Here is a 123,830-nt window from a genome sequence, read left to right as displayed (position 1 = left end):
TTTGCGATCAACCTAATTACTACAAAATTCGTATTATTGTCCGTTAAGTATAAATAAATAAATAAATAAATAAATATTATAGGACATTCTTACACAGATTGACTAAGACCCACGGTAAGCCCAAGGAGGCTTGTGTTATGGGTACTCAGACAACGATATATATAATATATAAATACTTAAATATATAGAAAACACCCATGACTCAGGAACAAATATCTGTGCTCATCACACAAATAAATGCCCTTACCGGGATTCGAACCCAGGACCATCGGCTTCACAGGCAGGGTCACTACCCACTAGGCCAGACCGGTCGTCAAAGTATAAGTTTAGGCAATTGGTGAACACTTGAACAGTCCTGTTACTTCGTGCGCCGTTATAATCATACATATAATACTAATATCCATGCATTTCCAAATTTTCCAATCAAATCGTCACCCTTATTGCCTTGAAAACGGCAATATTTTAGTATTACTGCTCATATGCAACTATTTTATGGCGGTTTTGTATACTTACAATACTTACATATATGCCATGTCACATCTTAGTCTTCAAAAAAAAAAACGCAACCCATCTGATAGGGATCTAAAAAACATCAGCATACTTGCTCTTGGAAGACAAAAATAAAACTCTTCAATGCAATTTATTTTATTAAGTTTTACAATAAAGACTTTTAAAATTATGGTTAATAACCCGTAAAAGATTTGTCCTTATTATCTTTCCGAACCGCCAGTTGAAAATTTTGCGGATACGGTCCATAGTACATTGTCGAAGGATAGTATGGATCTCTGAACGCGTAGTATGGAAACGTGTATAACCCACCCGAAGGCGAAGGAGCGAACGGCCTCCCGACGTAGTCTTGTTGAAGTAAAGAGTAGAACTTGCCGTCATCGTATTTTGGCTGCTTATGACTGACAGGTCTTGAACGATCTCCGTACGGGCCAATCACAGGACGCCATGGATATTCCGGGGAACCATCTGTTTCACCATCTGTTTTATATCCTTCAATAACAGCCAATAGTAAACAAAAGACTAAGAACTGCATTTTTCAACTGCGTTTGCAAGACTGAGCTGAAGTTTTCTATATTCAGAAATAAGTTTTGCGTAAATATAACTTCTAATTAGTGTTATCGGTAGGACAGGTTAGTTGAAGTGCTCTTTTATCGCTTACCTTAATTTTTGTAAAAACCCAGCCTTGGTGAAACGTAAAGCATTTTGTTGTTAAGTTTTTCCAAGTATGAATATCCGTGACAAATATTGACTCAGATAATTATAAATACCATGGTAAGCATGCCGCTTAGAATTCTGAAATAGACAATTATTATGTCACTCTGTACACTTATGAATATTAATATGCGTTATTGGTACCTACTTATAAATAAGTCGCTTTCTTATCAAAACGTACGTTTCATTAACAGAAGAGAGCACGAGTTGGAGCCTTTATTTCATCCATCTCTTTAGGTAGTACCATATCATTTATGCTTAGGTAGGTACCTACTCTGCCATGCAAGACACATTCAATCAATCTATTGATTAAGTATATTGTGTATCCTATCCAAAAAAGGATCTAACAAATATATCATATATATATTCTAACCCTAAGAACAAATTAAATTATTTTCTATGAAAATATTTTAATTTGTGGGTTTTCAAGTAGACACACTACTATTTAAACTATAAACTGAAATAAATGTTATATACGAAGGAAAATTCGGGAATTGTCATATACTTGGAAATTTCGACCCATGCCATCGTGACCGGATAGCCGAGCGGTTCAGGCACCTGTCCGGTAAACGGGGTACGCTGGTTCGTTTCCAGCTCTGGACACTTCCTTTGTATATGACATTTATTTCAGTTCATATATATATTATAAAAGTGGAATGCTATAACTGGTCTTGGAGTTTACAAATAATTGCAGCAATCAGTTACTATCTATTTTAATTATTGCATGCAAAAAAATATCTGCAATAAATGGGTGTCTAATTTTTGTAGAGTATGGTACATTTTTATGATTACGTCCTATATTTGCTCAAAACAGATGACAAATGTAAATACCTAATTGTAATGCCTGCTATGATCAACGAGCAATATATCTGTTTGTCAGATTGGCAGCATAATAATTGAGTATAAAACATCCCATTTGGGTATAAAAAGCGAAAAGTAAGGCTTTAACTAGTTTAACTATCGAACTATCTAACAGACATAAACAGACCATAGGGTGACATGTAGGAAACCGTGATGTCGTCAGGTCGTCACTTACTCGTAGGTACAACTGAAGTATCCATACTAAAAATGTGATATACACGTCGCACTCTGTCATATTCTCGATTTAAATACGACACACGTCAGTTCTGTGGCGTACTTAACGATTGGGAGATATTGGGATACGTATAAATACGAAACTAAAAATTTCAACATAGGTATGGCTCGCTTGCGTTTATTTTAAAGTATAAGTAAGTAATAAATTATTGCCTGGAAAATAATCTTGTTAATACTTAGTGTCCTTTATTTTATTCGGAATATTACTGAGTGGTTTAGGTTTCTGACTGGAGACTTTTGAGGCTGTTGTAGATTGTAGATCCTGGTTTAGCATTTGTCGTATGTTTTGTAGTCACTTGATCAGGTAGCAGTAATAATATCAGTTACAGTAGTAGTATCTAGTGCAAATTCAGTCTTGACGTCTGAATTGCCTGTAGTGGTACCTTGGGATCGTCCAGAATAGTCAGGGCACATATGATGCTTGTGGTGTGATTTGGCGAAAACGTGAACACAGTTACATAACAAGTTACATATAGTTTTGAATGATTCACGGTTAGTTTCACTAGACTTATATTGACCGGGATATCACCCGTGAACATGATGCATGTAACTGCGTCGAAATATCGGGAGCTCACAAATAATACAAAAGGTTATCACGGTCTATATCCCGGTCAATATAAGTCTAAGTTACATATAAAACTATTAGTGGTATCACCTGTAAAAAATTACTGCGTCTTGCAGAAATTTTGAATTGAAACCATATTATTATCATTTCCAGCACTTGTTTTAATAATGATAACTTAGGGTATGATAAGGTACCTATCTCAACAATAATTAAAGAAGTAAAGCATACAATAATTTATTTTAATAACACTTTTCACATCATAAACTCTGAATCCTATATACGGGATTCATGTCTAATTGAAAGATCGTGTTCTCATTTTTATTTATTCCTTCTTTTCCGGTTCTTTGTCTTTATCTTGCTGCCCAGGAATCCAATTGGAGATGACATTCATGAAGCCCTGGAAGTCAGCGATGCTAAAGGGGACGCTGGGAATGGCAGGTTTGTCGTCCGCGCGACGGGTGCGGTTGTGGTCGGGGGCTTGGACGGTCAGGGATACACAGCAAAGCACCAGGAGGCATATTATCACCTGGAATATAAAGTACATGATAGTTATACATGTTAGATGAGTTTATATACCATACTTGTACTTAAGTTTTGACCTTAAATAAAACTTGGAGACCATTTTATGGTTTTTGATTTGAGTTATTCTAATAATAATACTTAGTTATAAACTAAGTCTGATTTTGTAAGTTAACTAGCTGCCCCGTCTTCATTCATCAAATTACCTTGTTAATACAAACGAAAACTCGTAATCATAGTTTTGGTGTGTATCCTTTTTTAATGCATTGAATACTTAATTACACGTACACTTTTTTAACTTACGTTTATTATTCAAAAACAAAAAAAAGACTTATACATTAATCGCCTATCAATAATAATCAACCTTTTATTTCAGTTTTTTTTTTGATGATTGGACTATGTCATGATAATATTATTATGATTCATACGGAATCCAATTATGATGATAACCGACAACTAAAGATCAAATGTCTTTAAACAGTCATCATGCTGATGTAATATTAGTTTCCTGTACCTACGTCGCATTTCTTTTTGAAAAATATGAATATTGTGTGTGTTATTTCTGTACCCTGTAGTAAAAATCTAAATCTGATCTTATAGTTTCGCTATGCTGAAAGTCATCCGTCCGTAGTATAGCTTTGTGACCCTCAGCTAGAAAATTATTTATCTCGAGTAAAATGTAATGACGTTTTTGAATTGCAGTCGATTGAACTATAGATTTAACTAACTATACTTTAACTTTAATATTTGTCTCCGCTACCCAAAGGTTGTCTGGAAGCGATCGCTCTTAAGCGATAAGACCGCCTGTTGTTACCTCTATCCAATTGTCTTTATTTGTATCTGTACTTGCTTTGTGCGGTGTGCAATAAAGAGTATTGTAGGTCTTGTATAGATTTATTCTTCAACATTGATGAGAGTATTGCGTTTTCTCCACAAGAGTGGCAAAGTAATTTCATCAAATTTTAAGTTGTTTCCTCATGTTGAGTGGTTGAATTGACTTTTAAGAACCTAATGTTGTTGAATTATAAATATTTGTATTATCATTTTAAAATTGATTTGTATGGTTTTAGGGCAGTTAGTATTTTCCTCGCGTTGGTGTGGTGAAAAGTCTCGTGTTTCACTCGGCAACATAGTTTCTATAATCTTCGTGCCTTGCAACGCTGCAGTTTCCACTTTTCGAACCAATCGCTACGCTCGTGGTTCAATTTTTTAATCTTTCGCGTTCGGGTATAAATACGCACTTGATATTAAACAACTTTGCTCCCGTGTAAAACAAATAACAATTACATATTTTTGAACGTACCTTGGAAACCATTTTCTTGATGAGGCGTTGACTGTTCTGCCGCAGTGGAAAGTAATTCCCTTTTTATATGGACGCCATTCTTTTACGCGGCGTCAATTAGTCAAAATGATTACGAATAATGTATCCGTTCGCGAAACTGATAAACTGACGAAAATAGTATCAGTTTCCTTTGCCTTTTATTAGCCTTTTAAGTGTTATTTAGATTATGGACAAATTGGCCGGGGTACTAATTATTGGTGCTTCCGTTTTTAAGTACTTACTGATTATATTTGGACTAAATAATCAGTAGGTATTTAAAAATGTAATATAGCTAAACTGATGATAAATTGCCTAGTTATTTAACCACTTGAGAAAATAAAACCTTTGTAGGTAAATATTGTTTATTTATAACTTTATTCCAACTATGTAATGTTTACGTTGCTCTGCTTTGCTGTTGCGTTGTTTACTAAATATTCAGCCCACTGCAGTGAAGTCATTACCACTGATTACCGTGCTCAGATACGTTTATACGTTAAAGTAAAAACTATTAAAAAATATTAATAAGAAATGAATAAATAAATATCCTTAGGGCAAACATTAAATCCAATGAGTATTTCATTTAAATTTTCAGAAAGATTTCAATTCATTTTAAAGATTAAACTAAGCGACTTAAAAATGGTGCGTGGAGTGTCAATTTTGTTAATTATGGTAAGACTAAGCCAATTATTTCGTATTTTCGTATTTAATTCGTCCACATGATAATTTGATTTTTGATGAATAGCGTGTCCGCCCTGTGCCCTAGCCATGTCTCGTGGAGTTAGTTGAAAAAGACGCCAATACTTAATAAAACAGCTTTCTATGCTGAAGTCTTGGTATTGTATAAATGTACTTTACCAATCTACATTTTTCAGACTGTTATCAGTCAAACATTGACACGATCAGTCTTCGATCAGTTCACTACACCAGACAAGAAGGATAAAAACAAAATGTTGTTGTACTTGAGGGGGATGATGAAGCCAGAAGGTACCACCACCGTCAAAGTGACCACCCAGCAATATGATTTTACTCCACCTCTGGATTCCCTTACAGTTAAGGTTAGTGCTGTAATATAGCCAGTAAAATAAAATGCTGGCTCCACATATTTAAGACGAGCGGACTGAGCACGGTAGCATTTTTATCGCCTGTCACCATGCCTGTCACGTTCTAACAAGTATGTAAGTGCGAAAGTGACAGGCGTAGTGGCAGGTGATAAAAATGCAACCATGCTGACACCGCAGGACCGTTCACAGCGCTAGCGCGCGGTTGTTTTATGCGATAAGCGCAGCGTTAAACGCGATGCGTTTGCCGCACACCATTTTACATCAGATAATCTATAGACCATACATTGTTTTACGCGGTAAGCATTCCGTTGATCGCATGTGTTCAACGCTGCGTTTATCGCATAAAACAACCGGTTGCATTGCAACCGCGCTTTAAGTCGCGCCAACTGCATCGCTGAGTGGAAACCATTTCAGCCTCACACCTTTATTCTGTTTGTTTTGAATTCTTCTTCTTTCACATTTTTTGTTAAAATGTTTTGTAGTATAATGTGTTGCCGTGTGTATAATAAATATTATTCCATTTTTACTTTTCTGGTAGAAAAAGGACAAGAGATTTTAAAACAAATGAATAAGCCTTATATTTTGTTTATGTCTTTCTAAAGGATCCACTGTTTATCAGTATTCTGTTCTCATTTATTTCTTGCTTCCAAGGTACATTTTTAAGTAGTAGTTACACAATATTGTCTTCGGTTACCGCGATAGTTACTCTTGAAATAAAACTATGAAAACGGATTATATCGCGTATATAATCGTTGACGTCGGGATGTATTATAATTCAATATACGCGATATAATCCGTTTTCATAGTTTTATTTCATTAGTCGTTACATATTTCTTTTGGTACCACATGGGCCCTGAATAGTGTGTAGCAAATACAAACAATTTAATTATAGTTTGTCAAAGAACTGTCTCATTTAAAACATATTATACAGATATAATCATACTATCTTTGACTTACACTAGTACTAGTACCCAAATAAAAGGATGGGTATAGTTTTTTGGTTTTTATTTACTGCCAATTTGGTTTGACCAACTATAACTTAAATATTTAAAGTTACTTAATATACTTAGTGGCTTTTCTAAACTTCTAACTAAAAGAATAATAAGTACATACAATACACATGTATATGTATTTATGACAATTAATTTATGATAATGGTTATAATTTCTTTCCTTAAATAAAACACTAAATGTGTAAATAAAACAACAAATTACTCTTACTCTAAACTATACTATCCTAGAAACTAACACTAATAAAAAAAGACCACTTCAGCCGTCCCGAATAAGTAAGAATAGTAAATTTGTGTTCAAAAGCCAGTGTGTTACTTCATAAAATAAAAATTAACCGTTTCACAAATTTTATTTTTTTATATATTTATACTTATTAAGCTAAAAAATCAAGCTTTCTCTCTACGAGCAAAGATTCTGCTAAAGAAGCGTGGTTTATTTTCCTACTCGTTGTTATTTTCCAGCAAGTATGGGAAGGCAAGGGTTTACCAGACCGGAGTGACAAGTCCAAAATGTTGGCGTACCTTAGAGGGATGAATGGTCCAAACAGCTTGAGTATTTACGAGGACCCTCAGCATCGAGGCGTGATTCAGTCTCTTGAGACCCAGAATACCGAGAATAAACAAAATACTGCCGATATTAAACCAAGCTTTAAGACCTCGGACCGGCAAGTTTTGTGGGGAAATGCGGCTGCGGTTACCCAGCCCACAATTCTGCAACCTGAGGTAAGTGACAGCTAGAGTCTCAAACTTAAGCCAGACTGCGAGGCGAATGAGTACTTTAAGTATGCAGAATAAGGGTGGAATCACATCTATCAGCATCGAGACGCATTTTATATAAGTATGATAAATCGCTCATTGGTATGAAGATGCGTAGACATCGGAAAGCTGAAAGCATGCACCCTTACGACGAAAGTGGAGGACCCGCGCGAAATCGCCTTTTCATACAAACGTAGTTATCAGTACTGAAAATATTTTGACACAATTTATTGTATAACAACCACAGCTATGTCCCTTCGTAAATTTTTTTTTCGAATTTTTAATTATTATAAGTTAGGAGCAACTAAAAATTTGTGTGAAATCAGCTTTTTGCTCCTAATTTTTACAATAATAAAAAAATCGAAAAAAGTCAAACGTAGGGGCATAGCTATGGTTAATATACATCAAATTATGTAAAAAAATAATAATATCAATATCCAGAGAGGAAAATGAGGACTACGTTTGTATGGAGAAGTGGCCGCCCCCTTTCCTCTTAATATGTAATATCGTCGCCTAGTACCCATAGTACAAGCTTTGCTTAGTTTGGGGTTAGGGCGATCTGCGTATGGTTATCCCCAAGTATTTAGTTATCTTAAGGCCAAACGTAGAAACCACCAAAACAAAAATGGCGGTTCCATACATTTTGACCCAATTATCCCATGGTGAAACTTGTCCAAGTATGGCCTTGTCATCTTCACTTCGCAGAGTGAAGATCATAGCAAAGGCTGTTAAAATAACCTGCCGCTTATCCTACAAAACTTACAATCACAATTTACAAGTTACAAATGTGTTGTATAATACAAGTGGTAAAGTATCACAAAATTTACAAGTGACAAAATTGTAATGGAAAATTTATAAGTACAAATATGTCCTGATAAATCTACAATTACGCGTATTACAAAATATTATATTATAAAAGTGTTTTCCGGGTAATTTTATTTACTACTTTGTGGTTAAAGATACGTTAAAGATTAATGTTCCATTACAACAAACTCCAGTATATATACTAATATACTTAATTTGTGGAACTGCAGTTACAACTCGGAGTGTGTTAAGAGGAAAATACGATTATATTTTTGGTTATCTTTTTTTTTCCTGAATTTAAAAGAATGTAAATAGTTAAGTGAATATTCAAGTGATTGAATGAAATTTTAGAAACCTTTGATTGAAATAATAAGTTAAGTTATAAACTACATATTAGGAATTTAAATTATTATTGTAATGCTTAAAAATGTTAAAAGTAAGCGAAAAAATTGGAAAACACGCACAACGGTACATATACTTACATATACATTTAAATATAACAATTACAATATTCGTTAATTTTTAAAGCAAGAATCAAAGGTTTCTAAAATTTCTTTCAATCATATCCACTTAACCTTTCACATTATTACTTTCAGGAAAAAAAAGATAACCAATTCAAAATGAGTTTTGGTGGAGGAAACAATATGAAATATGATAATATTGACGATTTCATTTTGAACATTATTGACAAGGAGTCTTCTGAATCATTTGACACAAGCGCTCCAGTTAAGTCAAAAATCCATACAGAAGATAAATATGAGATTGTAGTACCCGATACTATTCGGAATCCATTTATTTTTGCACCGCCAACAAAAAACTCGAAGAAAAAAGCACCAAGTAAATTATTAGACAAGTGTAGAAGTGAGATACTTAAATTGAAAAAGAAGAAACTTCAATTAGAAATTGACAAATTAAAGAGACAAAATTATAAACTAGATCTAGAACTCCTAAAACTTGAGAAGGAAATGGGCATTACAAGGCCATCTACGTTTACGTTACCTTTATACTTACATAATGAATCAACAACAACATCGGATATCACTACGGAAATAAGTGACACAGATTAGGAACCTCCGGGTCGCTTACATCATAATCATACCCACGGTCGCTTTTTTATAGCATCAGAGAAATAATAATCTGTTTGGGAAGATGAATATTCTACTTAAATAAATAGTTAATGAGTCCCTGTTGTTTTCTATTATGCGTTTAGTTAGATGAAAGAGGACGACGGCGACGTCTCGTGACCGCTTTTCCATAAAACCATAGTCCCTATTGTCATCTCTGGGTATTAATATTATACAAAATATTTTTACGCAATTTGATATATAGCTTTGAATGGTTTTTTAATAATATCTTAATTATTATAAGAGTAAGAAGCATTTTGAAATTTGTGTTTCGCTCCTAACTTTTATACCTATCAAAAAAAAAAAAAAAACGAAGGGGCATAGCTATAGTCAATATCCAGGAAGAAAAATGGGGACTCTGTTTGTAAGGAATAGGAGTCGTCCACTGCTACAAAGTGTGGCGAAATTTTTGTTATTGTTAATGTTGTTACATACATTAACAATAACTAAAAAAAACTATCGTAAGGTCTGAGGGCCTACCGCGAACCACGTTCGACGTGTTGCCTCCCTGTCACACTTACGTACGAATTTACAAGTGCGACAGAAAGGCAACACGTCGAACATGGTTCGCGGTAGGCCCTCATATGTGAATTAAGTTTCTAGGTTCGTTACTTCAGACCACCTATAGGTAAGTAGTAAATAATTTTATCTGAAAGTTTGAGAGGTCTTGGCTCAATATTTGTATAAACAGACTGAATTCATTAGTTAATTATATGAGTATCACAGACTTCGGAAAAATCTGATGTTTTTAATATGTTGAACAAAGTAATATGTAATGTTATTGCTACCAGTTATGTTATTATAATAATTTTAATAGGTATTGCATACGTTTGTTAATTTGATAATAAACAACGTTGAAATCAAAACTATAATTTTATTTAGTAATTGTGCTCCCATACCATGTAAATAAGTATTATGAACCTATATAATATATTTAACATCCATTACTTGTTATTTTCAATGTATATTACCGAAAATAAATGAGATATTTTAATAAAATCCTGTCAAATGAAGTTTGCCACTTCCATTTCAATCGTATTTATTCCATTATAAATTTGTCATACATAGTTGTAACTTGTCAAATGTAAGTGTAAGTTTTGTAAAACGGGCTATTGTATAAATATTTTGTATTGTCCGACAAATGCCATTCGGTATCTATAAATATTGATTCTAGAATTATAATTATGTTTTTACCACACCAGCGGTCGTAGACTCGTAGCACGGTCGCATTTTCATCACCTGTCACCATGCCTGTCACGTTCTAACAAGTATTTAAATGCGAAAGTGACAGGCATAGTGACAGGCGATAAAAATGGAACCATGCTGCCACCGCAGCTCGTAAAGGCCTTCTTTATCCTTCAAAAACTTAAGAGAGAAAGTTGCATTTTATCCACAAGAGTGGCAAAGTAAGCTGATGCAAATTTTCAGTTGATTCCTCATATTGGCTGGTATAATTCTGTTTGATCGTCTAGTTTTGAGATCAGCAATAACATGATGGGCTGTATTTCATGATGGATATGTCCCAACATTTAAACACCTATTTTTCAGAAAGAGAGTGACAGTGACACTTGTTTTTGGCGAGGTCAGCAGGCACCGGAGAATTCATACCGTACACAATTAGTTCAAGAAGATCGGACACAATTACAACCAGCTCAAGCTAAAGATAAATCTCAGGGATTAGTAAGTACCTAAACCAAATTTCGAAGGTTTTACAGATTTCCGACAGTTTTATAAATTGACTTCGAATTAAACTCTTTTTTTTGTCTATGTTGTCCATTTTTAGTGTTCCGTACCAGAGTCGGCAAAAACTGAATCCTCACAGGATCACTTATTTTGTTGTCCGTAAAACGAAATTCTTTTTTTTTTACAGGAGTTCGAGGGTGTAGGAGAGAATGTCATAAAATTTTGGGAGTGCGTGAAACACAAATTTTTTATATCTTATGATAAGATAAAAGTAAAAATCTGTGGGATGTTTGATGGTTAAAGATACCATTTGAAGTGAAGTTAGATCGTATCACATGTAACGTCTGAAGACATGTAGTATACAAATTGTAGTACCTGCCCAATTGTACCTACAGTGACAGTGACTATATAATGTGCCGGTGTGGGCAAGTTGCTTTGGCGATATTTTAATGACGTACGTCTTAACAAAAGAGACGTTTTGGATATTAGTGTTTAAAAATAAATATCTTTAAATTTTATATAAGTATTAATTTAATTTAATGTAATTTTGTAATGTTAAATGTAAAATTTTATTTAACTTGGGCACAGCGGAGAAGATTAAGTAGGAAAGCGGACCCTAGCACTAGGCCGAGAAAACGCTAGGTTGCAGAAGAATGTGGAAAAAATTATTTAAACTATGTAAACTTTTTTTTCTCAAACATGCAATGGAATATATATTTCATTCTGTAAGTAATTCTGTTTTATTGGATTTATTGTGCGTTGTTGATTGTGTTATTTAATATGAGTTCCGACGAAAATTAGAAATGAATATGAATTTACTCCTACAAAATTGAGAGCGGTAGGAGAATTGACTTCAAATAACTTGTTGCCGCCAAAAGAGTCCCAGGCAAATTTCACCTTCCCATACAAACGGAGTGTGGATTGTAATGAAACTTTGCACATACAATGATATGAGGTATATCTAGGCCTGTAATTAGTTTATATAGCTCCAGTATAAACAAACGAAATAAAACAAACGAAATAGAGCAAAAAACTAGTTTTGTATGAAAAACTTAAATTTGCTGTATTTTTTTAACTATAGTATTTGAAGCTACATAAACTAATTATAGGCATAGATATACCTTATCCTATTGTAAGTACAAAGTTTTAGAGCAAACTAGCTAGTCGTTTTAAAATGAGAGCGTAAAGTTACGTTTGTATGGAGAACCGAGCTTGCCGGCAATTTTATAAATTAAAAAACCGGCCAAGTGCGAGTCGGACTCGCGTTCCAAGGGTTCCGTACATTGCAAAATTTAAACAATGTATTTTTTATGTGAAACGTGAGTGACTTGTCAAAACAAATCAAAAACTAAGTAATTAAGTCCGACTCACGCTTGACTGCAATTTCTAATAGGTTTTCCTGTAATCTTTAGGTAAAGATCTATTTATTTTTTTCAAAATTTTAGACCCAGTAGTTTCGGAGATAAAGGGGGGGGGGGATGGTCATTTTTTGCCTATTTTCTTAAATAACTTCTAAATTGTTCATCCTTAAATTATAAAAAAAATATATTTGAGATTCTCATAATGAGCTCTTTCATTTGATATATAACACGATATAGTTTGAAATACTTTATTTTTAATTTTCTCATTTACACCCCAAAAGTGGCCCCCATGTTTAAAATTCATTAGGGCGAAAAAATTAGAAATACATAAATATATCTTTAAAAAAATATTTGTGTAATAAATTGACAAACTGCATGTGTAAAATACACGACACGTGTGATAAAGATATACTTAGGTGGTGGTTATATTTTGTGTCTAGTTTACTTTTAGTTTCTCTAGAAAGTAAACTGATTTTGTGGAGATTTCTTTATTTATTTCATTGCATGTTTGAGAAAAGCACTATACATAGGTACATCGGCGTGAAAAGGGGTTGTCGGCCTCATAACTATCCGACCTCACTAGGTACGTTTGGCCGTGTATAATTGTATATGCATTCGGCCGGCAACCCCTTACTTCCCAGCCTCTGCATGTAGTAATGTACTATTAAGATAACTTATGTCAGCATTTCTCTAATTCTACTTTAGAAGGTTTCACAGGGGTATAAAGTTAGTAACCGACCCGTTGATCCGTTACGAAGATTGTCCACAGGAGCAATACCTACAGCAACAGCCAGGCGTACACGCATGTACTATACTCGCCCGACTAAATATAATATACAAAATAAACTGGAAACTTTTCTCTTTTTACCACCTATAATATAGGCATGAGACTCAAACGTTCCTTTGTAGACTACTGAAAATGGTATGGTCATATAATGCGAAGGCCGGAAAATCATATCGTCAGAAAATGCCTATCCATGAATACTATAAGAAGAGGACGAGGAAGACCACTTATCTCATGGACGAAAATTATTGAGAAGGATATGGAAAGCCTAAACTTACGTAAGAAGACGCTCAGAATAGAACTGCCTGCAGACTCGGAATAAGGAAAGCCGACCCCGTATAACGGGAAAAGGCGAGGAGCAAGAAAAAGAAGAAGTATGTAGAATTCATTTGTGTTGAACGGAGATTGACTTAATTAATTGAAACAAACTCAGTAACTTCTAAAGTAATAGTCTTAAGACGTGAAAATTATTTACTTACTTAACCAGTAGTAACAATAATTAATAACTATTTATGACTTATAAATATAAATGTAAGTAAGCTTAACGTGTCTTATATATTTATAATGTTTTAGTATCCAATTCAAAAAATGTATAACAGACCAGGAGCATATATCGTCAGATGATAGTTTAGATGCTATCATGAATTTAAAAAAATAATCAGCCGATTGTATCGCGCTGGAAAGACCGTCAGTTGATGACATGAACATGTAAAAAATTTTTTTCAGTCATTGCCTCCCGATGGATATTGTGTCAGATGATAGTTTAGAATGTTTAGATGCTATTTTAAATAAAATAAAAACCGTCAGCCGGTTGTATCGCGGTGGATAAACCGTCAGCTGTCCACATGAACATGTAAAAAATACGCACCCTACCATTTTATATCCGCAAAGTATGCGTAATGTGTAATCCGTTTATTGAAACCCTGATGAAAGCTACAAGCAAAGTTTCATAAGTGTAGTATTATTGTTATAAAAACGTAAAGCGCTTATTTTTTACATGTTCAGGTCACCAGCTGACTTTGTTTCCACCGCGATACAACCGGCTGACGATTTTTTTAATCCATAATAGCATCTAAACTATCATCTGACAAAGTATCACACGGGAGGCGATGACAATTTTTTTTACGCGTTTCGGTGGCTGCCTTTCCTCAACTCACCAACGGAGCGGCAGCTGACGTCCACGAGGGTTCATCATACATAGCCGTTAACCATACGAGTTATCCTCCGGGAGGCTTTTGGTCATGGAAATCTGTTCCTGGCTCGCGGTCTACATATAAAGATCGAATGCCGATTTTGACAACCTGTCTGGCTTAGTGGGTAGTGACCCCGCCGATGAAGCCAATGGTCCCAGGTTCAAATTCGATGGTTCAGATTTTAAATCCTGGTAAAGGCATGTATTCGTGTGATGATTATTTGTTCCTGAACCATGTGTGTTTTTTATGTATTTAAGTATTTATAAATATTTATATATATTATATATTGTGTCAGTACCCACACAAGCCTTATTATTTAAGCTTACTGTGGGGCTTAGTCAATTTGTGTAAAAAAATGTCCTATTATATTTATTTATTTAGACCACTCCTATCCTGTTTTATTTTACTGCGTTGTAAAATAGGAAGTATATGTGTAAAACATATTCACTTATCCATTCAAGCATTCTTGGCTAGGTCATAACAACGTTGTCATAACTGTTATGTCATTGAGTCTCGTCGGCTGGGGGATGACCCGGTGCAAGTCAATTACCTTTGATTGAATTAGGTATTCGGTCGACTAGAACTATTCTCTTTTCTTATCGAGTTCATCGTCTTTAAAAACCAATGTACGCGTGTTCTCAGGATCCGTAACGTCCGTGGATAATTTTAGATCACGCGGAAAGCGGTTCTTGTTTTACAGAATAACTAGTGAATGTCTGTTCAACTCCAGACAACATTATCCAGGGGCCCCTCTACCTTTTTTTATACACCTACCTAAAAATTAATTTTATGCTCTATTTCAATGACAACGGTAGAGTTTTGCTCGTCGAAATACATACATGGTATTTGTTTTTTGCACGATTAAAAACAGCACTAAGGTATCCGTTTGTATAATTAACTTTTAACCAATTCTTATTGGATGCTTCCTCTATCTGCCTAAATACACTTATTCCTCCTGTCTTATTAGGGCAAGGCCACTTGCACCATCCCACTAACCCGGGGTTAACCAGTTAAACCTGGAGTTACCATGGTTACCAGTACAATTTGATACTGGGTTAACAGTTTAACTGGTTAACCCCGGGTTAGTGGAATGGTGCAAGTGGCGCTTAGTGTTGTGCAAAAAATAGTGACTAAATAAAATATAGTTCTTTTTATACCTACGCGATGTGCCATCCGTCTTTATCCTCAGCAAGTTTCCCAAACAAACATATTAGGTAAACGATAAATAATATGTATTGTGAAGTCACCGTGACGATCGACTTCCTCTGATTTCCCCCATGGTAGCCACAAGTCAATCTGCCTCGCCCACACCCCGATAATCAGGTGTGTCGTGTGACCAACAGCTTCGTGCGTAGCCAATGTGGCGAAGTGATGGATGAACATGACCGGTTTATGCCACAATGATCATTTATTTATTTATTATAGTTTTAAACAATAACTCAAACTACACTGGAATCGATAAATCTATTCGGTTACATATACACTTAACATAAGTATCGCCTCATTTTTAATAATCAGCCACTCATCATTTACATGAGAAAATTTACCGAGACGTGGCTCGAAATACGCCATGGTCGCCATGTGGGATGTTGATTCGACGATTATTGTCCCGATAAGTAGTCGTTTCAGCGAATCGTCTCCTAGCGAAGTCTCGACCAACACCTTGAGAGACTCTCACTAGGTAGCTGGTTCAAGGGTCAGATGCAGAAGATGGTAGTTTTGGATACGTCGTAGATTCGTTTCCTCTCTCTGCGGCCCTGACTAAAGTGGTCCTGCTCCGCTGCTGGATTGTTTTTGTCTGTTTTTATATTTTACTTAACCTTAAAAATAAAAAGAATAAAGAAAAATACACTACGATGGCTTCGGCCCTGTGTACCTACGCCTTCCAAATGTCCGGAACATCATCGTTTCGTGTGTGGGAAAGATAGCACTAACATTTTATGTTAAACACTAATGTTTGTAAAATAAACGGAGTCTGTAGTAATGTCCACTGCTGCATTAGCGTACCACTATTGAAATCAAAGATTTATAACCGTTCAAATTGATTTCGTAATACCTTTTCCACTTAAAATTCAAATAAACGTCTTTTTATGTTTATGGAATAGGTATGGTTGCGTCATGAGAGTATGTACGTGCATGAGAGAAGGTATATACCCAGCACATATCCGCAGCCGTTAACCGCTTAACCCCGTGTTAGGGGGATGGTGCAAGTGGGCCTTAGTGGCTAGAAGATGTTATGAACCGGAAACATTCGTAAAAGTGACGTTCGGATGTCAACTGCAGCAGCGTTACTGTTGCGGCGTCGTTGTTGCCGCCGCTGTATCTGTCAATTTCCTTGATACAGTTAGTGACGGAATGAACGTCATAATCGCGGCAGTAATGCGGTGGCAAACGTCACTCATTTAATCAAGGAAATTGATAGATACAGCGGCAGCAAGACGCTACAACAGGCATACAGCTGCAGTTGAAATCAGAGGGTTTACCGCGAACCACGTTCGACGTGTTGCCTCCCTGTCACACTTACTTACGAATTTACAAGTGCGACAGAGAGGAAACAGGTTCTCTGTACAGGTTCGCTGTAGGCCCTCAGGACATCATCTTTATATTGTATCGAAACTGTGATATCGATATATCACAGTTTCGATACAAGACGCGCGTGCGCATCACTGGTTGTTGTGCTCCAGCCCCGTCCATTGTCCTGCAATTTCGTCGGCTGATTACTATGACACACGTGCGTGATACGAGCAAAATCGGAGCATCCTGTTGATCCATTATATCCAGAACCAGTAGCGACTAAAACTTCGGGCCTGCCGTACATAAAGAAGAACATTGTCGAGCATTCTTTTGTTTTGACTGAATTGCCTGTGTTTAAGGATATATTTTTGACCATGGATTACAGATTGACCGCCTTGATGTGCATTGTAAGTATTCCTTTAAATGTTGTAGATTTGTCCAACTATAGTCCAAAAGCTCAAAACTATGATCCAAACATAACTTAGTACAGGCGTGAATATTATTGGAATGTCGCAGTTCTGAGGTTAAATATTTTCATAAAAGGAAGAAAAATGTTATGAAAAAAGAAAAAGAGGATTTGATATTGATAGGTACTTAATTACGTGTTGAACTTTTGGACCATAGTGGTAGTACCTACTCGACTATAGTCTGTGTATCTAATACCTATGTCTGTGTTAAAATGAAATACCTAGATATTATTTAATTATTGGCAAACAAGTTGAACTATAAAACGTTTTTATGTATGTACCTAATTATATATCTGATGTCTCATATCCTTGATGTGTTATTTGTATGGGTAATCTATCAGACTAGGGAAGAATGTTCGTCCGATTCATATGTCAAATTTTCATTTGTCCGAAAAAGTTTTTTTTAAACTGCGTAGTTCTCCAAAAGAACAAAATAGACCTGTACCGCTGGCTATATTTTGACCCCTAGGTTATAAAAATATTAAAGTCTATTCTGTTTTCGCTTATGAATACTTTGTTAAGATGTAAATCTTACATTTTGTTTTGTGTCATATATATAATTTGCTTTTCTAGTAATTTGTTATTTTGTGGTAATTATTTTTTATTTTGAATTATCTTGGAGAAAAAAATATTCGAGAGAAAACATGTAACTGTGTTGCATTTAGGATAGTGTTTTTAGTGTGAAAACATAGTTTGTGTCAATTACGTCCACTGCAATCTGATACTATGTCATAATATTCTAAATGACACAAAAAAAAATTAGAGTTAAAAAAAATTACTTAGGTCGAATTTAATCGTTTAAATAGGTCCATTAAATGGTTTTGTGTCTTATTAAGGCATAGCTTCATAAGATATTTGATGATTTTGTTGTAACAGGCTGTCACCGTTACAAAAGAATATTAAAGATATTAGAGTTTACATCTTATTAATTTGAAATGCGGGATAAATAAGATGTATGAATTTGTGTCACTTGCATCCACTGCATAAACAAATATTACAAAAATATTATTTGCGTTCAAACGAAGCTAGCGGGCGGTCTGAATGGGCAACGGAGGCCGTGCAGGGTGGGGCCGCGGCGTGACCTTGCCGTACGCAACGCATGTTTACTTCGCCTGTGCGCCAAATAAACGCAACTTATTCAAAGAAGTTACGCAAACAACACAACAACAAGCAACAAGCAAGCAAAGAATGCGTCGAATTATCTTTTACCTATTTAAAACTCATAGATATTGTACAATGTCACCATTATGCAAAAGAACTGTAAGTACATGTTTGATTTGCGAGCGAGCTGGCAACATTGCGCAGGGAAATCTTAAAAATATCGCGTTTAGTGAACGCCACATACATTTGTGACAGTGATAGGGAAAAGGTACCACTAAAGTAAAATTTGGTTATTAATACCGTGACTTTCTTTCATTCTTTGATAAAAAAAATTGCTATTTATGCAACAAGTGCGGAAATCATCTTTACGCACGTGTATCATACAATGTTTTACTATGCATTGTGCGAGTAAATAAAAAAACATGTCATGGCAAATAAGTTTAATTATTAAAAGGAGTGTTTTAAATCGACACGAGTTGCAAATTACCTATTCGCACGTGTATCGTACGTTTTACAGTACATATGGCCCTTTAAACTTTCGACATATGCACGGTAAGTGCTCTTTTCCGCACTAGTGCGAGAAAGTAGCACCATATGTACTGTAAAAAAAAATTGAAAACAAAAAGCACTAGTGCGGAAAAGCAGTACTTTCCGCACGATATGGCTCCGTAGGAAACGCACTTTTCGAGCACATGCATTGTAAAAAAATATATAGGACTGTATCTCCTAAACCATGCGTCGTAGCGCAAAAATAATAAAATTTTCGTTCCCCTTTATGTAACCCAAAAGTAATACATGAAAAATACAATGAAAAAAAAAGAAACAAAATCTTTATAGGGCTGTATTAGCTGTATCTCCTATATCGTGCATCGTAGCGCAAAAATAATCAGATTTTCGCTCCCCTTTAAGAAGCCCCTAATTAAGATTTAAAAACGCAAAAAAGAAAAAAAAGAAAAAAATCTTTATAGGGCTGCATCTCCTAAACCGTGCATCGTAGCACAAAAATAATCAAATTTTCGTTCCCCTTAAGAAACCCTTAATTAAAACTTTTAAAAAAACCAGGAAAAAAACTTTATAGAGCTATTATAGCTATATATATAGATATAATATCTCCTAAACCGTGCGTGGTGGCGCAAAAATAATAAAAATTTCGTTCCCCTTTATGAAGCCCCAAAGTAATATACTAAAAACACAATGAAAAAAAAAGAAAAAAAATAACAAAAAAACTTTATAGGGCTGTATCTCCCACACCGTGCATCGTAGCGCAAAAATAATTTAAAAAATCCCTTTAAGAAACCCCTAATTAAGATTGAAAAACGCAAAAAAGAAAAAGTGGAAAAAAAATCATTTTAGGGCTGTATCTCCTAAACCGTGCGTCGTAGCGCAAAAATAATAAAATTTTTCGTTCCCCTTTACGGAACCCCAAAGTAATATACAAAAAACACAATGAAAAAAAAAACAAAAAAAACTTTATAGGGCTGTATCTCCTAAACCGTCGTAGCGCAAAAATAATCAAAATTTCGTTCCCCTTTGTGGAACCCCAAACTAATATACAAAAAACACAATGAAAAAAAAAACAAAAAAATCTTTATAGGGCTGCATATCCTAAATCGTGCATCGTAGCGCAAAAATAATCAATTTTTCGTTCCCCTTTAAGGATCCCTTAATTAATACTTAAAAAAAAAACAAAAAAAAAACAGGAAAAAATCTTTATAGAGCTATATCTCCTAAACCGTGCGTGGTAGCGCAAAAAGAACAAAATTTTCGTTCCCCTTTACGGAACCCCAAAATAATATACAAAAACACAAGAAAAAGAAAGAAAAAAATAATAACAAAAAAACTTTATAGGGCTGTATCTCCTAAACCGTGCATCGTAGCGCAAAAATAATCAATATCCGTTCCCCTTTAAAAAGCCCCTAATTAAGATTTAAAAACACAAAAAAGAAAAAGAGAAAAAAATCATTTTAGGGCTGTATCTCCTAAACCGTGCGTCGTAGCGCAAAAATAATAAAATTTTCGTTCCCTTTTATGAAACCCCAAAGTAATAACAAAAAACGCAATGACAAAAAAAAGAAAAAAAAAAACAACAAAAAAAACTTTAGGGATGTATCTCCTAAACCGTGCATGGTAGCGAAAAATAATCAAATTTTCGTTCCCCTTAAGAAGCCCTTAATTAAGATTTAGAATCGTAAAAAAGAAAAAGAAAAAATCTATATAGGGCTGTATCTCCTAAACCGTGCGTCGTAGCGCAAAAATAATCAACTTTTCGGTCCCCTTTATGTAACCATTAATTTATACAAAAAAAAACGCAAAAAAAAAGTTTTTTTTTTATAGGGCTTGATCTCCTAAACCATGCGTCGTAGCGCAAAAATAATTAAATTTTCGTTCCCCTTTATGAAACCCCAAAGTAATATACAAAAAACACAACGTAAAAAAGAAAAAAACAATAAAAAAAACTTTATAGGGCTGTATCTCCTAAACCGTGCGTCGTAGCGCAAAAATAATCAAATTTTCTTTCCTCTTTATTCAACCCTTAATTTATATTTAAAAAAAACGCTTTCACTAAACTGCTGTAACTCGGAAACTTAGAATCCACAAAGAGGACTTTACTAAATTATGACACATATTAAAGCCTGACCAGTAATATATGATCATTGTCAAGAGGGCGCTGTTCATTCTCATGTATAGGGTGACAGTTCAGTATAATATGAAAAAATATTGTATTTAATGAACATCATCATCAATGTAATTAATGTTGCTTGCCACGCTTAAACATAACAAAAATCACAATAAATTGCGTCTTAAAATAAACTTAAAAAGTCTACTAAAAATCGAAATAAAAGTAATTTTTAAGTCGCTGTTGTGACATTCTCAATCAAAAGGTAGGTACCACTTTGTCGTTTACCATAAATACGAAATTTGATTATATCTATACAAATAACCTGTCAGAGAAAGTGGTACCTTTTGATTAGGAACGTCACAAATGTTGGTCAGTATGAGGAGTGCAGCCTACAGTTTATTTTTAATTATATTTATATACCTACTACGGTAAGATTGATAAGACAATGTAATTATGCCTCCGAATGAAATAAATACACTGTATCGCAAAACTAAGTGGCGAGACAGCTCATAATGCCATCTCTTGGTTGGTCTTAACAAGGGTAAAGGAGATAGTATTAAGATCTCAGTCGCCAGCTGATATTGCGGCAAGTATAATAAGCACCCCACCCGCGTAGGTACCCTTCCCCGCGCACGCCCTTCTTGCTCAATTGAGTTTTATTTTGCCAGATAGTAAAAAAACCGTGGATCAAAATGACCCAAATTATGAATGATGTCTCAATGTGGTATTATAATATTGTAGACGTAAACTTAATAATATGAATTTTTTTTTGTGGCAGATACAGGGTGTTAATTAGAAAAAAATTTTTTTTAAATAAAAGCGGTGGATGAATTTGACACAGATTTGTTTGAATAACATATAACAATGTTCTGTAAAGTACAACACTTCACTTACCGACTCTAATATTTTTTTAGGCGTTTTAGGATCAATATTAGGTATTTATTAAATGCCATTATACCCGTGGATGAAAATGACACAAAATGCGTGTGTACGTCGGAAGCCACTTTGCCTTTACAGGGAAACAAAGAATTTCGTCTCGAATATTTTTTTTACAGAATGCTGATTGAAAAAAGAAATACCTAAATTTCTACCTAAGCAAATACCTAGGATGACACAAAATATTATTTTTAGGTTTAGTATATGGTCTGGAAACTATATATAAAAAATAAGCAACATTAATATTCTTATAACCTCAGAAGTTATTGGTACAGGTCTAAAAATATAACCTAACATATTTCGGCTTCTGCACGATCATTTTAAAAAGCATAAAAAATGCATTCGGACAAAATTTCGGCAAATGCAACATCGAACAGTAATTCTTCGGAACACCTATCGAGCATGAATTAAAACGTGCTAATTATTCAAATTAATACAGCCGGGTGCTAGGCCATTTACTGAGCACTCGCCCATAGAGATCTTTAATATTACTAACTTAAATAAAATTACCGAAACATGTCTACCGGTTAACTGGGACGGTTGGTAAGAAGTTATGATGGTCAGCTACTGACTAGTTGAAGGCTTGGCTGCATGAAGCAGGTTAAGTAGGTAAAAGTCAACGAATCGTACTAGAAAATCACCGCACAACTTCGTTACCAACTGCCTAATGAAGTGGTAGACCTGCAGGTACCTAGTCCAATTGCAAGCACTCATTAATTTACTTGGAATTTATACGTAACATTTGTAAGGGTACAAATTAATAAGGACTGTTAAACTACCATCAGGCTAATTTATAGGTAGTATTTCCTGTTACCCATCAGTCAACAATCAAGCATTTTGACAAACTTGTGAGAAATGGAGATCGGAGAGGCAATATTTTATTTTACTTGTGTCCAACATGCTAGGGCTAGGTATAGTTAGCTCATTTTAATGAGGTTAGCTGGAAGAGAGATCATAGAAATAAGTTCGCTTTAGTGCTTTCTTATGCTCATTATATTACTTACTTATTTACTCCTCTGGCGCAGCGACCCAAAGTGTGTCATGGCCTCCAACACGACTGTTTGCCACTGATCCCGGTCCTGTGCAGTTTTTCGCCAGTCTTGAATCTGGAGCTCAAGCAGATTATATTACTGACATAAACAATTAAATATTAAAATTGATTTTCACATGTCTATCTTGACTGAATGTATAATGGGAAGCAATGTATATAAATTAAGATCTTATGTTACCATATGTTCATTGTGAATAAATGATTTCATTCATTCATTCATTAACAGGTCCTCTTCGCCCTCGTGTCGGCCTCGCCCGTGCGCGAGAAGCGCGACATCATGGAGTCCATGAAAGGCGCTTGGAACGACATGGTGAAGACGCTCAGCGACGCCAGCGACGCTGTCGTGCACGTCTTCAAGCCCACCGAGCGCAGCGTCATCAACAAAATGGCCGACGGGATTAAAGATCTTACCAACTGACAACTATTATATGTTTAAGTTAAAAGTGTGATTTTTTAAACGTTAATTTAAAACGCAAAAAAAAATCTTTACCGCAATTTTGTCGCCACATTTTTAAAATCTCCATTGTTTTTTAAAATGAGATTTTCACTTGCTCGAAATTTTATCGTGAGCTTATTTTAAAGTGCTCAATATTTTTTTTCGCTATAATTCAAGTTTTATAATATTATATTTTTGTATTTATAAATGATAAATAGTTGTTTACGCTTGCAATTGTATTTTTCACGGGAAACTTCCCTCGGAGTGAGACCGCAGCCTTACACTGTTACATCAAAATTCCGTTATTACGCATTATCCTGTTCTACCGGCCTCAGACATCTGTTACATATTACCTATCATTATTATCAGTACCTAATACATTTATACAGAGCTTTAAATGTATAGGTATATTTTTATAAAACGAGTTAATTAAATATTGGTTATGTTTATTTGAGATTTATTCGCAAGTCTTTGCAATCGTGTAAAAATAATATAAGTATGTTATTTTGCTTAAATACAGGGGTTATAAATGTAAGATGAAAAATAAAATGATAACATTTTGTATTTGGTTTTAATTTTATAAAAAAATATATAAAATTAAAATTATTCGTCTTGGTATCAACTTAACTTTGTTACTTTGTTACCTACGTGAAAATTAATATAATTTATTTAGTGGCATTTTTTATATTGTGTAAATTGTGTTATGAAGTAAAATACCTTATACTTAATATTTAATACTTGATATTTAATATAATTTGCCTGTGCAGCATACAGAGAGTCCAAATTAAGTGCAAGTTAGGTACTTATATTACTCAACATGCAACCGTAAAATATGGCTTCAATATCAACTTACATCATTTTGTCACTGGTTGTATAATACACAATGGCAATTATCAATTAACCATCAGCAGCATGGCTTCATTTATGGGCTCAATTAATAAAACGTCCAAGTACTTTCGTACACGTATTAAGATTCGCACAATAATCTCTTGACTGACATTTTAATGGTGTATTTAAATGCACCACCATTCTAATAAGGTTATTAATGCGAGAATATGTTTTTGAATTTACCGGAGAAACCAAAATATTAAGAACCAAGGATATAACCACAAAACACTTCGTGTGTCCATCTACTGACCTCTCGATCGCTCTTGCGTATTTGAGCGATAGAGAGGCTAATAACGAAATTTAAATTTTCAATGATGGCCCTGTTGGGAATTGTTAAAATTTTACTGGTTTTTAGGAAGAGAAATGCTACATAACAATAACTAAACATCACTAATAAAAGTCGCATTAGAGCCTATCTCAAGCGTGCCGTTCTTATAAATGTCGTCATCTTTCTCACTGTCGTTCAATAATTCCACTAGCTTCTCCGTGCTCAGTTGTAAAGGCATTGGACTCTCCGGGTAATCTGGCCTCTTGTCGTAATCATCTTTATCTTCCTTCTCCTTTTCCTTATGCTTGTGCCGCGACGGAAGGATAAATACACCAGCTACCAGCCCACTCTTCTTCTCTTCTGTCGTCTCGCAAGCTTCAAGCTCTGATAGTATCGTATTTCTCTTCATTATATCAGAAATATGGTAATGATGCTCGTCCTTATGACGTTCTCTTACGAACATGCAGTAAGCAATCCAGAGAACTGTTAAAGCGGCCTGCAATAGAAACAGAAGTCACCAAACTGGTTTGATATTGAGTTAAACCGAATCCAAATCCAAAAGGAATATTTTCACAAAATTTATACTCGCAGTTACGCCTTTTCAACAAGTGGTATCACGCCATAACATTACGTTTATCGACGAAAGTATTGGTTAAACGCGACATTCGCCGTATACATAAGTACTGAGTGGTAAATACACGTCAAATATTAGTTAAGATTATGTAAACTCACCAGGACTAGCGCGCAGATCAAGCCAGCGATGTATTGAGTCATGTTTTGTCAATATTGATGTTTTAAATATATTTTACTGCGATTAAGGCGAGTGTCGCAAGCGGAGTCGGATGGAAACAGTCGCCTCGAGCAGACCTCGTCGCATTCAATTAAAGTCAGTTGGTTTCTTTTAGTGCGTGATGTCACCGAGAATATTGAAGATGCTTCATTGATCACAAAACTGATTGTTAATAGTATTACTGAATAAAATATATCTCGCGGACGCGGAAGACTGACTGTTTGTCAACATTACTACGCGGTTACCTCCTCCGCTCATGTCGCAACTAAGGCCTCTAAAAAACGGCACCTCACTGCATCGATGTCTCTGTTATTGTTAAAGTATTGGAGAGAGACAAACTGATCGCCTTTCAAACCGTTTAGAGGCACGCCGATTAATAAGAATGACTGTGGATTAGTATAACGAGGCTCGTTTAGAAGTTAAAACGTATTATTAGCGGTGTTTTGCGTGAGGCCGGCTACCGAATTGGCCGTAAATATTTCTGCAAATAGGGTTCTGTATCTTTTTTGTTTTATAGATACTCGACTACCTATATCGATAACACGTTAATTTTAGCAGTAAGTATAATATGTATCTATAATATTATGTATGTATAATATATATGTAAGTATAATATTATCGTAAGTTCTACGAAATTGCTGATAAGGTTTTGATGATTAAGGTGTCTTTTATTCAAAATTATCAGTAGTCTGGTTAAAGCTTTTCAAACGTTTTATCTCTTTTTATACCCAGGAAAGGGTACAAAGAACATTAAAGCAAATACAGCCGAGTTATTTACGACAGGGTTATTTTCCAATTTGTCCGCGGATGCTGATCGGACTTGACCTCATTGCCCAACTCGCCAGGTCAATAGGTTGTACATACAATGTTCAATACATCATACAATATCATGCTCGGTATGTGATACAGGGTCACGTGTTTATTTTTGGAAGCTGTGGGAAGATTGAACTATAGTTATAAATCAATATTATGATATCCTGAACCTGAAACAATGTTTACATCTTCTTACCTTGTTGCCTTATTTACGCATTTATAAAGGGGTCCCTAGACCGATATATCTTTGATAAATTGCTGAATTTGGTTTATCAAAAATAAATTAAAATAAATAAATCACTGATCGATTGAATTCACTGCCCTTCAAGTAAATAGTCGTCAATAGATGTATTCAAAATCGCATGCAATTACTTGTGACGTCTGTAGAGCCCATAATTGTTATAACTTACAACTGGTTACAAGTTGTATTTTGTAACTCATTTCTATATTCAAGGGCAATTGATATGTGTCATATGTGCAGTGCATATTTTGTTTGACAGTCTTTAGCATATAAATATCAATACATTCTTAACGTCTGACAATTCAATTACAACAAAATGTACAGCATCGTAGTGGCATCTACTTCAGCGGTCATAGATAGATAGATTATATTAGTGTTTTTTTACATAAACTACCTTTAAATAAATAAAAAATACGTTGTTATATTTATGATAATGTACTCACTTGAAAATTAAAAAGGATAGTACTGAACTATTTGATACAACTCCATGCAATTCACGTAGCCACAACAATAATGCCATTATACAGTTTTAAAACATTTAATCACGTAAATTAAGTAGTGTTTGTATTAATTAAGCATATTTTATTAAAAGTATTCTATTAGAATAGAAGTCACCTATTTCTTCTGTTCGAAGTCAGTTGCCTTCACTTCTTGCTCCGTTCGGAGGTCCTGAAATTAATATACCTATTGAACATTTTGACATGGACGTCAATTTTCTTGAAATCACGTTAAAATTTTGACTGGTCTTCCTGATTTGGACTTCCTGGACCTGATCCTTTAACCTCGTAAGGCCCAATGTGCAATACAATGCACACTACGTTTCAGCACAGACTACAATGATTACTTTAAATTTTATTATCATATTATTTTCACAATAAATTTTTAATCATTATCTTAATCTTAAATGTAATTATTGGAGATATTGGTTTCAGTCTAATAAGAACCTTTCATAAACCGAATAAAAGATGATTTATTTTATTTTATTGCTTTATTAACCAAACTAAATTTATCTATAGTCTGTCAAACAACTTTGTCAGTAGAAAAAGGCGCGAAATGCAAACTTTCTATGGAACGATCACTCTTTGCGCCTACATTTTTAAATTTGCCGCTTTTTCTACTGGCGGATATGGCTTGACAGACCATAATTTTACTATCATCATCATCATTGGCCTATAACATCAATAAAATGATGGTTTAAACAGCGTGAAAAACGCTCGACATGTTCCACTCCGTACCGAGCAGCGTCATCAGGAGCTTGCGTTGACGGTGACGGACCGGCGCAGACGGAGTGAAACATGTCGAGCGTTTTTCGACTTAAAATACGTGAGTGACCCGTTATTAATATGTTTAATATGTCTGTGTCTCACGGAAGTTTTGTTATTAAAACTAGTAAGTTTGTCCAATGCCAGTTAAAAATGGAAAAAATGGGAAAATGTTGTATGGCGTGTCTTACGAGATTATAGGCAGGAAAAAATGTGAAGTGGTAATAACAGGAATTAAGAAGTTTTGAATGATTCACGGTTAGTTTCACTAGACTTATATTGACCGGGATATAGACCGTGATTACCTTTTGTATTATTTGTGAGCTCCCGATATTTCGACGCAGTTACATGCATCATGTTCACGGGTGACTGAAGATAGCGGGTGGGTGTCAAAGTTGTGTAGACAGCGCTCTGTCTACCCTCATTCTTGCGCGTCGGCTGCGTTCACTTTCAACGTTACCAACGGTCGCATTCACACTTGTTGGTCCGGTCGCGTTCACACTCGTTGGTCTGTCCAAACACACTACACTCACGGTGTCACTACGCGTGTTTGATTCGGATATCACTGGTTTTTACACAAACAAATCACAGGATTCCACACATTTGACAGTTTAAACCCATCTTCACGATTAAAATTTTTGTATTTGTGAATTTCAACGGCTTCTCTTACCAATCTTGGTATATAGTGGCGTTCTGTCGAAATGACCTTGGGACTATGCAACTCGATCCAGTGATTTGTACCCGACTCAAGGAGATGCTGAGCAATAGCTGACTTGCGAACGTCATTGTTCTTGACCGCAGCAATGTGTTCTTTAATTCTGCAGGCAATAGTGCGTTTGGTCTGCCCAATGTACGAACTACCGCAGCTGCACTCAACTTTGTATACACCAGGTTTTTGTTTTTCCCCTTGAAAGTGAACGCAGCCGACGCGCAAGAATGAGGGTAGACAGAGCGCTGTCTACACAACTTTGACACCCACCCGCTATCTTCAGTCACCCGTGAACATGATGCATGTAACTGCGTCGAAATATCGGGAGCTCACAAATAATACAAAAGGTAATCACGGTCTATATCCCGGTCAATATAAGTCTAGAAATTAAGAAGCCTAACGATATAATTAATGCTGTAACTTACCTGGGTTGTCCACGACAGAAACTGTAAAAAAGAAACAAATATTAGGTACTACGTTTAATGGCGACAATAGGTACTAATTCTACCATTCTAACAGATTTGAATTATTCACGGTTACTTTCACTACTTATATTGACCGGGATATGGACCGTGATTACCATTTGTATTGTTTTCGAGCTCCCGATATTTCGACGCAGTTACATGCATCTCAATCATGCATTCATGAGGGTAAGCCGAGCGCGGTCTACACAACTTTGACACCCATCCGCTATCTTCAGTTATCCGTGAACAAGATGCATGTAACTGCGTCGAAATATCGGGAGCTCGAAAACAATACAATAGATAATCACGGTCCATATCCCGGTCAATATAAGTCTAATTCTAACAGAGTTGAAAAAAAATACTCAGTACTTAGTTGATTGTGTTGGTATCTCTATTTATACGAAATGGCAACTAGATAACAGAACGAATTTAAATGATGGAGCGATAATGTTTCATACGTATTTAGGTGTTCTGACCCTTCACCCTGTAATTTTGATGATGACTTATATAATGTAATGTAAGTATATCTACAGGATGGAAAAATTAATGGGTCCTGGAGGGAAAGTGCCTTAAAACCTTAAGTTAGCTCATTTTACTTAAAGGAATCTTTTATTTTTAAAAAGAAGCAAAACTGCAATCAAAGATTATTTTTTTTTCAATTTCGCTTGTCTAAAAATATTCTTGAGTACTAAGTATTCGATTATGGATTTTTTGTATGACATATTTTATGGATTTTTTGTACGACAGACGAGTGTAAGGTAAGACCTAATGTTTCTTGGAGAAATATTAAAATTAACATTAACTGTATCGACTGTAACATTAACTAACATTAAGACAATGATTAGTAGAATAAAATAGTCAGTGTTTATTTTTTGGAATTTTTAGTCGGTTCGATTCCCGGGCGAAACAAGCGATTATTTTTCACTGTATATTATATAATGGGAAGTTAACGGCAAGAGATACGATTATGTAAAATGCTATTAAGCTGCCGTAGGCACTAATCAATTTTTACCGGAGGAAAACGAGCAGACGTATCGCCTGATGGTAAATAATAACCGTCGCCCATGGACGCTGCAACACCAGAGGGGGCGCAAGTGCGTTGCCTGCCTTTAAGATGGGAGTACGCTCTTTTCTTGAATGCCCTTTGCCTTACCACACCCTTACACTTTAAAAATATCATACATTACCTACATTATTATTACATTACATAGGTAATTAGATAAATTTGGCATATAAAACAAAGAGGGGGCCTATCACATATACTTTATAAAACTATATTTACTCCGATATGAGGCTTTCGCGAATGCAGCTATACAATCGGTATTCGAAATGGATACATCACTATAGCGCGGCAAGGACTTGACAGATAGCCATCGCCGTAATGGCGTCGCCTGGTAGAGTTTCCCAAGTTATGTCTGTTTTATTGTATTAAATCCTTTATTTGATGATGATTGGTGTATTACTTTAACATTACATAGACAATGATTAGCCGGAAAACATTTACTTTATTTTTAAATTTACTTTTTTTTTACTTTGTATGAAATGAAAATGTATTAAAATGTTCGTAAATAGCCCACGCCGACGTTTTAATTTTTTAAATTTATTTTTTAATAAGTAAATTTAAAAAGAAAGAAAATGTTTTCTGGCCAATCATTGTCTATGTAAATATCGTTTTAAAAAGTATATGTGATAGGCCACCTCTTTGTTTCAAATTCGTCTATTGAAAAACATATCTAGTGCCCTATGTATAAGTACCCTTGAAAAATCAAGATTTAGGTACAGTAAGCTGCAGAGTTGAGTGACCCCTGCATATAACTTAAATTTGTTTGCAGGGGGGGTCACTGCAGCTTACTACTATGTATGTGCCATTTTCAATTAAAAGGTACCACATTGTCGCTGGCCATAAGGAAGCTCTGACAGGTTATTCGTATAAAGATACAATCCAATTTCGATCGATCCATTATGGTAAGCGACAATGTGGTACCTTTTGATTGAAAACGTCATATATGTACTACAGGGTGGGCCAGTGATAAATTAATTTCTCATCTCGATCTCTTTCGTTATTTATGAAATATAGGCAATTGAGAAACATGTCATTTAATAGAAAAAAAAAGAATTTTTTATTCAAAATGGTGCCTTACACGGGGGAGCAGCGAGCGTTTTGTATTGAAGCCTTTTTTTAAAACAATCGTTCTTATGTGACTGTTCGTCGGCGTTTTCGACTTAAAGTTTGGATTACGCAATATCCGTGAGTGTCCAAACACAAATTTAATCAAACAATGGATAGTTAGATTTGAGGCTACTGGATCGACACTAATATCTCGACGCCAAGGACGTGCACGGTCTGCGCGTACCTAGTAGGTACTACCTACTAATGAAAACATCGAACGGGTGAGAGCCTCTGTGAGAGCGGATGCAAGGAACTCAACGCGTAAACGAGCTACGGATTTGGGGTTGTCCAGAACAACTTTACGACGACATCTTGATGATTTAATTTTTAAAACGTAAAATTTATTTCTTTATCCCAAATTCTAATTATATTTTTTATTTAAAAACATAAAAATTGATTATTTATTGAATTTTTTTAATGCATTTTTCATTGGCCCACCCTGTATAAATAGTACGTATGTAAATTAGTTTGTTACCTTGATGGTCTCCGTCTACTACATGTACGTAGCCTGTGACAAATAGAAAAACAAAATTTTAATATTATTTATATAACATTAGTATACAGGGTGATCACTCCAAATGGGTCAGAAGGGAGAAGTCAGAAACTATAGCGACATCTGTTCTTAGGAACTTAGGAACCATGGCGTCGATTTTATATTTAAGAATAATGACATTCAAACATATTTAAACTCTCATACATAACCGGAAATCGAACCTGGTCAATATTATTTATGTATAGAAGAAGAATAGAAATAATTTATTCGTTAGCACACACAAATAGAAAATTATACAAAACAGAGAAACATAAATAAAAAGAAAAAGTGCCACGAAATGGTCTCACCTCAGCATGTTGCTGGCGACTTCCAGCCCTGATCTTCCGGTGAGACCATCCGGTGAAAACAATCACGACAGGTAACAAGAAAAACAACAAAATTAATATATAATATAACATACAAAAGACAGAGACAGATATGTGTTAAAAATACATATTACAATAAACGCTATCACCACGTACAGCTGTTATATCCGGCCGAACTCAGCTTGTCCGTACATTATGCCTAAGATTATAACTAGCGCCATGCGGCAGATACGCAAACTAAACTAAAATGACAGCTAAGACAGGTCGATTTTATCAGAACTTCTCTTTGATTAGAACAAAAGCAAGCAAGCAAGCATGTAGGTAATCGCGTGTAGTATTTGTTTGTATAATTGATCCTGAAAGTATAATGACCACATTTTGCTTTGAAATGTATGTATGTAATTTATTATTAAATCTAAAATGGAAGCCATGGTTCCTGAGAACAGATGTCGCTATCTCTCATAGTTTTTAACTTCTCCCTACTGACCCATTTGGATTGATCACCCTGTATATTACTCATGATATTCAATCTAGATAAGCTTTAGAAAGATATATGTATGTGTATGTATCATTTACCTGGGTTGTTATCAACGACGTTCACTGAAACAAAGAGGTTTGTTATTACATTTTCAACGTGTTTAATTAAAACATACGAGTCAAAATCGTCTACTATTCTCTAATGGCTTTAACATAAATAGTAAATAAAGTATGGTATTACTTTTAGCGCATTGTCATATCCGCTACTAGTGTTATTGAATGTACCTGCCGATGTTAAATAAATCTCTGTTGGTACTTATAGTGACTAAAATGGTTTTAGGTTCTTATATTGCTGTAATTTACATGCCACCGTGGTCCAGGAATGATGTCAAGTTCTAGGATAATAAAAAAAAAATGAAAAAAAAAAAAAAAAAAAAAGTTTATTGTGCAAATTTGAGTATACAATAAATCACAACCCTATGTCCTGAGCTAGGAAACCCTGTGTTGTTAATAAACTGAAATAAGTATTTGGCAAAAATTTCATTTTTCGCTGACTGTACTTTCCACAGGCAACTAATACTCATCGTGACAATTCTAAAAACTCCAATCACAATTACAGTAGTTTTGGAGTTTATCGCGAACATACAGACAGACGTGGAGGGGGACTTTGTTTAATAAGATGTATAGATTTAATTTAATGTGATCTTTTGAATTATATTTGTAATTGTAATGATTTTAGTTTATAATAAATAAAAATAATAAAATCATTTAATCCAGATAACATTGATCCATAATTAAAACATACATAAAATTTGCAATAAAAAAAAATAAGATTAAGTATAAAAGATAGATCCATTAAAATTAAATTGACTAAGCATTTGTTTAATTTTAATTAATTTATTTAAACTGTAATGTATATAATGTTTTAATTAAAAAAAAGGTGGGCGAAATCGTATCTGCGAGGCCCTTTTCTTTCATTGTGCCGGAAGGGGCCTCGCGAGAGGCCCCCCTTGGGGCGCGAGGCCGTGGGCGGCGGCCCACTTCGCCCACGCCTAGCTACGCCACTGCTTACAACCCGCCTCAGTTAAACGGTAGTCCTATAATAGTATAATTAGGTATTTACCTCCACCGCCTCCCGCATGATCAACCACGTTCACTCCTGCAACAATAATAATAAGTCATTAAATAATCGAATTTAAACTATCGTGAGACATATTAACTTAGCTAATAGTTACGTTGCGCGAGTGACTAATACGTGAGTGAAAAAAAGTCGTTAAATACTAAAATACCTATTTATTTACTCGTTTATCCTTTTTACCGCGCAATTATTTCTGACTTATATTTTTGATTAAAACCTACCTACATAGGTATTGAGACGAATTTGGAGGTAAAAACAATGAAAATAAGTGAATATATTAAAGCTTATTACTTCGCTTGCTAAGCTAAATATTTCGTATTTTAATTGGATTATTAATAAAATATTTTACCTTGAGGATGCGCCTTCGTGATCGCGAACAAAGCGACCAGCAGCAAAACAAACTGGAAACAATTAATTATAGGTGGTATTAAATGTATACAAAATATTTTTTTTTTGCTAAAACCCTAAAACCCACACAAAAAACAACAACTTAAATGATAAATTAAAGTATAAATTTTAACGAAAATTTCACAAACCGCCGATCGAGTTTCTAGGTCAAAAACTGGATTTTAAATGGTAGAATTATTTATGTATACGTACCGTATACCTATGTCATAAAAACAATTTGTTGACAATAAAACTACGAATAACCGTACCTAAAAATCAGTATTTTTTAATACGTATACACATAATTTTGATCAATTTGCTATGTTCATCATCTAGATCGCATATATAAAATTCTACCAATCATCAACCCTTGACAGCTTAATGGTTACATTTTCAAATTTATTTTACAAAAGTACTTACAGTAATTTTGTTCATGGCTATAATTGTGTATTGCTCGAACACAAATATTAGTCTGTGACTACACAGGTTCAACAAATCTTTTATAACGAGATAATAGTCAATATTTACTTATTTAAACATACGGATAACCTCTGACCACATGCCGCTGTTAGATTACGTCTTGAAGCTCTCTACGGGATTATAGGCCAAGCAATAAGAAGGTATAGAGGGAAATGTTAGCAACACAATTTATAACTTCGTAGCTTTGTTTGGACTAGTTAAGAGATGAACATATCAAAAGCCCCGGCCGTAACCCTGGTGCTGAGGAGGAGAGGGGGGGTTGGAAGGTTAAATTTTTCGGTTTTTCGATTATATCTCGGAAACTTGGGTCTGAGCGACATAGCCACTTATATAAAATGAAAAGTGATTTAATTTGTTATAAGTTTTATTAGGTCAATTTTTTTGATATCTTGTATAGTTTTAGAGATATCCGCTCTTGAAAGTTTATTAGGGCTCTCATTTTTATCTTGATTATCTACATCAGTAAAGCTGCTAGGCCGGGTTTGGTAACGTTTTCGTATAAATCGGGGGTGCTGAAAGTATTTATGGTATCAACATTGACACCTTTGTGATCAGTGATCAAGTCGCTCAGACGCATAGTTTCCGAGATATAATATATATTGGTAACGAAGAAAAAAACAGCGAATACATGAGTTATATTTAAATGACTGCATGTGTATTTGTGTAAGCTATAATAATGATAATGCTTTGCCTTACATGTTAAACATTGTATATATTATGACTAGTTTACAATTGATATACCTGATATACACACTATGCTTTTAATCACATTTGATGGCTTGCTTTAAGAACGAAATGCCCGAATTAACTGCCAAGATAGAATCAAGCTAATCAATAAATATTGAACGAATTGCCTTTAAACTAGGTACGTAAGTTAATTCTTACATAATTTATTTCTAATGTAGAAACATACAAAATATGACAATGTACAAGCGCCTGCAGCAATACTTAGAGCATACCGAGCCATTTAAACACTAATAATCACCAATCAGTTGTAGGAGACATAGAAATATTATAACAGTACAAATTATGTCTTCCAAAAAGTAGGTTTTCTACAGATTTTGTTTTACGTGACCTATTGCGTTCGTCCTTCCGACCTTAAAAGGCTGTAGGTATATTGTTCATCAATATGTATATTATACCTTTAAACGAGCAATCTATCTATGTATATTTATATATTTCGTGGATCTTGGAAACGGCTCTAACGATTTCAATAAAATTTGCTCTATGGGGGTTTCCGGGGGCGAAAAATCGATCTAGCTAGGCCTTATATCTGAGAAAACGCGCATTTTTGAGTTTTTATATGTTTTCTGAACAAAGCTCGATCTCCCGATATTTATAGCTAATAGGCAGTTAAAATGTTTACATAACTAAGCACCTAAAAATAAAAACAAATACTAAATTACTTTTGTATTTGCTGTTTCTTAAAAATAAAAAATCTTAAATATACGGCATAATTAACATTTAAAAAAAGTAATAGAAACTGGTCAAGCGTGAGTCAGTACTGATCTGTGGAAACTTGTGAAAATCAATACCTACTTTAAAAAAAAAGTAATAGTAACTGGTCAAGCGTGAGTCAGTACTGATCTGTAGAAACTGGTGGAAATCAATACCTACTTAAAAAGTACTAGTTTACATTTCTTTGTAATGATACAATTCTGGCTAGAACTATAAATATCAATTATATTCATAAGTATTTTTTTGGTTCTCAAGAATTCAATATTCCGGTGTTATAATAAATCTTTTTTTTAATCAACATGTTTACTACTGTATCTCGCATAAGCTATTCTTGATCACTTAAATATCGCAGTCAAAATAAAGTCAACACGAATTCGGAGAATCGTTTAATACTTGATAAATGACGGCCGTCCGTGAGATTTTGTTGGAAACTGGCAATGAACCTTCATGATCAATATTATCATACTTTTCCTCCTTATCTCCAATGCTTATTGCTATTGATATGTTATTTATATTTTGATTAGTAGGTTTAAAAGTTATCAAATCATTATTTCGATCATGGTAGAAATAGGAACCAAAATTTTATTGTATGTACTTATACCTAACTATTAAATAAAAAACCGGCCAAGTGCGAGTCGGACTCGCGCACGAAGGGTTCCGTACCACTACGCAAAAAACGGCAAAAAAATCACGTTTGTTATATGGGAGCCCCACTTAAATATTTATTTTATTCTGTTTTTGGTAATTGTTATAGCGGCAACAGATACATCATCTGTGAAAATTTCAACTGTCTAGCTATCACGGTTCATGAGATACAGCCTGGTGACAGACGGACAGACAGAAAGCGGAGTCTTAGTAATAGGGTCCCGTTTTTACCCAAGCCACCCTTTGGGTACGGAACCCTACTAAACTGCCACAGAGCTCTAACAATCTTTAAGAAGTGTCACAAATATAATTATATCAATTATCACGTGGGTACAAATGCAAACTTTGCAGATCTGCGTCCGTATCGGTACTTGACACGTACCATAACATAACTTAGCCGCGATATCTCGCGTCAGCATTTGATAATGGACATTGCTTTATTTACCCACGTTCAGTTTGCCGATCAATTTAGTTTGCCAGGTATTGACTTGAGTGCTTAATATATAAGGTTCTAAGTAGGTTGTTGGGACAGTAGTGCTATAGGATAGGGAGGTGATAGGTCAAAAAGGATTCAATCAATTACTGGTATGTAAATATTCATAATTTTTAAGTTTGTATGATGTAGCTTTTTAAATTTACTTCTAGCTTTAGTGAAGGTAGGAGTACCTTACTAAATAGGTACTTACTTAAATTGTTTGACAAATCAACGTTACAAATAAATAAATTATTTAATCACTAGGCACTGATATAATTGTTTTTGAAATGTAATAAAAAATCGAAGGAGGTAAACCAGACGTGCCCCAATTTGAGATACTTTAAGTATGTGCTTTCAACGTAACTCAAAACTGCTTAATAATCTTGACTTTATAATCATAAGAATCTGGAAATCGAAAACACAATTAGTATTGTTTAGCCATAATTCTAGAATGTCAACTTATCAAATTGATCCCTACCTAAATGCAAAAAAAAATTAACTCATAAGTTTAATTGTGTGATTTTCCTAGCTCAGATAGAAATCATTAAAAATACGTACTTTATAAAATATAATTAACCTAATGTTAAGTGTATGACTACGTTTTTCTAAATAAAGAATTATTATTATTTTTATAGTAACTATATTTTATTTTTTCAGAATAATCATGAAGTTAGTAGTAGTGTTGTGCATACTGGCGTTGGCAGCGGCGCGCCCTGATGAGGGTTACAGCAGTCGATATGACAACTTCGATGCGCAGGAGTTGGTAGACAACGTGCGCTTGCTCAAGAGCTACGGTAACTGCTTCTTAGACAAGGGGCCTTGCACTGCCGAGGGGAGCGACTTCAAAAGTAAGTTACTTATCTACATATAAAACTATAACTACTATATCTACGTAATATTTAAGTAACCTCTGGTAATCTTTTTTTATTGGATAAAGGTACAGAGTCTCGCCTGATGGGAAGTGCCGATACGATCTAGGTTGGAGCATGCTCTCGATTTGAAAAGATCCAAGTTATATAGGTAGTCGGCATAACGATAAACAAGCTAATTTTAAGCTAAGCTAATTTTCTACGGTGTTCAAGGTTCTGCAGTTTAGCCTCTTCCAATCCTGTAGCTCCAATGAGCTTTCTACCGCGTTTGTCAGTAGAATCTAAGGCGGCTGGTTGATATTTGGCGGATCCATCCCATCTGTGCCTTCTTTAAAGCTGTGGCAAGTGCTTCCAGGGTAAGGAGCATTGTACTGCCCTCACAGCAGCGCCGTGGTCGATAACGTATAAAAAAATTATAACCTACAAATGTGTTAAAAACCTTTGATATTTTTAGGGTTCCGTACCTCAGAAGGAAAAAAACGGAACCCTTATAGGATCACTCGTCCGTCTGTCTGTCTGTCTGTCCGTCTGTCACAGCCTATTTTCTCCGAAACTACTGGACCAATTAAGTTGAAATTTGGTATACATATGTAAGTTTGTGACCCAAAGTCGGACATGTAACGCAAGCAAATGAATTTTAAACATGGGGGCCACTTTTGGGGGTTAAATGAGAAAATTAAAAAATAAAGTTTTTCAAACTATATCGTTTTACATATCAAATGAAAGAGCTCATTGTGAGAATCTCAAATATATTCTTTTTATAATTTTAGGATAAACAGTTTAGAAGTTATTCAAGAAAATATACAAAAAATGACGATTCCCCCCTTTATCTACTAGGTCAAAAATTTTGAAAAAAATATACAAAATAGATCTTTACCTATAGATTACCGGAAAACCTATTAGAAATGCACATTCAGTCAAGCGTGAGTCGGACTTAATTACTTAGTTCTTGATCCGACCCCTACGGGTCTTTTAAATACATTTCACATAAAAAATACATTGTTTAAATTGTGTAATGTACGGAACCCTTGGAACGCGAGTCCGACTCGCACTTGGCCGGTTTTTTTTATAAATTCTCATTTAACAATGTGTTTTGTCTGTAGATCTTCGAGGAACAATGACAACAACTGATTTTGAGTTTGATGAGATTATTCAGATTTGACAGAACTGACAGAAAATACCTCCTATATACGTTCCTCATTTCTACAGAACTCATCCCCGATGCCCTAAAGACGAGCTGCGCGAAATGCTCGCCGAAGCAACGCCACCTTATCCGAATTGTGACCAAGGGCTTCCAGACCAAGCTGCCTGAGCTGTGGAAGGAACTGGTCGCCAAAGAAGATCCCAACAACGAGTACCATGACGCCTTCAATAAATTCCTCAGCGAATCTGACTAGAGCGAAAGCAGACATATTACCTACCTAAATTAATTCTTGATAGCATTAAAGAATCAGTGCGACAACGCAGATATACCTACTGCGTGCTTGCTGTACCGATTTTATTTGCCAAGTCAATGGGGGCTTAGACTTTGGTCTCCTATTGATGTAGTATGCTGCGTACATAGGTGCAGCGACTACACACCAAATAGGTATTAGAGAAATACGTACAGGGGCCCATTTCTCAAACGGTATTAGACTAATATTATTTGTCAACTAACTGTCAAGTCGTATGGGTTACCATGGCAACACACTAATAATACTAGACTAATACCGTTCGAGAAATGGGCCCCAGAAACGCAATGTATATTGTGCCAAACGTACCGATCAAAGGGGAAACCAAGGCGTTGAAAACATGTCGTCCCCGTTTTAAGTTTATTTTATGATTCATAACTACTTATGGAAACTATAAATCGTATATACAGATGTCAATCACAATGAAAAAATCAACGATGATCAACTCTGGTCAACGTGGGACTCGAACCCACATCCTTGGATTGCCGGTCCAATGCGTTACCAATTGCGCAAGTTGGGTTCGAGTCCCACGTTGACCAGAGTTGATCATCGTTGATTTTTTCATTGTGATTGACATCTGTATATACAATTTATATTTTGTAATAATGTGGTACGTCCCACAATAAAAAAGGAAAAATATATTAACATTTACTTATGGAAACTTTGTTATTAGAGAAAAGTAATTCTACTATGAACATCACAGGTATTTTTTAAGTTATTAAATTATTTTTGATTTTGATTTTTTATTTTGGAGGTGTGTTTTCTTTTGTTTTTAATTTGAAATAAATTAATATTTTATAAGTAATACATTTTATTCTTATTAAAAGACACACAACCAGTGCAGCCTGAAGTTATACTGCTATTTGCTTAAGCTATAGCTTTTACCTACTTTGGTCAGTAAGACTTATTGATAATATTACCTATGTCCATTACATTTCACCTCAGTTGTTTTCAGAATTTTTAATGTAGGTTTTACCTATATAAGCAATGCTGTGTAAATCCTTACTTGTCACTTTTACGTAATGGCAATAATACTGTGTATGAATTCGGGTTATGTAGATACCTAGAATGCAAATTTCATGTTCCGATTATGTAATGTAACCTCACTCAAGTCTTACCGTCATCTTTACCGACTATATGTATTTTTCCTAGTTGACTAGGTAAACCCTTATATACCTAGCGCCACTTGCACCATCCCACTAACCCGGGGTTAACCGGTTAAACCGTTAACCCCGTGTTAAATTGTACTGGTAACCATGTTAACCCCAGGTTTAACCGGTTAACCCAGGGTTAGTGAATGGTGCAAGTGGCCCCTAGTCAATTAGTAAAGGTATAATATTTATAACGTCGGAATGCATGTATCTTAATTCTTTGGTGTATTGTGCAATAAACTAAAATAAATGTCTTAACACATCCTTAAAATGTACTTTGTACATACAAGTCATTTCTAACAAAAATAATGCTAACAAAAAGCAATAAATCACACATATTATATGTGAGGATCTTTAAACCGCAAACACAATAGCCTATATAAGTTCTATAAGCGCTTCACTGAATCACTTTATGCCGTCAAAAATCATAAAATATATTATAAATTACGTCAGTAATTCTTTGTCCCTGTAAACGACATTGTACAATCGTACATCGTACCTACGTGTAATAGAGGATACAAAAAGAGGCCCAAAAATACACTGTTTTCCGACTGCAGGTTTTAAAAATTACCAAGAAATACTTTGAGAATACTTATTTCACTAATAACGGCGAATTAAAACTCGACTTTGTTTACTTAAGTTTAGAGATTAAAATTGAAGCATGCAAATGATAATGATATGAGTTTTTGATAGTTATCTCTGGATTAATCATTTAGTTTTTCTAGTGTATGTTCATTATGTTGTGACGTGCTCGGCTGCTCATATGAACACGTCTCAAAGATCAAGACTTAAGCAGGAAATATATAAAGCTCATACAAACAATTGGATAAACAGTTTAACTTGTACATTTGCGGCGACAGTTCTAAGCAGGTAAGTGTTAAAACTTTATTAATATTTATCATATATTTAAAACATTCCCTGTCTAATACTCCTCTCTACCAATCATATTATTTAAACTGGGTGGCCAGTGGACCACGGGCTCCCATAAAATGCAAGTGAGAAACTTATAAAAGTTTAGAAGGACAACGTGATTAGACTACCGGCATACCGGTAATCTTACAGGTGCTTTGATAGATTTATATGTTGATATGTATGTAGGTACTCTTAGGCACACTTTCACCATCCGAGGTTAAGCGGTAAAACCATTAACCCAGTATTAAATTGTACTGGTAACCATGGTAACTCCAGGTTTAACCGGTTATCCCCGGGTTAATGGAATGGTGCAAGTGGCCCTTGTATTTTACTTTTCCTGTGAGTCAAAATAGTGGTACACTAAGTATGAATATTAAAATGTAGACACCTAGTTCCATAAAACAAACCTGTTAAATTACTGAAGCCATAAAATATCTCCATTTCTATCGCTATTATAATCTAGTGAAAAAATGATACTGTCATAAGAAAAACACACTTCACTACTTGATTGTTTCTAAGACTCACTTTCTAGAATGTATTGCTCTAAAAGGTGGTATACGTACAAACCATTACATACATACCGTTTAAAGGAAACTGCTAGGTTGTAATATGTATACAGCAATAGTGTACCTACCGTACCCTACCTACCATATATTATTTTTTGGCTAATCATTAGAACAGCCATTCTCAAAGTGTGCTCCGCGGACCCCTAGGGCTCCGCAAAGACTCTGTAGGGGCTCCGCGAGAAAAAGCGAAAACAAATCGATAGCCAGCTCTTCTATGTATATCTCTGGTCCACAGTGAAAAACTATTTTTTTTATTTGGGGCTCCGACAAATATTTCGATTTCCAAAAGGGTTCCGTCGCCACAAAAGTTTGAGAACCGTTGCATTAGAATTTTTTTAATGGCTGCCAAAATGAAAAACCCATTACAATTCAGAATTTCTTGCGTAATGCAGCTCATTTTTATCACTATCATTTTTATCACAGGCTTGTCACCTATCGGATGATAGGTCAAACAATTAACAAGAGTCATGCTAAATTGCTCTTCTTTGTATTCTTAAATTATTGCAAACTTTTAAACGGTCTTAGCATAGACGGTGGTCCTGGGTTTGATTTCCGGTCGGGTCATTATTTTATTTGTGTCACAATTACAAAATATAGTAGTTCCTTAGTTATGCATGTGTGTATATCATCACACGGGCACTAAGGGCTTTTAGTACTTATCCATACGAAAAAATTATGTTCACAAATCTCGGCATGATAGTTCATAAATTAGTACTACGTAAACGAAATTAATAACTAGCTTAAATCTAAAATAGGCCCTTGAGGCATTGTACTAAGGATGCTGGCGGCATTTCCCCGCTGTATCGCAATGCTGATACGTTGTGCGAGAAAGCCGCCAGCTCTTCGGTCACCAGTTACGTCAACCAGACGCTTCGCGATTTCTGCAAACAACTTATGCGCGCTGGGACCCCATGGACCTAGAGTTTCAACTCCAAATGGAACGAAATGATACTCTCTACCGAGGCTCTTATATTTATTACGTTTTAAAATTTCGGCGCTTTCCGCCGCTCCGCCCGCTTTTACATTAGTCCGTTGGAGGTGGGACGGTGCCAGTGTGTCTACGCAGGTAGCATCCCACACCAACATCCGTCCCAAGCTCCAAGGAACCAAGGACATCCCATCGGGCCTCTTGCCATCATCTCTGATAATGCCAGTCGGCTCAAGAAGAGCGGGTACATTGATGGTGGCAAGAGACCGACGGATTATGTCATTAAGCGACGCATGTCTTGAAAAACGGCCGGCACTTTTTTGACAAGATAATCCATGGTGTCCCAGTCGGTCCACGTCCGTGCCACAAGAGCATATGTGTGGCGTACACACCGAAACCCCGAGTCGCAAACCAGTCGCCAGTCTAAGGGAGGCCGGATCCAAGAAAGTACCAGTATTAGGCGAAGGATGGGCATGTAGCCAGTAACCCGCTTCCCGGGCTCCGACCGCCAAAAGCCTCGCGCGGTCTGGACCTGTACAGTTGTTTAGGAGAATATTGTAAGTAAGTTCGATACAATACAAACACATCGTTTATTTGAAAAAAAAAATTGTTTTCTGTTGGAAAACTTAAAATGATATACTCGTTAATAATAAAATCAAAACACTAAAGCGAGATTTGTCTCCTGAATTATATAATCATCTATTTTCGAACTTGCCTGCTGGCACCTGTCAATTTCAATAATTGAATACTTTAAAAGCTTAACCCAAAATCAGCTTCATTTCACAATTATTTATTTAGGAGCAAATGCTGAGATCACCCTTTTGTCACACTGCTTGTCATTTTCTTGTTTAGGTTCATTTGTTCATAAATATATTATACAGTCCAAGCTCCAAACAAAATAGGTGTTCCAGTTCATAACAATAAATGGAGACTCGAGGTTAACGACTCAACTAAAAACCACCTAACCTCTTCTTCTAGTAATAGCCAATAAACCACAATGAATATTGAATTGTGAATTTGAATCATACAGTGCTTATTAACTAAGTTAGGAATAAACTTAAAAGTGGAAAAAATTACTGTAGGTAGCCGTTTAAGAATTGTAACACTCTTACAGTTAGATACCTATCGCTAGGGTGCCTCCAAAAAGGCCCATATGGTGGAAATATTTGCTGTCCTTCGGTGAAGTATTGGCAGCTCAGATGGCAGAGCATTGAGTTAGTGATCCAATGGTCGTGTTGAATTTTTTCCACTTTTAGATTTATTCTAAGCTTAATAGCGTCGATCGCAGACGTTTCTGCTTAATACAAAATTAATTAAGTGCATAATTTCCAGTACCTACCCAAACATGAAGCTGTTCGTAGTCTTCTCCGTACTGGCGACGGTGGCGTTCGCGCGTCCGGATGGCGACCACTACGATTCCAAATACGATAACTTTGACGTGCAGACGTTGATTGAGAATCCTCGGCTAATGAAGGCGTATACGATGTGCCTGCTCAGCAAGGGCAGCTGCACCGCCGAAGGAGCCAGTTTTAAGAGTAAATTATACTACTTTAGTTTTCAACGGCTAACTCATTGTCTTCCCTTTTTTTGAAAGTAGTAGCACGTGCGGTTTGACTTAGCAATAGACAGGATTAGCCGTTCGGGGCCAGCTACAAAACGAACGACTATAACCTTATGACAAGCAGATGTTACCTAAACTATCGTACTCGGCCGCTAAATACCTAATTACGCTCTGCTTGTTCAGCAATCGACGGAACCAATGATGATCTGGGGGCACGGCCGTGCCCCCGCCAAGACGAGACAAAGGGCAAAAGGCAGTGCATATCTTTTCTCGGCACGTTTCGCCGTATTTTCGAACCCTCGTAGTTTCGGCTTGGACAATGCTAGAGAGCTGAAATTTTTTGTATACCATGTACTCAGTAGACTTATCAAAAACACCAAGTTTTATTAAGGTACCTATTATACTTAAAATTTTATAGTACCTTAATTTTCACTGTCCGAAACACATGAAATTCGCGTCATAGAAAATACAGACTACTTCCTGAAGTCTTAGAAGGCTGAAATTTGACATGTAGGGATGGGTCTGTATGCAGACACATATGGTGACTAGAAATCTGTAACTTTCGCCCTGCAACCCCTTAAAATGGGGGTACCTAAAAATACCTCTAATCCTGAAAACATTGGTTCCTGAATTCCTAGAATCGTGAAATTTTGTGTGGTAGCAGTGATCGGAATGCTAATACAAAAACAACGGTAAAAAAAAACAAAAAGTTTTCGAAGTATCGATTTGAACCAGGTTCTCGTAAACCAGCCAAAATAGCGCCCTCTATATTGGCACTGTTTCTTGCACGAATTAATAAACTACTGAATATGAAATGACAGCTATTTAGTGGCGTACATTAATAGCAACTTTCCATTCCAATAGGGTTTTACCGGTTGTCATTTTTAGAATGAATATCAACTGTAGGAACCACGGTCTAAAATATAATGTCAAAGTTATGAAACATAATCTGTTCTTTAATTATTTCAAAATAGCTCGCCTAACACTAATCTAATACAGCTACTCAACACTGGATGGCGCCGTAATGAACTTTAAAAATATATTAAAATCGCTTACTTATCACACGCGAGTGAAGGGCTAAACAAACCGGTATAAGTAAGCTCTCCGATTACGCTTATTTTGTTACGGAGCTTACGGTCAGGTTACACTGGTGGGTCCGAGATATCTACACGCCTACGAGTAGCCAGCTGTTGAGAACTCTGTCTGACACACCGGTGACGGCAGTGACGTCCGAAAATAAAAGGTCATATGTGAATGTAAGCTTCCTATTATGATATGACTATTTACCGTTCGCAGTAGCATTTGAGAAGCATAAGTTATTTGACATTTAGAATATCGAATATTTTAGACAAATATAAAGAATAACGACCTGGTGGCCTAGCGGTAAGAGCGTGCGACTTTCAATCCGGAGGTCGCGGGTTCAAACCCCGGCTCGTACCAATCAGTTTTTCGAAACTTATGTACGAAATTATATTTATCAGTCGCGTTTCCGTGAAAGAAAACATCGTGAGGAAACGGGACTAATCCTAATAATGGAAATCGCTTTCGTAAAAATTTGTGCCTACGCTTATTACCTATTCTTGGAATTAGTTGCCAAGCGGACCCCAGGCTCCCATTAGCCGTGTCGTGGCTAAAAATGCCGGGATAACGCGGTGACGCGAGATGGTGAACTTTAAACACAAGGGAGGTTCTGTGAGCTGTAGAACCTCGCGAACATAGCCTAAATAAGTGTAGCCTATTAGAAAAAAACATAAAACTGTACTTTTTGTTTTCGGATGTCACAGTACCATCAAACAGTTCCCAACGATTGGCAACTCGCGCCGTGTAGAGATCTCGAAACACCAGAGTAACGCGGCCGTAACAATGTATGCATATTCGGAGAGCTCATTTATATACCTCAGTAGTAAGGGTATTACAGCTTCTGCGGCACTTGGCGGCATCCTGCGGAGCAGATTTTTTTAGGGTTTTATGATCGTTTTTTTGCTCTATCCTTAATAGATATATGCTTACAGCTTCTGCGGCGGCTATTGTTTGTGTCGTGTGGATTTTTTCTCATGGAGAAAATAAAGGCGCATGTCTTGTGACCGCCCATTTTTTTGCTTTGACAGGTGTGTGATTCCGTCGTTAACGATTTATTTTATTAAGGTCAAAGTTTTTGCTATGTGGCTTCCCACGTCGTAATAATTACATTTTGTGGAATGCAATATATATTATAAAGTTATGTGACATGGGTTGTGAGAACTAAAAAACATTTTTCGAAAACCAATAAAATATCATTTATTATTACAAAATGCCATGGTCCTGTATTTTATTGTATATTTAATTATAGAGCATTTTAAAAACTGATCGGATACAAACACGTTACAACGTGTCGTATGATGCAACGCACAGGTGCTTGTTTTATTTAATAGGTTTTTTTGTTATAGAAAACCAATAAAATATTATTAATTATTACAAAATGTCATAGTCTCATATTTTATTGCGTATTCAATTAAGTATAGAACATTTTAAATAACTGATCGGATACAAACACGTTGCAACCTGTCGAATCATGCAACGCACAGGTGTCTGTTTTATTTAATAGGTTTTTGTCTTATCCGCGACGTATATATGTGTGTGTGTGTGTGTGTGTGTTGTTCAATAAAAGGAGAGATCAAATCGATGGAACCGTCATTCGTTCAAACGTGTTTGTCTGAAAACAGTGTTAAGTGTTAAAAGTAGTTTAAAGTACCGCAGTACGAGTAGGTACTCTTCATAATTAGTGTTCATTTTGAAAATCTTTCTACAACTTGCAGTGAATTAAAATGGAGGTAAGCTGAACATTAACTGACTGTTTATAAACAAACATTATCTACCTGTTTCCATTTGTGGTAAGTTCTCACAATTGTTTTTATTTTGTTTTAGATTTCAAACGAGAATTCTCTAGAGTGCACTTTCAAAAATTATTATTATGGCAATTTGAGTGATAATGATGAAACTGAAGTTTCAAAGCCACTTAAAATCCGAACCCAGAAACGAGCCAACAATATTGATGCATTTTTCGAAAAGCCTAAAAAGAAACAAGCTGCAGAATATTCGTCTACTGTTGCCCAGTTGACAAATGGAGGTACAAATTATATATCTTCACGTATAGATGACGTTTCAAAGGCCACCCATCTAATTAAAATTGACGTCTATGACATGAAAAAATTGCGAGGCATCCCAAACGATCAGCACTGGAAATTTGCGAATACTAGGATCAAATACTACACGCAGACTGAAGATGATGAGCATTATTCCAACACACAAGAATTAGTTTACAATATTACTAAACATATTGCAACTAAAAACGACTGTAAGAAATATTTCATCGAAGCAAAGCCATTTAAATAAATCATCCCTTACTCCGCCCCCACATAGAGTCCCCCACCAACGAACAAACGATTTTTGGGCATATATATAGCTACTCAACGCAAAGGAAACCATACCGTATCAGCACCCGTGGAAGTGAAACTACGAGTAAAAAATGGATCTACAAAACTCGCTATACGACGATGACCTGGCTAAACTTTGCGAGGACATTGAAATGCAAAATCTAAACTTTAATGGATATTCACCAGCTTCACCGCCTTTATACATCAGTTATACCGAAAACCCTCTTTTGATAACGTGGGAATCTTCATCTGAAGAGGAAGACATTGAAATGGACAACACGACTATATCTATCAGTGAAGATGCATATGAACCCATGTGCTATGACACTTTCGCCACCTGTGCTACAACATGTTCGTCGCCTATGCTACAACATGATGATTGGGCATCGGAGTGGGACAAAAAATTATGTGACATGCAATAAGATGCTACACTAAATGTTTTAAAATTAGGACCGACTATATGTGTGTTTTTATGTGAAATTTTGTGTTAATGTAGGAAAGACTTGCATGTAATTAGTTATCAATTCATTGTAACCCTAAACCTTTTTTTTTTAATAAATTTGTTGAATACTTCTCCTGTATTTTACTGGTATAATTCCTGTCTGTGTACTTGCAATAATTATAAAGAAAAGAAATGAAAGACATTGTCTGGGAAAATATTTATTTATTACATATTTAAAAAAATTGATCTATACATATTCTTTACAACATAATCATTATACATGGTATTATTTAAAAATAAGCTTAAAAAATCAAACATCGTTTTACCATTAAATTTAAAATATATATAAACTAAACAGTATTCGCCACAAACTGATGTAAAATGATTTTGGATAGACACATGGTTATAAAACCATTTCTTTGAATTTCTTTTTAAAAACAGCTTATGATAACCAGAAGGCTTTCTACCAAAAGAATCAAAATATTCACCATTGCCATGAATATCAATATGAATTGCTACCCAGTGTGAACCAGGTTTAAAATCCGGGTCTAAATTGCTTATGATATAAACAGGTAGAGCCATGAAAACAGGTATTCTGTTAGCCGGATAAACATGTGGTTCAATCGCGGGGCAAATTTTTTTCATACATAATTGTAATTTCTTGGTATCCATTATACAATACTTATTGAATTCACAGATGAATTCATTACCAAGGTTTAGGAACTAATGGTACAATGTTTCATAAATGTATTATTATATATGCATGTTCTAATTAACTATTATAATCTACACTCACATCTCGATGTTTGTTTATTTCAATGATATTATCAAACTCTGCATAAACAATGCAATTAAGAGTTGTGGTAAGAGCACTTTCAAATCGAACTTCTAATCGTACACTACCATGTCTAACAAGATTCCAATGGGAAGTAGAACTTGCTGATAAATCAGGTGTTAAATCGAAACACATCAAACAATAACCATTTCCATAGTCTTCTCTACTTATTGAGTTCCCTTCATTAAGGAAATGAATACCCGTTCCAGAAAACAAGGTGTGATATGTTGACACCATTAAACCGGTACTGAAAGATGGTTGTAATGTTTTTGAAGGAACTTGGTGACCATCTACATACAAACTAAATAAGTTCATATCGTGGTGGTGGAAATTAAAAGGATTACTTTTTAAACTACCATTAAATGCTGTATTATCAACAAAACCCACAATACACCTTTTTGGAACTTGACCGAGGAAAATATTATCAAGCGATTTCCCTTGCACGCCTGTTGGTATTGTAAGTACTTTAACTTCCGCTCTTGTTATGGGATACTTTGCAGTCGTTGAAGCTAAAACCTTTTGATGTGCAAGTAAAACGCTCGGGTTAATTTTTGTTCTTCTAATTATTAAACTTGCGTCCATTATAAGTACTTTAAGTTTTTTATCTTGACTACACATGAGATTAAACGACTCCTTGGATCGTACTAATTTGACACGAATTTCAACACCGTTTATTAAAAACTTTTCTTGATTGAAAATATCACCGTGTAGGTGTCCTATCATTTCAACTTCCTTACTGTCTTTAATAAATTCTTGTCTTTTGGTCCAACCCTTATTAGTCGCATCAGTTCCATTCATATGACCCGAAGTGTCTTCGTACCATAACCCACATGTAAGATGAGACTGTTTTGCTGCCGGACCATAATTTAGTAGAGTTTCCATATATGCACGGTATGCATAAGTATTATTAGGCGGTGATACTAGTTTTTGATTTAAATATATATCCAACTGGTTGAAAAGTGAATGTAACCAATTATTAACTGGAGCAACATGAGTTTCTGTTGATTTGATTTTAGAACCATCTTGATTCAATATCTTTGCTTTAATATGCAGTAAAGTGTGAGACAGGTCAATATAGTCATCACCTGATCCTGGCACTTGAAATTCAATAGGACCATCATCACTAAGAGAAGAAATAGGTTTATAGTGTATCCACTGTCCATTTTCTATACTTGTTTGTGTTGATGGAAGGGCAAACAAATCTAACTCGGACTTAGCGCATTCGCATGAATGATTATGCAAAAATGACATGGTTTAGTTAGAAAAAATATCGTTGATATATTTTTTATTTTTCTTTGTACCTCTCTCTCGAAATGCTTTGGATGTAATGGTGCGCTCCTGTCTCTTTCGTTGCATTTTATACCCAGACCCTGACATCAACGAATCAATTTTTTCATCGGCTTTTCTTTTTAAATTACTGCTTGCATTCTTAAAACGAGACTTAAATGATTCATCAATAGGGTGTGAATTCATCATGTCAGACAAGAGACCAACTCCGGCATTTAATGCTTCTTTTCCAACCGTTCTAAAACCGCTGGATAACAGAGGAAATACTGATCTAAACAGACCCCCCAAAAAACTTCCTATGCCGTGTCCTCGTTGGTGGGGAACACCTTTATATACAATGCCTACTCCTGAACCAGCTTGATGAGAATAATAATGTTCATATGGACAGCGAATATTTTCACGGCTAATATGATTCATTTTATTCGTTGAAAATGTAGTTTCACACATGAAGTTCCAAACTGGAATGGAACCTTTCCACCCGTATGCATTCTTATATCAATTTCAATTGTATCAAACTCTCTACGCATAACGGGTATGTAATGTGCAGGAGAAAAGCTATGCATTTTATATGCTCCATAAATGTATTTTGTCGGATCAAGCGGTATTATTCTTACTAACGATGTCATAACATCCCCCACCACTTGAGGTTGAACGATATCCGTATATATAAATAATTGCGATGGTAGGCCTAAATATAAATTAGCAGGAAATTTTCCAAGTTGACATTGTATAAGGTTCGTATTTGGTTTGAAACCTAGCTGAAGGTTTAGTATTGGTGTTGCATGTACCGAAACTATTTCTTTATGCAAAGAAGTCACCTTGATAACTTTCGATATTCTGTCATAGCTAAATTTCACCTTGTTCTTCAATAATGAGTTTTCATTAAAGGCAGATAGAAAGTGATCCATGTCGTCATATGTCGTAGCCGGTATATGGGACTTATATTCAACGGAAACAGGTAATTTTTCATTTTGTAATAATACGTTCTTTTTTACATACACCACGTTTTCATGTTCCTGCACGTTGTACAAGGAACACGGGTAATGAAACTCCACTAATCCGACAACCCATTCTCCTTCTAATTTTATTGTCTTTGGGAGTTTGGTGAGAAAGTTTGCTGTTGTATTTTCGGGGTAATACTGTATTGAGCTGTTGCTCAACAAAGTTAAATAGAAACTATCATCACTCATATTTCTTCTAAACTCGACGCAGATATCCAACTATTGAATTTATTTGGATAACCTTTCCACTTCACAAGCACCTCCTTTCTGTTACCAACTCGTCTCGAACGTATTATTTTATCTATTTTACATGTCATGGTGGGGCTATAAGTAACTTTTTGTAACTCTTTAGAATAGAAAGTGCCTGTGATTGGTTCATCTTGTAAGTCCTTTAAGGTATAAACAAAATGAGGGGATCTTTTTATTATTGATTCGATAACAAAGATTTCATCGCTCCAATTGGTTTCGTAACCTTTTTGAAATATGTGTTTATATTTAGTTATTCTGACATGATCACCAACATTGAAACTGGAAGTATAATTACTTTTTAATCTATTTCTTGGCGTATCGTATAAATTAGTCCATACAGTCATAATGTTGTTAAAATTGACATCTATCGGACACATTTTAATACTAGAATGATAACTATGATTATATGAATAAAGGAGATCTTGTAAAATGTCAATGTATTTATAAGTATTTTTGTGTGTAAAATAGCGCCACATTTTCATTTTTAATGTTCTTTGAAATCGTTCTACAATACTTGCCTTAATGTCAGGATTATTCGTTGTATAGTAGTTTATGTTTTTACTTTTAAAATAGTTCCTTACTTCTTTGGAAACGAATTCAGTCCCTTTATCAGATTGAATGTGACGCGGAGTTGCTCTAGCTTCGATAAATATGTCATCAAAACATTGCTTAACTGTTTCTGAATCCTTCTTTTTCATGGATCTAGCAAAAGCATACTTACTAAAGACATCAATAACACAAATAATGTATTTAAATCCATCATTATATTTACTATATGTACGCATATCACTTAAATCTACTTGCCAAAGTTCATTATAATTGGAAAGAATGTATTTGTTTCGTGTAAAACGCCTTTGAACTGGTCTATGTAACGTATAGGTTTCCTGAGACCGTAACCAGTTTTTTACCTCATCTTTGTCCATTTGACCATGCATTGCTTTAGCTAATTTGTCAATACTGCTGTAGCCAGCTGGATTAGAAACATCATAGTAAATCCTGTTGATATCTAATAAGGGGTCCATCTCTCCCAATCTATTTTCTTTTTTGACACTTCAGGAGTTTTGCGTGAAATTGGTGTAGAGGCTCCTTTTACTTGAGTCGATGTTGATCTTGTGTTTTTATATATTGGTGAATCTTGAGCCTTGTTAGGATGAAGATTATTTATATATTCTAGATTAGATTGATTGCCTATGCAAGATGCGGGAACTCCAATGTCATTTAACACTGAAGCAAATTCTTTCCAGCCAGTGGGTTTTATTTTTCGTTTGAGAGGTCTCACGGTGTCACTTATCAAATCAGTTATATTACTTTCTGGAATTACTTGATTATTCACTACGATTTCCCCTCCTTCTTTCCACCAAATCTTCGGTTTATTTTTTAAAATAGAATCAAGCAGGGAGCGACCTTTTTTTTGGTAACTTTTTGGAATTAAATTTACGATGTGAGATGGAGTAAACTGTTCAGGGTAAGTGCGAGTTAAAGGAGTACTAGTAGCGTCATATTCGTATGGATTAGCATTTGGTAATGTCACATTATAATCAGTTTCATCTTTTTTAACCATAGATTTATCCATATACTTATCATAGTCTTCATGAACTTTTTTTATATCATCAAGAATAATAGGTAGCTTGAACGGTTTCCGATCTGTTTCTGTAAAATGCAAAAAACGTTGCAGTGTTTGGGAATATAATGCCCATTTTTCACGATCTCCCATTTTACTTTTCAATATCTTTTGCATGTCTGCGTCTAAGCGAGATAATGAATTCAAAGGTGCATTGTCATTGTGTTTAAGCTTCTCAATGAAATCTGGTTCTACTAGAATCATTTTCTTCGTGTTCTCCATTTTAATTATGTTAATGAGCTCAGTAAGCTACTTAAAACAGCACCTAGTATAATTGGTAAAAACGCACCACCCTTTTGAATTATAATAGTCTTCCTTAATTTTTGTTTACCCTTAGAAACTAATTTCCGTAATATATTTTTATGTTTATGTAACTTGATCTTTTCTGTATTGTCTAATGGAACTTTTCCCCTTAAAACGTTGTAAATGCACTCACAAATAATATTTATTTCATCTTCGTCACATGCTTTAAGTAAAGCTTTACGATATTTTGGTTTTAGCGTATGTAGAGCTTTAAGCAAATGTTGATGTGTGGTTACTCTATCAGGCATCATTTAGAACTGACAAGAACAGAATGATTACTTACATATTTAAACCCTTTTTTCGGAATATATACTGTACAACATTTGTCAAATGGAAATAACTTAGTTTTAAAACGACATATATCATCAGTGCTTTGTTTCAAATCGATCATCAGGTATCCATGGGCTGGCGTTGTTGCATCTTTGTAGGCTTCTTCAACAAATTTAGTATTTTCAGGATAAACTTGTCGAGACAAATACCGTATTTGAGTTTTGTCTCTAGGATTTTTAAAGTAAACAATGTATGTTGTGTTCAAAGATATGTCACGTTGTCCTCTCCCTTGATGAAATAGATTTTGAGTTATATAGAAAACGCTTAAATTTCTGTGATGGCTACCTTTAGTAAAAATATCAACAATACGTCCATCTGATTCTCTCATTAAATCATCTATTATAAGTAGTTTAGGTTGCTTCCCATCAAACAAACTTAAATCGGGAATACCTTGAATATAATCGATACCATTTAAATTATATAGTGGTTGCATTTCATCATAGCACCACAGCACTTGAGTGAATTCTGTATTACACATTTTTCCTACATTTTTCAGAAAGTTAGTGACAAAGTTTGATTTCCCACAACCGCTTGGACCAGCAATAATAGCTGTAAATGGATGGATAAAATGATACATTACAGAAAACGGTCTTTCTCCTTTAAAGACCGTCAAGAAAATAAAATTCAATCATAAGATTATGTATATATATATATACACATGCGCACCTTCTTGCACACAAAAATGCATATTTATTTAAAATTGTTTACTACATTATGAATAAGACAAAAACTTTTTTTAAATATATTTATTTATAATTGTCGAAAAATACTGATACACAAAAAAATATACATACAATTTCCATCGTAAAAATAGATCTCTTATATTATATCTTATTGTTTAAAACATACCTTTTTTATGTTTTATTACAAAATTCACTTAATATTAAAACTAAATACATTATATATCCCCCCCCCCCCCCTTTATTTCGCTACTTCAACTTATAGTGGCCCCAAGCTAAGGTGTCAAATGATTCTTGACAAAGATATCTTTTCGTGTCTGAATAAGATAACGAAATTTTATTGATTTTCTGTGTAAATATTACATGTTTTATCGATCGAAATCTGTGCATTTCTGATAATAAATCTTTCTTTTCATTTAGACAATCTTTGTAGTCTTGCAACTTAAATTTCTTAGTCACACATTTATTTACACCTTTAGCCTTGGCCACTATTTTTTCCTCAACATTCAATGCGTACATTTTAGATCTTAAACCCACAAATTCTTTCAAAATTTTACCTTTATTTTCGTCTTTGAAATATCCTAATTTTTTTTTATTTATACATGGAAAACCGTAAATATTATTGGGGTCATAGTCAGATGTATCAAAATATTTTTTCAAGTCATTTCTTATATCAGAATAGAAATCTTCTGTAAAAATTTGATAAATGAAACTGTCTGTATCTGTATATAACAATTTAACATTATTCCCGAATTTTTGTTGCATATATCCATAATGGAAGTCATACATTAAAGTTTTTGACAAGTCTAATATACAAAATCCTAAGTATATAGGCTTGTTGTATAGTAGACTAGTTTTCTTTAACTGTACTGCAGCTAAGCTTTCAGAAAAAATAGAAATACTATGGAATTCAGGACGAGCGATATAGCTTTCGATTCCTTTGATATGATCTTTACTTTCCCACTGTGAAAGCAAATACACATCCACTCTTTTCTCAATATTTTCCATCGTTTTTCCAAAAACTGCATTGTTCATTAACTTGTAGAAGTCCTTTTCGAATTCGGTTTCTGCAGATATCCTTAACGTAGTGTTCAAATCAATATACTTTTTGAGCCAATTGGTTTGTTTAAATTTTAAGATTCTATGGACTTTTGTTAAATTTAATCCATTGTCTAAACATTGTATAAGATTCCTATAGTGTATAATGTATTTTATTTTGTTTTTCAAATTTGGAATCAATTTTTTTTGTTTACTTTTATCTATTATGTGCTCAGCACAAAATGGTAAATCTGAGTGAGAATCATGTAATGAATCTGGATATTCCAAATCGACTTCTAAAATGTACCCATAATCAGCATCGTTTGAGAGTTTAAAGTCCATAGCTGGGTCAACCCATTCAAATTCACCAACAGGAAGACGTTGCGACATCGCCCAACCATACAAGTTATTAGCATCGAGGTAGATAAGATAAGATGACGGTTCATTTGAGTCAAAGTCTGACATATAATAATTATTTGACTTAGCATAACGATTACTGCATTGTGATATACCACCTCGAAGCCCTTTTTTAACAAACGAAATTTTATCGAAATCTGTTAAAAGTTCAAGTTGTATCCCAGTCATTTTTAGCATAGCATCCCAGCTGAGACCAGGAGCTGTAAAATAATGAGCTGGGTCCAAGCTGTATGTATCAAGACACACTGAACGAAAATTTTCAAAGACATCGGTTAATAGGAGGACATCTGTTTTTAAATACAAGTTAGAATAATCCAACATTGTTTTACAGTTGAAATGGGTCCATACGTTTTGTGCATGTTGATAATCCTCATCTGTTATACAGCTATCTGTTAAGGCACTGTAAAAATCACTTATTTTAGGCAACGATGACGCTTCAAGAGATTTACTAGATTTCATAAACTCGTATGGAAATATACCCTTTTGCTTCAGAAGTTTAAAATCTTCGCATCTAGGGTATTGTTTCCTTAATTCATGGAATTGGTGTTCCCGAAGGTTTCGGGCTAATTTATCTAAACTACTCGACATGAACCTAAAGGAATCAACAAATCTAAGTGATAAACATTTTCCATCAAATTTAAGTTCTTTGCTAAATGAAATATATTTTTCTTTATTTTGAGGTATAATCTCGATGGGCCCTTTACGGAAATTCAATGCTTTTACAATAAAATGTGCGTCGTAATTACTTAGATTATGGAAAAATACTGGCACGAATGAGGGAGGTTTGAATTTATTATTACAAGCCTTATGTGTCACTCCATGGAATTTTCCTGTGGTCCAATCATAACTGAAAACGCTTTCAGATTCTAACGTCTTATTACATACAAAACACTTATTATTAGCTTCTCCAATTTTGTTTAAATCGCTCTGATTTAATCGAATGGGTTGTTTTCGAAAGCAAATATATTTTATTAATTTTGTTAAATCATTATAAAGAGTCTCCATAAATACTTTAGCACAATCTGGGCCTGTATATGATCGATAGCGTGAAAGACTATCATCAAATGAACACTTTATAAAATAACCAAAACTGTACACTTCATGTTGTTGAACGTTTTTTGTGTACGATTTTGATTCTTTCTTTTTGTTTGGTTTTGATTCTTTCTTTTTGTTTGGTTTTGATTTGTTAGGAATGTTAGGATCACAAGACGATATGGGATTTAAAAATGCCTCAAAATCTGCGTAAACAACAAACGGTAATTTAAGCTTACGGTGATATTTATCAAAAAAAATGTTATGGTTTGAAATTTCTTTACCAAACCAATCTTTATAATTCTTATCATGATTTGGGAGTTTAACAACAAGGTGACAACAATCATTTTTTTGATGATTAGTTAGTTGTTCATTTGAGTAAAATGCTAATAAACACCCATCACAAATGTGAAAGCTATAATTGGTTGTTGAAATCTGTCGGCTTACTAATCGAGATAGATTTTTTATATAACAGTAATGTCCCTGGCTACCATTAGATATGTAAAGTAAATTAATATGTGTTGACTTACGACATTTGGTAAAGTAAAGTGGACCGTTTACTTCATGTGATTTGGAATTTTCATTATATTGTAATCCGAAAACATTAATGCTTATATCATTTAATTTTTCAACTTTATGAACATCTGTAAGTTTAACTGGGAATGGTATGTTTGAAAATTTTAATTTGTTACGATGAGTAATATAGGACGACACTCTCTGTGAACTGTTCCTAACCGGATACAGCGCTGAAAGAATCGCCCATTTCAAACACTCGTGGTCATGGTTTTGGACGTTGATTATTGCTTTTTTTGTTTTAATATCATGTGGTAAATCAACATATGAAGAACCGCGTAATGGATTAAATTGGTTAACGTTCATGTCTAAGTATTTTATGTCTTTAAGACTCCATCCGCTGTCTTTTTTTTCAAAGTTTGAAATTTTATTTGTGAGTGAGTTTTTGAAATTTTCTAAAAATTCTTCTCTGTTATCACCTTTACAAATAGTCCAACTCAAAATATTAAAATCGAAATAATTGTTGATTCCTTTAGATTCTTGTATGAACTCTGCGTGTAATATAAAACTAATCTTGAAAATGGTTAGCTGTTGAATGCAGTCATCTATTAAATTATTTAAAGATGTTTTAATACTCTCAAAAAAAAGTTCTGGTGTCTCAAACTCAAGGTTAGTTTTTTCCGGATTTGTTATTCTATAAGTTAATAATCTATTCCCAAATGCAGTTTCAATAAGTTCAACATTGGGATAAGAATGCTGAAATTTTAAACTATTATTTTTATGAACATTACTTCTTAAATGCTGGGCGTAGTACCTCCTCGAAACGTTCTGTTTGCAGGTTTTACATTCGACGGTATCAACGATGACAGGAGTTGATGATGATGATGCAGCTATTCGAGAAGTTGATGGTTGTGGCTCCATGGCAGCTGCTGGATGCTGGCTTGACGAATCACATGGTTGAATGGTTTCTTCTGACATATGTTTTCTTTTTATTCCGCGTGTTACGCATCTAAAAATAAGAAAAAAGAATAGATTAAAATACATATGTACAAGAATGGATTTAAAAAAAAATATAGTACGAAAATTCACTTGTACCGTAATACCTGACATTAAATTTGACTGGCAAAGAGAACAATACGCTTCCATGGTTAATACACCATCTATCTCATCATAAGGTAAAATCGATGATCGTTTAACATTTACATGCCCACTACAAGGGGTGATAAAGGGTTTAAAATCATGATCGTGAGCTATACTCGGATCAAGTTTTCCACTGATAAACCACAATCTTAAATATTTATGAAAACTAGCCAATAACACTGATTTGCTAAACATTTTAATGTCTTCGCTAGTAAAATCCATCACGATGGTGAATGCTTATTAAATGAGGCAGATTGTTTGGGATTTTATTTATATTCGATTCATCTCCCCACTACTAAACAGTAATTAAAGTAAAACTGGTTAAACATGTTACACTCAAAAATTACTCACAAATTTTGCTGCTGATTCTCGGCTTCCAAACAACGTTCATAGAGTTCATTATCAAAAACTGACTTGTTGAGATCTGAAACGTCTTCACACCGTTCATAGAGGTCATCGTCGTATAGCGAGTTTTGTAGATCCATTTTTTACTCGTAGTTTCACTTCCACGGGTGCTGATACGGTATGGTTTCCTTTGCGTTGAGTAGCTATATATATGCCCAAAAATCGTTTGTTCGTTGGTGGGGGACTCTATGTGGGGGCGGAGTAAGGGATGATTTATTTAAATGGCTTTGCTTCGATGAAATATTTCTTACAGTCGTTTTTAGTTGCAATATGTTTAGTAATATTGTAAACTAATTCTTGTGTGTTGGAATAATGCTCATCATCTTCAGTCTGCGTGTAGTATTTGATCCTAGTATTCGCAAATTTCCAGTGCTGATCGTTTGGGATGCCTCGCAATTTTTTCATGTCATAGACGTCAATTTTAATTAGATGGGTGGCCTTTGAAACGTCATCTATACGTGAAGATATATAATTTGTACCTCCATTTGTCAACTGGGCAACAGTAGACGAATATTCTGCAGCTTGTTTCTTTTTAGGCTTTTCGAAAAATGCATCAATATTGTTGGCTCGTTTCTGGGTTCGGATTTTAAGTGGCTTTGAAACTTCAGTTTCATCATTATCACTCAAATTGCCATAATAATAATTTTTGAAAGTGCACTCTAGAGAATTCTCGTTTGAAATCTAAAACAAAATAAAAACAATTGTGAGAACTTACCACAAATGGAAACAGGTAGATAATGTTTGTTTATAAACAGTCAGTTAATGTTCAGCTTACCTCCATTTTAATTCACTGCAAGTTGTAGAAAGATTTTCAAAATGAACACTAATTATGAAGAGTACCTACTCGTACTGCGGTACTTTAAACTACTTTTAACACTTAACACTGTTTTCAGACAAACACGTTTGAACGAATGACGGTTCCATCGATTTGATCTCTCCTTTTATTGAACAACACACACACACACACACACACATATATACGTCGCGGATAAGACAAAAACCTATTAAATAAAACAGACACCTGTGCGTTGCATGATTCGACAGGTTGCAACGTGTTTGTATCCGATCAGTTATTTAAAATGTTCTATACTTAATTGAATACGCAATAAAATATGAGACTATGACATTTTGTAATAATTAATAATATTTTATTGGTTTTCTATAACAAAAAAACCTATTAAATAAAACAAGCACCTGTGCGTTGCATCATACGACACGTTGTAACGTGTTTGTATCCGATCAGTTTTTAAAATGCTCTATAATTAAATATACAATAAAATACAGGACCATGGCATTTTGTAATAATAAATGATATTTTATTGGTTTTCGAAAAATGTTTTTTAGTTCTCACAACCCATGTCACATAACTTTATAATATATATTGCATTCCACAAAATGTAATTATTACGACGTGGGAAGCCACATAGCAAAAACTTTGACCTTAATAAAATAAATCGTTAACGACGGAATCACACACCTGTCAAAGCAAAAAAATGGGCGGTCACAAGACATGCGCCTTTATTTTCTCCATGAGAAAAAATCCACACGACACAAACAATAGCCGCCGCAGAAGCTGTAAGCATATATCTATTAAGGATAGAGCAAAAAAACGATCATAAAACCCTAAAAAAATCTGCTCCGCAGGATGCCGCCAAGTGCCGCAGAAGCTGTAATACCCTTACTACTTACCTCTTGACTCGCGTGTGATAAGTGAGCGATTTTAATATTTTTTCAATAAATTCTGCTCACAAAATTTCGCGAAAATAAGTTGAGTAATACGTACGACTTATACAGAAGAACAGCCGGAGAGCCGGAACGGCGCGCACTTCGCACTCGCTAAATTCAAATTGTAATTTAAAAAATACATGTCAAACTCTAATCGTCGCACTACAAAGCCGCGGTTTTCCAACAGCATCACGATAGCACGTAAGTATGTAATGTACCTACACACCAAAGTATCTAGATCCCTAGGTGAAATTTGGCTACTTATTCTCCATTAAGACTTAAATATGTTTGCATGTAGATAGAACACATGTCTCAAAAAGAAAAAAATGCCTAATTATATCGAAACCGCTACTTCTCTAGGCGCTGATCTACAAATGACTCCGTGATTTTGTATATTTTCCAAAAATGAAATATGTACTTAGTAGTAAACATGAACACAAAATTCACAAAAATCGATTGAGTGAGCTGAATCGGAGACCTTCACTAACGCTTACTTCATTAAAAACAATTCCGATTATGGTAAAAATGCTTTAAAATTTCTAGAAACTTACAATTTATAATACATAAAATTCCTGACTTTATATAGGCCCTACATAGATAGCGCTAGCAATACATAAGTTTTATAAAAATCTAATGTTAAAATTATTATATTATCGTAGATTCTATAAACGAATAATTGTCATTTCTAGCTGGTATATCAACTCTTACAAAAATGAATGAAATCCCACCAAAAACATTTCATGTAAAGTGTTGCCAAGACTAGGCACATAAAGCTTTTACACTAAAAAGCTATCAGATCCCGTAGTAGGTACCAAGACTTACTCTGTAAGTCCTAACTTTATAAGCTCTAACTGTATAAAGCCAACATCTTGGTCAAACGTACAGTACGGCTTGGCCGTTTCGTTGCAGTCACATAAACACTCCCTCGGTGGACTTGTTGTACAAAGTAGTAACATAAGTCTTTCAAATTCTGAGTGTCAGTAAGGGACATAAGGGATTGTCCAATTTGTCCATTTGACAGCAACGAAACGGCCAAGCCGTACTGTACGTTTGACCAAGATGTTGGCTTTATACAGTTAGAGCTTATAAAGTTAGGACTTACAGGGTAAGTCTTGGTACCTACTACGGGATCTGATAGCTTTTTAGTGTAAAAGCTTTATGTGCCTAGTCTTGGCAACACTTTACATGAAATGTTTTTGGTGGAATAGGTATTAAGGGTCGGTTGCACCAAACCGTCTGTCACCGTTAAATATTTTATTAAATTTTATAGGAAATTTTATACTTTGCTGCTGAGTGATGTTGATCATTCCGCTAATTTTATTGTGGTTGGTGCAACTGGCCCTAGACAAAGTGCGGGTTATGCATTTGTTTTGTATCAATCAATTTAGAACCGCATTTATTTTAATTAATAACCTGTGCCCTTACTTCACGTGTATTCATGAAACGATAATGGGCTTAAAGTTTTTTAATACTTTCAGTTATATTAATAAGTTACTATTACCGAAAACATCCAACGTTACCCTTTCTATTTAATTATCAGAGATCCTCCCCGAGGCCGTAGCGACGACCTGCGCCAAGTGCACCCCCAAGCAGCGCCAGCTCGTCCGCATCGTCATCAGAGCCGTCCAGAAACAGCTGCCCAACGAGTGGGAGCAGCTGGTCAAGCTCCATGACCCTGAGGGCAAGTACAAGGAGTCCTTTGGCAAGTTCCTAGCGTCATCAGACTAGAACAGCTGGAGTTTTAGAAGCATTCCTCGGTGTCCCGTATAAACGCTTTTTATTTCGTGTATCCTTTATTTTGATGATTATTTTTCTTGGCATATTTTTGACCATTTGTCACAAAATATAAAGGAAACTGCTATAGGTACCTAACTACAAAACTTCAGAAAATTCGCGTTTGTACGGGACAACGTTAGACAATTTCATGCAAATTCGTGATTATGATTAGGTATTATGAATGTGAAGAATGAAAGCGTTACTGTGATTTAATGTTTTGTAAATAAATGACTTTATAGTTTAGAGATTTTGTTTTATTTTACCCTGATTAAATGATAATAAATATAAAAGCGTACCTATTAAATAGTTAAATGGTGGTGACGTATGGTTTGGGATGCAAATGGTTAGTAACGAAATCATGGCCCCAAAATTAATTAAATAAAAAATAAGTTCAAATTAAAAACTAATACCCGACTACTGAAAATCGCGCTCTAAAAAGTAAATGGAACAACATAGAATTCTTATCTGAAATTATCATACGGAGGTTACAGATCAATATCAGAATACCGAAAAATGATCGAATTTAAACTGTTGTGAGAAATACTAACATTAAATAATTTCACGGTTTAGACACTTGTTTTAGTCACTCGCGCGACATGTTTCGGAGAGCCTAGGTCGCCTTTAGAGTAGGTACGCAATACACGGCTGTCGTGAACGCTGCTCGCACTATTAGTGCTTGAGAAAGGAGACCTAGGCTCTCCGAAACATGTCGCGCGAGTGACTATAACAAGTAAGTCTAAACCGTGAAATTATTTAATGTTATCCGAAAAATGATTTACCTAATGTCGAATCACCTATGCTCGATTCACCTATTTTTAAAATACCTAACGATCATTTTATCTAAACATTGAATGACCTAAGTTCATAATACCTAATTTCATTTAACCTAATGGACGAAACACCTAATTTCTCTAGGGATACACACACTTGCGTTTATGCACTATAGTTTTAGTTTTTGAATTATTTGATTGACTGAGGTGACAGATCGGCTCACATTTGTTAATCCACCACCGGCTACCACTTCTATATATATAACCACCACATCTCATATTCAATGCATGATTAAATGTGCCATTTTCAACCAAAAGGTACCATTGTCGCTTATCAATAAGGTTGATTTCAAATTGAGGCTAAATAGCGCCTTATTGGCAACCGACATTAAGTACCCTTTTGATTGAAAATGGCACATATATCATATCATATCATATCATATTTATTCACAATATTTATAATATTACATGTAATTTTTATATTGTATAATTATTCTAAAATAAATAATAATATTTAGGTACATTCGTAAAAAAAAAATAAACAATAACAATTATATAACAATTATAAGTACATAACATTAAGTAGACTTACACGGATCAACCGACCGAACATGTGCCGGTCCGGTCGGACCATATCGTGGCGCGACATTAAGCGTGCATAACTAGCGCCAGTGGTGGCTACATGACATTAAATTCAATGACAATGACAGAATTGACAAACAAGCATACAAAGAGCATATAATCACTACGTTCTAAAAGATAAAGATAGAAGTGAAGTGAGTGAATCTAATATTTTATTAAAGACTTAAAAATATGGCTTCATTAACCTAAAATATCTGTATTTAAAAGGTAAAGGATTCTTTTGCCTAAATCTTTCAAACTTTTAATCTATCTGGGGAAAGTAAATAAAATTCCTATGAAATCTTTATTTTTTATCTATTAAATTTCTGGTTTTTGGAGTAAAGACGAGGTACTGAGTTTTGCAATCAGGTTTCTAAGGTATTCCAAATAAATTCTTAAAATATCAAGCTGGGTTTAGGCATACAGACCGTTCTGGGATAGAAGAATGGTTTGTTTTAGGGACTCCTTGGCAGGCAAGAGCAGTCCAATGGGAATTTGAGTGGAATAATGCTCAACTTAATATTTCAGTCTCATAAAATATAGCAAATAACATTAGTACTTCGTTTATACATCTAAAAGAGTAGAAATTTAGTCTATACTTTCAGTTCTGGGATTTGGGAAAAGGGATTAGTATCCCTAGCTTTTGAACATAAAAAAGAAGTAATTTTGATTGACTGATGATACTTGGCGCTTCTTTCATCAGATCATCTAGGAATGCTTAGGTTGCGAAGCGTTGGTCTTAGCCCGTCTGGCTACAATGTTAGGATAGGCGACCCGAATGATATTTTGGATCGGGATAAGGTCTTCAGATCCGCATCGAGCATGCAAAGCAGTACGTGTGAACTCACACATCGTTTAGAAGGTGATAGTATAATTATAACTTTTCCTAAAATGTTAGGGAGTAAATGGGCTTATCCCGGGAGTGCTGCTTCGTATGTTAACCCGAAGGCTTAATAGGTGTGGCGGGACTTCACCAAAAACATTTTTAAACTCATTTTACTAACAACAATTTTAACCTCATACTAACCATATATACTGCAATTACCTAAATAACGTCATATGTAGTAAGCCTTTAACAGCGTTTACATTACACGAATAGATTTAACAAAATTGTAATATTAATTTCATCACTACGCTCGGAATACTATTTTAGAATTCTTCGCTACGCTCAGCATTCAATTATGGAATCATTCGCTCCGTTCAGGATTCGATGTGTGCTCTCACCGTAAATATGTCATTTTTCTCCCTTGCGGCACAATCTATTATTTTTACTACTGTAACTATTAAAATATTCTTTGAATTGTTCCTTAGTATCATAATAAAATATATATCTTCAGTGCCATAAATATTTATTCCTTAAAATATAGGTAATAATAGAATAATACCAGTCCAAAATTTGGTCGATACTCATTAAATAATCTAGGGTTCCGCGGTACACTTCGAGGGGTTCTAACTACTATCTAGACGATCACATGGCCGAATTTTAGGGGTACATTCTTAAGAGGTGTTTAGCATAAGATTAGTTTAATAGTAATACTTGGGGGTAGTGACAAATAGAAAAGTCATTAATGGAGTAATATGTTTTACTAATTAGAAATGTCCGGTATACAATACTTTAAACTCTTGCGTTTTGAACACATATCCGGACACATCGACGTTTGTGTTTAGTCGGTCCTTATATGTAGTATGTATAATTTAAGTAAGGTATGATCTACATAGTTATTAATTAGGTACTACAAGCAGTCGTCAGTCTTTCTTTCATGGTTTACCGGGCAGACCGTGACAGGTGCGGTGGGATGCAACCAGGAAAAACGTTAAAATAAGAAGGGTTATGACAGATGATGATTACTTATTGAATTTTAAACACGGTTTTATTACACATGATCATTAAAAATCATATTCGTTTGTTACGCCTGTAACATTATTGGGACATAGCGAGTGCCAGGAGCCCAGCATTTATGCAAAAGCCTCATACAACGGTCCAAAATACTTGTTTTCTGGGTCGAACTTCTGCTTGTAGACTTCGTAATCGGCAGGGAAGTGTTCCTTCAGAACAGCGAGGAATTTCTTCAGGATCACCTTCTGTACAGCCGAGCATTTATCACACGCTTGCTGTATAGCTTCGGGCATGAAAGCTAAAAAAAAACAATTTCATAATAATTCATAATTCATAATTCTTTATTGCAACCATGATACAGTATAGATGTAAATTATAATATACAATTCAATTTCATTATTGTTTTATGCCATGACGGTAGATAACTAGCCTACAGTCCTGATGATATCGACGCTTGTTACTGTTATAGCGATAATGTTATGACCGCTTTTCGAACCCTTTAGGTGTGTTACACACTTACTCATACAATGCTGTCAATGTGAACTTATTTTTCTATTTTTTCTTATAAGTACTACTAGAGAAAAAAACAGAAATAATTTTTTGGTGGACTCAAAATACAGCAGAACCCTTGATGCCCTTTAAAGTCTTTAAACCTGTATTTAACTTTTTTTTCTCACTGCATTCACGTTATCTAGTTCTCCTGTTTATTTCATTGTTAAAAGCTTAATTATTATTAACTTTAAATTATTGATTTGGGAATAGGTACCTTCATTTGAAAAAAATACCCTTTTTTCTTATTTTAATATCCTTATAGCAATCCGGATCCGGTTCTGTTTGGCCGAGTGGTTGACTCATAGAGAATGCCTTAAGGCATTAAGTGGACATTTTGTACTTTTTACTTCTTTCTGTGCAATAAATGTTAAGAAAAAGAAAAAAAGAAAAAAATAAAGATAAAATTAATTAATAAGATAAAATGCAGGAGAGCAGGCTGCGATGGTACGGTCACATAAAAAGAAGGCCTCTGACTACGTAGGAAATTTGGCACTACAACTTTCCATCCCAGGTCGAAGATCCAGGGGTAGACCCAGAATAAGATGGAAGGATGTAGTGCTAAAGGACATGAGTAAGTGCAAGTTATCCGAGGACCATGTCGTGGACAGGGCGCAGTGGAGAAGGTTAAGCAGGAAAGCTGACCCCACCACCATGTGGGATGGATAGCTAAAAAGAGAGAGAGAGAGGTCGTATCGAAACAAGAAAAAAAACGTAACAAAATCTTAAATCAGAATCCGCCTCCAGTTCTGACTAATACTGCGCTTGCGCGTCACAGCACTACCGCAGCATACAGAGCGCTGCACATTGCTACAATGTAACGTAACGTATCAGGATGCGTAGCCTAACCAAGATGCCAATCGTTTACGCGCCATAGCGAACGAAACGCAACTGTCTCTGTCGCACTAATATGGAAGTGATAGACAGATTACCGTACGTATACGTATGCGCCCAGAGAAGATAGCGATCCTTACGCAAAAGGGGCGCATTTACCCGATTTGGATGCACCTTTAGAAAGACTAAAATTATTGCAGAGATTGCTCATGACCTTTTAGACCTAAAATGTTTTGGGCCTTACTAACTACAAGGTGTAACAAATATATAGTGGGGATCGTGTTCTGATTTGAAAAACATAGAAGAAGAAAAAAAAAATCTGCGACAAAAATTTTGTCCTTTGTATGAGGGTTGGCCGAGTTGGACGACCTGCCCCATAGAAATAGAAAAATTTATCAAATATGCCCTTAAAAGGATGCCCACTATTTTTATTACACCTTGTATAATCCCTTACCCTTAGCGAATGCCTGGGTCTTGTCACACGGGCCATTGTCCACGAGGCAGTTGAAGAAGGCCTTCAGCGACTCCGGTTTGCTGATCAGCGCATCGATGACATGGTCGTTAATCGATGAGTAGGTGTGGCCCGCGGCCAGCACCACCAGGGTAGCAAGAGCGATCAAGAGTTTCATTCTGTAAAGCTGTAGGAAAAAATATTTGAAATTTCCTAAATACATAGTTTTTAATGCTCCCATCCATCTCCCATTTAAGTTGATCAATTTGGTCAAGATCGCTGAGAACCGGACGGATATTATGAAGAACTCAGGGAAGGAACTTTGTCTTTGGATATGATGATGATTTGATGGTCGGCTCTTGTTCACGAGTCTAAGATGGACATAAATTAACTTGAACAAGAAATCCCAGAATTACTTACTACACCCAAAGATAGATATAACTCCGTAATAGATGGATACAGTCTAGGGAAAAAACGTGCATCGAAAATCAAGAAAATTTGATTCTCGTTCAGAGGGCGCTACTAGCTTTGGCCAACTGTCGTATAGATGGCGTTGACGGTTTCGTTTGTTATTTAACAATTTTAACGCATATCAGTGAAAGAACATGGGTCAAAATCATAAAAATAATTAATGCAAATAAAAAAAATCATTTATCCATATTTAAATACATTTTATCGTATTTTTATAAATCTTCATTTTTAGTTTTAAAGTGTGTCGACAGATGGCAGTGAATTTACTGGGGTTACAAAATTTACTATGACAGTACCGCTCTAGTATAAGTTACTCTATGCTACGCCCAAACGATAAGACCCAAGAGCAATTATATAAGTACCTACTTTGGTCACAATGCTGCATCGGGTCAAATAAGTAATATTGCAGCATAGTTAAGTAGTAGTACCTATTAAGGTAAAATAGTGCTACTTTACTCCAATATTTGCTCCACTTTAAGGAAATTTTGAATAACTTTTTAAACTGTTCATTATTTAATATTTAGACGAATTGAATATTAAGAAGAACATCTTATGTAACATATTTTATCGGTAAATCAACTTTATGAAATGTTGTTTTATATAAAATGAAGCTATGAATAAGGAGCACAAGATACCCATTGTTTGGGGTATTTTTGCTCCTACCAATAGTTTACTTAAGGGTGCAAAGTTACCCCATTGTGCGCCAAATTAATAAGTCCCGCCAAAAAAGATAGATTAATTTTATGACTAACGTAGCAATTCAAAATAGATATACAATTTCGTGATATTCACTGATGTATCAAAAATCATAATTATAGAGATTAATAATTTAAAGTTAATTTTGACAGCTCCTTCGTCCACAAAACTGATTATGTTTAATGAATTCCATTAATGCTTATGATTATTATAAAACATAAAACCTCGTCTCACCTTCAGCAGCATAAGAAGATTAAAGTCCTTGCGTCCTCCAGCCTTTTTATATCTGATTAATTTTTAGCAATGACTCTACTCAAGGTTATCGTTTTTTTTATTAAGTAAATGTATTTTTAGGGTTCCGTACCTCAAAAGGAAAAAAATGTTACCGTTATAGAATCACTTTGTTGTCCATCCGTCCGTCCATTTGTCTGCCCCTTAAAGGCGCTAAGGTGCCAAGGATAGGTCCCAAGGTGGCGTCTTCTGTAGATTTGCCGTTAGGTGATCAATTACTATGTGGGCTAACAGTGGGCTCAAAGCCGATCCTTGGTGTACAGACTCCTACTTGAAAGTCGTCGCTTACTCCCGCTGGATTCCTCACTTTTGTATGGACGTCGGTGTACATTGCAGTGATAACTTGGATGTACAGTTCAGGTACCAATTGCGCGCGGAGTGACTGCCAGATTTAATTAGCTGTCGCGGGACTCTGTCAAATGCCTTTTCAAGGTCTATAAAGGAAAGATAAAGGTCCTTCTTCATCTCTTTATGTTTTTAAATAAGGATCCTTAGACTATGTAGTGCGTCAGTCGTTGACCTTCCTGCTACAAACCCGCATTGGTTTTGGGTTACAGTGGTAAGGGTCTAACAGTGGTAAGGTTGGGTAACAGTCTGTTATTGACGTCTCTTTCCCATATCTTAAATGTATGCGATTTGAGTTTTATTGCACGGTAGTTCTCGCATAGCTTAATGTCATACTTATTCTTAAAAAATGGGACTAACTAGCTTTTTCTCCATTCGTTGGGTATTTCATCTTGAAGGATTTTGTTAAAAAGTTTCGCATGAAACCTGTCTTCACCTAAGCATTTCCACAGTTCTGCGGGAATTTCGTCTGGCCCAGTCGATTTATTGTTTGCCATTTTTCTTATTGCCCACTTTACTTCATCGGTGTTGATCTCTTGTATAGGTCCTTTGACAGTCTCTATGTGTGTTAGGCGCTGAAATAGGAAAGACTCATTTAAAAGTTGTGAGTAGTACTCCCGCTATCTAGCATTAATGTCAGCGTTCGATGTGAGTAGCTTTCAGTGCTTGTCTTTGGTGTACTTAATAGTATTAGGACAAGGTCCTAAACTTTTCGTCAGAGAGCCCTTAAAACGACTATTTGAGCACATTGTGAGGCAACCAAAATTGATGCATACAAAAAAGCTGGGAGGTTCAGAGGGAGCGAGTTCAGCTAGCCAGGAACAGTCGGAGTCTTTTAGCCGTCTACTGAGAAGCCGTTGCCCGGAGTGGACCGCGAGGAGGTCAGATTGTAAAAAACAGACTTTGATTACAGCAAGTCGCCGAGACTAGCATGTAATTCGAAAAAAAAACTTTGTGTGGATTATTCTTCAATATTTTGCTATCTTTAACATAATTTGTGGTTGGAGATATTTAAATTATTAAGCTAGGATAGAAATAACACCGAACAAGTGCGAGTCGGACTCGCCCACCGAGGGTTCGTACTTTTTAGTATTTGTTGTTATAGCGGCAACAGAAATACATCATCTGTGAAAATTTCAACTATCTAGCTATCACGGTTCATGAGATACAGCCAGCGGCGGTACCACGGTGGCATTTTTGTCGTTGTCGCTATACCTGTCACGTTCTAACAAGTCTGTAAGTGCGAAAGTGACGCGCATAGTGACAGGCAATTAAAATGGAACCATGCTGCGCCCGCTGGTGACATACAGACGGACAGCGGAGTCTTAGTAATAGGGTCCCGTTTTTACCCTTTGGGTACGGAACCCTAAAAACCAATAATTTAGGAAATCATCGTTTTTAGGGTTCCGTACCTCAAAAGGAAAAAACCCGTACCTCAAAAGAAAGGAACCCTTATAGGATCACACGTGCGTCTGTCTGTCTGTCTGTCCGTCTGTCACAGCCTATTTTCTCCGAAACTACTGGACAAATTAAGTTGAAATTTGGTATACATATGCAAGTTTGTGTCCAAAAGACGGACATGTAACGTAAACAAATAAATGTTAACCATGGGGGCCACTTTTGGGGGGGGGGAAGGGGAAAATTCAAAAATAAAGTTTTTCAAACTATATCGTTATATCGTGTTACATATCAAATGAAAGAGCTCATTATGGGAATGTCAAATATAATTTTAGGATAAACTGTTTAGAAGTTATTCAAGAAAATAGCCAAAAAATGATCATTCCCCCATTTATCTCCGAAACTACTGGGTCTAAAATTTTGAAAAAAATACAAAAAAATAGTTCTTCACAGGAAAACTTATTAGAAATATGCAGTCAAGCGTGAGTCGGAGATAATTACTTAGTTTTTGATCCGACCCCTACGGGTTTTTTAAAGATATTTCACTCATGTTTCACATAAAAGAATACATTGCTTAAATTGTGTAATGTACGGAACCCTTGGAACGCGAGTTCGACTCGCACAAGGCCGGTTTTTTTATTTAAAATAGTAAAATTTACATTTTATCTTAAGTTTACGCACTATTTTAACAAGTTTGTGAAGTGTGCTATAAATTATGTATAATCAGTAGTATCTATCACAAAGGTGTCATTATTATTGTACGATTATTTTTCTCGATTTATAAACGATTTAAGTTACATGAAGATCATAAAATAGTGTAAGGTAGTCCATCGTACGTCCGTACGTACGTTAAGGTCGCAATTCTGCCTAAATGAGAACGAAAAAGAGATAATTTTAAGACGGGCTAGGCTTTTATTGCTTAAATTTTAGGTATTTATGATCTCCGAAACGTGCTCTACAATATTATTCAACATGGAAGTCAAGTGGTAGGGAATTTGATAAATAATTTAGACCCTCGTGGCTTCCGTACTACATGTATAATGTTTTAAATAATGTAAAAATAATTTTATATTTAAATTATGTTAACTAGTAATCGAATTTTATGGTTACATATCAGAATACCGATTTTTTTAAAACCTAATGGTCTATTAACCTAACAGTCTAGACAAAAAAATCAAAATCGCTCTCCTTCTTGATGCGACTGTCAAATTACCTATATAAATTTTTGGCAACCGGCAACTAATTTGACCCCGCTGGATCCGAATTTGCCGGTTGCCTAATCGAAATCTTGACCGGAAGTGAGCAATTCAAGATGGCGGCTATTATTACCCTACATCAATTATTTTTATATGATTTTGATCCATGTTCTTTCACGATATGCGTTAAAATTGTTAAATAACAAACGAAACCGTCAACGCCTACTATACGAGAGTAGGCCAAAGGTAGTGGTGCCATCTGATCCAGAATCAAATTTTCGTGATTTTTGAGACACGTTTTTTCCTTAGACTGTATCCATCTATTACGGAGTTATATCTATCTTTGGAATTACTCAAGGAACATATGTGATGAAGCTCATAGCTTAATAAAAAAGTTTTGTGTAAAGTTCATAACTGCCTTCAATACCTGTAAATATATAATGTGAAATTTAGTAAATTGTATTGTTGTATTTTTTTATTTAAAAATCCATAATCATAATCATTTATAATGTTTTCCGTATGATAATTTCAGATAAGAATTGTTTAATACTTTTTAGAGCGCGATTTTCAGTAGTCGGCACGTTTTAGTTTTTGAACTTATATTTTTTGATATATTGCTATAACTTGATTTGATTGCGGCGCCAAACGAGAGCAAGACGAGGCATTCTTGTCGTATTTTTTTGAGATGTTTAGTGTTTACTCTCCGACGGCAGAACAGCGTGGTTGCGCTTTACTCCTCCACGCAAACGGGCATTTCGGCTATCACGACTCGAAAAACAAGTTATTACCAAAAAAATGTAATGATGTCTATTGCGTGAAAATTTTGGCTCTTTTGGGGGCCTTTTTGACTCCATAGAATGTTTGGCCTATGATAAAGATAAAGATAATTTATTATGCAAGTAGGGATATTACAATGCGCTTATATGAACGTCAAATAAAGCTACTACGCCGGTTCTAACCCTACAACTCTGCCTCGAGAAGATTTAATTTTCGTTCATTGAATGCTTGTTGCAATGAACACCGATCCGAGGGAATTGTTGATGGCTAATATCAACTTAAAGTAAACTTAGTGTGAGGAATGGGGTCGCTATAAGGGGGAGGTTGGAAGGGGACTATTAAGCTCAAGAAACCAGGTGGATAATCAGGTGAAACTCATGTTATGTATGTAGGTAATAAAGTAGGACACCAGCAATGAGTTATCGTCATCTCACTAACGTCCAGGCCTCGTATAACATATTTACATATCGCTATCCAGTATCAGTAAAGGCCAGCTCATTCGATAGATTAATAAGTATTTATTATGTTAAAACAGAGTTTTTATAGTGGCTAGTTACGTGCGTGACATTTAGTTGACATTTAACAAAATCACCAATAAATATGATTATTTTCCTTACATGAGCCGTAACCTTGACATTCTAATGGGTTATTAATTTATTTATTTTCTATTTTCGAAATGCCATATGACGTATGTACGGTCGGTGCCCCAACTTAAGTAACCAAGTTGCCATACTAATTGTATAGAAAAGTGGATACCTATGTTAGGGAACCGACGTACCACGTTATGCCTACGCGACAAATAATTTGAACAAAAAAAATCATTATAAGTTTTCTGAAATAGGTAATGTGAATTAAATTAGTATTAGACTTATTAACACTATCATACTTAGTTGCATTACTTAGTTGTTAAAGAAGCATTTTCTAAATAACATGGAATAACCCGTATAGAGTTAGACCAAAACAAGTCTGCAACGATTTTCACAGCATACGCAGTGCATGTGTTATTTTAAACGTCAAACTTCTATAAAATTATGACGTATAAATAACACTTGCTCCGCGTGTGCTATTAAAAATCGTTGCAGACTTCTCTTGGGCGGGCGAGGTGAGCGAGGACGATGACGGTAAGTTATTTAACATTACCCTACGGGGTCGGCATTTTGCCACAATAGCCTTGGGCTTGATGAAGCCTGTAACCGCTACCTAAAGCGCTCCCTCCGACGGCTCAGCTACCGTCGTGAGCTGCCTTCGTGTCGACCTTGAGCGACCTTGACCTTGGCCGCGCTTCGTCTCCTGGCCTCAAGTCAAACTCCACCACGCCACGCACATCCGAGGGACGTGGGGTATTGTACTGGAAGACCGGCCAACTCTCTAGTAGACAGACCCAGTATCTAGGCTTCGAAACCACTCTTGCCCTTGTAGAAGCATAAAATTAGACCATTAATTTAACTTAATTTCACTTAATTTAACTTAAACTTACTTAATTTAACTTAATCTAACCTTAATTCTTATCTCCTACTTACATATAGTAAACAGAACCTTATCTCTAAGCTAAAACGAGATAGTGTATATTAGTATTAGTGTAAATTTAATAAATTGTTATATAGATTTCAATATTCTTGTTCATTTACGTCCCAGTAGCATCTACCCAAGTAATAAACGCTTAGGTGATATATATTTAGGTGACAGTTTGAAATTTGCACAATAAACTTTTTTCATTTTTTTTTTCATTCGCTCTGTAAACGGCGCCCCGATGTACGCGGATGTGGTTATCAGTGGATTAAAATTACGGTTTGAACTTGACAGTGGTTCGGCTGTTACGGCTATATCGGACACATTTTATAAATCTCACTTCAAACATGTACCATTGTTAAACAAATATAAGCGCCTGACAGGTTATAACGGTTATTTTATTAAAAGTTTAGGTATAATGAGAGTTCCAGTTACGTATGACAATTGCACACAAACCTTAGATATCCAAGTTATCGAAGATGGCGGCTGTCCCATTTTAGGGAGGGACTTCTTGACAGCGTTTACTTTAGAATTCGCATCTATAAAATACTGCGCTCAGTTAGAATCGGATATTGTGAAAAAAATTATGTCCGATTACTCGATAATTATTATACCTTATAAAATAAAATAAAAATAAAAAATAAAAATGTTATTTATTTAGGTATCAACCCATTACATTAAGAATAATTATTATATTAATCTAATTTATACATTCTAATCTATATTAAATTTTACTATTCTAAACTAAACTAAACTAATTATTACCTAATCTAACACTAATTAAATATTTGCAGCGGAGGCCTTGCTCATACAGTAGGTTGCGTACACTACGCTAACAATGCTGTTCATCGATTCGCTCACTCTCCCGACAAACGACCAGTGCCTTTTACGCATTATAGCGTAAAAGTCGTCTACTCTGTTCACGGCGAACATGCCAGATGCACTACACCGCCACGGTAGCCGTAACATTGCACGAAACGCGTTGTTGTACTGTACTCGAAGCTTATTGAACGATCGTTTCGTGTAATGGTACCACAGCTGACTGGTGTAGAACGCCTGACAGTACGCCCTGAACAAAGTTATTTTAGCTTGGTCGGAACAGTGAGCAAACCGACGCGCCAACATGTTGCTTATACGCGACAATGTAACACAGGAAACAGTGAAAAGACACTTTAATCAAGTTTTAAGATATAAGGCTACAATGCCAGTAACCAATAAGAATACTAATCAAGGCCAACAGCGATTAGTGCCTACGAGAACAGTACCCCCCCTGTTTACTTTTCCGACTGTACTAGAGGCTGGAACAGAGCCGGGGGGAGGAGAGGTCCCGAATATAGGCGATGTCATTAATCTACCATCAGCCGCGTCAGCTGAGCTGCCTCCACCGGCCGTATCCGCCGCGCCGGCCACGCTCGCTGTGCCGGCCGCGCCACCCGCGCCGTCCGCGCCTCCCACGGCCTCAGAGAGCGCTGCATCCGCGACTTCGTCGTCGCCGGCGGCTACCGACGCTACAGTTAACCCGTCAACTGTACAGGGTTCCAATGCGACGGCCAACCTAAAGAGGGATCGCCCTAAGATTCATTATAAGGTTTTCTTTTAATGTTTTTTTGAATATGTGCTCTGATCTTATAAGGGAGGGATGTTATGTATGTAAAAGGGTAGTTGTAAGTGCATGCAAACGGTGGCTGCGTCCACCGTCATTCTTGAAAATATATTAGTTCTTAAATGGCTGCCTTGCGTTTCTTTGTGCGCCCCGTCCAAATATCTAACAGAGTACCTGGCAGCAGACGTATTATACCGAGCCGATACTATCGTTAGGGTTAATTGAAGTGTACATTATTACGTATTTTGTAATTAATTTGATTTAATAAAGCGCCTATTTTTAAAGCCTAGTATTTATCTTTACTTTTCGTTTACAGAACCCTAAAATAGTAGTTCATGCAACTGATACATAAAGAGAGGTCTTAACACACGAGTGTGGTTTTATGAAACGAGCGTCAGCGAGTTTTATAATAGAATCACACGAGTGTTTTAAGGCCTAATTATGTACAGTTGCATGCACTACTTTATCTATACACACATTATAAGTACTCTAAGATGGGTTCAGAAGCCGTAGGGTAGGGAAATGACCTGCTTTGCTACTAGTGCTCCCTGTAATAGTACATTACTACAGAGGCCGTGAAGTAAGGGGTTGCCGACAAATAGAATAGACGGCCTCTGTAGTAATGTACTTCTCACGCCGAGTGTAGTGCTTTTCTCAAACATGCAATGAAATATTAATACAAATATGATGATGATGATGATTGTTTTATCATTATTCAGTGCGTGGAGTTTTAAAGGGGATTATTTTTGCGCTACAACGCACGGTTTAGGAGATACAGCCCTATAAAGATTTTTATTTTTTGTTTATTGTTTTTTTTAATATATTACTTTAGAGTTTCATAATGGGGAACAAAAATTTGATTTTATCCAAAGCAAACCAGTGGATTAGACCCAGGAACCGCCAACGTCGTCTCCTCCCGTTCGTTCTCATCAGAAGATTGATTGACAGTATCACTTCAATGAGGGCTAACGCGTATGAATTCGCCGCTAGGGGCGCTAGTGTAGATGGTGGTCTTTTCCATAGTTCGAAATGTCAAATGTCACTTGTCACTTCAATGACTGACAGCTGTTCTTTACTCTTTTGGACCACCATCAACAGAGGCGCTAACTGGTGAGCAAAAAAACGATAGCCCTCATTGTTCTGCATTCTATTGTTTAGGCAGTGCCGCAGCGCACACCATGACGACTTGGTGGAACTGCGTCGAACGCCACTCAGATGTACTGTAACACCCTAGTTTGCTCTATTTGTCAAAGATTGCGTGATAACGCCTATGAAAGGCGATAGATGGCACAATTCAGTCATTCTCCGACATATATATAATTCAGCGGTTTAGCCTGTTCATGAACACAGACGCCCCACTTGAGTTTTGACAGCTGTTGCAAATTTAAACTAATAACCTTACAAAATTCTATACTGTAATAAGATTAAAATACATATTTTACCTACTACTACAGACAAGAAAGTTCTCATAGTAAAATTGTGACGTTATCTGTGAAAAGGAACCTTATTGACGATGGCGCTTACGCCATGATTAACGATGCTCCAATATAAATACCATGCCGTGCGACGCTGTGCGGCGTAAGCGCTATCGACAATAAGGTCCCTTTTCATAGATACTGCCCCAATTGGTTGTAATAATGCTGGTCATTTCCTACGGTTTCTAAATGCGTTTTTGAGCACTAATGATATGTGCGTAGATAAATATATTGACTTTATAAAAACTAAAGATAACCTAACCTTGAGTAGAGTCATGGCCAAAAATTAAATCACATATAAAAAGGCTGGAGGATGCAAGAACTTCAATCTTCTTATGCAGCTGCAGGTGAGATGAGGTTTTATTTTTTATAATCAGCATTAATGCAATTTATTCATTAAACATGATCAGTTTTGTCCACGAAAGAGCTGTCAAAATTAACTGTAAATTATTAATCTCTATAATTAAGATTTTTGATGTATCACTGAATATCTTAATTATCGTAAAATGGCCCTACATTGCTCCTTGGTCGGTACTATGCCCCAATTTAAAAAAAGGCCTTAACGTCTAATATGAAAAACTAAAATAAAAAACGAAGAAATTTCTTGCTACAATTTATTTATTTCTAGGTCTGAAAATCAATTCAATTCAATTTATTTATTTAAAACAAAATGCAAAGTTACAGGACTAGCCTAAGTCATAAGAAAATAATATAAAAGTTAACACTGTCGTTTTGGTCATTTATAAAATCAAGGAAGGATAACACTGGTGTATTCCCGATTCGCTCTATTTAGACAATATTACGGCAAACGATGGAGTCAGCCCGGCTAATCTATTTAGTGATTTTTTTCATTCAGTATTTGAACATATCTCATCTTCCATGCCTAGTGTTAGTAGCCCACAAAATTGTGTTATTAATAGCGTTCATATTGACGCACCTCTGGTGGAAAAATACTTAAAGAAATTAAAAGAATCCAAAGGCAGTGGCCCGGATGGCATTCATCCTGTGTTTTTAAAACGTTGCAGTAAGTCTCTTGCATTACCGGTATGTTTACTCTACAACATTTCACTTAGGTTTGGGTCCTTACCAAAAATTGGAAAAAATCTATCATTGTGCCTATTTTTAAAAGTGGTGATAAACATAATATTAGAAACTACCGTGGCATTTCCAAATTATCTGTACTTCCTAAACTATTTGAAAAAATAATTTATGACACGCTCTACCCCACAATAAGACCGATGTTAATAATGCAGCAGCAGAAAAGTCTAATTTGTGCGAGCTACTTGATTATGTTCTGAGTCCAATGGACAAGAATTACCAAGTCGATGCTATCTATACCGATTACTCAAAGGCATTTGATAAAATATCATACTCAGTCTTATTAAAAAAACTTGAAATATTCTGTATCCATGGAGACTTGATGCGTTGGCTCACATCGTACTTGCCGAAAGAACTCAGGCAGTTACTATCAAAGGATACACCTCTAGTCTTGTGCCTATTACGTCAGGGTTCCCGCAGGGCTCGCATTTAGGACCACTACTATTTAACATATATATCAATGATGTCATTAACTGTTTTTAAAATTCTAAAGTATTATTGTATGCTGACGATATTAAGATTTTTACCATTGTGAAGTCCGAGGCTGATTGTGTCAATTTGCAGGATGACCTTAATAGATTAAACAACTATTGTTTATAACCTGTACTTAAACAATAATAAATGTTCAATTATTACATTTACGCGGAAGCTTGACCCTATAACCTTTAATTATACCATCGGAAACCAACAGCTTACTAGAGTTACGGAGGTTAGACATTTAGGAGTATATTTAGACAGTGAAATTCAATTGGTTTCACACATAGATAAGATAGCATCTAAAGCCTACAAAATGCTTGGTTTTATTTTTAGGCAAAGTAAAGATTTAAAAAAACCCACAACGTTACTTCTTTTATATAATACATATTTAAGGTCACATTTGGAATACGCATCTACAGTTTGTAGTTACAACTTTTTAGTGCACATTTATTCATTAGAACGTGTTAAAAAAATCTTAATCGTATGAACTATAAATTCAAATCTTTTAAGCCCGAGAATTTCGAGTCGTTACAAGTGAGAAGAGAAAAGCGGGATGTAATTTTCTTGTTCAAAATATTAAATAATTTAATTGATTCGGAAGATCTTATCAGCATTTAGATGTCCTACATATCGTACACGGTCCACCGCTATACTGTCAGTTCCATTCACTCGCAAAAAATATGTAAACAACAAATTTTTAGCAAGAGCATGAAATATTCACACATTGATTTGTTCCAGCATAGATGTAATAGATTTGTTTCTGTCATTCAAACAAAATAAAAAATTAAATGGTAAATTCCGTTACTTCGTAGTAAATTGTAATCTTGTGTTGTATTGTTATAATTTTTATTGTAATCATCATTGTAATTGTTATGTGTATTGTACTCGTACCCATCTGATATTTCACATTCTTAATTGAAAATTGTGCTTGTTATTTTCCAAATTCTAAATTATGCTAGATATATACAGTGGTACTACGTAAACGAAATTAATAACTAGCTTAAATCTAAAATAGGCCCTTGAGGCATTGTACCAAGGATGCTGGCGGCATTTCCCCGCTGTATCGCAATGCTGATACGTTGTGCGAGAAAGCCGCCAGCTCTTCGGTCACCAGTTACGTCAACCAGACGCTTCGCGATTTCTGCAAACAACTTATGCGCGCTGGGACCCCATGGACCTAGAGTTTCAACTCCAAATGGAACGAAATGATACTCTCATTATGCTTGTTATATTTTTAATCGTGCTTGTGGAATATTTACTTAATCTTACTGTTAAATTCAAATTTTAAATTCAAAATACCTACCTAATAATTGTACTTTTTTTTCGGAGCAAAGGAACTTTGTATTAACTATAAGTGGAAACTCTTTTGGCCTATGTTCTAATTATATATTTTACCTTATTGTATTATTATGTGCAGTATGTTTCCCTAATAAATAAATTAAAAATTCAATTAAATACATATATTCAAACATATTTCTATACATATTATTATTTATGTTAATAGATAAACGAAATTGTATATATATTTGCTACTTTAGTCATAAAATTAATCTATCTTTTTTGGCGGGGATACCCAATTTGACGCACAATTGGGTAACTTTGCACCCCTAAGTAAACTATAGGTAGGAGCAAAAATACTCCAAACAATGGGTATCTTGTGCTCCTTCTTCATAACTACGTTTTATATAAAACAATATTTCATAAAGCTGATTTGCCGATAAAAAATGTTACATAAGATGTTCTTCTTAATATTCAATTCGTCTGAATATTTCATATTTATTTATTGCATCCATGGTACACAGGTGTTACTAGTTTGTTTCACATGGGCCCTGGTAGGGCAAGGCAATTATCTTAAATCTAAAGATAGTTTATATATGTACAATATATTTGACAGTGTCTTATTTAACTTTTAATGATTTTATAGTTGTATTATATAATATATAGTTATTTCTAAAGTCAATAACTGATTTTATTTTACTAAAATTTATAAAATTATAAAATCAGATATACAATAATAATATACATGCTTAAAACGATTGTAAGTTTATGTCAAAAATATCAATACCTAATATAATGACAATTTCAAGCTTAGATTAAAAATTGTAAAATGAGACATGTCCAATAAATACACTAAACTACAAAAGAATTTCATTTCATCTTCCAAAAAATCTTTAAGCTTATAACAGCACTTATTAATTAAAAAGTCCTTTAACTGCTTATTGAATATGGAAGAGCGGGGCTTCCTGTCACAGGTATTATACATACTTACTAGGAAGTCCCAACCATGAGAGTGTTATGATGTACTATTTAACGAAATAAATGCTTTTTGATTTTGATTTTTGAATAGCGTTTCTGATGTCTGCAATTTAATGTCGTCGCTGATTTTATTATAAATTTTAATGACCATTATGTTTGGGCTTGATTTATGTAGCTTTAGTACAGATCTTGTCGGTGGCGCCAGGTTATTCTTAAATATACTTTCAAAACGTCGAGGACGGTCGGCAATTTTTGGAAAGAATTCTGGGTATTTCCTGACAAATTTGCAGATTTCTAAAATGTACATTGATGTTAACGTCATAATTTTGTATTTAATAAAATAGGGTCTACAATCGTCGGAGTCTGTAGTGTTGGCTAGTATTCGTATGCATTTTTTTTTTTGAAGGACAAATAGATCATTTATGTCAGTACTGTTTCCCCATAGAATTATCCCGTAACTGAGCCATGAGGAAGCATAGGCGTAGTAGGCAGTCAAAGCGCATTGAAAGTTGGTAGATTTTTTAAATTCTCTAATGACATATATATAAAACGGGATATTTTGTTTTTGATTTTATTTAGATGTGATTTCCAGTTGATATGAGAATCTATGTCTATTCCAAGGAGGGTAAAAGCGTCTACACATTCTAGGGTTTGTCCGTTAAATGATAGATTTATATCTAATGCTTGTTTTTGGTAAGGCCTAAATTGTATAATTTTAGTTGTTGCAAAATTTATCTCTTAAATTGTGGTCAGTGAGCCAGTCTGTAAGTTTGGTCAATATGTTATATATGTCGCTTTGAATGTTTTGATCATTTTTGTATGACATCAAAACAGAGATATCATCTGCAAAAAGTACGCACAAGTCATTCAAGATCATTGGGAGATTGTTTATATAAGTTAAGATTCTTTATATATATTTAATAATGAACTGTTTAAAAAATATTCAAAATTTCCTTCAAGTGGAGCAAATATGTATTGGAGTAAAGTAGGACAATTTTACCTTAATATGGAATATTACTTAACTATGCTGCAATATTACTTATTTGACCCGATGCAGCAATGTGACCTAAAGTAGGTACTTATATAATTGCTCTTGGGTCTTATCGTTTGGGTGTAGTAAGTAATTCTGGGACTTCTTGTTCAAGTTAATTTATGTCCATTTTAGACTCGTGAACAAGAGCCGACTATCAAATCATCATCATATCCAAAGACAAAGTTCCTTCCCTGAGATCTTCATAATATCCGTCTGGTTCTCTGCGATCTTGACCAAATTGATCCACTTAAATGAGGAGCATTAAAAAACTACGTATTTAGGAAATTTCAAATATTTTTTCCTACAGCTTTACAGAATGAAACTCTTCATCGCTCTTGCTACCCTGGTGGTGCTGGCCGCGGGCCAGAACACCTACACGTCGGAGAACGACGACGTCGCCGAAGCGCTGATCAGCAACCCGGAGACGCTGAAGGTCTTGTTCAACTGCCTCTTGGACAAGGGCCCGTGTGACAAGACCCAGACCTTCATTAAGAGTAAGGGATTATACAAGGTGTAATAAAAATATTGGGGCTCCTTTTAAGTGCTATTCCATATCTTTTTCTGATTAGAAAAAAGTAAGAATTTTTTTTTACACGAAATTTTTTTTTCTATGGGGCAGGTCCAACTCCCAGCCCATACAAAGGCCAAAAATTTGTCGCGTGAAAATTTTTCTTCCTTTATGTTTTCCAAATCAAAACACGATACCGAATATGCCCATAAACAGATCCCCACTATTTTTGATACACCTTGTAGTTAGTAAGGCCCAAAACATTTTAGGTCTAAAAGTTCATGAGCAATCTCTGCAATAATTTTAGTCTTTCTAAAGGTGCATCCAAACCGGGTAAACGCACCCCTTAAGTATGCGTAAGGATCGCTATCTTCTCTGGGCGCATACGTATAAGTACGGTAATCTTTGTCTATCACTCTTCCATATTAGTGCTACAGACAGTTGCGTTTCATTCGCTATGGCGCGTAACGTAAACGAATGTAATCTTGGCCAGGCTACGCACCCTGATACGTTACGTTACATTGTAACAATGTGCAGATGCTGTGAGTGCTGTGACGCACAAGCGCAGTATCAGTATTTGTTAGGACTGGAGGCAGATTCTGATTTAAGAATTTGTTACGTTTTTTTCTTGTTTTGATACGACCTGGAAGATCAAAACCATAACAAATTGTTTTTCACAAGGTTCTACGGCATTTATTTGGTAATGTAGTAGTAGTAGTAATCACTTTATTGTACACAACACAGGTTTACAAAAATAAATTATAGTAATGGAAGTACAAAGGCGAACTTATCCCTATAAGGGATCTCTTCCAGCTAACCTTCGAGTAGATGAGTGGAAAACTATAGCCAGGTCAGATAGACAAACTAACAGGATGTACAAATTAATATTAAAAAAAAAGGAAATAACACTAATGATTAAACTACATAAAATACATACTAGCATACATACATAAAATACTAAATATATATTATAATATATATAAATATCACAAGTGTAAGAAAATAAAAATAAAGGTTAGTACTTAACCAGATCACGCTGATTGGAAAGCCAAAGCTTCTTCAGATTAGCCTTGAGTGACGCTACAGACTGGGACTGTTTGAGCGACAGGGGCAACTCGTTTCACAACTTCACAGCGCGAACCGTGAAAGATTTTGCATACGATCGCGTCTTATTAGGAGGAATAGCAAGCGTGAGATTAGAACTCGATCGTAAGCGGTGATCACTGCCTACAGCCAGATAGTTAAATCTTTCCGTTAGGTAAGATGGGGAACGGGGGTCGAAGAGTATATTGAACAGCAACGACACGACATGCACATCTCTGCGTTGGCGGATCGGTAACCACTCGAGCTGGGAGCGGAATTTGGAGACGTGATCATTTATTTGATAATATTATACTCCCCATAAAAACACTGCTGCAGTAGCTTATCTCGTGTAAAAAAAAGAACTTTTTGTAACCTACGGAATCCTAATGATAGTTACACATAGCAGTACAAGAGAAGTGGTTGAAAACATATTTTTTTATTTAAAAAAAAGTGTTTGTTTTCTAAAAATCTCAACTCAACAACTCAACTCTTCTAATATTACAAGATAGCATTTTTTTCGGTTTTTGTATTTTTTGCCATTTTTTACAGTAAAAGATTTCGTAGGAATGTAGGCTAGTTGCTACCGTCATGGCATAAAACAATTAATTAAATTTTAAAACTAACACAGGACTTAATCGCGTAAAACTTACGTTTATTTATGGCCTGACGTTTCGAACCCTTGTTAAGTTCCGTGTTAGTTTTAAAATTATGAGTGAAAATCGTGTTAGTTTAAATCAATATAATAATGATATTGTTTTTTTTTCAGCTTTCATGCCCGAAGCTATACAGCAAGCGTGTGCTAAATGCTCGGCTGATCAGAAGGTGATCCTGAAAAAATTCCTCGCTGGTCTAAAGGACCACTACCCTGCCGATTACGAAGTCTACAAGCAGAAGTTCGACCCAGAAAACAAGTATTTTGTACCGTTGTATAAGGTTATTGCATAAATGCTGGCACTCGCTGTCCCAATAATGTTACAGGTTTAATAAACGCATATGATTTTGAATGATCTTGTTTAATAAAACCCTGTTTAAAATGTTATAAGTAATCATGTTTTATAACTCTATCATAACCTTTCTTATTTCAACGTTTTTCCCGGTTGCATCCCACCCGGACCTGCCACGGTCTGCCCAGCAAACCAGTATAATCTAAGAAAGACTGACAAATGCTTGTAGTACCTAATTAATAAGTATGTAGATCATACCTTACTTAGATTATACATACTACATATTTATTTATATTTATTGATATTTATATATTTATTGTTGTACCTATATATTTATTTTATCTACATATTACATTTATATTTGTGTCTATTAAAGCATTTAGTTTTAGTGTTCTTTACATACCCCGCACCAACTATGTTTCTCTGTTTGGCCTAAAGGTTGACTGGTAGAGAATGCCGTGTAGCATTAAGTCCGCCTTTTGTCACTGTATATTCTTACTGTGCAATAAAGTTAAAAAAAAAAAAAAAATACTACATATAAGGACCGACTCAACACAAACGTCGATGTGTACGGATATGTGCTCAAACCCCGAGAGTTCAAAGTATTGTATACCAGATAGTCAATGACATCAGTTGGCTTCACGTTTTACGGACGCATACGTTCTGTTGTCCCATTGGCTGGACCTCCTATGGTGAGCCAACAAGATCACACCAAAAATACTCCTGTACCAACGCATAAACAGTAAAGTCTTTGTGTTGACATCCACATAGTTCTATAGATGATATATTTACATATCGCTTCCTTATCTTGTGATTAAAGGCTGAATTTGTACGTGAAGTAACACTTTATTTAATCATGCATTCAATATGAGATGAGGTGGTTATATATAGAAGTGGTAGCCGGTGGTGGTGGTGGATTAACAAGTGGTAGCCGATTAATGACCTGTCAGTCATTCAAATCAAATATCATGAATTGGCTATTTAAGGGGCCTACTGACTATCAGACATCCTACAGATATCGGCCTGTCAGTTACAACAAAAATTTGACAGTTCCGAACAACGGACAGGCCGATATCGTCCGGCGGACTGATAGTCAGTGGGCCCCTTTATACACTCCTGAGGCCCAGACGCAGTTGTTTTGTTTTTGAATTCAAAAACTATAGTTAAGCAAAAACGTTCGAAATTGATTAAGATAAATGTGTCTCAGGAGGATACCATATTATGTCAATTTCAAGTGTATACTTAGGATGAAAGGTGACCCATTCACAGTTGTTACGCTGTCAAGTCAAATAGGAAACCTTGATAAATGAAAAAAAGAAACCTTTGTTTGACATAATTATTGGAAGTCATAATATCTTCTATGAAAAGGGACCTTATTGTCGATGGCGCATACGCCGCATAGCGTCGCGCGGCATTGTATTTATATCGGAGCATCGTTAATAATGGCGTAAGCGCCATCGACAATAAGGTTCCTTTTTTATAGAAAACACCACATGTAATGATTGTCATATTATCATTAGTCATAATTCTGAAACCGTTAACTTTATCCCGGGTTATCCTATAGATAGGTTGGGTTAGGTTAGGTTTGTTTTATGGCAATCCTGAAAAGTTACGCGTTTCAGAGAAAAACCAAATTATGACTAATGATAATATGACAATCATTACATTATGACTTTCAATAATTATGTCAAACAACAGAGACCCCGACACATCATTTCAAGACAGCAGGCAAAGTTCGGCAGAATGAAAGATGCTGCCAGTTGCGGTCGACCGCAGCGCCACTAATGGTTTGTATAATTTTATATGAAATGTTCCGATTCAGCTACACGACTGGTTTAAGTCGAACGGTTTAGCACTCAACAAAGAAAAAACGTGCTTTATCACGTTCAAACTCAATGGGCATCCAACACAGAACCTGAAGGTAAGTGCGGGCGTTGTGACCTGCACGCGTCTCCTCGGCTTTCACCTTGACGGCGCCCTGGTGTGGGACACTCACATAGATGAGGTGTGCGGCCGGCTCGGGCGCGCATGCTTCGCGCTTCGGCGGCTGGCGCGCACGGCTGGGCGGGCTGCGGTGCGCGACTGTTACTTCGCGACGGTCCACTCGCTGCTAACGTACGGCACCGAGCTATGGGGCCGATCCTCGGATTGGCAGCGAGTGTTTTCGATGCAAAAGAGAGCAATCCGAGCAATGGCCGGCGTGCCCGACGACGCCTCAGCACGCGAGCTGTTTAAGGAATTCCATATACTACCCCTGCCTTGCTTATATCTGTACCAAGTAGCCATGTTCACTTATAGACACATCGACGAGTTCAAGCGCAGGGGTACGAATCCGAAATACAGCTTGCGTAGCAATGAACATGAGTATAGGCTAAGTACAATCTCGCACAAACTCGCCAAAACGGAAAGATCAGTATACTACCTAGGACCTTCCGTGTATAATCGGTTGCCAAGCACAGTACGAAATGCAGCATCCGCCCAAAGCTTTAAAAGTAGACTGAGGTCGTGGCTCGAGGAGAATAATTTTTATAATTATCAAGATTTTTTCAATGTGCCTCTTGCAGTATAAATAATATATTTTTTTGTAATATATAATGTATTTTAATAAATAAATAAATTAATACTTAAAAATAAGTACTTAAATATACCAAATGTGAAATAATCTAATTATGTATTGACCTATAACTGTGTGTTATGAATAATAAATTTAATTTCATTTCATTTCATTTTTTCCAAGAATATATATAGTCCTAGATAGGTGTCTAGCTTTTTTTATAATAATATCGGATTTGTAAAGGCACCATGCCTCTGAACCATACAAAAGGACCGGGATGATTAGCGCCTTGTAGACGCTAATCTTCGTCTCTAGTTTGATCATGGGACTTCCAAACCCGGTCAGCGAGTCGTCCGAAATTGGCAGCGGCGTTAGCGATGCGGAATGGTATTTAAAGCGTGATATTTTTGAGTCTTGGAAGCAATTATGACGAGTCCGAACCGCTGACAAGAGAGATGTAAAGCGTCAACGTAGCTTCGAAGATCCGCCGTGCTATCGGACATTAGGCATAACGTCGTCAGCGAAAAGAATCTCCATTATAGAGACTCGAAGGTGCAAAGAGTGAGAAGAGCGAGGTCGACCTCGCTTTTAATCTCGAGATATCGAACACACTTCTCCCAGTCCTTACGTTAAGTTAGATTTCGTTGCTGCAGCACCTTAGTGCGTCTCTCATGACTGCTGAAAAGTTTATGGCAAAGAGTGTGGGTGCCAGAACACATCCTTGTTTTACTCCGCTCGAAATCTGGATCTCTTCAGAAAGTTCGGTATCATCTTGAACCTGTGCCTTCATTCCAACGTGAAATTTACGAATCAGGTTGACGAACTTCTTTGGATAGTCAGATTTTTGAAGAACAAGCTAGAGGGCCTCACGTAGAACGGTGGAACTCTATCAAATGCCAAGAATAAAACATTAGCAAATACCTAAATCATTGCAGGCAACTATTCAAGGAGTTCTGTCGATTTCTCATAAATCTCATGATCAGATCCTACCTTGGCGACAATGTAAACCAATGTAAATTATATGCATTAGGTACCTTACCTTTAAAATACACCCTGTAGGAAGCTCTTATACGGCTCTGGAAGTAAATATTATATCCTCAATATCTTATACCTTTAAACGAGCAATTCTTGTATATATTTCGGGGATCTTGGAAACGGCTCTAACGATTTCGATGAAGTTTGCTATATAGGGATTTTTGCGGGCGAAAAATCGATCTAGCTAGGTCTTATCTCTGGGAAAACGCGCATTTTCGAGTTTTTATATGTTTTCCGAGCAAAGCTCGGTCTCACAGATATTACTCTTTATTAATTAAGCAAGAAAATAAAACAATTTAAATACAATATCAATCCACAGCGCAGGCTTCGTCACACACAAAAATAATATCCACAACACCAGTAAATATGTTTTTTATTTTTAGATATTACCTACACGAATATTTGAGCAAATTGGGTAATGCGAATAGACACTAATAAATAACAGTAGATGATATTATTTATATTAAACTTTAGTACAATCGGATTTCACGTGATTTAAGCAAGAGGAAAAGCAAAGGATCACAATTAAGGATGCCATATAATTACCCGTTTTCATTACCTACTTCTAAATGCAGTTTAAAATCACCAGCCTTAACCCTCTAAATATTATATTACCTACACTACGAGTAAAATGAGATGACCATTTCAGATTAGATTTTTTTCCTTAAACGTGTGTAGGATTGTTATCATGCTTAATGTTAATACATATAACAGTAGGTAGGTACTGAGATGGTTGACATGGATTTATCTGTCCATTTATTATACTCGAAATGGTTTCCAATAACGTATTGTCATAAATTTTAGAAAGCGTGACAAGGGTTAGGGTGTTGGTAAATTTTAGTCAGAATTGTTCGAAAATTAGACAAAAACCCAATCTATAGCCATTAAGTTAAACAAAAACAATTCACGATTTATTGACACTAAAATAACTACGCCCAAAGAATTAAGAGGAAAGAAACAATGGGTGCAACACGACGCTAAGGCAATTAGGCAAAGACGGGAAGACATAAATTTAGTTGTACAATTGATTCTTTGGAATAGCCAGTCAATGCGAATTGATAACAGATGTTGACGGAAGCGAAATTGTGAAAAAAAACTGTGGCGGAAAAAAAAGGTACATTTACTGAGAATTGGGGAGGGCGGGATCTAAGATGATCGAATGGTCATCCTCCAATCACGAGCATGTGAACGCATGGGCCGAAAAATGAAGCCCGGACAGATTTATTTGGGGATACCATCTCTCTTTCCAGGGGGAGGAGTCTCTTGAAACGGGAGGCAAAGCAGGGAACGGGATTTGGAAGTCAGTCTGAATTTGGGCGCGAGTCGAGCAAGTCCGGCGAAAGGTTCGAGTCACGTTCAGAGAGAGAGCCTGAGTGATTGGTGGGCTAAGTTTACATCGCGGGAGAGTGGAGTGCCATTACTAGTGTAAATAAATAGAAGTGTTTGTGATCCACTGAGGTGGGAGTTTATGCGACTCGAGAGGCTTCGAGGAGCTAATTCTAAGAGAATAAGTGGGGCTACGGGAGTCCGGGTAAAGTATTTCTAACTTTATGCATAGTAAGTCACAGGTTGTTTCACAGCTTTGGTAATAGAATCGAGAGCTAAAGCTTCACAATTTGCTGCGGATTGGGTAAAATGGATACCTATCTGATAGCTTACAACATTTATCCCACGGGGCAGAAACAAGGGATTCGGCAGTGGAACCAAATAGAAATTGGAGTCGCTGTCGTGGGGGTGATCATACTTACCATTTTACTAGCGGCATTATGTCGGGAGATCTGGAATAAGGGAGTCTGCTGTCGTCGCGGGGGAGTCGTTAGAGGTCCCAGGGCCGGGGGGGATTCTTCGCGGGTAGATATTGAGATGGGCGAGATTTAAATGTAATGGGACCACTTTGAGGTCTGACTGTGAAACTACCTAGACGCGCTGTAGATAAGATGCTTTTCTAGAATAATGTATGATAAGTCAGTGTGTCTCAACCTCGGCGATACCAATGATTAAATAAATATTCTTTTGAGTAGAAAATTGCAAGCATGCACTAGTATAACGATGATGTACATATATACACGTATATACATATATTATATTGATTGATGCCGAAGGGGTTTTTCATTTGGACATTTCGTTTTCCCCTTGATTAGAATGGCGCTAGGAATGGAATGTCCGGCCTACGGATGAATGCCACTGCATTCATTCACGGTCTAAATAATCAACCAGTTTCGTTTGTGTTAGTCTAGATTACCCAAGTGTCTGGGTAGATAAAAGTTTAAAAATTTTGGAAATAAAATAATTAAACTGATACTACCTTCTTTTATTACTAAGATTAAGACCCGTCCCCGGGTATTTAATAATGGAGATTCGCTAGACTCAGACTTCGTTTAAGTATAATTATAGCCAGTCCACAGATACTATCCTGAACTCATGAGATGAGCCTGATCGAATCTCCAGTACTAAAAATCCCGCTCTCATACAACTCTGTCACGATACTTACTTCACTTGGTCAATACTAGATACACTACTCCTTACTACCTAAATTTAGATGAGTAAAGGGGACTAAACTAAAGCCAAACAACTGAATTGTCATGGAAGGGAATTAGAGCCCTCTCCGACTTAGGTCTGAGGATGCAGTGAGCCAGAGGCGACACAGCCGATGGTAGTTGACCTACTTAATGCTACATAACAATTGAGTTAGGCCCAAGATACTCTATTAAGTTTCAAGCCATATGAGTACTGGCACTAGGCTACAGCAGTACTATTCGTCATGCTGATTAAATCAACGAGTGCAGAGGCAAGATCCAGAGTGGGAGTTGAGCAGCCGGGAGCTTGAGTAGGTATTCACTGGGCAGATAGGTAACAGATACTAAGTACTTAAGAGAAACTTGGGTGGTGACGCAGAGTACGGGATATTGAGGCAATTATTTAAATTTGAATTAAATTTGACCGCTAAAAGGCGAAACTGAAGTACTTAGTCCGAGCGGCGTGGCGGCGGCGATAACTTGGTACCCAAAACACGTCATGTCTTACAATTGACCTCCGACCTTGGTTTGGCCAAACCAAAACTCTTTATCTGAATACATATATATATATAAATATAGAACCATGGTTACTGGGGGAGGGTCTAGAACCCAATTTATTAAGTACCGGTCCTTTGGACAATGGGAATACGTAACGCTTCGCAGCGATAAGGAGGTCAATTGCCCCCAATAACAATGTTTAAGGGCCGTGGATCGGCGTAGGGCGTCCCTGTACCAGAACGATATCGGTCGTACACGATGGGCTAAGAGCCTCATACATGTATCAACTCAATCACATATTCTAACCTGATCGGTCGCGCTAGAAAATAAATCGGTCCTTATTTATACCAGGATAGTTAACTATTTAGAACTATATCGCATTGAACTAAATTCGTTACGTCAAAATCTCGGAGAAATCAGGTAGAGTGAGTGATGAGTCTGCATTGTCCGCCGAACAAAGTACTCACTCCAGTTAATATATTGACCTTAGTAACGACTGACCCGGAGACCGAAATGTCCCCTAACTGCAGTGTTGGTTTTGTTTCCTATTAAGACAAGAAAGGAAGGTAATTTTCTCTAAGGCACTCGATCACAAATCAATTAAGCTAGACGATCCTCATTGTACCACCACAGAAAATGGTGCGTGTGACCAAGGATCTAAGTACGTATTCGAAATAACGATACGACTAGATCTATTTTAATAGCATAAAAATAGAACACAACGTAGGAATCGTGACCGGGTCTATGAGAGAGAGATTTTGAGTTTAATACGAGGTGGGATAAGAGACACACTGTGCTTGTTATCATGTATATATATTGTGCATTTACATTTACCTTATGTATAAGGATGCAAAAATAAACTGTATGTCTCAAATATGTAACATTTACAGGGTTCCACGGAGGAGATTGCGGCGTTTGAGACATTACTTCTTGCTTATATCTTAGACTAAGTTCCTTGGGCCTTGAGATTTCATATGCTTGTAGCACATTTTGAGCTTCGTTAACATCCGTTATAAACATTTCGCTACTGTCTAAATTTTATCCATTATATGACAAAGGTTGTACAAAATATAAACTAACTTAACCTTGGTGGGTTCGAACGGTCAATAGTACCGATTTACAGATTACAATTGTACAGATTTAGTACAGATTGCGTTAATACAGATTTGTAAGAGATGTCGTCGCGTAGAGGGAGATGCAATGCGAGACAGGTAGGACTAGGCCGGACCAATACTAGCGAGGTAGAGGTGAACGAGAGAACAGAAGCCGGGGGAAATGCGACGTTAGAGTTGATTTTGAATAAAATTAACGAATTCGAAGAGAAACTAAGACAGCTGAGTTCGAATGCGGGCGGGGTACGAAGGGAAAGTGCGAGCGGTTCTATAAGTGAGGTGACAGGGGTAGCTAGTGCAGGAAGTGATGGAATCGACAAGCAGGGGCCGGTTAGTATTGCATCCGCGAGTACCGTAACAACAGCTTCAGAGGCTCGGAATTTATATGTGGTACAACCCTCTGTTAGCAAGCCGAGTTTCGACGGTAAACCATTCACTAATCCTATTGCATTTTTAAAGCGGTTAAAGAAGTATATAAGGGCAGTAAATGGATCAGATCGCGAGATTGATATAGCGCTAGGTTGCATTACTGGGCACGCCCGTAAGGTTATGGATTTATATTCGAAGGGGTGGGTTACATTCGCCGACTTCGAGGCTGATTTTAGACGAAACTATTGGACTGAACAGATTCAGGAGTCCGTGAGGTATAGGCTGATTAATGCAGTATATACGAGCGATTCAGGAATGACGATGTCTGAGCATTTTGCCGAGCATGCCGAATCAATGCAGTCGCTGACTATTGCATTTAGCGAGCGAGACTTAGTAAATTCCATTATGCGACACTACGCGATAGATATACAGAGGTTGTGGTTTACTAGGACTGAGGGAGTTAACATCATGAGCGGGGCGAACTTTCTGAGAAGCTTGGAGCAAAATATAGTTGAGAAGTCAAGGGGGGTCGCGAGAGGGGTAGTCGGTAGTAGCTCTAGAGGAGGACGGTACAACATGTCTCCACTTGCACGTCCTACCGTGGCGACAATTTCAGCTAATAGGTGGAGGAGCAGGGGAAGCTCGATGAGAGGACGGGGTTATCACCAGGGTCGATTTGGGTACAGGACAAACTTTAACAGACCTGCATTATCTGGGGTTGAGCGAGAAGGGGTCAGCACTAGACCGGCTATTGCCTTTGTGAAAGAGGGAGAAAGCTCTACTCAAATGAAACATGTGGGGGAGGGACAGTCAAAAAACTAGACTTCCCCACACAATCGAGGTCCGATAGTTTAATGTTGTGTAGTACGGGGGATAGAGGGACTTCGGAGCGAGTAAAGACAGATGTGGCTTATAAAATTTTAACTAACAATGGATGGAAGCCAGGACAGAGTCTGGGAGTAGGCGAAGGGGGTCTAAAACGATTGTTGAAAGGCGGTGCAAGCGTTGACAATTATAGTAGTCAGTCAGTAATTAGGGCCATAGGCGTCTTATTGGAGGACCAGTTTAGCAACGTGGCAGAATGTAATGAAATGGACTTTGCTTGTGGGTTTTGCACAAAGGGAGGAGTGAGAATGTACACGATGCTCCATGAAACCGATGAATTGGACAACTTAGGGTTTGACTATTCTTTACCTAGGTTACCGGAAATATGTGTGTGTTTGTACGGGAGGGATATAAATGCGCTTATTGATTCGGGGAGTCAGGTTAGCGGAATGACTAGAGAGTTGCACGATTCTATTCAAAGGGAGAATGGGAATTTACCTGCGATCGCTATTCCAGCAATACAAGTGCACGGGGCATTTGGATCGCGAAGCGAGAGCACGAACCGTCTAGTACTAATAGAGTTTCAGTTGGGAAGTACTTTAGTAGAAGCACCCGTACTAATTATGCGACGGTTACCTAGATCATTGATCCTGGGGTACGATTGGTTACAAAGAGTAAAGGGGGTAGTGAACTGCGGTAGCGAGCGGACATTGACTATCGAGCATTTGGGAGTCAAGTCTTGTGTCAGATTGAATACAGATTGCAAGGTTGAAAGGTTAGGGGGAGAGGCGAACGCGGCTACTATTAATTCGGTACTCAGCCGAGATATTAGGCCGATAGGGCGTAGTGGATTGGATAATGATTCTGACAGTGAAAAAAATAAAGGGTACTACCTGGGCGATTCAGCCTTAAGTAATGAACAAAGGGAACTTTTAATGCCGGTACTAGACAAGCATTGTAAAGTATTTACGGACAATTTAGGGCTGACTAACAAATACGAACACGTCATTGAGTTGGTGGACGACACCCCTTTTGTGAAATATAGTTACCCGGTACCATTGGCGTATAGGGAACAGGTAAAAGAGGAGTTAGACGAATTAGAAAGGCTAGGTGTAATCAGGCAGGAGGCAACCCCGTATTGTAGCCCACTCACGTTCACTAAGAAACGAGATGGGTCAATAAGACTTTTGTTAGACGCGCGCGAACTCAACAAGAAAATGATAGGTGACGCGGGGTCACCGCCACTCACTTCAGAGATTTTGCAATCCTTTCATGGAGTAAATTATATCAGTTTGATTGACTTAAATAACGCTTATTTTCAAATACCCTTACATCAGGATTCGAGAAAATATACGGGATTCTCTTTTATGGGGAGGACTTACACTTACCGCGTTTTACCGCAAGGATTAAAGACATCTGTGGCGGGATTCTCCAGGGCAATGGATTCTATATTAGAGGGGGTACGCGAGTACTGCGTGAACTATTTGGACGATATCGTCATATTCACCACAGGGGACATAAGGCTACATTTAGAACATCTAGACCAAGTACTAGGTAGATTGGAAGGCGCGGGGTTAACTGGCAGACTCGAAAAGTGTCGATTCTTATGTGTAGAAGTAAAACTATTGGGGCACATAGTGAATACTAATGGGGTGCGTATGGATCCTGAACGAGTGGAATCCATACTGGACTTCCCCATACCTCGAACAACCAAACAATTACGAGGGTTCTTGGGGCTAGTGAACTATTTCAGGAAGTTTATCTCGAGGTACAGCGAAGAGGTTAGGCCACTTTGCGACTTATTAAAACAAAATACAAAATGGGTATGGACACAAGAGAAAAACGATTGCTTTGAGAGGGTCAAGAAATTATTCGTAGACACAATACTCCTGGCACATCCGAACCCGAAGGAGACTTACTACTTACAGACTGATAGCAGTAACTTAGGGGTCTCTGGTTATGTTTACCAACTGGACGATGTGGGAGAGGAAAGGATAATAGGCTTCTGTAGTAAGGCTTTATCGGAAACGGAACAAAAATGGACGGTTACGGAACAGGAATTGTGGGCTATCATTTTTAGCTTATCGAAGTTCGAGACATACCTGAGGGGGGCACGATTAGTAATTAGAACAGATCATAAGAGTTTGATATTTCTACAGACATGTAAATTACTGAGCGCGCGGATGATACGTTGGGTACACTACATAGGGCGATTCGACTACACGGTTGAGCACGTAAAGGGGCAATCCAACACAGTAGCCGATGTGTTATCTCGACACATAAAGGGGACAACCGATGTACTGACTAGCAAGGCTACAGGGCCCGAAATGAATTTATTCAAGGTGCTATTAGGGCGGGTAGTACAAGACAGATGGAAGGAAATAGGCAGCCTTCAAGGCCGTGACAGGGTAGCTAGTGAAATAACCAGGCGTATGGAAACAGCGGGCACACCTGAATCAAAATACTATGTGTTAAAGGAAGGGGTCCTCTATAGGAAAGACTTACACAAGGACACATTAAGGTTATATGTTCCTGAGGTCTTGCAGAGGGATTTGATTGTTAGCATACATGAAGAAATAGGTCATTTTGGACGTTACAAGGTCAATGCGTTAATGAAGCGTCGTTACTATTTCTCAAATATGACGCGCATAATAGGACGGGTTGTGAGAGCTTGCGAAGCTTGCCAGGAGTCTAAGCACGCGTTAGAGGCACACACGGGACCGATCAAAACTGTAATAGCTACCGAGATAGGAGAACGGGTCTTTTGTGACATCTATGGGCCCTTGCCGGCAGGTCGTTTCGGGTTCAAATACATATTTGTAATACAGGACACTTATAGTAAACTGATCAGGCTATATCCACTACGACAGGCGAGCGGGAAGTCTACACTAACATGCGTAAAAAAATTCTGCAACCAGGTCAAGGTTAGGACACTATGCTCGGATAGAGGCGCTAACTTTACATCAAAAATCTTTGAATACGGCGTTCGCCAATTAGGTATCGAATTAACACACACATCTGTTAGAAATCCGCGACCGAATTCAACAGAGAGAGTTAATAAGGAATTAGGGAGGTTATTTAGAACATATTGCAATAAATCGCACCGTTCTTGGGTAGATATATTACCGGAGATAGAAGATTGCTACAATCAGGTAACACATACTACGACAGGGTACTCGCCAAATGAGATAGTATGGGGGACAAGGACCCTACTATCGACCGATTTTGATAAAACCATAGCGAAGGGGGTAAATCTACAGGGAGACGTGTTAGAGCAGATTCGGATACAGGCGCGACAGAACATAGTTAAGGCGGCGCAGAGTAGAGAACTTCATTATAACATGAACCATAAGCTAGTACAATTCGAAATCGGAGACCGGGTGAAACTTAAGACTTTTGCAAAGTCCGACGCCGACAAAAAAAATAACGAAGAAATTCATGCGTCTGTATGAGGGACCTTACGTAATAGGGGCAGTTCCGTACAATAACGTATACACCCTGATTGACCCCCATACTGACAGTGTCAAGGGCAATTTCAATGCAATCCACCTGTTCCGCTATTATGGGAACGCTTAACAGAATAGGGTTTATTGGGGGTTAGGGCGAACAAAGGGAAGTAAAGAATGTTGACCACCGTCATAAACACGGGGAGTTGAGAGTGTATGAACAAAAAGGAGACCTGAGTTGGATAGGTTTTATTGCCGTCCTTGAGACATAATGGATAGGCGTGGGAAACTTGAGATAGACGTGTGAAAATTTGGATTAGTGTGGGAATTTGAATGGAATAAGGGTTCGATGTCAACAGAAACAGTAGAAGGAGAAATATATCCTTAAACGACTTGGTAGGTGTTTAAAAATATATTTGGGGGAGTGTGAGATGGTTGACATGGATTTATCTGTCCATTTATTATACTCGAAATGGTTTCCAATAACGTATTGTCATAAATTTTAGAAAGCGTGACAAGGGTTAGGGTGTTGGTAAATTTTAGTCAGAATTGTTCGAAAATTAGACAAAAACCCAATCTATAGCCATTAAGTTAAACAAAAACAATTCACGATTTATTGACACTAAAATAACTACGCCCAAAGAATTAAGAGGAAAGAAACAATGGGTGCAACACGACGCTAAGGCAATTAGGCAAAGACGGGAAGACATAAATTTAGTTGTACAATTGATTCTTTGGAATAGCCAGTCAATGCGAATTGATAACAGATGTTGACGGAAGCGAAATTGTGAAAAAAAACTGTGGCGGAAAAAAAAGGTACATTTACTGAGAATTGGGGAGGGCGGGATCTAAGATGATCGAATGGTCATCCTCCAATCACGAGCATGTGAACGCATGGGCCGAAAAATGAAGCCCGGACAGATTTATTTGGGGATACCATCTCTCTTTCCAGGGGGAGGAGTCTCTTGAAACGGGAGGCAAAGCAGGGAACGGGATTTGGAAGTCAGTCTGAATTTGGGCGCGAGTCGAGCAAGTCCGGCGAAAGGTTCGAGTCACGTTCAGAGAGAGAGCCTGAGTGATTGGTGGGCTAAGTTTACATCGCGGGAGAGTGGAGTGCCATTACTAGTGTAAATAAATAGAAGTGTTTGTGATCCACTGAGGTGGGAGTTTATGCGACTCGAGAGGCTTCGAGGAGCTAATTCTAAGAGAATAAGTGGGGCTACGGGAGTCCGGGTAAAGTATTTCTAACTTTATGCATAGTAAGTCACAGGTTGTTTCACAGCTTTGGTAATAGAATCGAGAGCTAAAGCTTCACAATTTGCTGCGGATTGGGTAAAATGGATACCTATCTGATAGCTTACAACATTTATCCCACGGGGCAGAAACAAGGGATTCGGCAGTGGAACCAAATAGAAATTGGAGTCGCTGTCGTGGGGGTGATCATACTTACCATTTTACTAGCGGCATTATGTCGGGAGATCTGGAATAAGGGAGTCTGCTGTCGTCGCGGGGGAGTCGTTAGAGGTCCCAGGGCCGGGGGGGATTCTTCGCGGGTAGATATTGAGATGGGCGAGATTTAAATGTAATGGGACCACTTTGAGGTCTGACTGTGAAACTACCTAGACGCGCTGTAGATAAGATGCTTTTCTAGAATAATGTATGATAAGTCAGTGTGTCTCAACCTCGGCGATACCAATGATTAAATAAATATTCTTTTGAGTAGAAAATTGCAAGCATGCACTAGTATAACGATGATGTACATATATACACGTATATACATATATTATATTGATTGATGCCGAAGGGGTTTTTCATTTGGACATTTCGTTTTCCCCTTGATTAGAATGGCGCTAGGAATGGAATGTCCGGCCTACGGATGAATGCCACTGCATTCATTCACGGTCTAAATAATCAACCAGTTTCGTTTGTGTTAGTCTAGATTACCCAAGTGTCTGGGTAGATAAAAGTTTAAAAATTTTGGAAATAAAATAATTAAACTGATACTACCTTCTTTTATTACTAAGATTAAGACCCGTCCCCGGGTATTTAATAATGGAGATTCGCTAGACTCAGACTTCGTTTAAGTATAATTATAGCCAGTCCACAGATACTATCCTGAACTCATGAGATGAGCCTGATCGAATCTCCAGTACTAAAAATCCCGCTCTCATACAACTCTGTCACGATACTTACTTCACTTGGTCAATACTAGATACACTACTCCTTACTACCTAAATTTAGATGAGTAAAGGGGACTAAACTAAAGCCAAACAACTGAATTGTCATGGAAGGGAATTAGAGCCCTCTCCGACTTAGGTCTGAGGATGCAGTGAGCCAGAGGCGACACAGCCGATGGTAGTTGACCTACTTAATGCTACATAACAATTGAGTTAGGCCCAAGATACTCTATTAAGTTTCAAGCCATATGAGTACTGGCACTAGGCTACAGCAGTACTATTCGTCATGCTGATTAAATCAACGAGTGCAGAGGCAAGATCCAGAGTGGGAGTTGAGCAGCCGGGAGCTTGAGTAGGTATTCACTGGGCAGATAGGTAACAGATACTAAGTACTTAAGAGAAACTTGGGTGGTGACGCAGAGTACGGGATATTGAGGCAATTATTTAAATTTGAATTAAATTTGACCGCTAAAAGGCGAAACTGAAGTACTTAGTCCGAGCGGCGTGGCGGCGGCGATAACTTGGTACCCAAAACACGTCATGTCTTACAATTGACCTCCGACCTTGGTTTGGCCAAACCAAAACTCTTTATCTGAATACATATATATATATAAATATAGAACCATGGTTACTGGGGGAGGGTCTAGAACCCAATTTATTAAGTACCGGTCCTTTGGACAATGGGAATACGTAACGCTTCGCAGCGATAAGGAGGTCAATTGCCCCCAATAACAATGTTTAAGGGCCGTGGATCGGCGTAGGGCGTCCCTGTACCAGAACGATATCGGTCGTACACGATGGGCTAAGAGCCTCATACATGTATCAACTCAATCACATATTCTAACCTGATCGGTCGCGCTAGAAAATAAATCGGTCCTTATTTATACCAGGATAGTTAACTATTTAGAACTATATCGCATTGAACTAAATTCGTTACGTCAAAATCTCGGAGAAATCAGGTAGAGTGAGTGATGAGTCTGCATTGTCCGCCGAACAAAGTACTCACTCCAGTTAATATATTGACCTTAGTAACGACTGACCCGGAGACCGAAATGTCCCCTAACTGCAGTGTTGGTTTTGTTTCCTATTAAGACAAGAAAGGAAGGTAATTTTCTCTAAGGCACTCGATCACAAATCAATTAAGCTAGACGATCCTCATTGTACCACCACAGTACTAGGTAGATTTGTTTATGGAAAATTAATCCTCTTCATGGTTCCGTACATTTAATAAACCAGTTCTAGAAAACGACTGTAAGGATTTTGAAACACCTATTTTAAAAGACATTAAAAATGGCCCAGACGGAGATGGCGGGATTACCTAGACACCTTTCTCAACAACTGGCCGGAGAAGGCACTATATCGGGAGTCGTGGAAGACAAGGGGAGAGGCCTTTGCCTAGCAGTGGCACACCATAATAGGCCAGTAAAAAAAAACTATACCTTTTTTCCGTTAGATACCCAAATTAGCTAATTCACGGTTAGCGAATGTTGTCGACGTGTCTCCCAAACAGAGGTACAATAACAACTTGGCTACAGTCCCAACTCTTCAGCCTAACTGTAGATAAATCTATAAAATCGAAAGTACTCTGTGTGTCTGTTACCTCTTCACGCTTAAACCGCTGAACCGATTTGAAAGTTGATATGGAGATAGTTTGGGGCCCGAGGAAGGATAGTTTTAATTAATCAAATAATCATCATCATCATCCCACGCAGACATAATAGCAGGCAGTAGCTAGTATAGGCATATTTATCTGTATTTCAAACTCAACATGACCCAATTACAATGTCTGAACAGGTCACCTTTACATTAACTTGATTATTCCCTTGTACCTATGTTAAACTAGTAAGTAAATAGCTAAGATCTGTGTCTCGTATTACTTAATAAGAAAAATAACTTACTCATTGTGGTCACGACTGATCGCTTCAATTTATATTCTTATCTTTCAAATGCAGGTTAAAAGAAAAAATAATTTACTTTAAATAAACTAACGATAACCTTGGGTAGAGTCATGGTCAAGAATTAAATCACATATAAAAAGGCTGGAGGAAGCAAGAACTTCAATCTTCTTATGTTGCTGCAGGTGAGATGAGGTTTTATTTTTTGTAATCAGCATAAATGCAATTTATTGAAATACTAAAGTTCATTCAACATAATCAGTTTTGTGCACGAAAGAGCTGTCAAAATGAACTAATTTATTAATCTCTATAATTATGATTTTGCATATATCAGTGAATATCTTAATTATTTAATATGTTAATAACTATGCTGCAATATTTGTGTATGAACAAGGAAAACGACAAAATATTGTTTACTGAATTTAAATCTCTGCGATCTTATCTCTTGTCAAGCAAATAATTTATGTGCATAGTAACTTAGTGACAATATTGCTCATTTAGCTAACGAAGAAAATAACAAAGTCAAAGTTCATCACTTTCACCTATCTATACTATCGGTAAGGGTAACTGCAGTTATTGTTACTTAGTCGTATTTTAGTATTGGACGAGACAGTAAGCCTGTGTTCATTTTATACTTACATCTAAAGAAAGGTTAGATATTTTACATTACTTATTTATTGTAAAAAAACATTCATCACATTCACATTCATATACGTAATTAGACAAGTGGAAATTGTGTTATTAATTCTATCGCACCAAATTTTTTGGGCTGTCTTTAGCATGGCGCATTACAGCATTAGTAAAATTCTACTTTATTACTAGTACTTAGTTCATAGTCTTTATAATAAGCATACAACTTTTTATTTTTGAACATCAAGGATACAATACTTAATTAATTATGACTGATATTTGCTTATAATTTCATACAAAATTTTAAGGACAAGACCAGGAGACCTTATTAACCTTAAATACGGTAATAATACGTCAAACTTATACTTACACCCCTTCATGTACAACAAAATATGTATAAAAATTCCCTTGCAAGAATACTCGGGTAGAGAAGCAAAATTTAAATTGCAAGCTTGGCTCAAAACCCTCCATTACGAGGATATTGAGAACTTACTGAGTGTAATTCAATAATAAAAAATAAAATAAATATTTTAATTTTATTGGCAGAAGAAAGTACAAAATAGGTGTTGAAGTCCCTGACTTCTGAGCTAGTTAAAACCTGTGTTACAGAAGTCAGTGTCCTCTCCCAGACAATGGAAACTGTATAGAAAACAGGAAATAATATATTATGGCTTCTACTACATTTACAATTTTTTCTTTTTAAATTTATAGCAAATACGAGTAATTGCTATGCTAAAAAACAATGCCATTCAATTTTTCATACAGAGGAATTACATTTTAAATACATTTTTTTGTGTTTAAATGTGCTTGTGTGTGTGTGAGTGTGCGAGTTGTGTGGGTATATCAGGGTAAGATGTTGTCAGTTTGCTCACACAATAAAATACGTAACTCTCACATACGTACACTTACATACACCCCTACACGCACATTAATTCAGCTTTTCTTGTATTATAATTAGTCTTAGATTGTTAAATAATAAGTGTTTAATTAATTCTATTCACATTTTTAGTTTCCATTTTTAATTTTATTCCGTTCTATTGTTTATCCTTTTAGGCCATTGTGTAATTTCGCGCATTATATGTAATTTTTTTCTTTTGATTTGGTTACCTACGATACAGGCAAGGCCTAGTGTAGGAACCAGCTCTGTATGATAATGTGGAATATGTTGTGTAAATAAATAATCTTTTAATCTTTTTAAACTTTTTAGGGTTTCGTACCCAAAGGGTAAAAACGGGACCCTATTACTAAGACTACGCTGTCTGTCTGTCTGTCCGTCTGTGATCAGACTAGACAGTTGAAATTTTTACAGATAATGTCTTTCTATTGCCGCTATAACAACAACTACTAAAAACAGAATAAAATAAATATTTAAGTGGGGCTCCCATACAAAAAACGTGATTTTTTGCCGTTTTTTTGAGTAATGGTATGGAACCCTTCGTGCGCGAGTCCGATTCGCACTTGGCCGGTTTTTTTGAACTCTCTTACCGGTTTCTTTAGTCCTTGACTCGCGTAGGATAAGATTATATATTGTCGATTGATAGGCAAGCGCAAATTATTAACAGCGTCATTCCGTGTTAAGTATCGGCGTTGGGCGAACTTTTGTAAGATAATTTTAAAGAGGATATTTATTAAGTTTAGATTAAGAACGCGATTTTAATACCGTAAATCGAATTATTCTCCGATTTTTTTAAATTATATGTCAACAATCCAAAAAAAAGTTTCACTTGCGGCGTGATTTCATAAAATCGCACAACAACTTTTTTGTTATTTTAATTTTTTTTTCATTCCAACTAAACTAAAGAATCAGATGAAGTTTCGGTATTTTTCTGGCAAATATTGTGTAATATTTTTAATACGTATTTGACCCGATGCAGCAATGTGATTAAAAATAAATACAACTTATGTACTTAATTGCTTCTGAGAATTGTCGTTTGCGTGTAGTAACTCTGGGATTTCTTGTTCAAATTAATTTCTTACCACTCGTGAACAAGAGCCGACTCATCACCATACCTTAAGACAAAGTTCCTTTCCTGAGATCTTCATAATATCCGTCCGCGTGCAAATCATCCAACGGTTCTCTGCGATCTTGACCAATTGTGTGGCAACGTTAAAAGCTACGTATTTAGTAAATTTTAAATATTTTTTCACATAGCTACACAGAATGAAACTCTTCATCGCTCTTGCTACCCTGGTGGTGCTGGCCGCGGGCCAGAACACCTACACGTCGGAGTACGACGACCTGGACATCGACGCGCTGGTCAGCAACCTGGACTCGCTGAAAGCCTGGTCCAACTGTTTTGTGGATAAGGGCCCGTGTGACAAGGCCCAGAACAGCTTTAAGGGTAAGTTCAATTGTTCAACCAGCATCCAAAGTAGCTTATCACACTATGCGTCAAAAGTATGTAAAAGAGATATATAGAACAATTAAACTGTTGCAGATACCTTTGAATGCAAACTGTCGAGATATATTTCCAAGTGGAACAGTACCTAATCGAGGGTAGCAGATACTTTTGGAGCGTTATTTCATATGCTACTGTTGATGGTCTCTGTACAGTAACGGCCAAAACCTTGTCGGAAGCCGGTGTTGCTCGAAGGTCAAAACTTTTAGTCTGAAAGAGCAATCTCTGTAATAATTTTTGCAATAAAGGTGCGTCCAGATCTGGCAAATGCGCCCCTTGTGTGTATGGCTTGCTATCATCTCTGGTACATTACGTTACGTAGTAACAATGAGCAGTGTGTGTAGTGTGCGCAAGCGCAGCATTTGCCAGATCTGGGGACCGATTTAAAAATTTGCTACGATGTTGATCTAGTTTTGATACGACCTGGGAGATCACTCATGCAGTTTGGTGCGTGCAAGATCAAACCATAACAAATTGGTTTTTCATTAGAATCGGCCTCCTGGACGTATCTACATTTACCTATATAAACAAAGGAATACTTAGACGCGTAAATAAAGTGATGTTTTGAAAGCTAAACTAAGTGGTCAAACTATTTGACAAAATTTGAAGGTAGCAGATGAAGCAGTAGCTTAATTGTATCGTGTCAAAAAAATAAGTATATATATACATATATTGGGGTTCTGCTGTGTTTTGGTCCCCAGAAAAAATATTTCTGCTTTGTGTTTCTGTTTGTTGTCTTAAGATTAGTACCTATAAGAAAAATAACAATTAAAGAGTAGTATCAGAAAAAGAATACAGTGAATGTATTGTATGTATTGTTATGTTATACATACAATGCATTCATGGTGTGCAGTGATGCAAAAGCGCAGCTTTTGTAGATCTTATTTTTACCAAATATACGAAACTTATTATTACCAAAAATGGTTCGAAACGCACTCATAACATTACCACCATGACAGTGTCAGTACCATCAGGAGGACCGTAGGCTTGTTTACTACCGTCATGGTATAAAACAATAATACAACTGTTATTTTTCAGTTGACATGCATGAAGCGGTACAGCAAGCGTGTGCTAAATGCACGTCGGCACAGAAGGTTATCATGAAGAAATTCATCGCTGGCCTGACGGAAAAGTCCCCTGCTGACTACGAACTCTTCAGGCAGAAGTACGACCCAGAAAACAAGTACTTTGGGCCCTTGGCTAAGGCTATTGCATAAATGCTGGCTCTCGATATGTCCAAGTAATGTTACAGGCGTAATAAACGCATACGGTTTTTAATGGTTGCAATAAACGATTATGATTATGATTATGAATGACCTTGTTTAAACCCTGTTTATTAAATCAATAAAAAATAATCTTTTATAACTTTGTCATAAAATACCGTTTGCTTCGTAGCCCCTCGACTCAGTGTCGTCGACACAGCAACGCAAACGCGCGGCGTGCCCCGCATGCCCGCATCACTGCTCGAAGCTGGATCTGAGGGACGCGACAGCCAGGGCTGTCAACACCGCTGCCTACTGGGCATTCTCTTCTTCCTCGCGTTATTCCGGCATTTTGCCACGGCTCATGGGAGCCTGGGATCCGCTTGACAACTAATCCCAAGAATTGACGTAGGCACTAGTTTTTACGAAAACGACTGCCATCTGGCCTTCCAACCCAGAGGGGAAACTAGACCTTATTGGGATTAGTCCGGTTTCCTCACGATGTTTCCTTCACCGAAACTGACTGGTAGGTATCAAATGATATTTCGTACATAAGTTCCCAAAAACTCATTGGTACGAGTCGGGGTTTCAACCCGCGACCTCCGGATTGTAAGTCGCACGCTCTTACCGCTAGGCCACCAGCGCCTGCTGGGCATCCATAGTATAAAAATGGAACCACGACACGAAAAGAAGAAGATAACTATGTCATAAGTGTCATTTTAACCCTTCTTATTTAAATGTTTTTCCCGTTTGCATCCACCGGACCCGCCACGGTCTGCCCGACAAACTAGTACAATGAAAGAAAGACTGACGACTGCTTGTAGTACCTAATTAATAACTATGTAGATCATACCTTACTTAGTTATACATACTACATATAAGGACTGACTAAACACAAACGTCGATGTGTACGGATATGTGTTCAAAACGCGAGAGTTTAAAGTATTGTATACCGGATAGTCAGTGACATCAGCGGGTTTATCTTTTTTTAGACCAGATTTTTTGTATTGGCTTCACGTTTTCCGGACGCATGCGTTCTGTTTTCCCATTGGCTGGACCTTCTACAGTGAGCCAATAAGATCACGCCAAAAATACTCCCGTACGCATAAACAGTAAGGAAGTTTTAAACCTAAGTCTCAACCATCTTTGTGTTGACATCAACAAAGAATATATAGTTCTACTAGATTGAAGCTTCCTTATTTTGTGATTGAAGGCTGAATTCGTACGTACAACACTTTATTTAATCATGCATTAAATATGCGATGAGGTGGTTATATATAGAAGTAATTCCAAACATTACGTCATTAGGATCAGATCGAGCATTGTGAAATCTATTTTGCATCTGCAACGGTTTACGAAATAATAAGGATAATTTCGGCAAGTGATATATCTTTAAATGGGTTGAGACAATGAGAGTGTTTTTGTTTTGCTTCCTTGTTTGTTCAGTCTTGTCTGACGATTATTACAATAGAAGATACGACTATTTCGACGTTGATACGTTGGTTGAGAATCCCAGGCTTCTGCAGAAATATATGGAATGCTTCTTGGATAAAGGGCCTTGTACTCCAGTGGGAAGAGTTTTCAAACGTAAGTACCTAAGATCCTTTTTTTTACGATGTGGTAATGCTGTTACGCATGCCCCCCCCTGTGACCTAGAGAGGTGTCGGGGGTTATGTGGGACTCCCATCTCCCATTCCTTTCTCTTAGAGAGAAAAGGGGGGACCCACATCGGCTTTATCCGCATTGCCGTATGGGATCGCGAACATTCTGTCATGAAGCCCCCGATAGTACCTAAGATCCTAACCTAAGTCGTATCATAATAATGTATCGTATAACATAATTTCGAGAGAAAATATTTTTTGCAATATTAACTGATCTTCGAAATCTATGCAGGCAAAACACCGAACGTAAATTTAGGACCGTATTCAGATACAACTTACAAAAAGAAAAAATTACTTATAAATAGATTAGTACCTATTATAGTTTTCGTCAAGAAGTTCCTTTGGTAACTTGTGTGTACCGAATGCGTCATTAGATTAGCTTAATCAGATACCGGATTTACCTAATTTACTAGATTTGAATTAAATAGACAAAATACACGTACCGTGTGAACCTAAATAAAGCTAGTGTAGAAATAACCTAATTAAACTGTAGTTAGATTTGCAGACATGAGTTTGATTGATTTGCAGGATGAGGTTTGCATAAGTACTAAATAATTTGTACTACGTACCACGTACCTAAACCCCTTATTTCAAAGATGATTATAGCATACTTCTATCGTCGTAGTAAGATACTAAAATTGACACTGTAATTTCCACTCCATGGTTTAGGATGTTCAATAATAGGACAAAATAGATAATTATAATCACAAAGCAATTAAGTTATACTGACGATAAGGTTTACTAATTTTCATATCCACTTGGCTGTACTTATTTGGGCAAATATGGCTTTAAATCTCTTTTGTGAATATAATTTAAATAGGAATAGATGCACAGTATTCGTGATGGAAAAAAACTGTTAATAATTTGATCTACAAATCTACGTTAAACTGGCTCTTGAGAAAAACAATTAGTTACTTAACCGATTTACAATATGGAATAAATGAAAACAAAGCTTTGTGCGGAAAAAAAGGGACCCTCGTAAGTCCAGGTGTACTTGTACTAAGGTACAAATTCAATTTGAATTTTGAACTCTTATAGACATGAAAGAAAGTTTCAAATTCAAAAGCGCAACAATTGGCCTGGGCCTTACGAAGTTAAAACAAATTTTTAGCAAGACGAAACCAACCACTAACAAGCCACATTTTCAGGGGTCCTGCCAGAATTAGTGGCCACTGGCTGTGCGAAGTGCACGCCGTCACAACGACGCTTCGCCAAGCGCACCTTCGCGGCCTTCAAACGAGACCTTCCTGAAAGCCACGCCGAGCTGAAGAAGAAGATAGATCCTACCAATCAGAACTACGAGAACTTTGAAAAGAAGATCGCTAATGCTTAAGGAAGGTTTTCAAAGTAGGTAGGTATAAAATAGAAATTTCAGCAAATCTTCCCACTATATGGGTATAGGGGACCCTAGCGACATCTACCGTAAGAGCGTTACACTTCTTAAATGGCCACCGGAGTTCCAAGTCATATTGGAAATTAACCAGTTACGATGTGCCATACCCATTCTAAATAATTTTTAACAAGCAGAAACGTCTGAGAACGATGCTATGGCTTAGAATATATATAAAATTGGAAAAATTACTGCCTTGGGTGAGACTTGAACTCACGGCCTCCTACCTCCTTTTCTTTTAAATGTTTTATCACTATTTCGTCTAGGCAATTAAGTAGAAACGTACATATAATTTATGATGTATAGATTTAACAGATTGGGTACACCATCTTACGTAAATTAAATATTATCTACTATAATATCTACTGCCTATATACAAAATGATTTGAATAGATATGAGGACGTGTTAAACTATACAGAACTATCATACTTGCAAACCATTTTCCATAGCAAAAAATGAAACAAATAAGTTAGGTATACCTACGGTCAAATTAAAACATGTGAAAGATTTAAACAACTAAGAAAATATTTTTTTATCGCGTATATATATATATATATCTTTACTTGAAAAATAATTATAGTGTATAACTAGCCTTATGAACCGATTTTGCATGTACAACCAGCCTTAAAGTTTGTAGTCTATGATTGTTCATTATTTTAGTATGTGGGTAATTTTGCACTTTGTAATTTTTCCTCAGTCACCCGTTGACCACGAACGCTGTAAAGAGTTCGAAACGTCGGGATGTATTATAAATTCAATATACGCGATATATTCCGTTTTCATAGTTTTATTTCATAAGAAAATAAACTTATCTTGAAATATTTTAATTAACTTATCTCATAACCCATTCTCAGAAAAAAACAATATAGCTACAGGAAGGTTTATACTTATTGTGTCGAACTGTCGAATGATAATCCCTATGACAGATCCTTCAAAACTCTTTTGGTTGGACTTAATAAAAAAAAATTAAGTCGTATGTTTTAAATGTTTCATTTCCAAAAAAATGTGCTTAAGTTCCAAAATATATCTAAAAACATTTTAAGTGAGGCACTGCATACAAAAATGAACAGTCATAGGAACTATTATTCGATTCGGTAAAAATCGTTCTCAATCAGACCCCATAAAACAAAGTCTATTGCTGCCGACAGTGCCGACGTGCATTAATTAGTACAGTTGACAATAAATTACTTATTTAATTAATGCCCGCTGTAAATTATGCTCAATTAGTATTACGGCATAAAATATTAATTATAAATGTTTTCAGCTGTATTCGGATCGCCAAATATAAACAATAGATTATTTAACAATTTAGAAGTGCTTAGCTTATATCGACCAAGTTTTCCATATAAAAGGTATCTAGGACCTAGGTATAAATAGTACACATAGACACAATAGATCGTAAATGTAAAGTCACATCGACAGCGACACCTTTAAACTATGTTTTCCTTTCGACGCAAGAACCAAAACCATGAGTTACTCAAGTTTCCTGGTAAGGTGCAGTAATCCACGTATGTTTGGATTATAGGCTGTAAGAGACGGAGCCAAACATGCTCGTTGCAAAGGTCCCATTCCATAAATGCGCTGTTCAATTCGCACCCTAAGTACACACGACAAAAGTTCAAAATCGATTGACCTTTTACTAGTCCAGCCGGGCCGTAAGCCAGTGAAGGTAGTGGGTTTATGGTCGTCAATATAAAAGCACTGTCGCTTTCTGCTGGGCTAGTCTTTGGGTACGCTATTGAGAGTAAAAGGTGGGTGAACATTTTACAAACCGCCGGTTATGATATCTTACTGAGAAATATTGTGATTCATGTGAACTAGAGTGGAACACGGTGCAATCGAGACAATCTACAACTTGCCTATTTAGTGAAGGAAATGCCTCGCCGCAGGCTTGGCTGTCGTTTTTGTACTTATTTTCCGCGTTCGGGTCCCTTAATTCGTCTTTGGTATCATACTTGTGTCACAAACTAATCAGAATTCAAGACACATGGAGCGGGTATATGTCCATGAGTTCTATTCGAGCTGATTTCATTGTTATTCGGTACTTCAATCGTCTCGGACGCCCTTTAAAAATAGAATTGAGTTGTTTTGATTAATCGAACGTTCAATTTGAATTGCAGAATCAATATGAAGAGCTGTGTCGTGTTTGCTTGTCTGCTGGCCGCGGTGTTTGCCGCCGACAAATATAACTCCAAATACGACAATTTCGATGTGGAGACGCTGATTACAAACGACAGACTACTGAAGTCGTATATAAATTGCTTCTTAGATAAGGGCCGCTGCACACCTGAAGGCACGGATTTCAAAAGTAAGTAGTTTTATTGTGTTGTTTAGTATGTTTTTTCAGTTCTATACGTATACACGATGGTATGCTTTTTGCAAATGTTTGATAATATTTTAAGGTAGTCCATGGGATGCTAAGTAGTAAAATGTTCTTAGATTGGAACACTCTCTGAGTAGACATCAGGATCTCACTTTGGAAATCACACTTTGAAAGTAGATACAGGTTTTTTTTCCTCTTTAAGTTGCATTATCCTAAATGGTTATGCTAAATTAACAATCCACCGTTACTTGTGGTAATAAAATAGTTCATAAAATAAATATAAATGACCTTTTTTATAATTTTATTCCTGTTTACTCTTCTTCCTCGCGTTATCCCGGCATTTTTGCCACGGCTCATGGGAGTCTGGGGTCTGCTTGACAAATAATCCTAAGAATTGACGTAGGCACTAGTTTTTACGAAAGCGACTGCCATCTGACCTTCTAACCCAGAGGGGGAACTAGGCCTTGTTAATTTTATTCCTGTTTACTGTTTATATTAAAATCAAAATCATCAAATAACTGCGAATAACGCAGCATGGGGTCAAAATATCGACAAATTGATGCTAACCTTTTATTTTTAAGAACTGTAAACTAACAAAATATGGGCCGACAGACCTGAAATAAAGATTTTCAATTTCAATTTCAATTTACAACTGTAACACGAAAGGCAAATTTTATTACAAAATCTACCTACCCGGAATCTTAATGATAACCGATTACCTTTCTATTAAAAGCCAATTGACAAATTTATACTAATATATAGGGTGATTCAGAAGAGGTTAGCAGGAACAACACTGAGCATTTCGTAAATTACAAGCAACTGTTTTGTATCAGTATTAGTGAGATTAACGTTTAGATTTTAGTCGTTGAAAAAAAAGTTATTGATTTATTTACGACATGCATGGTCCCCGTACAATTAGAATAAGTACTAAACTGTGTCAAATTGAGTGTCATCACCATTTCATCACTATCTGGTTACTTTTGAAAACTCGTATCTCAATACTCTATATTTTATTGCAAATTCACAAAGTAGTTGTATATCTCACTCAAGTTTTACGGTTTATTTTCTTCATAATCAAAATGCTGTCATTATGGTAAAAGAGGTTTTACGTTTATTAATTAGGTGTTGTAGGGTAACCATGATTGTGGAGAATTAAATTTGTCCTCATCAATCAGAAAAATCTGAAAAAGTGTGGTAAGTATGTTTCAACTAAATACGACGGTGATCGATGATCAATCAATCAACAGTTACTTAGTGTGCAGGATTAGTCCTGCTCACGTCTCATGAATCACACTGTATTTATGGTACGCACACAGTGATGTTGTGCCTAAAAATTGCAATCACATAAATCGGTTAATTCGTTGTAGAGGCTGATTTTCAGACACACTATACAAAATGTCATAGTGCTAGTACCTATGAATTTGCCGGATTCACATCACGTCAACAGATTAACGTCCAGTTTTGTAGCTTTTTTGCTGCAAGTACGAAACTTGTTTGAGCGATCACAACCTTAACGTATGCTTAATAATAACAAGAGCCGGTTAAGGGTACGAGACGGAAATGTCGAGATATATTTAAACATGTTGCCTTTAATCACGGAGTTTTCGTTTTGTATGCGTTTAACTGACCATGTAGATATAGTAATTTCGATGCATCCTTAGCTTTAATAATTACTTTACTTTGCCCTTTGCCCGGCTTTTTAAAATGACGTAAATATGTAGGAGATATTTACACGAACTATAGTAATGAAATGACAAATGGCAAGGAGCGAACGGTAGGAACTGAGCCATTGACTTATACAAAACAATACATATACTTACTTAGGAATGCAGATAAGTTTTAGAGTTAGACCAAGACAAGTCTGCAACGGTTTTGATAGCATACGCAGTGCAAGTGTTATTTTAAACGTCAAACTTCTATGAAATTATGACGTATAAATAACACTTGCACTGCGGGTGCTATCAAAATTGTTGCAGACTTTTCTTGGTCTAACTCTAATAAGATGAACAACGTGCTAGAAATTGAAAGGAGAGCACTACAGATCTGGAGCAAATACCTACTGGCAGGTAGTGGTTATATACTCTTTGACTGGCAGCTAAAAAAAGTATTTAAGAGTAACATGCCTGTCAGCTTGAAGACTAAAGTCATGAATACATGCTTATTACCTTGTCTGACATACGGCTGTCAGACATGGAGGTTTACTCAAAAAGCTATGGAAAAAATAAGGACTTGCCACCGCGGAATGATAAACATCAAGAAAATAGAAAAAATCAACCATATTATAATAAGACAGCACACAAAGAGCATAGATGCTCTCAGCTATGCCAACGAACTTAAATGGAGGTGGGCGGGTCATGTAGCACGTACTCAAGACAGGCGCTGGACAGCAAGGGTGACGTCATGCAAGGGACCTCTACTCGTAGGAAAAAGAGGGAAAGGAAAACCCACTATGCTGAGATGGCAAGATGATCACCAAACTTGCCGGGCCAAATTGGATACAAGTGGCCAAGTATCCAGATACATGGAGGGCTTTGAAGGAGGCCTTCGCCTGTAAACACGGGGTTCTTGAATAACTTATTTAAAAAAAGTAATACGAAAAAATGTTAAGGTTCAAGAAATAAAAGGCTTTTTTTTACTATTTACACGAACATCTTATGATTACGAAGATAAATTTTTGGTGAATAGTGTCAGGACGAAAAAGTAAATGTTTGATTCGGGACATATTGTATTTGAGTCTTAATTTATTTATCTGATCTCAAAAATTCAAAACTCCTCCCCTCTCATTCATACGAATGAAACTATTCAAATGAGAGTTAAAAAAAAGTTTATGACCTCGATACACGTTTACATTATTTATCCCGGAAATCATTACATAAAGGGATGGAAGTCTGTATAATGTGCCTGTTTTTGATATAATTATTTGTTTATGGGTTTATTTAGTGTTAGAAATCTTAGCTCCTAATCGATTAGCATATAACCAATGGGCAAAAACAAGATGTATTTTAAATGCGTAGCTTGCCGATTCATTTATTTTGTATCATTTTTCCAGAGACCCTGCCGGACGCCGTAGAGACCACGTGCGCAAAATGCACAGAGAAACAGAAAGGCAACATCAAGAAGGTGATCAAAGCGATCCAGGCGCGACACCCCAGGCAGTGGGACGAGCTCGTCAAGAAAAACGACCCAACTGGCAAAAACATTGCCAACTTCAACAAGTTCATTGAAAGCTAAACGTAATTTTTAAGGCTTATGTTAAGTTAGAATAGGAAGGCTGCTACGATCACCAAAAACGATTGAGTTTAGGCCCTGAGCCCAAATAAATAGTTTAACCTAAAATCTCGCATTAAAAGATCGTATGCTGCCTATAACTCATTTGTAGTCGATAGGTACTTTTTAAAATCTAAATAATTTTCTTAAATTGGCAACTTAATTTGTTCACCCGCTAAGCTGCGTGGAAGTAATATTTATTGTATTTTCACAACATAGACTGATATTGTAATAAAAGATATTCGACATATTTTGCTGGTTATTTTCCTGGAAACGTCAATTCCAATAATCGTGCCATGTGTGGTTGCCTAACCTACTGTGGTGGGATTAAAAAAAGCATTTGCAGCGGGAGTCGTAGCAAAAATCCAAATATAAAGGGACCTACCGCTGGTAGATTTTTTTTGCTTTAATTAAACCTATGTGTCGACCCTACGAAATGCACTAAGAAACCTGATCTATACGGTTAAAATTTCACACGCAAACTGCCTTTACCTAATGATATAATATGACAGTTTTGTAGTTTATTATATCAGAGTAAGTGAGACAGTACAGTCAGCTTGATATATTCTTATCAAAGATAACTAAATAAGATCACTGATTGTTTTAACTGCCTGTCGACCCTTTGTGCTATATTTTATCACAAATTAATAGTATTTATGTATGAAATAAAATTATGAAAACGGATTATATCGCGTATATTGTAGTATTTAGGTAGCTAAGTATACTAAAAATATTTAAGAATTAGATTTTTTTTATGTCATAGTAATCCTCGTCTGATGTCCCATATATGTATTTCAAAGTTTATTTCTTCGAATACAGGATTGTCATGAAAATGTTTAGTAAGCTTCAATAATATCTTACACAACAAAGCGTAGGTACTTACATTACATTTATGTGACAAAGCTACCATGCCTACACAAGCAGGTACTCGTAAGGTAGTTACATATTAGAAGTGACTGAACAGTATATTTAATGATATAAGCAGGTATACCGCGATTTAATTTAATTATTTTACCATAAATCCAACGAATCAACTGGGTTGGACCAGATGTGGTCACGGATGAAACGCCGAATCATTAAGTTTATTCGCGGTAGACCCATTAATATCATTAAATATGTTGACTGTACTGTACGGTAGTCTACAATCCAAGCTGACTGTACGTAGTAATTGTAATTGGTGCGATTGCGTGTCGATTTGTGTGTCAAGCGTTGCGCAGACGCGAATGACGTAACGGTTTCATTGGTCGGTTGTATAATGCCGGGGCATAATCTTTGACACCGCAATCTTTCTGCATCATATGTCACCTTACCATACTTTTGTTTACATCGGTAACGATCTTAAATTAGGTTTAAGAGGCTAGTAAAAAAAAACACATGAATAAATTGACGCCCAAGATCACAGTCACCGTTGGATAAGGGCAACATATGTCTACATTAAAATACTCCAGGGGACCTAGATGGAAATCGTAGAAACGCCAAACGAAAAGAAAAATGCATGGATGACAGATGCTACAAAGTCACGTGACTATTTCCATACATTATTTAAGTTTCAATTGGCGTTCTCTATAAGCGATTGTTACCTATCTTGGTTAGGCCCACAGGACAGCTTTTGCCTACCAGTGAGTTCGTGTTTTGGTTGGCATATTGATAAAAGAGCTTTTATTTTTCCGTGATTATTAAATAAACATAAGTAATGAAGAGGAGGCAATTTGATGACTAACTTTAACGTCACGAATTGTTTTTACCTAAGCAACGTCATAACAGAATTTGGTTTTAAAAGGTTCCAAAACAAATAGCTAATTTGACATGTTTAAAGATGGCTAAAAGTAGGTAGACAAACATATGATTAAATAAATAATTTGTTATTGCTATGACGGTGTTTTTCAGTGTTACCTGTTGACAAATAATAATCAAGTTGAGGTGAGAAGTTTGTGTGTTTGTCCATCCATTAGCAATATCCTTTAGCTGTTGAAGTCAAAATGGTTGGTTGGATAAATAGACGCGTACTTGGTAACTATTTCATAGATGTAACATTTAAATACAGTTAATGACAGAAATGTAAAGTGATAATTTGATGTAGGTAATCATTACTACTCGATCATGTTTCTAACAACTCATGTGGCAAAATACTCTAGGACAGACTATTCAGCGCGCCGCGACATAATTTGCTGGTTTTTAGGGTTCCGTACCTAAAGAGTAAAAACGGGACCCCATTACTAATACTGCTCTGTCCGTCTGTCTGTCTGTCACCAGGATGTAGGTATATCATGAACCGTGATAGCTAGACGGTGGCGTAAAATGTGCGAAATTATAAAAGATATAAATTTATATGACATACAAGTTTAACTCGAGTTGTAGATGTAGGTGTTCAGACCGCTAAGCTTAAGTGGGACTGGGCTGGGCATGTCTGCCGCATGCACCCTGAAAGGTGGGCCAAAATGGTTACCGAGTGGGACCCACGGAACACCATAGCTGGTGCTGGCCGGGGTGCAGGTAGGCCGAAAAGGAGATGGCGGGACGACTTGGATGCATTTTATCCGGATTGGCGGGAAACTACAAACGACAGGGTCGAGTGGAGGAAGCGAGGGGAGGCCATTGCCCAGCAGTTGACACTAAATTAGGCTAGTAAAAAAATATATATTTATTTACTAGACTTATATTGACCGGGATATAGACCGTGATTACCTTTTGTATTGAGTCTAGTGAAACTAACCGTGAATAATTCAAAACTCTTATTATTTATTTAGTTGTATATTCAGTTATATTATTTATTTCGTTATTACATATATTACTATATAATTGTTATGACAACAAAAAACCGGACCAATACGGCAACAATTTTTATTACATCATTTTTACGTGTTGAAAGTCGTGTCAAACCTGAAACGCTGGCACAAATATTTTCAATAAGACGCATAAATTTTTTCCACGTTACATTTCAGATATTTGTACCTACTACAAAATATACGTTAGAGTTGTCAGAAATTTACAGGAAACTTGAACCGGTCTTTCCACTACTAAGAGGAAAATTGGTCATTTAATACGCAATATTCAAAGGATCTTGAACAAATGGCTGTCGTAACCCACTTAGCAAGCTCGTAATAAATATTTATTTAAATGTAACCGAATTATAACAAGTATCAAGGTCAAAGTCGCGATGTAACAGTTAGTTATATAACAGCGCCGGAGATGGTTAGTGTGTATCAAAGATAGATATAACTCCGTAATAGATATGGATACAGTCTAAGGAAAAAACGTGCCTCGAAAATCACGAAAATTTGATTCTCGATCAGATATCGTTTGTTATTTCACAATTTTAACGCATATCAGTGAAAGAACATGGGTCAAAATAATAAAAATAATTAATGCAAATTAAAAAAAAATCATTTATCCATATTTCAATACATTTTATCCTATTTTTAAAGTGTGTCGATAGATGGCAGTGAATTTACTGTGGTTACAAAATTTACTATGACAGTACCGCTCTATAATATTATATCCTCTTTGTGTGTATGAACGCAGAATATACAATGCTTGGCAATGTTTGACGACCGGTCTGGCCTAGTGAGTAGTGAACTAGTGACCCTGCCTGTGAAGCCGATGGTCCTGCATGGGTTCGGGTCCCGGTAAGGGCATTTATTTGTGTGATGAGCACAGATATTTGTTCCTGAGTCGTGGGTGTTTTCTATGTATTTAAGTATTTATATATTATATAATATCGTTGTCTGAGTACCCATAACACAAGCCTCCTTGGTCTTATCGTGGCTCTTAGTCAATCTATGATTAAGATCTGGGTTTTTTTTTTCTATAGTTATTTACATCTAGTAGTACAGTTGTGCCAAGTTTCGTTAAAAAAATCCCAGTGGTTCAGACGGGAAAAAAATAAAATTCGAATTCATAAAATATGAGTTTTCTCTAAAACTATTAAACTTTATCTTACCATCTTTTTTTATTTTGGTTAATTAAAAAGTATACAGGGCGTCCTAAGACTATGCGACATGAAGGGGAAGTACCTTAAATATCGTAGATGGGATATTTTGCTGAAAGATGACTATGTTATTTTTAAAAGTTAGTAATACTGCATTTAAAGATTTTCTAAAAATTACTTGCTTCGTCTGGGAATCAAACCGACTTAAATGTGAAAAAAAATCACCCGTATTTATATGATGCCAATCGAAAAAATGGGCAAAAAATTAAATTCTTCTTAAGTATTAATAATAATATTATTTGTCTGTCTTTCCATATCTCGGAACCAGCATGAGGTCCCGGACTTTTGGGAGGCGTGCATGGGGCCGAAGCCAAAAGCGCAGAAGCCCTTTAAGATAAATTAATCTAAAAGCATGGGATACACGTGGCGGATACTATCCTCGAACGCACAATGTGATACATCCGGAGATGGTCCCCGCCAGGATTATTATTATATATGTATATTTTACCTAAAAACAAGGTTAAATTAAAAAAAACGTGATCGTTATGATAAAATATTTATTGCAAACATCATTGTCCACAATCATAATTAATTAAGTAATACTTAATTATTATCACCAACATGCTTTAACTCCACATTCGTTCACGCGAAGGTAAGTTAAAAAGGTAAAGTAGTCCTATGGAATAGCAGAAGTCGTCGTTTTCTGTCCACTTTTATTAGCATTTTGAAAAGTGACCAGGATCTTTGGGATTAAAATACGCATGTCAGCCTCTTCCCTTTTTGACACAGGCATCTTGCACATTGATTGCATTCTACTAGCTATCGTATCGTCAACCGGAGGTCCGGTCCGGAGCTCATGTAACAAGTTACTAGTCAAAAATACAATTGGAAAATGACATAAATGTAGGATGATATTGTAGCGCTTAACGTAGCTTAAAAACTAGGTGCTTGTACCTCCAGAGTTATCACGCGTGTATAGCCGACCATTTCTCCCACACTCATCTTTTAAAGAGCTCTTACTTATTGTAGCCGCAGGATTTATTCAAGAGCCGTAGTCTTTGCAGGGTGTTTAAGGAAGATAGCAGATAGTGCATTATGGTTTTGAGTTTAATTGGACTCCAGTATGAAAGCGGCGAATTTCTGTTCATATTCTCCCTTAGGGTCGTACTTCGCCCTAAACTCCACGAACTCGGTCGGTTTTCTCTCCTGAAGAGCTTTGACTGACTTCCTTATGTTTTTCTTCTGGATATCTGAGCATTTCTCACAGGCGGTTGCGACCACTTCAGGAAGCAGCTCTGAAAGTAATATCGAAGACTATTGTTTATAAAACAAACAAAATAGAGCAAAAACAAGTTTTAAAATGAGAGCGCAACTACGTTTGTATGGAGAAACGAGCTTGCCGGGGACCCTTAATAGAAACTTACTTCGGTAATCAGCGGAGTTCTCCACCGTGCACGGTCCCTTGTCAAGCATGCAGTTTATGTAGGCAGTGAACTGAGCCTCGTCCGCCAACACCTTGTCCACGTCGATGGAATCATACTTGGCGTCATAGCAGAGCACCAGCGGGGAGAAGAGCGCGATCAACACGAGGAGTTTCATAGTGATGATGTTTCGTACCTACCTAGGGATAAGTACAGATAAATTAACCTTCTTATTCATAAAACTACAGACCTCAATTTTATTAACTAAGGCCGTTCCATCGGTTTGCCGCTATCACTGCCACATTTCGCAAGAAAGAACGGGAAAGACCATGCGCGCCAAGTATAAATTTTGATCGAATTTTGTCGATTTTATTTATTTTAAAAACTTTGCCTTACAGTATTGTAATATTGTATTGTGTTGTTTCAATGTCGAAATTTGAAAGCGGTCAAATTACTATTTAAGTTAAGATTGGTTTTTTTTTCTTTTTTTTTTTTGAGTGTCAATAAATAACCGAGTAAAGTTGGATTAAAAGTCCTAGTTAGAGGTTACTTTGGGAATTAATTGTATCGAGCAAAGTGTCATAATTCGTGTATCGGAAGCTTATAAATTAAAGATAATATAATCAAGAACTTCAAAATATATTTTTTTCACGTCTACGAATATCAACGTCTCTTAGAAAAATATGATCATATAAGGAGATTTTTCGCCTTCTGGCTTAGGGAACCGCCTTAAATAATAATATTATCTTCGGTTACCGCGATAGTTACTCATGAATAAAACTATGAAAACGGATTATATCGCGTATATTGAATTTATAATACATCCCGTCGTTTCGATCCCTTTACAGCGTTCATGGTCAACGGGTGACTGAGTAAAAACTACAAAGTGCAAAACTCCCCACATACAATAATAATGAATCATAATAAACTATAAACTTTAAGGCTGGCTGTACATGCAGAATCGGTTCATAAGGTTAGTTATAATATAATACAACAATTTTCAAGTAAAGATATACGCGACAAAGCTACAACCAGCCTTAAAGTCTATACTTTATTATGGTTCAATATTTGTGTATGTTAATTGTCATTAGCTTCGCAAAATAAGTACTTATTTATTGGCGATATAATAGTTTTTTTTATTAAAATGTTGGTAGCAAACAAGCACACCGTCCGTGTGATGGTAAGCGGTTACCATAGCCTATAAAGGCCTGTGAGGTCAGTAACAGTGATGTCGACAATTGTCGCACGTCGCACCCGTCACCGTGGTGAAATAGGGGCCTGGGGGCCTAGTGAAGATGACAATCGTACATCGACAAAAACCGATCGAAAATAAAATTAGGTATTGGGATGACCGATGCTACGAAAAGTCACTTGATCATTCCGATACAGTCATTATTTCACTTTTGAGTGGCGTAATCGTTTCGTCTTTGCCCTGTAAGTTAACCACCCATGAAACAGGTGTGGTTATATACTGCTCAAAAGAAAATAAGGGCCATCAAGTGTTTTGAACGTTATGTGAAAAGCACAACAGGGTGTTTGCCAAATTGAAATGTCAGATAGGTTAGATCGTTAACTATCTTTTCTGACCTCCAAAAAAATCTTGTGCCCGCGGATAATTTTTTTTTGGACTTTAAAATTAATTTTGATAAGTCCTGAAGATCTTAACCGTTTCAACTTAAATAAAAGAAAGTGGAAATGGTAAGGCATATATTTTTATTGTAATGGTTAACTGAGTAAATCTTTAGTACTTTTCAATTTTAATTTTAAAATCCGTGGGCACTAGATTTTTTGGTGGCCGGAAAAGATAGCAAATTCCCAACCTATCTTACATTTTACACATCCTGTATTTTTCACAAAACATCCTATTTTTTTAAATAACAGTAAAACAAGGCTTTAGTTGTTATTGATAGATAGATAGATAGATAGCGTTTATTCGTGGCAAAAAAGAGGAAAACACGTACATAGAAAACACAACATAAATAATATAAGCCACGAAATGGTCCCGACTCAGCATGGTGCTAGCCTGGCTGGGCTAGCGCTGATCTTCCGTCGGGGCTATTAAAAAGGCTATTAAAAATATGAGGCTTATAAAAAATAAATAAGTAGGTAGTCCAGTGTTTCACACATTTCACATATTTCAATAAACATGAAATTAGTTTTCCTCAATGAGCAAAATTCTTAGTGACCCTTATTTTCTTTTGAGTACTGTAATATATATAGTATAGGTACTATATGCATGAGACAATTATAAAATAATGATTTTTAATATTCTTACCAAAATTTTGAAGTTCCAGCAAGAAGAGTTTAGATGAAACGACAAATTATGCCAACGATTTGGGCTATTTATACCAAAATACGGCGGAAATTCAATATTTATCCAAATTTTATTAAATTGCTTAGTTCGTAGCCTAATGTTGAAATAATGGTTTGGTTTTGCCATTTGAATTGTTGAAACATTACAGGTGACCTTCAGGAATTGGTTGGTACAAAACACATGTATTTTTTACATGGAATTTTTCTCTTATCTGTTATTAAAATCGGTATAATTTTCATTCGAAACCCACTTGCAGGTTTTGATGGTTATTTTACCTACTGATGCCATCGCGCATGAAGCCTAAGTAAATACCTACACATGGGTAGGTATTAGCTGACGCTTTCATGACGAATTAATTTACCTATACTTATAAAGTAAACGTTACAGTGTTCGACATACTAATTCTCAATAAATGACTTCCTGTTGTCAACTCCAATTGAGGGGGGATTTAAATGGCGACTTCAGGGGCGTTACTGCTGCAGCGCTGTTGGTTCAGCGTTACGGCACCGGAAACTGGAAGATTTGGCTGTATTTTTTTTTGATATATTGTGTTGCTGGCGTTGCCGCATTGCTGTCGCGATTAGAACGTCCAATGGCCTGTGACATCTCCCATTTTGCGGAGCATTAGTAACGCTGCGTCACGCCATGTCACTACGCTGCGGGTAGTACTATTAGTAATTCTGTGGCTGCGGCAATAATTTAACGTCGCTAAGCATATTACATGACATGAGTCGCTCAACTTCAAACTCAGGTAAATCCATCTGTCAGACATTTTGGTATTAAGCAAAGGTAATAGGGTAGATATTTGCTGAGGGTCGAATGGATTTACTCGAGTTTGAAGTTAAGCGACACACATGGCAGATTCGGGGGGATTCGCAGCGAAACAGAAGACAACGCGAAAATCGAAAATATAAATGTCGTTATCTTCCTCTCTATCCTCAAATATGCAAGAGTGATAGAGGCAGATAATGATATTCGATTTTCGCGGTAGGCTATCAGGTGCCTAGCATTATGTTGATAGCAATAAACCCCACTAATAACTTTTCTGTCGTATTAAAACAATTTTGCATGGCGTTTCATTCAGATTGTAATTTTTGTGCCTTTTTACACGGTAAATTCAGTACATAGTTTCAGCAAAGATAGATATAACTCCGTAATAGATGGATAGTCTAAGGAAAAAACTTGCCTCGAAAATCAAGAAAATTTGATTCTCGATCAGATGGCGCCACTACCTTTGGCCTACTCTCGTATAGATGGCGTTGATGGTTTCGTTTGTTATTTAACAATTTTAACGCATATCAGTGAAAGAACATGATTAAAAATAATATAAAAATAATTAATGTAAATATTGCAAATACAAAAAATCATTTATCCATATATAAATACATTATTGATATTCTTATTTTTAGTTTTAATCGTGTGCCGATAGATGGCAGTGAATTTACTGTGGCTACAAAATTTACTATGACAGTACCGCTCTATCCTATTATATCCTCTTTGGTTTCAGCATGCCTACATATTGATGAATTATTAATCCCTGTGTACACGGTGCTCACGAGGAAGCCGAAAGATTTTAACAATGTACCTATATATTCCTGATCATATTATTTAGACTAAAAGTCCTATAAAGGCTTTCCTGTTATTCGCCTAGTTTCAGAGTTAACACCAATTAAAAATAAACCACATTTTTATTATTTCGCGACGTTGCCACTATAGTGCACTGCCTTATGGGAATATAGTTCTGATCCGGTAACCACTTTCAACTTTTAGTATGTTATATGGCATAGTATTGGGTTTACAAAACTGCCGGGAGACAGCGGCGCCGGCCATCTACTTCAGCGGAATGACGTCATCAA

General features: G+C 36.3%; 9 protein-coding genes and 1 long non-coding RNA gene across 13 annotated transcripts; 6 read left to right on the top strand and 4 right to left on the bottom strand.

The window, feature by feature from the left end:
* Window positions 1–17,153: 17,153 nt before the first annotated feature.
* Window positions 17,154–23,647, top strand: LOC134749293 (uncharacterized). The gene is made up of 2 exons (XM_063684191.1): window positions 17,154–17,417; window positions 23,412–23,647. Exons 1-2 carry the CDS (start codon window positions 17,385–17,387, stop codon window positions 23,601–23,603), a joined length of 225 nt encoding a protein of 74 aa, XP_063540261.1. The 5' UTR covers window positions 17,154–17,384; the 3' UTR covers window positions 23,604–23,647.
* A 674-nt stretch (window positions 23,648–24,321) lies between these two features.
* Window positions 24,322–25,855, bottom strand: LOC134749292 (uncharacterized). Its single transcript, XM_063684190.1, has 2 exons — window positions 25,510–25,855; window positions 24,322–25,273 (listed from the first exon to the last, which is right to left on the bottom strand). Exons 1-2 carry the CDS (start codon window positions 25,549–25,551, stop codon window positions 24,890–24,892), a joined length of 426 nt encoding a protein of 141 aa, XP_063540260.1. The 5' UTR covers window positions 25,552–25,855; the 3' UTR covers window positions 24,322–24,889.
* Window positions 25,856–27,140: 1,285 nt separating this feature from the next.
* On the bottom strand, window positions 27,141–34,588 carry LOC134749257 (uncharacterized). Its single transcript, XR_010128473.1, has 7 exons — window positions 34,507–34,588; window positions 34,049–34,100; window positions 33,685–33,720; window positions 32,661–32,684; window positions 31,702–31,734; window positions 29,018–29,038; window positions 27,141–27,290 (listed from the first exon to the last, which is right to left on the bottom strand). It is a non-coding gene; the product is annotated as an uncharacterized LOC134749257 (long non-coding RNA).
* Window positions 34,589–37,109: 2,521 nt separating this feature from the next.
* Window positions 37,110–39,448, top strand: LOC134749247 (allergen Tha p 1-like). Its single transcript, XM_063684139.1, has 3 exons — window positions 37,110–37,254; window positions 37,802–37,992; window positions 39,223–39,448. Exons 2-3 carry the CDS (start codon window positions 37,809–37,811, stop codon window positions 39,408–39,410), a joined length of 372 nt encoding a protein of 123 aa, XP_063540209.1. The 5' UTR covers window positions 37,110–37,254; window positions 37,802–37,808; the 3' UTR covers window positions 39,411–39,448.
* Window positions 39,449–44,338: 4,890 nt separating this feature from the next.
* On the top strand, window positions 44,339–63,032 carry LOC134749242 (allergen Tha p 1-like). The gene is made up of 2 exons (XM_063684134.1): window positions 44,339–44,556; window positions 62,554–63,032. The coding sequence occupies exons 1-2, from the start codon at window positions 44,367–44,369 to the stop codon at window positions 62,739–62,741; spliced, it is 378 nt and encodes a 125-aa protein (XP_063540204.1). The 5' UTR covers window positions 44,339–44,366; the 3' UTR covers window positions 62,742–63,032.
* A 3,104-nt stretch (window positions 63,033–66,136) lies between these two features.
* LOC134749584 (ejaculatory bulb-specific protein 3-like) lies at window positions 66,137–68,029 on the bottom strand. The gene is made up of 2 exons (XM_063684585.1): window positions 67,855–68,029; window positions 66,137–66,315 (listed from the first exon to the last, which is right to left on the bottom strand). Exons 1-2 carry the CDS (start codon window positions 68,027–68,029, stop codon window positions 66,137–66,139), a joined length of 354 nt encoding a protein of 117 aa, XP_063540655.1.
* A 14,760-nt stretch (window positions 68,030–82,789) lies between these two features.
* On the top strand, window positions 82,790–85,015 carry LOC134749253 (ejaculatory bulb-specific protein 3-like). The gene is made up of 2 exons (XM_063684145.1): window positions 82,790–82,970; window positions 84,834–85,015. The coding sequence occupies exons 1-2, from the start codon at window positions 82,793–82,795 to the stop codon at window positions 85,010–85,012; spliced, it is 357 nt and encodes a 118-aa protein (XP_063540215.1). The 5' UTR covers window positions 82,790–82,792; the 3' UTR covers window positions 85,013–85,015.
* A 19,209-nt stretch (window positions 85,016–104,224) lies between these two features.
* LOC134749250 (ejaculatory bulb-specific protein 3-like) lies at window positions 104,225–105,745 on the top strand. Its single transcript, XM_063684142.1, has 2 exons — window positions 104,225–104,410; window positions 105,506–105,745. Exons 1-2 carry the CDS (start codon window positions 104,230–104,232, stop codon window positions 105,682–105,684), a joined length of 360 nt encoding a protein of 119 aa, XP_063540212.1. The 5' UTR covers window positions 104,225–104,229; the 3' UTR covers window positions 105,685–105,745.
* Window positions 105,746–106,896: 1,151 nt separating this feature from the next.
* Window positions 106,897–114,561, top strand: LOC134749238 (ejaculatory bulb-specific protein 3-like). Of its 4 annotated transcripts, none has more exons than XM_063684127.1 (3): window positions 106,897–107,256; window positions 108,479–108,681; window positions 110,842–110,981. In XM_063684127.1, exons 1-2 carry the CDS (start codon window positions 107,079–107,081, stop codon window positions 108,661–108,663), a joined length of 363 nt encoding a protein of 120 aa, XP_063540197.1. In that variant the 5' UTR covers window positions 106,897–107,078; the 3' UTR covers window positions 108,664–108,681; window positions 110,842–110,981. The 4 variants fall into 4 exon arrangements, with proteins under 4 accessions (XP_063540197.1, XP_063540198.1, XP_063540195.1 ...); XM_063684128.1 differs by having other exon boundaries at window positions 106,898–107,256; window positions 108,479–108,677; window positions 110,842–110,980; XM_063684125.1 differs by lacking the exon at window positions 106,897–107,256 and adding an exon at window positions 114,094–114,561 and having other exon boundaries at window positions 108,521–108,681; window positions 110,842–111,029.
* A 4,714-nt stretch (window positions 114,562–119,275) lies between these two features.
* Window positions 119,276–122,028, bottom strand: LOC134749249 (ejaculatory bulb-specific protein 3-like). Its single transcript, XM_063684141.1, has 3 exons — window positions 121,936–122,028; window positions 119,664–119,860; window positions 119,276–119,534 (listed from the first exon to the last, which is right to left on the bottom strand). Exons 2-3 carry the CDS (start codon window positions 119,836–119,838, stop codon window positions 119,347–119,349), a joined length of 363 nt encoding a protein of 120 aa, XP_063540211.1. The 5' UTR covers window positions 119,839–119,860; window positions 121,936–122,028; the 3' UTR covers window positions 119,276–119,346.
* Between the last annotated feature and the right edge of the window lie 1,802 nt (window positions 122,029–123,830).

Source organism: Cydia strobilella, chromosome 18 (assembly GCF_947568885.1).
Source record: "Cydia strobilella chromosome 18, ilCydStro3.1, whole genome shotgun sequence".
Taxonomy (NCBI): Eukaryota; Metazoa; Arthropoda; class Insecta; order Lepidoptera; family Tortricidae; genus Cydia; species Cydia strobilella.
Note: the sequence above shows the minus strand (reverse complement) of the source record. Positions and strands in the feature narration are given on the sequence as shown.

What these genes read in the sequence shown, in the direction of transcription:
- LOC134749250 (XM_063684142.1), top strand. Translation starts at nt 104,230, where the DNA reads ATGAAACTCTTCATCGCTCTTGCTACCCTGGTGGTGCTGGCCGCGGGC. An exon ending in GGCCCAGAACAGCTTTAAGG is followed by an intron (nt 104,411 to 105,505) that starts GTAAGTTCAATT and finishes GTTATTTTTCAG; the next exon opens with TTGACATGCATGAAGCGGTA.
- LOC134749242 (XM_063684134.1), top strand. Translation starts at nt 44,367, where the DNA reads ATGAAGCTGTTCGTAGTCTTCTCCGTACTGGCGACGGTGGCGTTCGCG. An exon ending in CGAAGGAGCCAGTTTTAAGA is followed by an intron (nt 44,557 to 62,553) that starts GTAAATTATACT and finishes TTTAATTATCAG; the next exon opens with AGATCCTCCCCGAGGCCGTA.
- LOC134749293 (XM_063684191.1), top strand. Translation starts at nt 17,385, where the DNA reads ATGGATTACAGATTGACCGCCTTGATGTGCATT. An exon ending in TGACCGCCTTGATGTGCATT is followed by an intron (nt 17,418 to 23,411) that starts GTAAGTATTCCT and finishes ATTCATTAACAG; the next exon opens with GTCCTCTTCGCCCTCGTGTC.
- LOC134749253 (XM_063684145.1), top strand. Translation starts at nt 82,793, where the DNA reads ATGAAACTCTTCATCGCTCTTGCTACCCTGGTGGTGCTGGCCGCGGGC. An exon ending in GACCCAGACCTTCATTAAGA is followed by an intron (nt 82,971 to 84,833) that starts GTAAGGGATTAT and finishes TTTTTTTTTCAG; the next exon opens with CTTTCATGCCCGAAGCTATA.
- LOC134749247 (XM_063684139.1), top strand. Translation starts at nt 37,809, where the DNA reads ATGAAGTTAGTAGTAGTGTTGTGCATACTGGCGTTGGCAGCGGCGCGC. An exon ending in CGAGGGGAGCGACTTCAAAA is followed by an intron (nt 37,993 to 39,222) that starts GTAAGTTACTTA and finishes TCATTTCTACAG; the next exon opens with AACTCATCCCCGATGCCCTA.
- LOC134749238 (XM_063684124.1), top strand. Translation starts at nt 110,402, where the DNA reads ATGGTCGTCAATATAAAAGCACTGTCGCTTTCTGCTGGGCTAGTCTTT. An exon ending in TACGCTATTGAGAGTAAAAG is followed by an intron (nt 110,473 to 110,841) that starts GTGGGTGAACAT and finishes TTTGAATTGCAG; the next exon opens with AATCAATATGAAGAGCTGTG. An exon ending in TGAAGGCACGGATTTCAAAA is followed by an intron (nt 111,030 to 114,093) that starts GTAAGTAGTTTT and finishes TCATTTTTCCAG; the next exon opens with AGACCCTGCCGGACGCCGTA.
- LOC134749292 (XM_063684190.1), bottom strand. Translation starts at nt 25,551, where the DNA reads ATGACTCAATACATCGCTGGCTTGATCTGCGCGCTAGTCCTG. An exon ending in TGATCTGCGCGCTAGTCCTG is followed by an intron (nt 25,274 to 25,509) that starts GTGAGTTTACAT and finishes TTTCTATTGCAG; the next exon opens with GCCGCTTTAACAGTTCTCTG.
- LOC134749584 (XM_063684585.1), bottom strand. Translation starts at nt 68,029, where the DNA reads ATGAAACTCTTGATCGCTCTTGCTACCCTGGTGGTGCTGGCCGCGGGC. An exon ending in GACCCAGGCATTCGCTAAGG is followed by an intron (nt 66,316 to 67,854) that starts GTAAGGGATTAT and finishes GTTTTTTTTTAG; the next exon opens with CTTTCATGCCCGAAGCTATA.
- LOC134749249 (XM_063684141.1), bottom strand. Translation starts at nt 119,838, where the DNA reads ATGAAACTCCTCGTGTTGATCGCGCTCTTCTCCCCGCTGGTGCTCTGC. An exon ending in GAACTCCGCTGATTACCGAA is followed by an intron (nt 119,535 to 119,663) that starts GTAAGTTTCTAT and finishes TATTACTTTCAG; the next exon opens with AGCTGCTTCCTGAAGTGGTC.